Raw genomic sequence first — 138,609 nt, forward strand, 5'->3', positions numbered from 1 at the left:
ATTTGAGACATGTCTTGGTAAATCAGTGCTTCAGTGCCTTATTTGCAATGATGAGACAGATGATGTGAGATGATAAGAAGTCTTGCGTAACTAATTCACTGCAATATTTCAGAGCTGTTAGTGGGATGATAGTAAGAGAAAATAGAGAAGACATCTTGTGCCAAGATTTTTAAAAGCACTTCATAAAGAGAAAAGTTAAAGATTAATTGACGACTGGCTATGGTATGATAATGCAGTAAAGCATTGAGTTAGATAGACAACTGTGGTAAGCACTGGCTTAAAAGCAGCTCATGACAGGAGGCTAGGACGTGAGCACCATCAAGCATTTGATTTTAAGATTCTAATTATCTGTAATGTCTTGTATTTTTAAATGGCTAGGTTGGGATATTGAAATATTAGTTACAAAATTTGCAGGTTAAGACAACAGTCGGATTTAATAAAGGGAGCTGGTATGTGTGCAATACAACTCTGCTCTGAAAGGTGACTGTGAAAATTACATACTGGAATTTTTTTAAAATGGTTATATTTCATGGAAAAGCGAATGATAGTTTCATAACTATCTGCTCCACAAACTGAATGGGACATCCTTGAACATCAGTAGGAATATTTGCAGAGTTGAGTGCTTCTCAAAGTGAATCAGGGCATCAGTCTCTGACCTGAAGCCAATAAAGGAGAGATGGGTTTTAAAGTTGATGACTAATGTGAAACAATACATCAGGGAGAAGTGCCAAGTTGCAAACAGCACTGTCATGCAATACACTGCCAAGTATTTCTGAGTCCTATTCAGAAAAGTTTTGAGCTCATCGGCGTTGTGTGTCATTGCAATAAAACTGGGAGAAATAATGCTGTTGCTGGGGGTACAGAATGCAGAATCTCTGCCATATGGCCTGTGGTAGGTGCATTTTGCTGAGACTACAGCACAAACCAAATGCAGTAGTTCCACAAATGCTTGTTTAGGACTTGTGTTAAAACATGAGCTGTGGTATGCTTCAATTCTGCTTTTCCATTTAAGGAATCTTTAAGATGTAGTAAACATATGCTTCATAGAGGGGAGGCTGCTCAGGAATCCAGCTGTTCTGGGTAGTGTGGTTTTGTACATGGGTGGTGTTTGAGGCTGAGTGACAAGTGTTGAGAGACAGAGAAGAAACTCACAGGCCATCCAGAAACAGACACGAGAAGATATATTAATAGCATAGCCTCAGCAGTCAGGAAGAGAGTACCAGCCTTGTGTGTCCCTGTGTCTGTCCAGGCTAAATCCAGAGAACAGCTCATTCGGAGCAGGGCACTGACTGAAAGGCCTTCAGGGATGTCAGCAGCAACACTGACTTGGACTATCTTGAGTCCTGTGTTTGGCAAGGCCTGGCTAGCTCTCTAGCATGAGGGGTCTGACTCTCTTGAGCATCACAGTTACATTTTACAATCCTTAAAGAGCAGCCTCTGATGTTCCCACACTCTTGTTTTCCTCCCTTCTCCAAACTGGGCATGCAATTCAGGTCACAGTCAATCTTTCTATTATTGTTTCAATCCCCCAAGCCAGTAAAAATAGCTTGTAAAGGCTTTCATGTTATCTCTACCACCCATTTTTTAGTAATTCTGCAGGAACACTGCACCCTGCTCCCTTGTTGAGCCTGAGTCTTCCAAGTAAGTGTCTTTTGCATCTTTTTTTTTTTTTTTTTTTTTTTTTTTTTTTACAAAATCTTGCTGCAAACAGCTCAGCTATCTGGAAAATGGCCATTTACTCTTCACCTTTGCCCACTGCTCTGTTAAGAACCTCATTAAAGTGCTCCTCTGCCTTCCTGCAGTTGAATTCTTTAGAACTAAAAGCTTCAATTTTTCTTCTTTATCAGACTCACTCCCACTTCCTGTCTTCCCTTCACTGCCACTTTTGTAAAATGCTCACTTGCTGTTAGGACTCCTACTCTGCCCCATCATGACCAGAAAGCCACAAAAGAAATACCTTTTGCTTCATCCTGTCAGCTTTTTGTATCCACTTTCAGCAATATCTTATGGCTCTGCAAGAGGTTGAGCTGGATTTTGAATGCAAACAATCAGTCACACAGCACATTAATCCTCAGATGCTTCTGTGTCATCCTCCCCATGTTGGGTGTATCTTGTAGATACCAGGATCTTTCAAAACTCTCATACAGCACTCTATCAAACCCTCAAATTCTTAGCATTTCTGTGATGTCCCTTTCTAGATTTGTTTTTCTCAAAGCCTCTGGGGTATATCTATGGCTGTTCTGCATCTACTTCTTCATCACACGGGTATTTATGCTATCAGCATTCTTACGAGTCACAGTGAGAACTCCTCAGGAGCCTGGTGTTCTGGGTTTCTGATTTCCTTAGCAACTGTCTCCTGTTATGTGTCTGGTGCTCTCCCTGCACCAGCACCTATAGAACCTGATTTCTACCAAATTTGGCAAAAGCATAGAAATGGCAAAGATATTGTCATCCTGCAAGTTCTGTGTAAATGGGTGATTTAACAAAGGAGGGTGAGAAGCTGCACTTTTACCCTTCCAGAGAGAAAGGCAAGACTGCCTCCAAGCCTTACCTACTGGGTCTGGCAACTAGCACAGCCAGGATCCTTGTGGCACTCTGTTGAGAACCCACAGGAGGTAGGTGGGAAACAGAAAGGGAACTGGAAATACTGACATGAATCAGAAGGAAGTGGAAAACACTTTGGCATACTACAGAGGGCTGGAGGACAGAGGCATGGGAAGCATGGGTGGGAAAGGCAGGTACAGGTCTGAGTGCTGGACACAGAGCAGTTCTGGGGTGCTGCTATGGAAACGACACAGAGAATGAGTAGAAGAATGATGGTTAGTGCACAGGGCACAGATCTACTGGAAAAAGGTTCCTTAGTTCTGCAGCTCATGAACATGCTCCATCCTGGGTCACTGCTGACAAATGCATTGACATGATAAACAGTGACCTGATCTCTGGAGTTCTGCATCATATCTCTAGGTGTGGCACACTTAGCAGATCTCATCCCTTGCAACTATTCACAGCCCCAGGACTCTTTTAACACATATGATTGATTTCTTCCTCTATTTTGGCATTTAGTTCTCTTGTCCATTTCTTATGACCGCTTGAGAAAACCAGCATGTATCTGGGCAGTTCTTCATGGACTGTTCCTGTTTTTTCATCATTCACCTCTGTGGTGACTACTGACAAAGCAGATACCATGCTCCCTTTTTTATCCTGAAACAGCAAATTTATTCACTGAGGGCTTCGAAAGTGATGACTGCTAATAACCCAGGCTCATCATAATACATGCTCACACTGCATATCCAGCTGGCTTGCTTCTCCTACAAAACAGTGGCTTTGCTTATTTTTAAATGAGAGTGTTCCAGCTCTCTCAACTTTTGCATGGTGGTGATAATCCTCTGGTTGCAATGTTGTATTTTGGGGGATGGTTTTACTGCATTGATCAAAACATTTCCACATTCCAAGATCCACTTGAACATGTTATTAGGTGATTTCCCAATGTGTATTTGGGTTTCATACAAATCAGGGCTTTTATAGGAGAAATGTTCAGCATATGCCCAGCCTGCAGTCTAAAGAACCAGGCTTCTTCACCTGACCACTCTCATTCAGCGTGATGAGGAAAGGAGCCTGCAAACACAAACTATTGAAGGATTAGCTGTGTGTCCATGGGAATACTCAAGTCCTTCTGCAGGGTCATACACTAGCTAGAAAGGGCCATTAAAACACCATTAGAGCTCATACTTTGTGCTGCATGAGGCCCACAGCCCTGCCTCGGGGTAGTGAAAATGAAGCAAACCTTCACTGGAGCCTCAGGAGTTTTCTTTAGGGGAAAGGCAGCAGGCAGAAGGAGATGCAGGCAGAACAGGACAAGCTGTAAACTTGCAGTGCATCTGGGTCTAACCTGAGCTGCAGCCTGGTGGCTGCATGCCAACTGCATTAAAATCATAGAAGGATTTAGGCTGGAAAAGATCTTTCAGTTCATCAAGTCCAGCTGTAAACCTAACACTGCCAAGTCCACCACCAATGTCATGGCCCGTCCCACACAGACAGGACAGCTACTCACAGCTAGGAGGGAGATAGCCACTCTGACCAGGCTGTGTCTCACCAGCCAGGCACCTTAGATACATGAGCCTGCCTACTTGCCATCAGGGACAGAATCCTGGAATAGCTGTCCATCCAGGGCTCAGAGTGGCTCAGACCTTGGGTTGCTGCCCCAAATTCCTCCATCTGGTGTGTGCCTCCAGCCGGTGCTCTCCTCATGCTTTGCTAGGGGTCCAGTAGGACCCCACAACAGGAGCTGCACCTTGCTCAGTGGTGGCTGCTCCTGGAGGAGGCTTTTGCAGTAGTAACACACCAAATGGTTTTGGGGCAAGACAAATGGGACATGACTAGTGAGGACCTGGAAAGGTAAATCCATCAGTTAGCTTAGTGCAGTCTTTGTTCAGAGGAGAGACCTGTCAGCCCTGCTGAGCAGTGTCTCTGCAGGTTCCCCAGCTGTGAGGCCTGGCTGCAGGGCTGATAGCACCTCCCTTCTGCCCAAAGGCCATTTGCCCCAGAAAAAAAGGCAATTACATAAATCAGCAATGCTTCCCTGTGGCACAGCAGGCCGAAGGTATCCTGGGCTGTGTTGGGAAGAATGTTGCCAGGTGGGAGAGGGAGATGATCCCCTCTGCTCAGCCCTGGTGAGGCCCAGCTGGAGCATTGTGTCTAGCTCTGGGCTCCTCTGTACAAGGCAGACATGGACATAGTGGAGAGAGTCCAGGGAGGGAACACTATGATGATTAAGAGACTAGACCATCTCTCTTACAGGGAAAGGCTGAGAGCCTGTTCAACCTGGAAAAGAGAATGCTCAAGGGGATCTTACCAATGTGTAATAAAATAAACACCTGAAGTGAGAGTGTAAAGAGAATGGAGGCAGACTGTTTTCAGTGGTGCCTCTGACAGGATAAGTGGCAGTGGGCAGTGGGAAACCTGGGACTTTCCATCTGAACATCCAGAAACACCTGATCTCCGTGAGGGTGACTGAGAACTGGCACAAGTTGCCCAGGGAGACTGAGGAGTCTCCACCCCTGGAAATATTCTCTCACTCCTATAGATACTGCCCACTGCCCTGGGGCTCTAGGTAGCCGTGCTTGAGCAGGGGGAGTGGGATCAGATGACCTCCAGAGGCCCCTTCCAACCCCAACCACTCTGTGATTCTGTAACAGAAACAGTGAAGAGCATGTGTAACACCTGGACTTTTAAAAAAGGCAACTTCAACTTTCCACTATGACAATGACTGATTACATTTGGAAGCTGTCCCTGAGATTCTGCTTGAGCTGAAGCCTGCTGTGAGTACTTTGCATTTACTCTTAGAAACTACACCCAGGTGGATGGTTCAGAGAACAAATGTATTTAAATTAGGCATGTGCATTTGCATCTTAATCATGTTATCATGTTTAAGTAGTACCTCAGCATTACCTGAGGCAACCATAGACTACACACCTAAATGAAACCTGAAATAGTCAAAGCCCTTCTGCTTTACATACGTCAGTGCAGATTTTCACATCTGCAGGGCAAATCATGGATTGGCAAGCAGCATTTTAATGATTGAAAGAGACAGCCTTGTCCAGGACAGGCCCCAATTAACTTCAGTAACGATGAATGCTTTGAAATAATGTATCCTGTTCCTGGACCATCACAACATTAAATTTAAGCCTTGTCCTACTCCTACCATAATCAATAACAAAACCTCAGGATCAGATGGACGTCAGTGGATTTCAATGAAGTTATGACTGATTTTATCAGCCCTGGGGAGTTTAGTTATTGACAGAGTGAGTCTCTGCAATTTGCTATTGACTCCAATGAAGTCATGGTAATTTACTGTAGCTGACAATCTGCCACCCCCACCTCCTGCTTAATATCAAGAACAAAAGCAGTATCCATTTAGAATGGAGTGGAGTGGAGTGGAGTGGAGTGGAGTGGAGTGGAGTGGAGTGGAGTGGAGTGGAATAGAATAGAATAGAATAGAATAGAATAGAATAGAATAGAATAGAATAGAATAGAATAGAATAGAATAAGTTTCAGTCTGTTAGGAAGGGACATATAGTGATCATGCAGTCCAAGCCCTTTCCAGTGTTTGACCACCCTCTCAGTAAAGAAATGCTTCCTAATCTGCAGTCTAAACCTCCCTGATGTAGCTTTGAACCAGGTGTTATGTCATTGGATTGCAAAGAGAAGAGACTAGCATCTCCCTCTCCATTTCCCTTTCTCAGGAAGCTGTGGAAAGCAATGAGATCACCCCATAGCCTCCTTTCCTGCAAACTAGACAGGTCCAAAGTTCCTAGCCACTCCTCACAGCGCACTCCTTCCAGCCCTTTCACCAGCTTTGTTGCCCTCCTCTGGATGCATTCAAGGTCCTCACACTCTTCTTACATTGTGGGGACCACGATGGCACACAATAGTCAAGATCCTCTCAGAAAGAGAGATCACAACTTCATGCTCTTCTGCATTGCCTAGCCTGAGCCCTTCAGCCTGTGACAATGGCCACTTCAATTTTAGAAAAGTCCCCATTTCTCCATCAGAGCTAAGACTCAGAACAAGTGATAACCACAGCAGCTGCCTCCTCATACATCATACATCTGCTCTTATATCTCATGTCAGAGAAGCAGCTCTCAAACCTGAGGCTCCTTGGGGAATCCTTCCTTGCTGTTTCTCCCACAGTGTTTGCTGGTCAGAAGATCTCCTCACATGGGACTATAGACTTCTAGCACAATGTGGTAATCACTGCCGGGTCTTTTACCTCTGAAAACAGGGCTTTGATAAGACATTCGTGATGCCATAAAATGGATTTTTGACACTGTCACGCATTTTAGCAGATGCAGCCCCTACCCCCATGTTAGTAGGAATTGCACCCACACCTGCAACATGGTGTTTGGTCTAGTCTGGGAAGCTGAAATCCCAACTGAAGCAGCTCATCACAGATTGAATTTTCAGAACTTCAGGTTGCTCTAAAACATGGGGAACATTTCAACACTATACAGAGACAGCTAAAAAGAGAACACGATTAAAGAGCTGGGGCTGCAGATAACTTAATATTGCCAGGAGTGGTTGAGGGCTGGCAATTACAGAGCTGGCTGGAGACCTGTGTGGGACCAGCAGTTGTCCTCTCTTTCTTCCTTGAAGCTGGAGAGCCAGCCTTGCTGCTACTCCTTCTGAAGTCAGGTGAATGTCCTACTTGGGGCATTGTCAGTCACCATATAGCCCCCATCCCCAAATTAGCTGGTGCATGTCCAGCTCCTCAGGATCCTCTCTGGCTTTTTGTCTGCCCTTCTCCTTGATTCCTGCAGACACAGACTCCCACATGACCTCCACAGACTTCTGAATAGTCCAGGTGTGTGCTAGTGGAAGATGAGTAACTCATCACTTCTCAAAAAGAAGGGGATCAACATGGGGAATGACAGAGAGCCAGCCCTCAGCAGAGAGGTAGGACGTGAGTAAATCAAATATTTCTGGTGGGTGGTGGACTGGCGATGTCTGGGAGCAGGGGAGCCAGGCAGGAGTAGCATTCACCCTTGCAGTGCTGTGAAGTCCAGGTCTCTTCTGAAGTGCTGTCAATGTTGTTACAAATCTTTGTAATTGCTACCATGTGAGAGGAGACGGAGGTCTTTGGCACAGCTTCGTGCTGTGGCAGGGTAACTGCAGATCCACACAGAGTGCCTCTGGATGTGCAATGGTGCAGTCAAGATCAGCCTGAAGCTTGGCTGAAATCTTTATTCAGAGCAAATGAATAGGAGCAAAATGTCTTCTTTGCACATTGTCAGAAAAATCACTTTGTTTTTAGAAGAGGTTTTATCTAACAGAAAACTGAGAATTATCAGGAGCAGTCTTTCAGGATATTTGATGCTGATGCTAGTACAGTTATTTTTTCACTGTCCCAGGATACTGTGAATTGAAGCCATTTTGGTCCCACCTATGTCCTTCTGAACAGTGCTCAGCAATTTATAATAAAGAACCATCAGCTGGGAATGGCTTGCCAGGTCATCATTACTGAAGAAGTAAAAGCATTTTTCTGCACAGTGTCTCCTGCTGCTTTTAGGGCAGTGTACAACTGCATTTTTCCTGCATGCTATTTAGGTTCTGCCTGTATCTTAGAAAGAGATTGGAATGTTTTCTGATTTCAACTTCTCATTACCACAAAATTATTATCTATGAATTGTCCATTGTGGAGAGGGAACCAGGGAAGAGAGTACAATAGAACTTGCTCTTTATTTTGATTACACATTTTCTGAAAAATCAAAGAGCACTTTGTCAGAGAAGAATGAAGTATGTATTAAAGTAACATTACTTAAAATGCAAAAATATTTCATTCAAAGCAGATTACTTCTATTCCTTTTAGAGAGACTTAGTTGTGCTTATCTCCATGGGAACACTACTATTAAAGTCAGTGACAGATTTTTAAAGGTTCAAGAGAGAAGACAGAAGATGTTTCATTTTTCATCTCCTATCATTCCTCTCAAGACATTAAAAAATTAATAAAATGCAGTATTAATTTAAAATGTGGTATGAATAACACTGCTACTCTCAGCAACCCAGGAGAACTAATCCTACAGATTAGCTAAGAAAAAGGAACACGTTTCCTGTATATTATTGCACGTATCACCTAAAACTCCCCTTATTCTCTACAACGAACAGTACAACTGTCAGCTTGGCTGAACCACGGTGCCAGAGCATCTAGCAAAAACCCAAAAAGCCCACAAAACAAAATCAGATAGTCTAGCATCAACCCAGGCGCAAAAAATCGCCTCCAGCAACCACGCTTTTCACACTTTGTACAAAGACTGATCTGACCAAGTCTGGCAGATGTGAAGTTGCAGTAACAAACACTGTTAAATGACAAAATGGCAGCTGTGCAGAGAGCAAGACATGGTGCTGTGACTTGCAAGACATCATAATTGTTGACAAGATTAGGGGGTTTTAACATTATCTCTGTACCACTGCTTCCACCTTCTTGGGAGATCCATGGAGAAGTATGAGCCTAAGGAGGGTTTTATGTTTTGTTTTGTCATTCTTTCAACACTGCCATGTGCCTAAACAGATTGGATCATTGAGGCAGTGTTTTCCTTAGGATACTGCGGACTTGAAATCAGAACTGAAATTAAAATGAGCTGTTGTCTTGCCTAAACGTGGTGATGACATTCTGTTCCAGATGTCCATGACAATGACCTCATCTAAACCCATAGTTCTCAACACTTCAGTCTTTTTCAGATAAATACTGGGAGGGGGGAAAAAAACAAGAAAGAAAAGAACAAGTGATCTCATAATGATTTTGATGAAAGCAGCTGCCCACTTCAGTTAATGCTGCACTCAAAAGTGTGAATGGAATGGGAAGCCTTTTAATTTGATGGGATCCATTTCAGGCTCCTCAAATTAAATTGCCCGTAAGGAGGAAACGTGTAGATCAGTAAGACCAATGCTTCCTGAAACACCAGCAGACAGGCAAGATCCCTTCTTTCAGGTGAACTTATATGAGCATAAATTATTGAGTAAGACAACTATATGAGCATGAAAAAATAGGTAAAATAATGTGTTAGGGAACCTGCTGCAGCTAGACTGGGGGAAGTGAGGGGTTAGCATTGTTCCCTTGCTTATCAAGGCACTCTGCTCCCTAAGTCCTGCAAAGCAGACCAGTCAGAAGTGACAGTATCCCTAAAAGTCTCTACTAATACACCTAATAAATTTTTGCTTCTTTGTTTTTTGTTCTCTTTTAGGAAGCATGCAGCAAGTACAAAATCTTTTCACATCCTAGTTTGCTTCACCTTCAGTCAAAATGTTGGGTTATACCATCACTAAAATCTAGATGCTTACAAGAGCAAAACAGAAGCACTGCCAACAAATGCACCCAATGACACAATACACTTAACAGGAGGTAACTTGCCAAACAGTTTTGTTGCTCTCCTTTTTTTTTTTTTTTTTTTTTCTAATTTATGTTATGGGAAAACATTTTAGTGAGAATTGGAAATGACCAGACTCTCAGCCTTTCCCAGCACCTTCCTGTGAACAACTGTCCGTTCTTTCCTCCCACTTCACTCGTCATCATGTGGAAAGGGAAGAGCATTAGTGAAACTCCCTTGCTCAGATATTGCATTACTGGAGAGCTGAAGCAGACAGAGCTCCCTGCAAGCTGAAGCACAGTTCTAGCATTCACCAACAGAAGAGCAGAGACTTTGTCTTCTTTGAGCGATTTCCTATGTACTTGCCATCATGGCTAGCAAACCAGTGGTTTGTTAAAAACAGACTTTGCTGTTGTTTTTAATATTGACTGCATTAGCTCAATGTTCAGGATTACATGGTGCAATGTCATCAAAGACAGCCCCCACTGATACATTATTTCTGGCTCCCAATAGAGATGACAGCTGTATATTTACACTACATTTGGCAAGACGGGTTTTTTTAGAATATTGCCAAATACAAACAGAGCTGGAAATGTGACAGTTTCCTAAAAAATAATTCCAGGAAGGAAAGTCCATGATAACAACAAGATACAAAGCAGTCGTGTGACTTTTAGGCATGTTTAACTCTTTTTTATATTCTACCTTTGGAACTCATTACTATGAACTTTCTGTGATTTCAATTAAATTATATTTTGCATTCTGGATCCTTAGAAAACTCCTGCCTTGCTGCAATTTAGTCATTGTCTCTCTCAGTTAAAAATTTTATCTAATTTCTTTAATGAATAGAATATATTTAGGTCTTCTAGCTAGGTTTTCTAGCTATTTAGATTCCCCTTTGTTTATTACTCTAAAAACAATTTAGGCAAAACCCAAATAAAATATTGCAACTTGATGCTTTTTTTCTCTTTTTCTAGAATTATCTGTCTGAATGTAACAAAGGAGATAGCTGCAACTTCTTCACTTTTTATTTTTAGCATAGTGTTTCCCTTGTTAATGAGCTATGCTTGCAATTTCTGCCCATACTCTATATTTCTTCATTTCCTTAATTCCAAAATGATCTGTGGGTGGATTTTCCTGAAGTCATAAAGCAGTGACACAGCTATTTCCTGTTGCCACCAAAATTCTGTAACAGAATTTCTCCCTCTACAAGTTACTAGGAGTACAAAAAAAAAAAAAAAAAAAACCAAAAAACAAAACAAAACAAAAAAAAACAACCACACAAAACAAAACCCACCAAACTCCAGACCTAAGTTGAGTTAATTGATTGGATTCATAAAAACTTTTTAGTAGCTACATGGACTTTGTGCCTTCAGTTCTGCAGATCTACAATGATTCCAGATAAGTGAGAAAACTGAGAACCTCTTCACTTGCCAAAAAAACCCCAAAAAAATTAAACAAACAAACAAAATGCTTAAAAAATTTAAAATCAGATCTGTTCCAGAAAAAGGGGCTGTATTTTTCCACTTAAATATGCCACAGGAAAAAGGAACTGGTAAGATGGATCATTTAGTTCATTTTAGCCAGATCACATTTATTTTTAGCCTATGGAACTGGCACAGATGAGTAACAGAAGCAGAATACCTTCAGCTACCTTTCCAAGTTTACATACAATTCCTAGTAGGAATACCAAATGCCACTTTTTAGCTCAGTAGAGTTTTCTGTAGCTGAAACCCTTGCTGTGAAGACCCAGAATTATTTACAATGCACACAACTTCGCAGGGGTTTTTTAAAACAAAATTTCAACAAATTCTGGAATACCTACAGTATCACTCAGAAATAATCCTGCACGTGCTGGTCTGATGTACTAAAGCTTCCATAGGTGCTAAAGCCGGATTCAATATCATCTGCCACCCGTCCGTCGTTCTCCCAGCACTGGACCCGGTTCTTCCCTGCTACTGGTGCCAGTCAGGAATAGCTCCTGAAACCCCTGAATTCTGCTAATGCAAAACAGACTGAGGAGACTGGAAACAACAGGGCGATTGGTAGGTAGAGATGGCTATTTCTTCACCGGCTGCAGTCTCCTTTATCTCTTCCGTGATGAAGGAGGTGATGACAATCACCACCTGCGGGAACAGATAAGAAGGGCAAAGACAGATATTGTAACAGGATCTTTAAAACTCTGTTCTCGCTGGCCATTACGCTGATCAGCTGCGTGAAAATTACTCTACAAAGTGATGAGAAGCTGCAAATGTCAGGCTCTCCTTTTAAATAAAGCAACAGCACCAGAAGAACAACTGTGATTGTTAAAATACCAAGGCTCCTCTAAATGAATGTATCTGTGATATGACACAATGTGAGGTCAAAAGAAGCAACTGTAACCAAGGAGGAACACCTCGAGAGAACAATGAAACCTAGATCTGCTGCAAAATATTTTCTTTCAAGTGGATGTTTGCAGAAGAAAGTACAAAGGGATAGAAGTTATTCAGGAAAAACAAAACTATTTTAGTCTACTGTGGGTTTTCTTTGTTTTAAAATTATAGGTTCTCTGTGTGATTCATAGGGTCTTCTATCAACTTGCATTTTTTAGAATTAACAGGTCCCTACACGTCTGTATCTTTTTGAGCCAGGTACTAGGTCCAAATGCACATGATGGTATTATTATGAACTGAATAGCTTTCAAATGTAACAGGTATCTGCTGTCAAAGAGATATCAAACATGCCTGAGGGCCAAGGGATCCTAGAAACATGTATTTCTGTAATCAGCTGCTGGCCCTCTGTGTCACACGGTCTGCTCCACAATAAATATCCCCACCGCTCCGCCTGGGTGTGCTCCTGACCCCTGGGAAAGGGCAGCTCCCCGTGTGCAGCACTGCTTGGGTTTGGCCTCGCCATTGGCCCTGGAGGTGACAGATGGGAACGTTCAGGTCTTTGCAGTGACTGACATGTCACGTCTGACCATGAACAAAGCCCAGTCTGGCTCCTGCTGCCGCGGGCAGGCTGTTCCCAGCCCAGACAGAACCAGCGCTCCGCTGCCTCCTTTCCGGTGCGATGGTTTTGAACGCACAGCACTTCAACTACCTGCCGGGGGAGACAGGCAAGGAAACAGCATCCTTGCCAGTTCAGCTTTGCATCAGGACCTGACCGGCTGCATTCCTGCAGAAGTAAACTCCCATCCCAAGCTACTCAGCATCTTGCCTTGAGGTGCTGCAGCTTCCAGAGAGAACAGTTCTCAGAATAAGCTGTGATGGGAAAAAAAGCAGTGCTGAGGAAAGGTTTGAGTGCCTTACACCCAGCTCCCTTCCCCTTCAAGGGATCAAGGACAGCAGCTGTGAACATGCAGGACTCTTTTTGCCCAGGCTAGCTCCTGCTAGTCCTGTCACCAGGGAGGTTCTAAAAGGCATAAAAAGCCACAGCTTCCAGACACCATGTCCTGCTGCAAAGCCATGCCTACCCTGCCAGCCCCATTGAGGCAAATCACAGAGCAGGGAATCATGACCAAGGCTGGGAAAGAGAAGGTCCCACTCCAGGTGTTGTCAGAGATTCTCCCAATGGCCACAGCATCTGGTCACCACATCCTTCATGGGAACCCATGGCCTGGCATGGCCAGGTGTGGGGCTGGTGGCTCAGGCAGGAGCTGCGTGGCTCAGGCAGGCTGCCCGGTCCCCAGGGCTCCTGCCTGACCAGTGGGGAGGGGACTTTGCCCTGGAGCCCTGTCAGGATGGCACAGGCCAGGGCACACACACTGGACACACATGTTGTCCATGAAATGGGAATCATCTGGTGTGCAACAAGCCAAGAGTTGCACACTCAAGAGAGACATTGATTATTTATTTCAGGGTTGTGCAAGTCTGGGTGCTCAGTGGTATTGCACAAATCAAGCACAAGCCACCAGAGTGTCTGCACCATTATTCATAAACAGAAATTCAGAGTTAGCAACTGCCCAAGCTCAGCCCCTCTACTAGGATCGGTTAGTTATTTCCATACAAGTTACATAACCCCAGCTAACTTCTACATGTGCTCAGAGAAAGGGTCTTCATCTAGGCAGGAATCTTTCTGCCCTGTATGTGTGATCTTTAGTGTTATACTTAAGATAGTTCAGCAGTAGGATACTTGGACCTTGAGTATTTTGCCCAAGTTAGCAATGGAGCCCCTGGAGCAGGGCCAGTGGAAGACAGGAAGGATGACTGAGGGACTGGGGCATCTCTCTTATGAGGAAAGGCTGAGGGAGCAGGTCCTGTTCAGCCTCAAGAAAACACAAGTGAAAGGGGACCCCATCAATGTCTAAAGTATCTGAGAGTGGCAAGAGGAGGAAGCCAGGCTCTTCTTGGTGGTGCCGAGTGATAGAACAAGAGGCAATGGGCAGAAGCTGATGCAGAGGAAGTTCCACCTGAATTTGAGGAAGAACTTCACTGTGCAGTGACCGTGCACTGGAACAGGTTGCCTGGAGAGGGTGTGGAGTCTCCCTCACTGGAGACATCCAAGAGCCATCTGGATGCCATCCCGTGCCATGTGCTCTGGGGCGACCCTGCTCAAGCAGGGAAGTTGGACAAGACGCCCCTTTGTGGTTCCGGACCCATTCCAAGAGCCTGGGATCCTGTGCACGGAGACAGACACCAACATCGCCATGTGCTACGTGCTTGAAGCTCCTCAGTGCCAGCAGGAGTGAGTGAGGGATGCTGCCTGTCCCACTGACTAGGGCTCCTTTGTCGTGCTTGAAAGCACACATGGATCTTACCCCAAAGAACCTCCTGACTGGGGATAACACATACACACACACAGAGGCACAGACAGACAGACACACACAGAGACACGAAAGTGCCGACGCGGACGCGCAGCCCACACCGCCCCTCGCCCTCCGCGGCGAATCTGCCGCTACGGGGCGCCGCCCGGCCCAACCTTCCTGCGCGGCTTCGCGCGGCCCTGCCCACGTCGGAGCGCGCGGGCGCCGCGCGGTGGGCGTGGCCGGGGGCGCTGCGAGGGACGCGCCGGGCCCGGGGAGGAGGAGCGGGATCGGCAGCGGGATCGGCCCTTCCCCGCCGCCGGGGCGAGGCCGCAGCGGAGCGGGGCGGGGGGTGGCCGGGTCCGGCCCATGGACCGTCCGTGCCCGACGCGGAGCCCGTGGAAGGAGCCGCTCGGCCGCGGGAGGCGGCGCGGGGCGGCTGAGCGCGGCTGAGCCCCGGGGCCTTCGCTTCGCCCCGTCCCGTCCGTGCCCCGCGCCCGCCGCCCGAGCGGCACCATGTCGGCCAAGGTGCGGCTGAAGCGGCTGGAGCAGCTGGTGCTGGACGGGCCGCAGCGGAACGACAGCGTGCTGAGCGTGGAGACCCTGCTCGACCTCCTGGTCGGCGTCTACGCCGAGTGCAGCCGCGACTCGCCGCTCCGCCGCGACCGATACGTGTCCGACTTCCTCGAGTGGGGTGAGCCCGGGCGGCGGCCGCGGGGCCGGGTGGCGGGGCTGCGCGCGGTGCCCGGTGAGAGGCGGCGGGCCGGCCGGGGGCGGCTCGGCCCCGCGCCGCGCTCCCACCGCCGCTCCCGGCAGCGGCCGGAGACGCCGCCCCTGGATGCGGCGCCTCCCTGGGGAACACCCCCGCCGCTAGCCGGGCCTTGACCCTCCAGGTCTCCTCCCTCGGTCCCCGGCGAACCGCTTGGCAGCCGGCAGCAGGAGCAGCAGCGGAGTGTCCTTGGCCTGAAACCCTGCTCGGCTTAGCCCGAAACGTCAGGCTAATCCAGTGCTCCTCGGAGGGTTTCCTACCTGGGGGAGGGGAGGAGGGCAGAGCACCAGGCTCAGGCTTTGAAATGTTGCTCTGGTGCCGGCTCCTTGCCTTAGAGAGGGCGTGTGTGTGTGTGTGTGTGTGTGTGGCTCCAAGACACAACAGTTCCCGTTCATCATGCTGTCTTTTTTAATTTGGGCATGCCCCCCAAGGACAGAGTATTTCTAGGCAGCCTTTCTAAGAGCTTTGTTTAATGGTTCCCTACTGTTCAGCAGGCTGATAACGAGAGACCTCCAGTAGTCCGGAGCATGCTGACTACAGATGATGTGGATACTTTTGATGGCACTTAGGATAAAAGTTTTCCATCCAATGTTGGTTAGTTAAGGCTATTGACTAGAGGTATGTGGAGAGCAGAGATCCTTCCCTACTGCATGTCTAAATGAATTTATGTTAAAACGGCCGTCGTGGCTGACTGGTTCATTCAGCTGAGTAAGTTATGAATAATAATGTATGACGAAGGTGACTTCTCCATGGAATAAGAATTGGAGGGGAGGGAAGAGTGATCATTGCTCACGAGAACGTTGCCCCGTTTATCAGCTGTTCCATGCATGTACAGTTAATTAGGCTTTGAAAGAGCACTCTTTAAAAAAATCAAAAAACAACAAAAAAACCCCAACCAACAAAACAAAGGATTTCCTAAGGGAGAGGGAGGGGCAGATTTACTTCAGCAAATGCAAATGTGTGTCTTTAGCACTCGAGATGGGAGCACTAACATGAAGGGACAGCTGGTTCTCCTTAATTTCTGTGGGGACCACCACTCTTTGTCATACACTAACAAACTAAGAGGATTCACTTCCTGGACTCTTCTATTGACGTCAGTAATGCGATTGCCAACTGAATAATTAACCACTTTATCACATCTGCCCCGCAAGGCTGCAGCCTGGGGAACATTGATTATTTGTTTTGTCATGGGAGCTTTGTATGTCTTCTGCAAAGAGCATTCAGAGTTTTTTGTTTTCAAGCTGATGGCTTGAAGGAGTGAACACCAGCAAATTGTTAAGAGTGATAGATCAGACTGCAGCATACTTTGCAAACTGAAGTTGGGAGGATTTGGGGCAGGCCAGAGAATGATATGCTTTTTCTATAGCGCTGCTGGTGGTTGTGTCTTACTGACTGATCCCAGTGTTGTCATTTTTTGTGTGATGGAGAGGCCGATTATCCAATTGTTTATGAAATCGCTTCTTTTAATTCTTTTTATTGTGTTCACTGAATGTGAAAAGGTTACTGACTTGATGAAAAGTATAGCTCACAATAAAAACAGTGTGTAGGTTTTACTGCAGTGTGGGATTACTCTGGTATAACAAAGTGCCTATTCAATAAATAATTGAAATGTATGTGAGCTACCATCTGGTGCTGCAGAGTAGGGATAAAAGTTTATAATCCAGGCTCTTGATGGTAAGGGGGTGGACCTAAGTCTGGACTGTATATTTGTGTTCCATCAACAAGGGGTACCCTTAAAACCAATTACAGTTGATACTGTGTGTTCCCTTCCTTTCCTTCAAGCTGTTAAAAACAACTAAGTGCGAGCAACGAGACACCTTTTATCTGTGTCCTAATGCCCTCACAGTGTGTTTCCACTGACAAGGAACTTGTTTCTGCCTCCAGCTAATAAGGAAAATATCATGCCAAACATGCTAATCTTCCTTATGTCATGATGTGTCTTAATTACAGACTGATTTGCTGTTAGAAGATATTCTGGATTAATGTACACAAGTTTTTCTGAGCTGTTATGTGTCTGTAGAAGCATCAGAGTGTAGTTAAATATTTGGGATATACTTTGAAGATCAGTGTTTCTTTATCAACTGGAGACAGAAGGAATTTCCTTTTGACAAAATGGACACTTACCACTGCCAATGGAAATAAGCTGCATAGGTATTAATTTTGAATTAAGATGAGCTGTATAACAAACATTTTTTTAAAATTGTGATTTTAAAACTGGGTGTGAGGTATCACACGTGTAAAATTCCCTTGAAATGATTCAGTGTGGCTAATGGACTTGCTTGCCTTCTTAACTGGCTAGAGAAAATAGAGTTCAGGTGTGGTAGTTGAGGCAGGGTTTTTTTCTGGCTGTGGGGTGAAGAGGAGGTTGATTCTGAGTTGTGTGGTGTAGTTGCTGGATATGGACATCTCTGCTTTCTGACAGACCATGGTGCTGCTCATACTCTGTAGCCTGTGGATGCTGGAGAAATGAGGAGTCCAGGAAATTAAGTTCCATGTTCATCTTGTGAGACTTAGCTACCTCCTCTCTATTCAACATCTGTGGAAGCCTTGCGCCTTACCTGTGGAGGCTGATAAACTCCAAATGGTGCATCCCATTGCTTCTGTCCTATTAATTCCTCTGCTGCTTCCTGGTAGTCCTGCCATAGGCTTAAATCTTCTTCCTATTTGCTAACTATAGAAGAGCGCAGGGTGTGGTCCTTTGCCTTGAGGCAGCTTGTGGCTTCCATTGCTTTACAAATCTTGTAAGAATCTGCCATTTTAACCTTGTCAATTATAGCTTTCCCATGGTGAATGGAGCTTTCAAACAGACTGTTCTTTCCCTATACTGAATGTATGATACACATATCTTTATGCCAAGTGTTATTGGAGAAGAGCTAGCTGAACTGCAAGTGAGGAGTCCAAAGTCCTTTTCTTCTAGTTATTTTTATTTATAACCTCTGTTGAATAAGCTCGCACCCAGTTGGTTGTCACTGTTATATTGTTTATATAATAGATATTGAAATAATGCTCAATATTTTTAGTGGGAATTGAATCCAAGTCTGTTACTTAACAGACCCATGTCTACATGTTCAGAAAGAATTTCCCAAATCTGTGCTTAGTGTCTTTTAAACTGTTGCTGCATCTGCTGCTCCTAGAGTGAGAAATAGTGAAGAGTCCTGTTTATTCTAGTTGGCTTTGCTCATTCCTCTCTGAAAGTGAGACTACCTGAAGCTATCAGCAGGCACCGAGGAGGCTGCATGGACTTTGGACTTACCTGATGGACCATGGGTGCTGCAGTGTGGTATTGTCCATGCACTGCAGAGAGATGTCCCAAGAGACTTTTCCTGCAGAAAATGCTGTCCCTTGTTTACCCTGACAAAGAGAGAAGTACAAGAGTGCTGGATCAGCACAGTCACAGCTCAGGTGTCTGCACCACCTGTCCTTTAGCTTTCAGGTACAGCATGTTCCTCCCCATGGAGCCTCTTGTTCTCTCATACTGAGGCATCCAAGTCTTGCATAACCCTGTGCTAGAGTGGCTGCTCACAGGGCACCTTGCTGGCTGGCATCACATCTGTGCTGGTTTGACATCACCTTGTTTTTCAGGAGTTATCTTAGCAGGCTGTGGCTGGTGCTCGCTGCCCCTTCTTTCCAGTCACCAGGGACTGGCGCAACCGGCTGCTCCATTTTTGGACAGCTACTCGTCACAGTTTGCAGCCAGTAGAGTCAAACATGTTCAGAGGAGAGTCTCAGGAATGGGCCTTATTTGTCTTCAAACTGATCCTGGTGCTGCACAGCCTCTCTTGCTTCAGCCTTTGTTTCCTCTGACCCTGTTTCATACTGCTGGCCTGCCACAGAGGGCAAGGTGGCACATGTCCCCATACACTTCAGTTAGTGTTGTCTCTCTCCCAGACTCAATACTGGCTGGTTCTCTCTGTGGTAACACCTCAAAACCCATGTCAGAGTAATTGAGGCTGATCTATGTTTGTTGTTTTTGTTTGACACAGGCTCACAAAATAATTCTGTGGACTGTTTCTCCTCATTTGTTATGAACTGTCTGTTTGAATGCTGACTTACCTTATGTGCTCTCAGTTTGTGCAAGGTCTGCTACCCAGTTAGAGTGGCATTCTGCTTTTGGGTGGTGGTGGTGGAGTTTTTTGTCTGTGTTTTTCTTTTTTCCTGAGAGGAACTCTAAGGATGCTGAAGCTGTGGGGAGCATGAAGAAGATGCAGATGATTAGCACAAGTAGGCCAGCTTGGCACCTGCTGCTGAGCTCTTGAAGACAGTCTGGCATAATAAACAGTGGATGCTGTTGTAGTAACATCAATATATTCCCAGTCTGGACTAGAGGAGAGAAAAAATGTACACAAAGAGTGCTCAAAACAACCTCTAGCCTAGCCCTGAATTGCCGCTTTTGGGTATATATTTGTTACACTCGAGTCTGGACCATAGATGGAAAAAATCATGCACAAAACATTGGCCAGGAAGGGCTGCTGTGCTGGTGCAGTGATTCACAACTTTAGGTCACTGTCAGGACTGGTGCTTCAAGTTTGGATCTTGCCATTTGGAGGGGCTCTGTGAGCTTTGCACGTTGATTCTGAGGCCTAGTCTTTCCTCCTTTCAGTTCTGCTTAAAGAGACACCTTAACCTTTCAGATAAAAAAATACCTAATTAGGGAGGGGATAACCTTGCAGGGTGGCCTTTCTGTCAGAACAGTGTAGAGCCTGTTCTCTCAGCCTGAGAGCAGTTGTTTTCAGAAAGTACATGTGAGCCTGAGGAAAGGGTGTTTCCAGCCTGCTCTAGAGCATCTTCTAAACTAGCTGCAGGGTTGACCTAATCCTGTGCCACATGTACTGCTGTACTAAAAAAAGTACTAGGAAAGGGCAGGGGCACAACGTGTGCCAAGTGTACTGCTAGCCTAGGAGGCAGAGCTATCCTCAAGTATTTTTGAGATGACCTCGGAGCTGATGGACTTTGGACTTTTAGGGTTGCTTATGAGGATCTGTCTGTCTTTTGGGGTTACACCAGGAAAAACTGTCGCTTGATAACATGTCATATCTCTTGTCTTGAGGGCTTAAATTCCTCTCTTACTTCCCTTTGGCACTCCTCTCCTTCCCCTGCTTGCAGAAATACACATAAAAATCCAGGAAGGGGCCTCAGGCTCTGCCAGCTCGTATAATGTCCTTCTCTGTGCAGGCAGAAGCTGTGCAGTGAGTGATAAGCCTGTTGGGCACATGTGTGAAGTGACAGTGGTTGGATAATGAAGACGGCTGATGAACAAGAAAACTGAATTTCAGATTTTGGCTGAGTTTCCTCTACATCATCCTCTATCCTCCAAAGCCTGTTATGATCCCTTGTACCAGAGCTAGTGGCAGGAGGGCGTGCACTAGGGCCCACTGGGGGACGGTACAGCTACAAGTGCCTTGCAGATGTTCTGGAAAAGGTGAGTGGTGGTGGTGACCATGGGGGTTTTTGTGCAATGTGGATGCAGCTAGAACTCTTCCCTCCTCCTGAAAGCTTTTCTATGGTCATAGATGGGACACCATAGCTTGGATCACCTTCTATAACGAGGTCATGATGGTCATCTGGCAGAATAGTGAGACCCTGGCTGCTGAATCCCAGTTTCCTGCATTCTCTGCTTTGATGAAAGTGGTTTCTTTTCAAAGATGTATGTTAGGACTAATTCATCTTGAAGTAGCCCAAACTGCCATGTTAGCTTTGACAGCATTGTAGTCAGGGCTAGTGACATGAGGGCGTGTGGTTAAAATCCTGCTGCTGTATGATGCTGGAGTCTTTACAGGACATCTGTTTTAATCTGTTATTTTTAGAGTGAGGCAGAATCTTTTAATGACGTTTTCTGTAAAACTTCATGCTGTGAAGCATTGGGACTGAAGGTTACAGTCGTGTTTTAGTAGTGGCAAAGTAACAGGGTCTGGATGATGAGAGGCCCATTGGCATGTGCTGTTAAAGTGACAGATGGCCTGGGTGAAGATTGTCTTTTGTCCCATAGAAGGAAGTTGGTATTGCTTTATTCCTGTGGATGAAGGTGCTAATAAATAGCACCAGTCTTTAGTTAGAGCTTGAGGAATTATGTGGTATATTGAAGACTGTGATCTATATTTTGCATTTAAATTTTGTTTATCTATGAAAACTCAGAAGGGGGTAAATAAGCCACTGATAAGTTTGTCTATGTACAGGAAAATATGTGTGCAGCTAGTAGTTTCTCACTGATGGTATATGATAAGGTGTAAGATTGTAATGCAGAAGTGGGATTTCATAAGCATCCATAAATCTAACTTTTTCTGTCTTGTTTCACTTGCAAATCTAAATTATTTTCATATTGATTTTTTCACAGATAATATTAAGATACAATATTTGGCAAAAAAAAATTACTCATTTTACATCCTTAAAACTTGCACCGTCAGAATTAGGCATTGTCAGTGGAAATGGCTTGAAAGTCAGTTTAGTCAACAGATCTAGTACAATGAACTTTTTTATCAAATTAAGTTGAACTAATCTATTTTTGCAAACAATTAATGTGTGAGAATGAGTCAGTTTCTTCCACACCGACTAGAACAAATGATTTTAACTTGTGTGAATTGGAATTGAAAAGACTTTTTTCATTAGTTTTTTTAGCAAGTTACTTCTCCTTTATGGTTGTATATTAATGTTTTAGGAATGTTGATCTGTAGTTGAGATTAGTTGGGAATGTTAAACTACAGATTCTTTAAATTTATAAAAAATTACTTTTTTTCCCTTGCATGTAATTTGAGGCAATTCATGCAAGCTGGTTTAAGAGGGGTATTACAAAAAGGAAGAATTATAATACTTAACAGTTGCAAATTTATCTGTGCCATTAACAGAATGCAGTGCCTAGGATTATGAAAAATTTTATGGGCTTGTCTTTTTCATTACCAAAGTCTAAAAAAATTCACAGGACAATGGACCACAAATAAACTGTTTAGAAAACTAGAAAGGACTTGTTAAAGCTTTTTAATGTATTTTTGCTTTTGGTAATACTTTAAATAGAGTTGACATTTGTTTCCTAAGTCTCATAAGGTACACTTGAGAGTCCCAGTGTATTCTTGATGTTACCAAAGGGCTTATATCATGCTCACTGTTACATCCCACTGAAGTGCTAGGGGGTTTTGCATTTTATTTTATTTATTTTTAATTTTTTTAAAGGGATTTAATTTAAAATATTCTCCAGGTCTGAGAATTTTTATGTACATTTGCTCTGTGGTTCAATGCGATCTGTTCATTTTTTAGCTGTCTCATAACACTAAAAGCTTCCAGCCTATTTTTCTCATCAGCAAATGCAGATTGCCAGAATGCAGGCTTTCATTTATAAAGATCTTGTTCACTGTAATGACTGTAGCTTTCTTCAGTAGGAAACTACACACTGTTGTCTTAAGCCCTGATTTTGCATAGACCTCAGTAATCATGTCTGGAGATATACTTAGAGTGCATTCAGATTAAGTGTGTGCATCCATCATTTCCAGCTGAGGCCTTAGGCATCCTGAAGTGCCTGAGATCTTAATTTCTATCATTCATGTCATCAGGGTCTTAACACTGAAATGTGTTATTACTTAACCATGGCCTAAAGCTTCAAATGTGATTAGTACCTCTGGATACCCAACCTAAGACATCTATAAAGGAGTCTGAGCTTTAGAAAGTGGTGGGGATATCTTTATCAAGTATTAAATCATTGAAACTGTGTGGAATTTATTAATCAGATGTGCATTAGTGAAGTCTGAGATATAGTTCTTAATTTGTTTAAGTGTAGTGCCATTGAGGGGTGAATTTGTATAGGTGCCTTTCCCCAAAATGCCAAGAAAAGATCAGAAGCAGCACCAATTCCAAATATATCCCAAATTCTTTTCCTAATTTATAATTGTTCTCCAACATAAAAATAAACATGGATAATTGCTTTGTGAAGTCCTGCTTGGAATGTGTTTATGCCAGTTTAGTGAGATGTGCATGCTCAGGGTTTTGGAAAAGTCAATACAAAATTCTGTCTGGACTTTTAATTCAGCTTAAACCTGAGTTATGTTGTTTTAATTGTCATCAATAGATTTATGAAAGGTAAAATGTAACAAGTAAAATGATACCTGTTTTAAACTCATTTGAGTTGGTATATGGAAGTTAGTCTTAAAGAAGTGTTACAGCTATTCTGGCAAGATTGTACTTTTTATTTGGGACTTTGTAGTTCATGGGATGTGGATTCATTCTTTTTACAGGAGATACAACTTTACCCAAAGTACAGCAACCACTATAGAAGTGTGGGGGGTTGTATATTATGATTTTCCCTGCCAGTAATGGTCCCTTAGCCTAAGAACTAAGCTGTATGCCTTCGAAATCTCTGTCCTCATCTGAGGAAGGACAAGGTTTCTAGTAAATGCATGATAATACTCATGGGACATCTGGAATCTTTTTCCCACTCTTCAGGAATTCCTCTGTTTCTGGTTTCCCCACTACTTACAGAGATTTGACTTGTACCTTGGGAGGGGATGGGGATTGTCTCCATTGCCTTGCACACCTTAGTATTGCTGATGTTATTATAACATGGCTTCTATGATCTTCATTTTGCACATCCTCAAAAGTTGGCTTCTTCATGGAGCTTTTCTCTGTGCTGTGAGCCTTAGTGCTGCCCATGTGACTTGGATTATCCATACAGAAAGCTGGAGTGTTCAGAGTGCCTTTTATTTTACTGTAATTAAGGCAGAGTAGAAACAGCAGGAGGGTGACTTCAGGCATGAAGATCCTATTATAGAATTTTGGAAAGTGTTCCCAAAGGTTTGCTTTTTAATATGTGTGTTTAGTCTTTAGATTTAGCTCTTTTTCTGATAGGATTAGTTAGGTTGTCATGTGTTGTTGTTCCCTCCACCCCCATTTCTGTGTATCATGACTTCATGGCTGTGGTTTGTCTCTTATGAGCCCTGAGAGATGGACAACCCAGTGTGCAAGCTCTGCAGGCTTAGTTCCACAGGCTTCTAGTTTTTGCACTCTGGATCCAAAGGAGAATAAGCACATTTTTCCTATTAGGTGTTTTTCCTATAGTTAGGTGTACTTGAGTAAGATGTTGGTATTGACATTTTTAAATTAAGGATTTAGGTTTCTGTGTCTACTTTGTGATTGCTTAAAGTATGTCAACATTAAATAGGCATGAAATATCTGACCACATTTTCTTTCTTTTTAGTTTGTATGCTCTTTAAGCCAAGGAGGGAATCTCATTCTGTTCTCCCTATCAGTGGCTACTTTTAGGGTGGCATTGTTGCCCTGGAATGCTCTCAAGTTACACATCTTGAAGGAAATGACATTTTTGTGATTCAGAACCATGGGACTTCCTTGAGGAGGCTGTGAGAAAAAAAGTTTTACATGTACAAGAGGATAAAAGTGATCTAAACATCATAGTGGAGTAACTGATAGATGTTGAGTTGTAAGTGTAGAGTGAAGGCTGGAGCCTGTGGTATTTAATATTTCTGTCTTTATTGGGTTATTGTTGTTTTTCCTAAACTCACAGCACTTCATCTGTCAGAGTAGACTGAGAACTTGCAGGTCAGCTGTGTCACAGGGAAGAAGCACACACATTTTCCTTCCAGACCAGCTTTAACTAGTTGAAGTAAAACGCCTTAAGTCATGTGGCATCATATCACTGCATAGAGGAGTTGACTGTGTTAACTTACTTTGGTATGTAATTGAAGATTTCCATTACCAGTTAGTTCAGCCTTTGGTTTCCTGAGCAGTTGATATTTAAGTGGGGAATAATGTCAATATACACACAGCTGTTTTTAAACTGTGGTTCTTCTGGCCTGGTACTGCAGATAACATGGGACAACATAGTGCGGGGATGCCTAACGGGAGGCTGTATCAGACCCACAGACTTTATCTTACCCCTAGAAGTATTTACTGGTTATTAAGGCAACTGAACTCTGGTTATCAGGCCGTGTTTGCTACTGTGGGCCAGCAGGATTTACTGGATTGGATGTAGTGCTGTACCAACAGGGCTATGCTGGGCAGGCTTGACCTTGGCAGGCATGACCTAGTCAGGTTTACATCTGTGGCTAGAAATAATCAATCCTTGTGCATCCTGAAGTTGACTGATGTGAATTGTGAAGATAAAACCCCTGACATTTTCTGAAGGAGGGAAGTGGGAGATTTTTAATTAAGAAAATTAAAAGCTATTTGTGAAGAAGCTTTTATTGCCCTTAGGAAAGGGCTTTGCAGTAATTTTCATCTGTGTTAAAGGTATGCATGCATTTAAGTGGCTCAGACCAGGAGAAGTTGCCCTGGTTTATCCTGACAGAACCAAAGCTGTAGGTTGTCTAGGTATATACTTCCTGTTCTTGTGGGTAGTGTTAAACATCATAAAGATTGTGTTTAATGTGTCAGGCATGTTTTGAGGGTGGGAATAGCAGATACTGCATTCCATCCTCTACCTTTTCTATACAGCATTATACTTCCTTCACACTGTGAAACATGACAAAATTCAGCATGACAAATGCAATGTCTTGCTATGTACAGCTGTAAAAATTAGAGAATTATCATCTAGACAGCAGCCTTACAGAAAAGGATTTATGGATCCTGATAAACAATTAGTTGAAAAAGTCAGTGATGCGTCATTGTAGAAATGGAAGCTGCCTATGTGTAGGACTGCATCTGGAGTGTGTAGCCAGCAGGCTGAGGGAAGTGGTTGTTATTCTCTTTACACCACTCTTCCAAGGCCACTTCTCTTGTACTATGTCTAGTTCAGGGCTTCCCAGTACAGAAAAACCACTGGGAAACTGAAGTGAGTCTAGGAGTAAACCACTGATATGGCTTAGGGCCTGAAGTATGTGAGATGCAACAAAAGCCTGAGATGCCTGGAGAAAGGGAATCTCATCATTATCCTCCACTGCCACACGTGTTAGGGAGAACAGAGAGGCAGATGCTTCCTGGGTGCACTGCCAAGAAGGACTAATAGTGGACTCAGCTATAGCAAGGAGGATTCTGATTCTTCGTGAGAAAAAAAAATAAAAGTACTCCTCCTGACAATGGTCTTGCACTGGAAGAGTCACCCAGAAAGATGAAAGGCTCATTATCCTGGCAACAAACCTCAGCTGGGCAAGGCCTTTGTCACATGATTGACCTTTGATGTTATCTCAGCTTTGAGTAATTTGGGTGGATTGTGGTGTCCAGAAATCCCTTCCAATCTGCAGTTCAGTATATTTTTATCGAGTTAATAGATATATTTAACATCATGGCTGCTCTAATAGTAAATAGTTATTCTTTATATTTCTCAGAATGAAAAGCAGTATGTGAAATAGCATCTTCTTCTTGCTGTAGATAAGGTAGCTAACACACCTTGGTTTTTTGATAGTCTCAGGTGGTCACCTTGGTTGGCTGGCATTTTACCACAGTCTGAACATAAGCATTGACAAGCTTTTAACTAGGCTTGTTAAGTGAAGGGAAACTAAATTTTGTTCATGTTGTTCTTCCATGTATTTAAAGAAAGCACCAGTTTCCTTGTTCCTGGCAGGGAATTTGCCAGAACAGGTTTTAAGAACTTTGAACCTATATTTTATGTTTAGTGCTGTCTCTCAAGTGTGGTGGTTTCCTTCTGTCTAGTTAGCCTTGATAGCACTTGGATATTTTAAAGCATTCCTCTGTGGAGCTGTCAGAAGAGCCTGCCCTCCCTGCATGACTGTGAGCCTGAATCATCCTTTAGGAAAAGTACAGGTTTAGTTGTGGTACTAGCTATGCTCTCATATCAAAAAGGATCTCTTATCTAGTAGGGCTCCTAATATGCTTATATCTGACACTATAAGGAGTCTGGGTAAGCAGTTGCTAACAACAGGGTGAAACAAATGTTCCTCATAAGAGGAAAAAACTAGGGTTTTTTGTTTCCTCTGTAAACTGAGAACTCAAGGCTTACATGGAGTTGGACTTGCAACATGGTTTTAATGCTGATATTCTTGATTGATGATAGCAGACTCAGCTAACCAAAATGCACAACAAATTCAGTGTTTCAAAATCATATTGGTATATGGAAGTGCTATCAAAGATGAGGATAACCATGTACAAATGGGACAAAACGTAAGAAATTAATCCTTTTTGGTGCCATTTTGTACTTAGAAAGTATCCAAAGTGGCACTTGACTTTCCATACAAAGAATTTATATCTGTGTCTTTGAGTATTTTGCTTACAGCAAAACCCTTGCAAAATAATAACATTCTTCAAAATTCCTACATTCCTAAATGCCTGGAAGTCTGGTAGATACCCTTCTCAGGGAACATACATTGTCACCTGTGTCATGAAGGCATTCATTGAGAGCACTATATAATGTAATGGTCCACTGCCCTTCTGGGGCAAGGACTGTGTCTGTGAGCAGTTTAAAATGTGTGCTCATTTTTCAGAAGAAACTTTTCTCAAAGTGTTGTGTAGTTGCTTCAGATGCTTTGGTGCTTGCACACTGTGGAGGTACCCTGGGAGAAAAAGAAGACAGTGAAATAATGACAGTAACTTTTTATGTGGACTGAGTCTTGCTGCTTAAAACTACTGAGAAATACCATTCTCCTCCTGTTATGCCCAAATTTCCACTTTCATTTAATTGTTCAGACTCTTCACTTTGCATTTCTTACTTGTATTTAGAGAAGGCACTTTGCAGTGATATCTTTAAAACAGCAGTGCACACTTGTGCACACATGGCAGCAATGATCTTTTGTGGCTGTAATATGTCATTGTCCACATTGGTAATGATAGCTCTTTCTTCAAGTATATGCTTGATAACTGCAGAATAAATAATACAGACCTCACTGGAAAGTGTGCTCCAGTAATTCACCTTCAGAGCTCTGTGGGTGACAGCTGGTGAAAGATAATGGATTATCTTTCTGCAAGAGGAAAGCATGGGCAAGACCTACTTCTTACATCAATCTCCTTGCCTTCATCTCTTCCTCCCCCCCTCATGTCCCATATAACACTTAAGAGCCTGTCCTCTCCATTTTCTGAGGGACTTGGGTGGAGATTGCTTGTTATCACTTTTGTGTTTAAAAAAATAATAAAAAAAAATTAATTGGCAAGGAAATAAATTTAGCTGCGCATAACAATTCGTGGAAGAGGAAATCAACACTGTCTGCTTGCAATCTTTTAACACATATCCAGAAATAGATTGTTGGAGAGTCATAGTATTTGTTTTAAAATTTATAGTATTGAAATAAAAAGTAAGCAAGTCTGTGAATTTGAAAGGAGTGGAAAAAAACATTATTTAAAGTCCAAAATATTGGTCAATATACTACAAACATTGGTCAAGCCAGATCTCTTTACCTGGTGCTTCCAGAAGTTCCTGTACTTTAAAGTAAACTTTGAGATTTTTTACTAAAATGTCTGTTAAGAGAAATTTTGAAGGAGAGATTGAACTGATGGTATTCAAAGAAAAACTTCTCACATGAGATAACAAAGATTCTTACTAGACTTGGGGATTTTGAGTTGTTCAAGTATGTTCGCATAAGAAAGGTGAGACTCCAAAGTGACTTCTTCGTTCCTTAAAAATGCATTCCTTAGAGAGTGACTCTTGAGGAGAGTAATTCCTTAAATTTTGATTTCATGTAATACACTTGTAAGTGCTCCTGTTTTCTTTCCTTCTTTAAAATACAGCTGAATAGTCAGTCAGGAGTGAGTTTTTGCCAACAACTGCATAAACTACTCTGCCATTGTAAAATTTCTTTAAACAATTAGGTACATTTTTGTTCTGTGTACGAGTAATGACTGATGCAGTCTGAGCATAGTAACAGACAAAGTGACCCTTGCTGCTCATGCAGCAGTGGAGTAGTTTAACACGACTCTTCTTTCTTTTTTATCATGACTGATACTTGTTTTGAAAAATTTTTATGGACCTAGGGGGTTTTTTTTGTTTGTTTGTTTTTTTATGATGCTTCTGTGGACTTCTTTTAAAATTCAAATTTTATAGGAAGCAAGAGTTAAATGTCAGGAAATTATTATAAAAGTTAAATTTTGGGGCTGTTAAGGTATAAACAGTAGGACAGTTGCCAGAAGTATAGTCTTCAAGACTTTTTAACTCCTTTACAGACAATTTGGTGAACCAAAAAGCAAGTTTCATAAGCAGTCATCTTTCCCCCGGTGCTGTGGGGTATTTGTGTCCTGCAGACCATTGCCACAGACCTGTGTTGTTTGTGTACCTGCTCATGAGAACCAGAGTGAAGCTGTATGTTAAAGACCATTAACATACAAGAGGTCAAGAGGTTAAAAACAGTTTTGGTAAATGTCATGTCCTTGCTTGATTCACAGTGGCAGTCCAAAGATGGAATAATGTATTACTGAGCACAATTTGCATGAGGCTTAAAAAAAAAAAAAAAAAAAACCAAAAAAACCCTAAGTGACATATATAGTGAGTATCTTGTGTAAAGGAAAAAAAATATACAGCTCTTCCAGACTTTTACATTAGAGAATTCCAAAGAAGTTTGTGGAAGAAAAGGATTACATACCCTCAGCTCCACAATACTAGAACCAAAAATGAATCTAGGTTGTCTGAACTACAGCATCAATGATGAAGAGTTTGACAGTCTTTATAAGACTGTGGTTTGGGACTGGATGTGTTTTTAATGTGAGTCGATGCAAGTGGAAAATATTACTGAAGAGCTAAAACAGTCATGAAATGGGTAATGTACCCGGGGTTTACTTAGATGACACTGGAGACAAATTAGTAGAGGAAAATATTAAATTCTCTATGGAAAAAGAAAAAGGAATGGGGTATAACTAAAATGATGTGTAAGAAAGTATTAGGGCAACCATTTGGCTTTTATCTGTGTAAATATTGGCTCAATGTCTATAGCAGTTTGCAGTTGCATTGAAGTAGATTAAAACATTTTGTAGATTGACTGAAATTCCTTAGTTTTCTGCTTGTGGTGACCTCTTCTGCTTGTGGTCTTCTCAGAGGCTGAGTGCTATGTTGGAAGATGTCTGCAAAGAAGTTAATGGATATTTACTGGTTCCTGCTTTGGAAATAGGAACTTGTAAAAGCACATCTACACCAGCAGGGTTTTCCAGCTGTATTTTTACTTTGTTATTTTGAGAGTTTTAAAGTTCTTCTAAAAGTTTTCTATGCCTTCTAATGTTTACATATTTCTACTGAATTTTCTCACACTGGTCACGTAAATGATGATTGTTTTACATTCTTCTTTGTAGGTAGAGAGAATTGATAGACTGTTGGTTTGACCAGTGTGGTTGGAGAGGTAGCAATTTCACTCTCCAATCCACTGTCACTTTTAAGTTACTGTATATTGTAGAGTCAGAAAATAAAGTTCTCTCTTTTAGTTCTTTTTCTTCCCTCTTCCACGTAACAAAGGTCTGTAAGATACTTTGTGTCATAGTGTAACACTGCATCTGTACTGGCATGCAGGTGCTCACCCTGGTGTTGCATAGGAGCTTCCAAATGTTTGGTTGTTATTTCCAAGTATGAGTAAAGAGAAAGGTTGGAAGCCAACAGAATGGAGCCTGAGGTATAGATGAAGATTTGAGATTGCCAGCCTACTACAAGCTTGTTCTGAATGTCTTAGTACTTGATTTTCTGTTTGAAATCAACACACCTGTCTAGATGGACTGTAAATGAGGAAGAAAAAAAGGAATTCTCTGCTTAAATGCCTGGAAATAAATCTTAAAGCAAAATTATCATGGATGTGTTGTTTGTTAAACATAGATGGCACATGGATAATGTTACACTTTAAGTAAGGAGGAGTGTACAAAACTGAAAACTTATGTTTAAAATGACAAGCTTAAAAGTAAAATGCTTTAAGGTACTGCACCTGATACAGAAACTTTCTGGGATGATCCTCACTTGATATGCCTATCTTGAAAAGCTGAGGAACAAGATGTAGAGGTGAGACGTGGTATTTGCAATTGTGAGTACACTGATTGAACAGATTTTTGTTGCCCACTGGCTTTCAGAATATGTAAGAAAGAGGACGCAGCAGAACCCAGGGATCTTGGCCTGCTGCTGATCATGCTGGAGTGTGCAGTAATGGGAGGTATGATCTGGATTGGAATGGTAGTGTGGAGGAGCCTACAAGAGGTTTGGGAATGCCTAGAAGCATGTCCATTAAACAGCATGTCATGTGGGCTGGCAGTCTGTTGAGAGCTTTCTCAAAATCATGATCCAGAAGCTGGATTTAGGAATTTCTGAACGATATCATGGCGAAGATGTTAAGAAAAGATGGGCTATGAATACTAAAGAAAACCAAAACTCTTCTTTGATACACAAAATACTGAGATAAGGGGAAAGAGCTTATTCACTGTACTGTACATAAATTACCAAAAATTTGGATAGGAAAGCATGATAAAAATACAGAATGAGGGGGAGAGAAGAAGGAAGAACTTTATCCTGCCTGTACTAGAGAAAGCTGAATTTATAATGCTTGGAGACTTGGAAATGTCTCTAGGAAGAGACATCTTGGGGTTCTATTTTTAGTTTCCTGTTCCGTATGCTTTGCATACACATGTGATGTTAAAGCTCTTTAGTCATGTTCTAATTCAGTTAGATTTTAAAAAATTACTCTTAACCGTTCCAAGATTTGCCTCCCCTAACAATGACTTTTTGATTTGAAGGAGAGCTTAAAAATTTGAACCTGTATAAACTGTCATATGTCTAAAATTCTAGATTATCATTTATCCGAAATGTTTTGTTTCATGGGTATTCACTGTGTGTTAAAAAACCAAACCCTGTTTTAAATTGATTTTTTTTAAATTTAATAGCAGGTGTAATGGTCCTGGTCTGTTTGAAACTTCAGAATAATTAGTTGATGCTAGCAAGCTGATAACTGATAGCTGGTAAATGGGCAGTATTCTAAAACAGAATTCTGCAGGCTTCTTGGTTTATTTCATTGGTAATTAAAATTTTTGGCTTTTTTTTAGCTATAAGCACTTAAAAAAATCTCCACTGCTAATAATCCATAATCGTACAGTTTGACTCCATTTTTTGAAAGCTGTGTCTAAGATCAGGGGTAGGATTTTCTCAGTTTTTCAGTAGATTCTTCCCACCCCCCAACTCTTGGTAAAAATTTAGGCCTTTCTTATCCATTTAAAATTTTAACTGTATTATGTGTAAAGCCTGGGAATAGATATAGACAAATTTAAAAATATGCTGAAGCAGTGTCAGACATTAAGGAAGAGTTGCACAGTGAAATTAGAAGCATGTTGCCTTATCTGGGTGAAGTTTACATCACGCATTGGAAGGCTGAGAAATGTATTTCTCTTCCCTTTAGACTTTCTTTCCATCTTGAGTAAGTAATTTGTCAGGAAGCATCCTGATATGCCCTCTGGAGATGTGCTTACCTTCTGAGTACCACAAGCCCCAGTGATTTTTCTGTTACAGGCAGGTGGCCATGCTCCTGATGCTCTGCTTGCCCTGAGTTTTGTTGGTAATGATCTTTGGCACTTGAAGTCAGTGAAAGTAGTGCTGCTGTAAATGGTCTTCCTCTTGCTTGTTGCCAGCCAGTGGTATTGGAATGAGTAGTGCAAGACAGAATAGCTTTGGCTATAGATTCCTGGTCTAGAGGGGGAAGTGAACAAGAGTTATAAATCCTGAGAGTATTTGTAATAATAAAAAAAGCCACTTTGAGCCGTCCATTATAATGTGTAGCAAATCTTAGCATGGGACTTATTAGTATTCTCGGCAGATTTAAAGACAGTTCCCCTCTTCTCTGCTTCTGAGTAGCTTGAGCTACTCCAAAGATTCTTGTGCCTGGTTACAGTAATTGCTTGTCGCATGTCTTCATGGCCTTTTCCTACGGCAAAGATCTGACTTTCAGTGACCTTTTCATTAGATCTGCAGCTCCAGGCAAGTTTTGAAACAGGGTGAGTAATGTCTGAGAAAATGTCCTCCTGCCCACTGCCATTTAGAAGGAAGTGGAGTGAAGAGAATGATGCGCCACACCTTTTCTTAAAGTAGCTGTTGCTACCTGAACTCTTAAAATTGAAAAACAGCTCAGGGTATTTATATGTGTAGTGTTGCAGTCAGGTGCAGTTCTGTAGCGCTGTAAGCTCACCTAATTGCCCCATCCCCTTAGTCTTGTATTTCCTGGTTTATGGTGTTGATCTGGTTGGGAACTGAAGTGTCAGGCAAAAGGTAATTGTCATTTGGCCGTGCTTCCTTATCCAGCTTTCCGTGGCACTCGCTGTGTTAGCAGCAAGGCAGGCCACCTCTGCAGCAGCTGGACGCGGTGCGTGGGCAGCTCACCACAGCCTGTGCCGCTGCACACAGTGCCTTCCGAGGAGACGCTCCACTCCTTTACTCTCCTCGCTTGTGCTGGCATAGCAGCCTCTCCCGACCCTTGATGATTCAATTTCTTCAGCTACACAGTGATAGATGTGCTATGTGTCTTGGTAGCTTGGGATCCTGCTGGTTTAATGAGTAGAATCAGGTCAGTGAGGTGAGACCAGCTGGGTTTGTTGGAGCTGATGGGAGAGAGCAGATCTGAGGAACTGCTGCTCTGGTTGCAACGATCCACTAGAGATGTGCCATTGAACTACTTTACTCTAAATTCATAAGAAGAGAAAGGGATGCATCATAAGGTGGATTTCACTCCTGTTACTGTAAGTGCATTTGTGTAGGGTGCTTTGGCAAGAAAAACTTACTGGAAACCTCTAAGCTCTAAAAATAAAGGAGGTGGCATGTGGTAAATACAGCACCTGTGTAAAGTGTAAATTGTTTTATTACATAATGCACATACTGTGTTTATAGTAACTTAGAAAATTTTGTGTATATCTGGAGAAAAAAACCCATGCATTTACTGTAAGTGATTAGTAAAAGAGCTATACTGCTTTCTTGTTATGTTTTACTTCTAAGATGAAATAAAGCATGCAGTCAGAACTTTGCTCATACATTGATGATGTAAGTGGTGGCTTAATTAATGTAAGTGTATGTATGCTTATATCAGCACAGTGTGGTCATCAGATTGGAATTGTTTTATTTCTTAGGATGTGCAAGAGGTGCTGGGTCTGATGAAATTTAGTTTCATCCTATGTTATTGAAATTTGAGTGAGCTCAAATTTGAGATTCTCTTAATCTCTACTTTGAAACCATCTGAAAAATACCAAAATTTTTTTCTGAGCAGTCATAATTCTCAGGCTACTCTACAAAAAATTACTAACTGTGCTGTTAAGATTGTTCATCATGCAGTAAAATAAATGGATTTTAGCAATATTTGCAGTGTTGTTATGGAATAAAAGAAATGGAATAATTGAAATTTTACTGTTTGAAACTAGTGATTCATGTAAACCCCTTGAAACAATTTTTCCATTACTGATGTGCTTCAGTATGTGATTGCCATTTGCTGTGGCTTAAATGGCCTCTCCAACACCTGCAAAATCTGGCCCTGAACTAGGCATACAGAAAAATTGAGGCATGCATAAAGCTTAATTAAACAGATACTGCGTTCTGTGGTGTTTAGTACAAAGTTATAACATCTGTTTTGGAAGAGCCTGTCCTAATGTGGTGTAGGTTGATTAGTAACAGGCTATGGTATAGCTACTTCCATGGTTGCTGTCCTCCACACCACATTCACCTCAGTTTCTGAAAGCTATTTTGCCCTTCTGCAGCCTCATCCTGCTCCCTGCCTTGGGCTGGGGCTCCAGTGTCACAGCTGTATGGGAGTCACTTTGGGTGAATGGTGTGGTGGGAGGGGATGGAATGGGATAGACAAGTTAGCTTTTGCTTGGAAATGCTCATTGTTTGACATACCACATGAAGTCTGATGATCCAAACAATGGACTGGAGCGTGGTGAGAAGGAACAAGGAGGAACTCCTTCAGGAGTAGAATGAATTTCCTGGATTGAAGTCGTTGTGTAGATCCCTTTTCAGTTGTCTCAAATGTCTGGGATGTCAGACAGTCTCAAGGAAAATCTGTATATGGCTTGATGTACATATGTCTTCCAGGCCAGGTAGTATCTTCTTGAGGAAAATAAAAGGACTGAAGATGAAGCTTATGAAGGCATTGGATATCAACAGTTATAAAAAGCAGAAAAGTTCCTTTATTGTGGAATAGTAAGCTTTTCTTTGCAGATTTTTAGAAAGACTTAAAAGGAAGGAAAGTACCACCTTCAAAAATCTTGCAAAATTTGAGTAGAAGCAAGATCCAATTGTTTTGGTCTCTGCAGAAAGTGCCAACTTGCAGACTTTGTTGGACTTCTGCTCAGTATTTTAGACAGTGACAGTTCTAAGGCTGAAGAGGCTGATGGACCACCAGGGAATCCATGGTTGGTATGCAGTCTAATGAAAAGAGCTGGGAATCATAGGGAAAAGCTTAGGAATAGGTTAGAGAAGCATGGCAGCTTTTCCTCTCCCAAACAAATGTGGCAAGTTGGAAAGAGGTATGAAAAACTGGACTACCAAGTGCAGTCAGGAGCACATTTTCTCTAAGGGCTTTCTTCATTGTCCCATGAGAGTTAAGCCAGAATTTAATCTCAAATTGCTGGGTGTTTTCCGAAATGCCTTTATGAGTACTTATAAAGGTGCAGATCTTCTTGTCCAGTCTTTCTTCCTGCTTAAAAAAGTCAGTGTCCTGACAGCGATATCCTGAAATACTGCATTTTGTGAAGCTTCACCAGGTTTGTGTACACAGTAATTCACTTTTAGCTTTCCTGAAGTCAATTCTACTTAAGTCACATTCTTCTGTGTTAGTACTAACAGTTTCATCTTCCAAGATCACCTTCAATATTAATTAATAAATAAGACAAGCCCTGCCTGAATTAGTTCTAGAAACAAAGGAGCAATTCCCTAAATTTGGATCATTCAGTGACAGTAACATGAATCAAATGAGAAATTGGGCAGTGAGCTTCACCCTCTCTTTGATACCGATGCAAGCCTTCTCTCCTTGTACTTGCATCCCTTGTAGTACTAGCAGACACCATGGTCTGATTGGCACGTGGTTTTTATTTTACCGATTATTTTTCCTTTGGCAAAGAAAGGTCTTGCATATATATGAGCACAGCACATAGTCATTTGGTGTGTTTCTTTGGGTGTGTAAGCTAACCCTCACTTCCTCTCACCTGCTAGAACCCCGTTTCTGTTTAGCTCTCAAAGACGCACAGTGGCCTTGGCAGGAGTTACACTGGCAATGTGTTTTGTCACTTGGACTACTGGAAACCATCTGTGTGTTCCTCAGTACTTGTCTGTACAAACCTTGAGTATTATCTTGGATGTCCTTTCATTGTAAGCATGGACAGCAGTGAATGGGCTGGGCAGGCAGATAGCCAGCTATTAAGTGTTTGTGGTAACATTCATCAGCGAGCTGGCATATTGCCGCTGATTGAGTCCTTCTGTGTGGCACTTGCTTTTGGGGCTTGCCGCACAAAAAGAATAACAGTGAGCACAGATGATGTTTTGAGGTAAATGCCTTGCTCTTCTGCTGGCAAATTTAGCAACACTAATAGGATCAACATCAGAACTACTACTTGATATTTTTCTTGAAAGCATTTCCCAATGCCATTAGCCTTTAGCTTGATGATAAATTTTTCATGCAGATATCTCAGACTAGTGTACAAATGCCAAATGCCAGAATCAGTTAAAACTGATAAAGCCAGTTATGGAGCAAGATGCAGAAGCTACAAACACTTGGTTTATGCCTAAAATTAATGATGTTTTTATCCTTTTAAACCTTTGAGGGGCTTTGTATGTAATTATCGAATCCAAATGTTACCAAATTCATAGTTCTGTTAAGTGTCAGCACGGTATCTGATTGAAGGTGCTCAGATCCTCTTTTACATATGTCAGAAAACTTTCATAAAATGAAGCAAAATCCGTAACTGGCTGCAAATGGATACCTTTGTGCAACAGTTCTTCAGAAAGCTTGAAGGCTTTTTAAGCATTTGTATACCAAATAAAGACTAACAATTTGAATTTACCTTAATAATTGGTTACCACCTTCTGTCTTGAAAAATCAGCCTCAAGAAGACTCAGACTTTCTTGCTATTGTGTTCATGTATGTGTTTCTACTGGCATTTTAGTAAATGCCAGTGATGCTGTTGTAAGAGAGCAGTAGCAGCCACTGTAAAACTAGCTGGCCTTGTTCGGGGAATAAAGAGGATTCTGACAGCATGTGAAGCAGTGTTGTAGCAACAGGCTGTTCTCCAAGGTCTGCAGGCACTGTAAGAGGTAACCAGGTTGTGCTTCTCTGGTTTTAAAGCCAGTGCAGTTTCATTGTAGTGATAACCAAGAGTCTTGCACCACTGCATTGGTCCAGTGGATGTTGATGAGTGATGAAGAATTGGATCATTGGGCAAGAGGCAGACAGAGTAAGTGAAGTGCGTGTATGTGTGCTGTAAAAACAGGAGGGAGGGCATGACAAAAGTCAAAGGCACAGCAGCAAATGTGTCAGAGAACACAGAATGTGTCACTTTGACTTGTAAACAGCAGAACTTTGGCAAAGTTTGTCTTCCTGTAAATTTGTATTTATCAACTTTACTAGGCTCAGTGGAATAACCGCCTGCCCTTCCCACTGCATGAACTTCTCTTTTCTTCCTTTCTTCCCTCTTCTGTGCAGCATTGTCCCAGTGTCCCTGCATGACTGTGGACAGTGAGGTATGTCTGCTTTGCACCTGGGTGTCTGCTGGCTGCCAGCTAAGCAGGTGACTGCTTTATTCCTGCTGCTGCCTTTCCCTTAGTAGAGGTGATACCATGGGTGTCTCCTATTCACTGCCATTTTTTAAATAAAACTTGTAGCAACTTTGTATCTTTGGACAGCTTCAGAGAAATTTGGTAAAGGGGATGTGAAGGGACTTTATTCAGATCAAAAGGTACTGGGTGACAGGAATGGCTTCAGAATACCCAACTGTGTGATCACACATACCTTATTTCCGTAGGAAACCAGACTGGAAAAAAGCATTCACAGAGGTAGACAGTGAGAGGAAACAGGCCAGCATAGGAAAAGGGAAGCAAGAATCTATATTTGGAAAAATTAAAACTGGAGTCAGCATAGGATGGAAGAATAAAAAAAATTTGCATTTCTAAAATACAGGGGAAATTTCACAATCTGATACAAGAGGATTGTACTTCTTTAAAACTCAAGTGTGGGTTGTAAGAGGTATTTATCACCTTAGTAAGCAGGTTGGGGCTACCTGGGTGTGGGTATCTCCCAAGACATGTATACAAGCACTAACTTGTTAAACCTGCCAGCCTGCTGTTTTAGTAGCAATATCACAGGAGTGCTGTTTCTTTGAAAAGGGTGCATAAAGGGCACGCAAGTTACTCGATTTCTAGAATGTAAGTAGAGGAATGGCTGAGGAAAATGGTAAAATTTGCTGCTCTTTCATGTTCTTCCTCCAAAGAAAACATCTTAAATAAAATACTGGATCTGCCTGGTGGGAGTATGGCTCCGCAGACAGTTATCTGCGTCATTTTGTTTTTCCCTGACATTAATATTTTGCAATTCACATAGTTTCCTACCACAGTATTTTGTAGAGGGAATGAGGAGATAAAGGGAGCATGGCGGCAGATGAGCTTGTGTCTGACCAGACAGTTTGGACATACCTTCAGGGTAGATCCACCTGAATGTTGTTATCATGTTATATAATGACTTAAACCCCAAATCACTTACACCATCAACTGTGAAACTATCTGGTGTAGGCAGTTTGTTGTATGAAGAGGTTGTCCACAGACCTCATGGAGTCTCCATCCTTGGAAGTTTTTGAAACCTGACCAGGCAGAACCATGGGTAACCTGGTTTGAAATCAGTATTGACTGTGAGTTGAGCAGGAGATTGGATTAGAGACCAGCTAGTCCCTTTCAACCTGAATTGTGACTCTGTATTATTTTCTTGTCGTTGTCACATTTATTTAAAACTTGGAGCTGCCAATGATACAAAACATCAGGTGTTCTTGAACATTTGGCAGCTTCAGCTAAGCGATTTTTATTAATTTCTGGAAATTTGTACTGTCCAACAAAATTTAGAGTCCTCAAATAAGAATCCTAGGGTAACTCCACCACTGAAGCAGCAATTATCATAATCCAGTGGGTTGTCTTTTGCCCATTGCAGTGTAAGGGTGTTTTGTGATTCCAGATGGTAAATTATTGACATAAATTGAATAATCCAGAATATGAACAGAAAGTAGAAATTCAAAACATACCTTGAGACTTCTCATTTTTAACCACATTGCAGCTGGGAAAAGTTGATGTATTATTTTTTGAGGGTGATGTTGACAACACTGGCATCCTTCCCTGACCTGCTTTCAGAAATAAGAGGAAATTTGACATATGAAGCCAGCATGCACCCATTCCTGGGGTAGCAGTGCAGAGTGCCCAGTCTGCTGTGTCAGACCATCTTTGCTGGCATTTCCTGCAGCTTTCAGTCATTCTAACACTGCATCCTAATATTTTCTATTAGGTGGTATAATATAGACTGACTGCAGTGTAGATGCACCAGCTCTCAAACCTAAATCACAAACCTATTTACCTGTGAGTAAAACATTTAAATTATGTTGTCAAATTAAAATTTATGTTTTCTTTTTGCATAAACAAAATATCCTAATCCCATCTATCAGTGGAAGAGGAGAATATGATCAGAATAGAATTGGTGTGTGGAGAATTGTCTTTCACATGTACCCTGGTTTTCAATGAGGAAATAAATGCTGGCATTTCACTTCTCATTATGAATCAAAACATCAACTGTTACTGTTTTGTATTATTTTCTTGAGAGCATACATTACTTGGCTTCTGGAAATTGGTTGTTTGGGTTTGGTTTTTTTTCTTGCCTGGCATTATAGAAAATACCCTTCTTCCAAACAAGAACAAGTACAGTAATGCAAAATCAGCTTGAGGGAAAAGGCAATGGTGCAGACAAAGATACTGCTCAAAGAATGTCTATCCTAAATTCTTATTACATCCTCACAGTCATGAATAAACAAACTCTTGCAATTACTTACTTGCAGCTAATGTTACCCTGACAACAGTGTGTATATATAACAAAATTCAGTAATCACTGCCAACAAAACCCCCAGTACAGCTAATGCTTCTGTTTGCCAGGATGAAATATTTTCATTAAGGATTAAATCAACTCCAGATCATAAGTTCTGCCTTCAGTATTAGGATCAAAAAGTAATTATTCATTCCAGTATATGGAGATAAGTTTGGTTTGAGTTCTCTGTTTATCAAATAGTGGTATGCAAAGGGAAAAGCTGTATTTCTTTTTACCAGTTGGGTAGTGATAAATCACTTGGCATTTTTCTGGCAAGCACAGTGGACACAGTCTGTCTCTGATGCTTTTTGGTGCAAGTTCCTTCTCACTCAGTTTTGCCAGTTCTGTGCATGCTACTGATCAGCATATTTGCAGTTGAGGAACAGCAGCCTCCTGGGACAACTGCAGGAATGCAAATTGGAAATATTTTTTAATTTAACTTACTAAGGGATAGAAACTCTGGAATCCACTACTTAAATGCAGCAGTTCACATCCTGGTGTAAACAGGGTTCTACTTCAAAATGCCACTAAAGTATATATCAGTTTAAATAAATTACTGGTCTGTTGCCTCCTCTGAGCTCTGATCTGTTCTGTAACTGCTGTTGCAGTCTCTGTAATCATTAGATTCTTTTGACACTCTGTTTTATTTTTGAGTTATACTTACTTTTAAGGAATCTTAGAAAGAGTCTTTGCCTTGACAAAGACTCTGAATTTTTCCAGTTCAGGGGAAGTCCTGCCAAGTTTAAAATTTTTCTGTACGTTCAGATGTTCATGTTGGTGCTTTCTAAGACAGAGACCACTGAAGCTGCAGTATTTCTGAACACCAACACCTACTAAATACTAAAAGCAAACATTAGTTAACTGCACAAATGGCTTGTAAAGACAGTAACATCCTTCTAGGAGTGAATATTTCTTTTAATTTACATATGTTAAAGCAGTGATTTTATTAACAGTTGACCAGTTGAGTTGGAAAAAGCAGGACCAACCTAGGACTCTTGTAGATTTTATCAGAAGTGTTGGTCAAGAAAATGAGGGCTGCTTATTCTTCCTTCTTCAAGAATACAATTTCTAGAAAGATGGCAGTAATGCCCTTCCCTCTTTCTTCTGTTTACTGAAACTTAAGTATGTGCTCTTATTCAACTTTATGCATTTCTAAACTGAATTCCAGTTTTAATGGTGTGAAGTTTGATGTACTTCCAAGTGGGGAAATTTGTAGATGAAATAATAAAATGTTTTGTCACCAGTCAGCAGTAATGTAAGATATAAGGGGTTTTTTGGGGGTTTTTTTGAGTGTACAAGAGAGCTTGAACTTACTAGGTTTGTGTTTCCTGGCTTTGAAAGTTGCTTGTGGTCAATTTACAGCAGCAGAGCTTTTAATACTTAAAGCAATTATTTTATTGCCCAGAGAAGTTATGGGTGCTCCATCTCTGGAAGTGTTCAAGGCCAGGTTGGATGGGACTCTGAACAACCTGGTGTAGTGGAAGGTGTTCTTGCACATGGCAGAGAGCTTGGAACTAGATGATCTTAAAGGTCCCTTCCAACCCAAATCATTCTGTGGTTCTCTAATTTTGATATTCTATTTACTTTGTAGAATTATTGCTAAAATTTGCTATTTATTTTAAACAAAAGTGATTATTGGGCTAGTGTCCTCCAGAAATAAATACTAGATTTCATTTCCCCATGAACTTCAGTAACAGAAGCTGTTGTTCTGCAAAATTGGTTCAATGACCAGCCTTCTGTAGTAGCAAACCCTTAATAGAACTTGCATGTTTATTTCTTGTCTGCAGTTGTGTTTCCTCCATCTGTATTCATTTGATGGGAAGGAGGTGAGAGAACCTTGCAAAACAGTTGATGATACCACTGCTGACAGCTGTGTACTGTACTTGTACAGGTGTCTGACTGGAGTGGTGTGGATCTCTAACTGGTTTGAGGTGGTGGCGCTGGGGAGGTTCAGTGGAAATTATTTTGGGTTTGAGGTAATAGTCTCAGTGACCTTGTGGTGAGGAAAGAGTTATTGGTGTTTCTGCCCAGCTGAAATAGGGAGTCTAGCAGAAAATCTAGCAGTGTCTCATTCTTTAAATTTCATACTTTGGATAGACAAGAAACTCTCCAAAGGGCTATTACTTCTGAAGGAAGCCTTTGCAGTAACACCCTCCTAAATACAAAGCAGCAGCATGGCTGTTCTTCAGTACAGCCGTTCCTTCACTATTTTAGCAGTTCACGGTTTTTTGCTGAGAGGTTTTCAGGCATTCTTGCTTAGACTTCATAATGAAATTTTCAGTCTCCACCTCAGACTTCTCTATCTCTGGGAGGTTGTAAGGTTTGATTTCTTTGTGTTAGCATCTGAAATGCACCTTTAAGGTAGTGACCCCCTCTTGTAGGAATTCTGTTTGGCTTATAACTTACTAGCTTAATCATAATGTAAGGTGAGGTAAAACAGGAGTCTGGGCTGAATTACAAGTAGTAGTCCTGTGATGTTTTATTCAGTTGCAGATAGGAAAAAAACACATGTGTTGGAAAACTTTGGTCTTTTTAATCTAACAGTATTTGTGAGGAGGTGAACAGCAGCAATCTTTTTGTGCCTAGTTTGTGCTTAGAAGAGTAAACTGCTGCCGTGCTTGTGCAAACTCGTCCTTGTGCAGTTTGCTTGCACTTACACCATTGTTTTTTGTTATTGATCTGGTCTTCAGAGTAGTGACTGGTTAACAAACCTGAATGTTTGTTAACATTCTGTCTAAATAGTGATCCACATGCTGTGATGTGCTAGAAATAAATCAAGTATTCTGAATGGGATCTGGAGAGGAGAAAACTGATGGATCTACAGGTATAACGGAATTCATCCACCAAATATTTTGAGAAATGTGGGACCACCAGAACAAAGTAAGTGTAAGTTAGTTAATCACTGGGCATCTTTTTAGACTGCAGCCCTTCACTGCTTGGTCTAATTGAGATCTGGTGAATAGCAGAAAAGATAGTTCAAAGTAAAAACCTTAAATTAGCCACAGATCTTGTGGGAAATGGTTTTGCTGCTGTTGAGTAGAGACAGCAGTCTCTTGAGATTGGGTTGTTAAAGCCTTAGCTGGTACTAGCTGAAATAATAAAAAGTAAAGCTGCACTCCACTTAGAAGAGAATTAATCTAGTGCCTGCAGTGTAGGACAGATTGTCCATAGGGTTTAGCAGTAAGGAATGAGCTCTCCCTTTCACATGGTCCTTCACTGAGTCACAAAACCCTAAAGAAAGGTAGGGAAATCCTTCTGAAAGACCACTTTGCTCTATATTTTTACTAGGAGCAAGGCAGAACCATTTGTGTGACTGAACTTCTAAAAAAATTTTAATTGTTAATTAAATAGTATAATTAGCTTTTTTTCCTCTCTGTAGTTTGAATAGTTGAAAATATGCTATTGCTCTGGGTATGCAATGAACACTTTTGACTTCCAGTTTATGGGTTGGCTTGTGATGTTTCTCTTTGTAACTGACTTTTTTTTTCTTTTGTTAAACAGCAAAACCATTTACAAAATTGGTAAAGGAAATGCAACTCCATCGAGATGACTTCGAAATTATAAAAGTGATTGGAAGAGGTGCATTTGGAGAGGTGAGAGATTTTAACTTTAAGTTGCAGTAATAAAACTTTCATCATTTGTGCATCTGATTTCTTGTTACAGTTGACCTGAGGACAAAAGTTTCACACAGATGTGCTAAAATACTTCCAAATGTGTGATATAGCTAGGTACCTAATGCAAGGTCCCTTTGAAGCAGGTTATTCAGTGTCCAGGTGTGCCATTTATGTGACTGGCTTTCTGACTTCAGTGTAGCCAAACAAGTGTCTCTTGGATGTGTGTATGAGTGGGATGGTCCCACCTAGCAGCTGCACAGCTGAATTTGGGATCTCTTCTCCCACTTGCCATATGTACTGCTCACTGCCACTCTAATTTAACACAGAGCTGGGCTGCTTCTATGGTAGGAGCGTGGAGGCTGCTCCACCCATCTGCCTGTCTCTGTAGCAATCTGGTAATGCAGAAAGACGCATTTGGCTGCCTCAAAGGCTGTTCCCTGTCATCTTTGAAGATCAAAGGCTGCTGGATCTGTTTTTTGGACAGCAAGTTGAATCATGCTGGGATGATAGGAACGCCTTGTGTTTTGAGGAGTCGCCAGTCCCAGGACCCTGGACTGAAGCTTAACTTCTTAATATATTTGATGAAAGTCTCATCAGTCACACAAGCCTGGTAGGGCTTGCCACTGGCAAAAGCATTCACAGACAGCAGGCATAGGATACCCGAGGCTTCTGGAGGACCTCAAAGACAACCTTTTCAGCATTTAAGAACAGGTAACTAAAGTCATAGCTGTCAGCAAAAAAGGTTATTAACTAGAGAATTTCTAGAAGTAAAACCCCCTTCTGTTTCTTTCAGGAACCTTTTTTGTAGTAGTGCCACACTAAAGTGAAACGCAGAGACTGCCATTAGTGGCTCACTTCAGCCTGTGAGCACTCAGCTGCACCTTCTGCTGCCAGTGGCTACGGGGAAGCTTCTTGATCCCCATGTCCTGTTGTCTCCACAGAGAGCAGGACTCTGCCATGCCAGGCATTCCTTCCAAGCATGGTGTGCTCTGGACACCTCAAACTCTTTCATGTAGGGTTTGAATGTGGGACAGGAGTAGCAGAGGGCAACCAGAAACTCAGCTAGAGGAGCACCAGGACCCTACTTGACCTGGGTTCAGAAAACAATGAGGTTTCTATGTGCATATGCACTTGGTAGTGGGTGAAGTAATGACTTTATAGCCACATAATTTTAAGCTACTTCAGAAACTGCTTTTGAGAAAAGTGGACACCTAAGACAGAAATTAATGTCTCGAATATCTCTTCATGTGTACCATCATCTAATGATGCAGTAACATGTAGTTTACATGTAATCATCATGAACACAGCTGCTAAAGGAAGTGGAGCATTTTAATAAAATGATCAGATTAGCAATAACCACTTGCCCTGTAAGACAAGAGTTCACTTTCTAGTGGATGTTGAGCTTGATGAGTGCAATATTTGTTACAAAAAAGAAAGTGATATCTGAGAGTAATGGAAATACTGCATGAAAATCTCTTATTTCATTTGAGTGATTCACTTGAGGATTATTTGAACACAAATTTTAGAGAAGAAAAAGTTACTTTAAAAAGTTTGTTAGGAAAAAGCAATAATTGGAAAAATATTGGTTAGTCTAAGGGAGGACTGATAGCTACAAACTTAGTCCAGAAAAGAAGTCTAAGGAGGAAGGTTTTTAAGTAGATAAAAGGGCTAAAGAATCAAGACAGTAGTGGGTACCTGACTGCCTCTCTGTTAGGGTTTTGGTTCAAAGCAGTGACACAGTTTTGAAGACAATGCCCCTACCTACTGCATAAGGATTTTACTCTCCATGGGCTGGGTTTCTTCTGGAGGAAACTAAGCAGAACCTCCATTCCAGGTGTGCACCAAATGGCTTTTTGGATCCAAGGAGCACATAACAATCAATCACTGGCTTTGACTCTCCTAACAGCTTCAAAGCATGTTTGGTCCAGGAAATCAGGCTAGATACAGTCTGAAACAAAATTCCTGAGCTGCATACAGTATAGATGTGAAGGCTCAGCAGAGGATACTTTGATGTTGTTCTGCTCTTGCTGTGCCAAATGACTTGCTATAGTGGCTGTGACCACTGATAGCTAAAGAATTTTAGATTAGCATTTTGGCAGTTTGTCTTTTGGCAGGATTAGAAAAGGTTTCTGGATCTTTTCAGAACTAGACTTGTGATTGCTTTGGATATCAAGAATGGGAACCCTTTATAGTGACTTGCAGATGGAGTCAGTGTTGGGAATGCCTTCCCACAGTATAATATTCAAGGAAGGCTTGTTTTTTATAGTACTTGTTCTGTTCTTTTTGAAAAGATGCTCTTCTCTACATAAATAATTGACCAGCTGGAAATCTCAGCACAACAGTAGATGAAGTATTTATATGCATTTCAAGAGACTTCAGTTTATATTTGCTAGGATGACCTTTCTTAGCTTTGGATCAAAGTCTTAAGGTGTATGAAAGATACAAATGCTGAGTGGAAACTTGTGTTAATAGTGTTTGGAGTGCCAGAATCAACAATGTGTTTCATACTCTTTCATTTGGAAAAGCATGGAATGTTACAAAATCAATTCACTCATCCCATCCCCCCCCAGTGGAAATGAAATCTCACAGAAGTGAAATGAAAGTTATCTTAATTTCATCCTTCTGTTGGAACTGTGAGTGCTCACAGAGTCAGTGGTGTCAGTTACCTGTCGATATCACATCTTGTTCATCTCTTATCTAGAAAAGTTTTAGTTTACATTTGGCAGCAGCTTGAAACTTTTGATCAGTTTAAATAATACAGGAATCGTTGATTTTAAGTTCATTATACTTTAATCCCTCTTGCCACAGAATATTTTGTGCTTTTTGCTTATGAAAGAATCCTTTGACCCTTGTATATAGCACACTGCTATAACTGCCAGATTTTATAGGTATTATAAAATAGTAATTATGTAAAGGTTGACATTCCATTATAAGAAAATGAAATGTAGTTTTTTTGAAAGGAACTGGTGGCATCTTGTATAAAACAACACTTGAGAAAACTGAATGGAGGAGCTGTGAGTAATTTTTCCATAAAACTTTCATACATACATGGGAACTATGTTGGAAATTACTTGATGGGCTTTATGTGCTAAAAATACATTTTAAGAATGCCTATAAAATATTTGTTTAAATGTATAAAGAAATTAATCAGAATTAAACTAAACATATTCCTGTTAGAATGAAGTAGTTTAATTTAAATACTAAACAGCTAAACAAGGTAGACTTCAAAAAGGATGAAAATTACATTCCATTCTTCTCAGTTTAGCTTCTTTGGATTTTTTGGAGAATGCCAGGGGCTTTATTCTTCCCAAAGAACTTTTGCATAAATCAGTAGCTTTGAAGAAATATAGTTCAAACAAAATAAAAGCATTATATTAGTTATTAGTCAGGATCAGTGGTCAATTTTTGCCAGAAAATATGTAAGCCAAGGAAGGAAACGTGGTATTTGACCAAAGAGAGGATTGAGAGCACATGTGAACTCATCCCTGTGAACACAACTGCAAAATCAGTATCTAAGGCAGATTGATACAGTCACCAGACTACATCTGTATTGGCATGGCAGTACCTTTTTCTTTGTTTCTTTCTCCTCTGCAGAACTCAGCTTTGTTCTCTACACTTTTTCCAGCAATACAAGAACAAAACCCAATGCAAAACCACCTGAATGAAAGTTCTTGTAGCATGGCATGTCTGAGAAAACAAGAGAAAAATGTTTCTTAAATTCTCACTATTATGCTAAGAGAGAAACAGCCTATCTTAGAGCCTAGAGATTTCCTCTGTAGCCACCTGGACTTCTCTTTTCACATAAAGGAAGCCAGCCACTTCACAATCAGGGCGAACTGAATGCCTGAATATTCCTTACTGCAGCATGTATGGCCCTGACTCAGGAAGTCACTGGCTTGAGAACGTAATTTATTTTTTTCAGAAGTTTCATAGTTGGGAAGAAAAGTTTTAAATACTATTTGAGTGTGTGACAGTTAGAAATGCTTGCAATTTGAAGTGCTAGAAGGAGGATAAAGTATTCATGGTTCTTCCTCATCTCCTAGGCTATATTTGCCTGGATATATACCCAGCTGGGGGGAACATTTTCATAAGTGCCCCAGTGTTACTTTCAGTTTTTCATTTTCCATGTCATACGGGCAGGTAACTCATGTACAGAGGGACAACCTCCTCAAGGAACAAAACTAATAGTGAAAAGCCCCCTGAAATAAATTCAGAAGTAAAATGGTTTTCTGTTATCTTAATTCTGGTTTCTATGAATAAAATGACTGCAGAAGTCTGTATTTGTAGACAAGAAAGAGTATTTTGTGCAACATGAAGTATTTTGTGAACTACACAGAAAACACACAAACTACACAAGAGTGAAAATCACTTTTGCAAACTACACAGAAGTGAAAATACAGTCTTTAGGAGATTTAAGGAATATCGGCATAGAATGCAAAACTCTTTCAGATTTTCAACCTTTAGAAAACCACACCAAAAGAACAAAGTAACCAAAAAGCAGTCAAGCTGTGGTTTGAAGTTTGCCTGTGCCTGACTATTCCTTTCATCTAGAAACACCATGGACCGTTACTTGAAATGAAATGATGTCCTGAGAACCTGTGCTTGGTGGGATTGTGCTTACCTGGGAAGTTCAGGCCAGCCTGAGAAGTGCTTTCTGTGTGCTTGGTGTTTGGCTGCGCATGCCAAACAAACTGGGAGCAATTGTGCTTACAGCAGGCTGAGAGGGATAGGAAGAGGACACTCTATATGGGAACTGCAGCTCTAAACCCTTGCATGTGCTTCTTGGCAAGCTTCACCTGCCCTCAGTAATGTGCTTGTTTAAGGTCACCTGTCCTCATTTTGTGTAAAAGACCATTTAGGCACACTGCTGTATATCAACAAACTCCAGTCATAGAGCAGCTTTAGAAGGAAGAATGAGTCAAAATGTACCTTGTTTGAGAACTTGGATTGTATAAGGTGGCTGACACCTCCTGGAAATTTGGCAGCATGGGACTGAAACAATTGTCTTCCTTCCCTTGTTTGTTAGCAAGGATTTCTTGAATGAGCAATACTTACTGTGGTTCCAGCAGAAGGGTGGAACTGCTTGGTCTTGCTTAGCACAAAAATAACTAAAACTCTTAATGTGCCCCACCTAAGTATTGCTGTTCTGGATGGATTAGAAATACCTTCTCATGTAAATGCTGTTGTGTACAGGCTTGATCTGTGTAGTGTTCAGTAATAATACGTCACCTCAACTCGGGATGCTTAGTCACAGTCTCAGCTGGGATCAACAGACAGAAAAATGTGTTTCCAGAAGAAAATAATGGCTGAGAGAGAATAAGGCTGATCCCCTGTGTACCACAGGTTCTGATCACTGATGTGATTTCTAATGAGAGAGATACTGGCTGAGGTTGCAGTGAGAGTCAGAAGTGAGTATGTCAAACCTAAGATTCCCGCGGTCAGTCGTGCTTGGCAGTGAGAGGCAGAGCTCTTTGTGCCCTTTCCACCTTGTAATCACAGCTGTAGGGTACTGAGTTCAGTGTTTTGATGTACTTCTAGAAATTAACCTGGGGCACAGGGAGCTATGGACTGCAATTAAGGCTGTCTCACCTATTCAGAAGCTTTGGTGGTTGCCATTAGGTGCCCAGCAGGGACTGTACCTTCCTACACTGTAGATTAACAGAATTCCAAAGTATTGTACAGCACATGTGACACTTTTCTTTCAATTATTCAAAGAGTCAAAGCATTCAGAATACGATGCAAAAGAAGTATTTAATTAGCCCTGCTTTTCTTTAATATGCTCTTAATGAAAAAAGAAAATTAAATCAAAGCAAGCTATTTTCTGCTGTGGAAATGGATGAAGAAAGAAGCTGCTTTGTTTTGAAAATGCTTCAAAAGAGCTGGTTGCTATCTCAGTCCTCCCCTGCTCCGTGTGTGTTTGTGTGGCAGCCCCAAGTAACTATGGAGACAGGCAGGTTGCAAGGAGCTGGAGACACACACAGTTCATTGTGGTGCTGCTGTGGGAGCAGACATTTGTCTCTGCAAACCCCCCGGTCCTGAGGAACAGCTTAGGTGCTGTTTGGGGCCTTTATTCTTCTTCTGCAGAGTCTTTCTGGCTGGGACTTTTAAGGGATTTCTTATTTGCACAACATGAAGATATACACTGCATGCTCAAAAAAATCTGATTTTGCTTTGGAAATCTGCATCATGGCATATGAACTCTATCAAAAGACACTCTGGTTTTTAAATTTATATGTAAAATAGACATTAAAAAACTGATAGAGCAGCCCAGACCAGTTTTTCCTCAAAGATGCAGTATTAAAACTATCAACTAATGAGCTCTATATCAGACTTTTTCCTATCTGAAAGTGTCAGGAGGATAAAGTAGTTGCTGTAGTGTTTTTGCAGTAGCTGGTGTGCGGGGTATCAACAGCATGAGACAGAAATAGTAGAGTAAATGTGGCATAAACAAGCTTTAGCCAAAGGAAATGAATGTAATATTGAATTATAAATCTGGTAATAAGACATTATGGGTAAATTGTTTACATCTGAAATGACATTTTGTCTCTTCTCCCAGTTGAAAGGCATGACTAAAATCTCTCCTTAAATGTCTAAAGCCTTTCCAAGTTCCCATCAAAGGTTAATTCATGGTATTTTACATTGTTTTATCCATGTAATTTTATTGTCTGTTAGACTAAGGAGATCTTTTAACATCCACTTTTATTGATGCCCTTCCTTCCAATTTTATTTTTAGATAGAATCATAGAATGGTTTAGGTTTGAAGGGTCTTTAAAGATCATCTTGTTCCAGCCCCTCTGCCATGGGCCAGGGACACCTTTCACTAGACCAGGTTGGTCAGAACCCCATCCACCCTGGCCTTGAATAATAACAATAATGTACACTTTATTTTTTCTTTTTTTAGCAAGGAAGGCTTTTTCCATTCCCACACTAGCATGAGAGGCTCTTTAGTTTCTTGATCACCTCAGTCATCCTCTTTCACACCTGCTCCAGATGAAGTTTATTTTTCTGAGGTGTGGCTGTGTGTGGAGTTTCCAGTGAGTTTGTATTGCAAGGCAGTAATGTTTACCCATCCCCAGTGGTGCATATCTGCCTGTGAATTCCAGATTCAGTTTGCCTTTTTTCTTAACTACCTGCCATTATGAGCTGTTTGCACAAGTATTATCACCTATATGTCGGTGTTCCTCTTCTTTTCAGCTGAGAACATTTTGCAGTCAATTTCACCTGTAAGTCCAGTCCTTAAAGATAAGTTTTTACCTGAAAGTTTAAGATGCCATGAGCATGAATAGTGTCCTAGTGAGGTTTTTTTGTCATTGCTTTGAAATTAATGCCAGCGTGATTTTTAAGAAGTAATTGTTAACTGTCTTAATTGTTTTCTGGAAAGCCAGTCTTATATTTAAATGATTTCTGCACTTTATTGCACCATACTTACCATTTACATAAAATAAAATTTGTGACTAGATGCTGCTTACTAATGCTGATCATGTCACTCAGAGGGCAGAGTACAGTGCTAGGAAGTTCTGTCTTGTCTGTAGAGGATTGTTTGGCTCAGATTTGCGCCCTTTAGATTCCATTGGAACTCTGGGAAAGGTGGAACTTGGCCTGGGATGGCTTTGCACAGTTCAGCCCTAAATGTCAGTAATGAGTGGGTTTTGAAGATCAAAACATAGCAAAATATCCTCTAAAACAATTAAAGAAGCAACATACTAACTCTTGCTGAAGTCTAGAAAGCTACTTTAGCCATATTAGTTCTTTATTTTATTTCATTGCACTACAAGTGAAACAGAGCTTTGAGACACAAAATGTGGCAAGGAAATGGATGGCAGAAGCAATACATGTGGCTTGTTGTTACCTTAGATGGATCTCAGTTATGCTTTAGTCCCACTTGTCACACATTGTTTTTTTACATAAATATGTCGAAAGTTGGTTGAAGTGAAGGCACTAGGATTCATTAGGCTTTCTGAAATCCTTGAGGAAATACACTTGACCTTTATTGCAGTTTTCTTGTTGCCTCAGTCTTGAGCATGACAAGTCATGGTGATGCTAATCAAATCAGATGGCAATCAATCCATACACACTGGAAGGGGGGTTGCAGTGGTGGGGGAACCCTTGCACCTGCAGTTTTTTCTTGTCACATTTTTAAGACTTAATAAAACAGGATCACCTAAATATCTACCAGACTACTTTGTGATTGTTGAGCATTTGGCCCCCCTGATTTTGCATTCCAGCCTGGCATTATGAGATCCAAGTTGGGAATAAGTAATTTCCTTAGTTTGACACAAGTATTAAAGGTGGTAGTTCTGAGCCAAAGGTGTGTGGATTGGTTAGCCCATGTCCCACCCCTTTGACCAGGTAGAGAGGTGTAGGAAAGAAATCCAAGAACAGAGCAAGGCTGAATCCTCACAGTTTCCAGCGGCTGAGGGTTCAGGGGCTCCTCAGCCCACCCCTCTAACGCGGGGGTCAGTAGTCACTGAGGCCCACATTGCAGTGGTGTTACTCAGGTATTAAGCATGTCTGTATTTAAATACTTTCTGAACACTTAGGTGGCCACAGCAGCTTGTGGCTAAGTTCCAGAACTTTTTTGTGACAATAATACTTCCTTAATCTTCTTACTTTTTTTTTTCTTTTAATTTGATGCTGTTCTGTGTCTGTGTTATGAGAAATGGCCAATTATTGTTCTCTGTTCATGTTCTCCAAGACATTCATGGTTTCCTGTGTCTGTCATAGTTGTTACCTCTTCCAGGCCTGGAATATTTTAGGTAATTAAATCTTCTTCTTGAGAAGCTGTTTTGTCATACCTCTGCTTGTACATTTTTTCCTTTCATTATTCTTAGCGTACTTTTTTTTTTTTTTCTTAACTTCTAATACAGTGTAAATTTTATTAGGCTTGGAAATGGAGAGTGAACACAATATCAAATCCTAGTCTTGTTCAGCCAGTAGACTTTTAAACTCTGAAGACAGAAACGATGCTTTTGTTCTTAAAGCAGACATTTGTAGCAGTGTACAAATCTGTGTCCTTTGGAATACCCCTGAACACCAACTGAATGGTTTTTCCTTATGCTAGTAGATGTGGTGGATCGGTATGTAGGATAAAAACCATCATATTTAAAACCAGACATCTTGCATGCTTAGCACAACTGCAGTATAAGAGGCCTCTGTTTGATCTCACAAAGTGGTCAGTGTGGTTATTGTAACTGAATTTGAGGTATGCCAAAGAAGGAAGAATTAATATAAAAGTAAGAAAAAACAACTCCACTGCAGCGTCTCAGAAGGAGACAAAGCATTATATGACAAAAGTAAACTTAGAAATGCTGCCACCTGATGAAGAATGTAAAAGAAATGTAATTCAAGGAAACGCTGAGGTTTTTTATGGAAGAAAGGATCTTTTCCAATATTGTAACAGTGTTCTTCCTTATAATAGCACTGAGTTTATCAGGGCATTATTTTAATTGTGCCTTTCCTGTTTCAGTTCAAATATCAATGAAGTTTGGGTTATGCTTTTCTATTTGTTTTCTTTAAAAAAAATCCTAATTATTTGAATTGGTTGAGGAGGCAGGTCTAGTCAGACAAAAATTCTGTCAGTTCTGTGACATATCCTCAGCAGTCGTAAGATTTCTTTCCAGAGATAAAATTCATGGGGAATTACCTAATTTGCTGTGTGGTTCAATGATTTTTTTCTGCTGACATGAGAAGCTGTCCCACTGTCACCCTTATAACTAAAGCAGCAGTGTGTTTACTGGTGCCATAACTTGATAACCACTTAGTGTGAAATTATGAGTCAGCTTTCTTTTTATGAACTATACTTTTTCTTCCACAGAAGACAATTCCTTCCTCCAGAAAGTTGAAATTGGCCTTTTTAAAGCAGTCTTTTCAGTTGAAAATAAATAGCACTAATATAGTTAGTGACTGGGGAATTGCTAAATTAAGTCCTACAGATTTGGCATCCTTTCTTCTTTTCCTTTCTTCTTTTTCCAGGCCTGTTTCATTTGCCACTTTGTTCTAACATTTACACAGCTGCTCAGCTGTGCCTGCCCTCCATGATGCCAGGCTTCCATCGTTCCTCAGCAGTTGAGCACACTCCAAACTTGTGATATCCTGCAATGCCTTTGGACAGTGATGGCCTTAGATGAAGTGCAGTAGATGCCTATCTGGGTTCTGATTTGTGCACTGTATTTGTACTCAAATAGCTGAGCAGTTCTAGTGTTGTGGTGTTATGAAACTTCAGTGTTGCTACACCAGGGCTCACAGAGCTACGCTTGCAAATTGCATCTGCCGCAGAGCGTTGGTTCATTCCTCTGCAGTAGGTAACCTCTCCTCTGCAGCAGGTAACCTTGGTGCTGCTCTGTCCCTGTCCCTGCACTGGAGGTGTGGGCATTTCCTGAGTCACCATGTTCTCTCTGGAACAGCTTAAAAAGTGTGGTGGGTAATGTCAGCATCTTGCAGTTTCTCAAAGCTTTTAATGCGCTGTTTGACTTAGAGTGTGCCTTCAGCTGGATCAGGGTAATGACCCAATAAAGTACATGGAGAGAGGTTTTTACAATTACTTTTAACTGTGATGAAAAGAGGAGCAAGGCTGTTTACATTTAAGGCCATTACAGAAGGTCAGTTGAACAGTTTCATATGTGCCAAGGAACCTCGTGTGTTTGGTTTAAGACTTTCTTGTGTTGCTCATCCTTCCCCCACTGCATGAGCAGTGTCTGTGGGAGGTGTTTGTAGGCCAGGAGACACTGGGGTTGTAATGTAGCTCTGGATATTCTACTTCACTTAGAGAAGCTGCTCCTTAGTGCTTTGCCTTTCCCAGCTATGTCCAGGGCCAGATTGCCGTGTCCTTCCTGCAGTGCGTACCTTTTTTCAGAGCTATGTGCCTGTTACATGGCTGTGCAGGTGTGTACAAGGTGCTGTCACCCACTATGTGACCTGGTGAGTGGAGCTTCACTCTCTGAGGGGTGGAGGGCTGAGCTATGTACCTGACAGCTGAGATATCTGTGTAAATGTGAATATCTTGTTCTTGTGTTACTGGAGAAGCAGTAGCTTCCCTGCCCCTCACTTGGGACTTCTTTACTGGTAAGGTGCAGAGTGATACTACATTTCCCTCTTCCTTCCTCAAGACTTAAGACTTTTTATAATGTTGCTCTGCTTCATGGACTATTCCAACCTTTTTTTATAGTCAGCAGCTTCTTAAAACTGCTGTAGCTGAATCCTTTCTAGATAAGAGTTTTTAAACAACAGAAGAGGCGAGGTGATGTCATTCCTTTTCACACAGGTTATTCAAGGGCTGTGTTGGAAGCAGTGAAAGCTGGTTGGTTTTCTGCTTCTAAAATAGAGATGAGCTGAGAAGCAGTAGAAATAGCAGTAGAAATATTTAAGCAGTCCATGTATAGTCCTGTGAAAATGTTTCTATGTTAGTCATGATGCCTGTTTTTCTTTTGCCAGCTGGAAGAACTTTGTGGAAAGTATGGCATTACCACAAGAAGAATTAGTTTTTGGTCTTTGAGAATACATTGACTTTGGTCAATGACTATACATTTTCTTGGTCAAAATAAAGTCTTTGCATTCCTAAGCCTTGAAGTTTTTGTATTCTTGTTTTTTTCTTCCATTTACAGCTGTGTGCAGAGCTACTGTTCGTAATAGATCAGTGTAAGCAAGACTAATAGAGAGCATGCATAGTAAAATGCTGTAAGCAAAATGGTGAATAAATAAATGAATATTTTTTTTCTTTTAAAATATCTGCATACGGTACACAAAAGCATGCTAATTTGCAAATATCTTTCAAGTTTCTGAGACCTGAAATGTGAACACAAATTAGTCAAATGTAGTGTATTTCTATTGACAGCAGCCTTTCTTGTTTTCTCAGGCTGCCCTTTTAAATGTTGCCCCACTGGCTGCAGGCATGACTACAAGCCCCACTTGTTCTTGGGAAACAATGCAGCTTTACTGCACATCTTCATATGAAAAGCTTCATGCTCCTCCTGTATCATCCCCCATGTACTTCATCATGAGCTCTTGACCACACAGGGTGCATCAAGTGCGTAGTAGTAATGTTGGAGGAATACAGAAGGAGTAAAGACTCAGACTGCAGTTTATCAGTGTGTCAGTTGATCACTGATGACTCCTTAGTAACTTATTTTATGGATTTGTGAAAATAAAGTCTTTGAAAACTGTATTTCTCTGACCATGCTTTTGTGTGAGTATTGATCTCTTTAAATATTGTATTTTTCTGACTATGCTCCTGTTAAAGATATCTTAATTTTTCAGGTTGCAGTTGTTAAAATGAAGTGTACAGAGCGCATTTATGCAATGAAAATTCTAAATAAATGGGAAATGCTTAAAAGGGCAGAGGTAAGTAATACAGTTTTTTAACGCAGAGAATTTTTTAAATGACATTAGGAAGATTACACTGAAGCTCTTCCAGATTAAGAATTATTTCATGAGTATAGGAGCTGTGTTCTTTTCTCTTTTTTTTTTTCCTTAAGCTGTTTTAATGCAATCAAGTCTGACAGTCCCTTCCAGGCATCTGTTGTTCTCAGCATTACTGTGTATTCATTTACCAGACAGTCTGCCCTAGTTCTTACCCTGAATTTATTGGCCAGATTTTTGTTTACAGTAAAGGCAAGTTAAAGACTACATGAAAGCTGAGATTGGTGCTACTATGACATTCACAGCTGTATACAAAAATGTTATGAAAAAGTTCTTTCTTCTCTTCCATTCACAAAGCATCCATTAACGAGTGTTGCATCCTACAGTTTGAAACAGGATTTATATAGCTAGTAAAACTATAACTAAATATTTTTGAATCAGATTCAGACTGTAAAACAAAACGTGTTAAGAAGGTAAATCTGTTTAAGAAGGGGTGTTTTGGCAAAAGGAGGCATACACTGTCACAACAAATTCTGTAAATATAAAGGCAAATGGGTACTTCACACATTAGGAAAACAATACTAAGAATGCACAGTGGGAAGCTGCTTCCTAGGATAGGTTCTAGGATACATACTCCTCCATGGGAGAGGAAAACCTTATGGCACATACTTAATATTATGTAAGTTAGCAGATAAATGAGCATTAGATTTGAAGAGAAATGACATGTATTGCATCAGGACTTGCAGCAATTCTGTTAAGGGGCAAGCAATAGTGGCTTTGCTGAGGTCTGAGCTTGCTGACCCTTCCCTGTCCCATTCTTCTGTCCCCTTCCTGACACCTCCTCCCCCCAGCCTGCCCTTCCTAGTCCCTCCCTTCCTTTCAATGAGTCAGTGCCAGGCCTTTCCTGTGACAGAATCTCCTCCCTCTTGTTAAGCCCCTGTTCACCACTGCCTTTGCCTGATTTAGTCACAGTCTGTCCATCCATCCATCCATGCACTTCTTTAGAAGTCCACCGCTGCCACCCGGCTCTCCTTTGAGCTGTCAGGAGATTTCACACCCTGGGCTGTGCTGTATCAGCAGTTCTGCATTAAGCCTTTCCCTGTAAGAGGGAAATTTAGTGCCCTTTCTATGCAGATTTCAGCTGTGTTAATTCATTGGTCAGTATAGAATTATTTTAAACACAAATATTTGCAGAGGTCTCCCAAACTCTAATGGAAATACAGCTATGCTGCCTTGCTTCAGTCATTTTTAAAGTGATTTCATTAAGTGGTCTAAGTAGATGCAGCTTTTGCATGTAGAGAAGACAGCTGTTTACAAATTGTATTCTAATCATGCAACTAACTTGTCTTATCCTCTCAGGCAGGCATGAAGGATGTATAATGAGCAGTAGTTTTCCCAATACAATCTCAAGAAAAGTAACAGTGAAAAAAAATTTTCTCTCTGCTGATTTTCCCCATCTACAAAGGACAATAAAGGAACTGTCTTCTCTGCAGGACTGCTTTGTCTTTTCCTTATCAGTTTGCTTGCTTGATTTGGCTTTTCTGGATAAGCAGGACGTTACAGCCTGCATATCAAGTTCATGCAACATCTAGGTGTTAAAAATTTCCCAGATGTGGTAAAACCTGTTCATTTTTAAAATTAAGCCTGCAAGAATACAGTAGCCTCTTAAATGGAGAGTTCCACTGAAAAAGCAGACTTCAAATATATTAATAACCCACCTCACCTATTGTTATATAAAAATATTATTATTATTATTATGAATGGGTTAAGAAGCATGTTGTTACACTGGTTTATATTTGTTGTGCATGGCATAAAACGTAGCAAGAAGTTAGCAAAATACTGCTTATTCATATACTAGCTGCAAGAAAAAAAAACCATATGGTTGCAAGCCACTAAAATTAAGGAAAGGTTAGTGAATATCACCTGACATCCATAAATGGGTTGGAAGCAAAAATAGGCATGCCATTTATGTTGATAAAGGACCATTTGTATTCCTTGTTCTCACAGCAAAATACATAGTCATTAGTGTATTACTGTTGACAATTCCAAATAAATCCTGACTGGCTGATTAGGTAGCCTGTCATGCTTTTTCAAGCCACGTCTCAAGGCCTTTTAAGCTAGTGTAAGCAGAGAAGGAGAATTTTATGCTCTGAATTCATGATGCAGCGTTCAGCAGCATTACTGGGTTTTCAGTGTTCATAACATTCCCTCGCTATTTGAGGTTGCACAGTGAACTGGATCAAGGGACTGATGTCTTCAAAAATAAACAAACTAGTTTTCGGTGTTGGCAGCCTGCTCACATCGTGGTGCCAGGAGAGCTGAGAAGTGCAATGCTCTGGTGCTGTGGGAAGGGGATAGGATTACTTGGAGCTGCTGTAGCTGCCAGCCTTTTTTGCAGACTGCTACTTTGGCCTTGCATTCATAAACCGTTAAACCGCTCAGTTGGCATTTAATTACAATTTACTTCTCTTTGCACCAGTGATTACTAATTTACAATGTGACCACAGCACGGTCTTCTTCAGTAAAATTGTAGATTGAATTTTGCTTCCTTTGAGGGGAAAATAGTTGGAGATACACTTGTAAGGTGCAGTCAGTATATGGTAAGGCTTGGACTTCCCAGGCACATTTCCATAGTACATTTTCTAAGACATCTGAAGAAGTGACAGTGACCAAAAAAAATTGAGTTCTTTTCTAGAACCCAAACACTTCAATCTGTAGCTGTCAAATATCCTGATAATGCCTCTCTGGATTAAGAGTAGTAGAAGAGTCCCAGGGTCTGTTTCATGATAGTTCTGATCCAATAAAAACATTAATATATTTTTATTGGGGAGAACTCGCTTGAAGTTTATGAAAGTTGGTTTTATGTAAAGATGCTGAGAAAACCTGTTACACAGAGCTTGCTTCTATGAAGTGTTGCAGTGTGCTGTTTGAAGTAGAGGAAAGATTATTGAAAATGAAAATGTATTATTCTGGACAAAGATAAGACAGTAATAGTAAAATCTACTTATTTCCCATAGTGTGTTAGCAGTGTCTGGAACTGGGACTGTAATGTAATAAAAGTATACATGAAACTGTTTTCATAAAGGTCTTTGTTAGAAGAATCAGATTTACTTTCCTAGAGTCATTATCTTTCTGTTGCAGATGGTAGTGACAAGTTATTACTTTCTGACTTTTAAAAATGGTTTGTAAAACAAAGATTTAGCTTTGACTTGAATTGGCTTGTGGGCTTTTTGGTGTTGGGGGGTGTTGTGTGTTGGTGTGGAGTTTTTTGGGATTTAGTGGAGGGGAGGTTGGTGGGCTTTTTCATTTGGTTTGGGTTTTTTTGGTTTGGTTTGGTTTTGTTTTTTAAAGTCGCAGTCAGGATTAGAGTGACTGAATGCCTAACTAAAACCTGCAGAGATTCCCTGGCATGTCACTTGTGTAGACTGAATTCCAATGAATAGAGACCTCTGTTCAGTAATTTGAAATAATCCCATAAAACATCCATATATATTCATCCTGTGAAAACTGCTTGTTGATGTTGACAATGGCTTTTCTCCCCCTCTCTTCCTTTAGACAGCTTGCTTCCGAGAGGAGAGAAATGTCTTGGTGAATGGAGATTGTCAGTGGATTACTACATTGCACTATGCCTTTCAAGATGAGAACTATTTGGTAGGTTTGATTCATCAGTAAATAAAAGCTCTGGCTTGTGAAAGAACTTTTATTTTTGGTATATTTTAAAAATATTAGTGCATTAAATCAGTCCACCTCATGCCTAACAGCAGTGTTTCAACATTCTTGTTTTCTCCTTGAAGCAAAATTTCAAAGGGACTGACTGTAACTCCAGGAGAGTGAGAAAGTTGTATAGGACCGTAGTATATAGAGATTTAGTTAAGCATCTTAAATTAACTAATCTCCCCTTGCATAAAAAATACCATGTTCAAATTTAGCATTTTGGATAAGGTTGCAGTTAAGTAATCTGAGATGTGTTAACTCTGTGAAAGTAAGAAATATTTCATTTTAAACTTTCATAATGTCTTTTAAAGCAAGATTTTGTTTTAAACTGGCAAAAGTAATTGAAAAGTTTGGTATTTTAAAATCCTTAGGGGAAAAAATAGCCTATTTCTTAAAAGTATTTCTATAAAATATGTTTTTAAATCAGCAGATTGGTCTCTCAGTAATTTGAGGGACTTTAGCAAACACTTATAAAGAAAATCTGTACTCCTATGACATTTCTTTATGATTGTTTACTAGAACTGTGACATACAACCCTGTTTACTTCAGTCACAGAATACAGCATGGCGCTGGTTAGGAGCAAAGTCAATAAAGCCCCAGTATTCTGCAATTTACTAAACAGCTTCCCTGCAGCTACTTCAGGCTTTGCAAACCTGCTGTTTCTGTAACATCTGACATAGCTGTAATGTGAAAGTTTTCACCTTCTTAACACTTCAGCAGCATGGTAGCAGGTCATGAGTATAAATTTTAAAAAATATATTTATAAAAGGCTGCCAAAGAATTCAGGAACTAAGCAAGAGTTAGTAAATACTTGAACATTTCCACAGATGCTGAGACAAAACACATTACTTTGTCATGTTTGGAGTATTTTAGAATAACAAGCACATAGTAGGAAAATAAGCAGTCGCATTTTAGGCCCTCATTTACAGGCTATTTCCATTGAATTTTGTGATAAGTCCAGATTTTCAATCTCTCACAGTTTAGTTGTCTCTAGCACTACCTCATGATTTCAAATCAGCTTGTAGTTTCAAATTCCCCCAGAACCAACCTTCAGACGTGCATAAAAAGCATCCTGTTTTGTATTTCCAAGTAGCTTGTAAGAATGGAGCTACCTAAGGAAAAATTGTTAGCTGTGTGAGATAACAAGCAATAGCAAAGACAGCACAGAGGGGGAATCTTTTCCCAAAGTTCCCAAAGGTGTTTAGATATTGAAGTTTCACTTGACAGCAGAATGTAGACATCTAATTTAAGATCCAGTATCTAAGAAGACAACAGTTCTGCCTGGCAGCCAAAGTCAGCAGATTCCCAGCTTGCCTGAGGTCTGCTTCTGCATGTGCTGAGGTGCTGCCTTCCAATTTGGTGTGTTACTCAGAAACCATCTCCTGTAAATGTCTGGTGCTCACAGATGGAGTGGATCCGCATCTCAGTCACCGCTGTAAGTGATGCATGAAGAAAAGGTGAAACACATGAAGAAATCAATTCATCCAAAAAGCTGGACAGAAGGTTCTCTTCCATACCATCTAGTACTTGTCCAGGGGCTAAGAAATCTATGTTCAATTCTCTCTGGAGCTTGAAGAATTTTATAGCTACATTTTTCCTCATCCTGGAGAGTGCTGCCTTGTTACAGAGCCTGGGCAGATTTCGTTTACTTTTTAGCTGTGCTGTTCATCCATGGTCCTTGCAGTATGGAATACAAAGCTGAGAACTAAACAAGAACGGACAACAGAGCTTGGTTTTCCAACCTGATCCTCTGCAAGAGAAATCTCTAGGTTCCAGTATTTTCTCCCAGTGATGTTTATGCATTATATCTAGTGATTCTTAAATGCAAAACCACATAAGCTAACCCTGAGCAGAGGGAGAGCCTTGTGTCTTCTCCCACCTAGTGCTCTGCCTCCTCTGGCTGTATGATAAAGGGTTCAGAGCAAGACAAAGAAAAAGTAAGATACTAATGTAGAAAAGTAGTAGCTGCCTTTGGAGAGTCTAGAAGTACTTAGGGTTTTATTCTCTCCCATTGATATTAACAGAGCATTTGATAATGCAGGACTTATATTTAAGCAAGAAATACAAAATTCTATTAAATATGTATGTTCTGGAATTCATTTTCTGGTTCTGCTCTTGTAATTTTAAAACCTTTCAAGTAAATGCACCATACGTTTCTGTTTTCTAAACAGACAATTCTTAAATTACGTTACATGGAAATGCTGCATAAGTTTTTTTTGGTTCTTAAAAAGCTTTCATAAGCGGCAGCCTATGTCAGGATAGGTTAAATCAGCCTTTGGTGATTTAGCTGAAGTAGATATGATGTAAGTGAAACGTAGTCCATGAATATTGAAAACTTGTGTGGAACTTGAACTTCTCCATCTCTTCCAGATTCAGATCTCTTAATTTTCTTTCCCAGTCTCATTCATGAAAAAGAGCATATGTGTATTTCCCTGCTGTCAGCCTCTCAATGGTACTCATAAGAGTATTTTGATACCTTTTTTCCCTTCGGTTCCTAACTACTCTCAGCATTCTACATAGTCACTTCCCTGGAAGAAATGCATTAATGTGAGATTTCAGCATCAGAAAAGCTCTTATTTTAACCCCACAGGAAGGGAGAAGAAGCACCTCCTGGCAAGCAGATAATTTTGAATTGAAAGACTGATAAAATTCTGCTTCCTCAAAGATGAGATCTCACCATCTTTCTGTGATCCATGTGCCTTCCTTCATGCGTCACCTGAGTTCTTGTTGAGTTATAAATGCTTTGGGAGCTGACAGAAGTGCATTACCTTGTCTCTGACAAGGAGGATATTTCACTTCCCACAGAAGGTTCTAGAAAGTCTCTTTATCTTGAATTTGAGAGAAAATACTTCAAGTTAATATCCCTTTTAGAAGATTGATGGTTTCTGTCTGTAGCATTTTGTTTTCAAACATAAATGTTGCGTGTGTAGAAGTTCAGTACATGTTTAAAGTTCCTTGGAGCAATACCCACAGATTGATTTTAACATAAATGATACAATTTGCTTATCAGATTAAGTGGTAATTTGAATAAAATAGAGAAAAATATCAAAACTTGTGGCTTTTGGAGTCGCTCTTTTAATCCAAAAGATAGTGAGGAAATGGCTAGTATTGTACTTCATGTTCTTCGCATTTCTATCTTCTTTAATTTGTTTCCCTCATGGAAGATGAATCTGTGGCAGGGACAGTGGATTCTAAGTTGCTTTACTTTGAGAAGAAAAATAACATGATGGCTTTGTAAACTTAATTCCAGAATAAGCAAACTTAAAACCACATATCAAATCATCTTGGGAAACCTGGAACAAAATGGCTCAAGACTGGTAGTACTAGATGAAGTCATTATACTTGAAGTGGTGGTCTGGATTTAGGTGGATATTGCTAAGAAATACCTCTAACATAATCCTTGTTTTGTGGTATGAGAAACAAATAGCATGCCTGAGTCCTTTTCTTTCATATTAGCCTATCAGTATTGGTCCTTTCCATGGATAGGATGATGCCTGATTGGCCTAGGAGGCTGTTTACTTTTTCATTGAAATATATTCAGAAGAACACCAATGTTTGACTTTTAAATTTCCCACTTTAGTGCCTCTGGCTTGTCATGGGCATCCATGTATGGCATAGTAATGTATAGTGTCATCAGACTCCTGCCAGCTGTTACGCATCCATGATGTGGAATGTGCCTAGATGAGTATTTGAAAATGTTGATGTGATAAGTGCCGCTTCAGGAACAACGAGTAATATTGAAATGGTACCATAATTAAAAGTAATAATGAAATGTGTATTTTAGACTAAGCTGCATCAAATATTGATTTTAACTATAGTTTTCTTTTTCTTTCACCATCCTCTGGTAATTTTCAGTTTAAGAGTCAATAACATACATCAGTTTTGGTGATATTAGATATTTTTGTGCTACTAGTTAAGACAGAAATAAACTCATCCTGATTTATTTCTTTGTTGTTGTCACAGTTTGTCTGGGGTTTTTTTATTGTAGGAATGATCGTTATCGTATCGTTATGCTGAAGTGCCGTTCTTACTGTGATTATTAAAGGAATATGATACTTTTTTATACTAAGTAAATAAAAGTAAAACAGAAGACCACCAATTTTGACTGCTTTCCACAGGCACAGAAAAAAGTAGTGAAAGGGTTTTTTTCAGAGGTTAACTGATGAACTTTAATTTTTTTTTCTTGCTAGCTGTCTCTCAGTACTTGATTGCTTTATTTCTCTATTTTCAGTATCTAGTGATGGACTACTATGTTGGTGGTGACTTGCTGACACTTCTCAGTAAGTTTGAAGACAAGCTTCCTGAAGATATGGCTAGATTCTACATTGGTGAAATGGTGCTTGCTATACATTCCATACATGAGCTGCATTATGTGCACAGGTAAAATACCTTCTTGTTTGGCAAAAAATACAAGTACAGTTATTTGACGTTAACCCCAAATTTACTTTTATGTATACAAATGCACACAGTAGCCAAAAGCAAACTACTGTAGATACATGCCTACTTTATGCTGTATAATAACTGTATAAGCTGCTTTATTTTAAATATCAAGTTTTAATGGATTGGTATCAGAAGCAGTGACATTTATCTGACTAACCTTTTAAGGTCTGTTCTATTTTTAATCTGGGCTTTTGACTTATTCTCAATTCACTTAATAAATATTTATCTGCCTTTGTCCAAGCAACCTAGAAGTTTGAAGCAGTTTGAAATGGTTTGAACTTTCTACAGATGTTTAGATGTTCTGCAGAATTTATGCTCAGTAAGCCCATGATAACATCAGTGCATCTACTTACCTGAGATCATCCTCAAACAGGTTTTCTGATCAGTGGGCATGTGCTGGTCTAATTGTTTATGCACACAAGATCTGTATTCTGAATCAGTGGCTACCATCAAGGTTGTGGTTGGTAGTAGCTGTTCAGTTAAAGGACAAAAAGCATAGGGGATTCTCAGCTATAATGCTTTTAACTCTTCTGTTTGCATTTTGATTGCTGTTTTAAAAATTGAAAAGATGCTTAAACTCTCTCAAACTCCTGTGAGTAAATGTGGACAATATTTGGGGATTTAAAAATGTTACAGCCTCAGAGAAGTTCACCAGAGGCACCATTACATCAATTTCCAAGGAAGGTGGCCTGACTTACTGGGCAGCTACATCTTTTCACAGGGCTGAATGCAGGGCTGTTGTGGCAATAGGAGTGTATGGCTCTGTGGCCAAAACACGTGCTTTGAACAGGATGTGTGCCAATGCCCAAGAAATTACTGCTTGGCAACTGGAATGGATTAGGGGAAGCACGATTGCTCTGGAGAGGGTTTCAAGGACCCTTTAAGGGCTTATAGGACCTCTTAGCTGCAGATAGGAGACAGTGGAGCTCAGAGAGGAGGCATTAAGCCTTTCTGAACAGCAGTACTGGTCCCCGAGGCAAGTGAGAGCTGCATGCCAAGCAGAGATTGGCTCATGTGGCAAGTGCCACTGTGAGCAGTGTTCTTTAAAAAACAAACAAATTAGTGTATAGTTGTATATTAGTTTTTATAGTCCCCTGCAACTACTGAGCTTGACTTGTGGTTGTGGAACGTTGACAAGATCTGGAACTGAAGTGTATAGAATAAATTTAACAATGCACAATTACTGATTATTTTTTGGGGAAGCTTAGTGACATAATCCAGTATTCTCAACACATATTTTTGTCTATTATCACAAGTAAATACACATTTAAATTTATGTTGACTGGCATAGATTAGCATTTATTATTTTGTATTAATACTGCTAATGAGCAGCAGTATTAATGATATTTCAGTAATTAATTTCAGAGCATTAGCCTTTGGTTAAAAAAGGTTAATTCAACTTTGTGCTGGAAAAATGTATTAAGTTGGCAGGCTTTTTACACATATGAGGACCCTTTGTTAAATCTGTCATGGTTTTTCTCACAAATGTCAAGTGTGAAACTGGAATTCAGCACCTTAAAAATCAGCTATTGTCAGCTTCCAAATCTATGTAGCAAGGTGTATTAGAGCACCTTATTTTTGTTTACTCCTAGTAATTCTAGTCTCTTTTCTCAAAGATTAAACTGAAGGTGTTGTACAGTTTTTAAGTTTTTCAACACATGTAGTAACATTTGGAACTTCACATTTGAAAAGAAATGCAGATTTTATGGTTCAACAAAACTGGTGGGTTTAAGGTTGCTCAGGAGTAGAGAGTCATAAATAGTACCAAAAAGAGTTTACATCATTGGGTAAGAGTCTATGTTATTTTGATGCAAGATTAATCTCTACAAGCAGAGTAGAGATTATGTTTAAATCCTTTCACTTCTGTCTATTATAACAGGGACATAAAGCCTGATAATGTTCTTTTGGATATGAATGGCCACATACGACTGGCAGACTTTGGGTCCTGTCTGAAAATGAGTGAAGATGGCACAGTATGTATGAAGCTATATTTATTTGAGTTGCTGATAGTGGGATCTTCTAAGTGAGTTGATGGTTTTAAAGAGATTAGACATCATCAGTGTGCATCAGGGATGTGATAAACTGTGAACTTTCTGACACGCTAAAAATTGAGGGTGCAACATAACTCAACATACTTAAATGCATTTTTGAAATCTTCATCTCCTTATTTTACAGGCTGCTAACTTTTTAGTTATCCTTTGCTATATTTTTCTGGTTTTCACTTTTTCTTCCAATGACCATTTGAGTCCAAGTGGGTAGGGTGAGTCACCATCCTTGTAGGTATCAAAAAGATGTGTAGATGTGGTACTTGGGCACACAATTTAGGTGGACTTGTCAGTGCTCAGTTAACAGCTGGACATAATGATCTTAAAGGTCTTTTCCAACCTAAATGATTGTCTTGATTCTACAATTAATAAGCAGTTGGTTTTATATGCCTTTGACAAATGGAGCAGCAACATGATGGTAATTGGCCATCTTGTGCAGCAGATTGGATTTACCTCTAATAGCTGAATTGCTTGTAACAGGTTTTGTTTGTTTTGCCTCATTTAGGGCACTTCCAGGGGTGCCAGTCCTGCCAAAGTATGGCATGCAGCATCATTCACTGGTTTTGGCACAAACTTGTATCTTGTTGATGTTCTTTAGTTATAAAATGCCTGTCAAAGCTTTACCATAAAAAATGTAAAATGAAAGAGCCATTAGAATTGAGAACATATTCCTAGAGGTTAGTCTGCCCTGATGGTCATGGCTTCCCTACTACTTGTGCACAGAGTAATTTCTCCACCTTATTCCTGTGGTAGATCCAGTTGCACATAAGGCAATAAACATTTAACTGATTTCTGACATAATAAAACTTACCCAGGAAATTTGTTCTACAATCCTCAAATGAAACTGTAAAATTCAGGGGTAGGACCTGATCTCCCTACTTACTCATTTTTCATTTTAACATCTGGGCAGCAAATTGCAATTTTAAAATATAAACAGACACAAAGGCAAAATATATTTTGTCTTTCCCAGTATCTGTGATTATTTTGGGTTTCTTCTGTGTTTAGAATAAAACATATCAACTGATTTTACTTAACAATAGAATGGAACTTAATCTTTGCAGTCTTTGTTACTCTCTTAATATTTCCTTTGTTATGTTGCTGTGAATGTATGAATCTCTTCCTTCTCCAGAACCATGTCGGGGAGTCTCTGTCAGAAATACTAGTGTTTGAGTAAAACAGTTGCTGAGAGAAACTGGAAACTTACAAGAATTATATTTGCCTTATTTTTAAGGTACAGTCATCAGTAGCAGTGGGTACTCCTGACTACATCTCTCCTGAGATATTGCAAGCAATGGAAGATGGAATGGGGAAATACGGGCCTGAGTGTGACTGGTGGTCGCTGGGTGTCTGCATGTATGAAATGCTGTATGGTGAAACACCCTTCTACGCAGAGTCACTAGTGGAAACCTATGGGAAGATTATGAATCACGAAGTAAGAGCTGTATTAAATCTCTTGTGTTCTGACTTTATGTGTACAGAGAAACTTATCACTTAAAGATATTGAAGTGAGGGTAGTTGTTTGCTTTTTCGCAGTATTTTAGATTGATGATGTGTAGGTTTCTTGGTTCAGGTTTTAGGAATGCTTGCTTCTCTGAACTGCAGAAATGTAATTCTTTGACAAATTGAAATTTTTCTCTAAATGTTGATTTTCTTGTTGGAAAATCTAAGCAATCATCACAAAATCAAAATTAAAATCTCCAATTTCTTCAGTCTACAGTAATTTCAGTTGTTAGTGGTAATTACAGTTTTTAGATCTTACGTTTGTTTATGATAATAGAAATATTTTCTAAATGCAGATTGCATTTTGGTAAGAAAAACAGGTATTTAACCTATATATTAGAAAAATACATTCTTAAATATGACAACATAAAGAATTGACTAACATAATGGGGTTTTAAGAGTTGAAATTAATTTAATCTCAAGGAGTACATCTCCAGGAGATCAGTGGACATCTGACTAAGAATACAAGTCTGTCTTTATTGTATGATCTTTAATATATTGTAGTGTGCAAAAATCCTGGTATGTCTTTTAAAAAAGTTTGTTTTTCCTAACAGAGTTATTGTAATTATAGATCAAAAAGACCTGTTTTAAAGAAATTGAAAAATGATTTCTTGTACTTGAAATCCAATTTAAGACAAAAAGTCTGTCTCTGAATGTATTGAATTGTGCTCTGTCATTACTCACTGTAACTAGAACAATGTTTGACTATTCATTTCCAGTTTTATTGGTGTAGTTTAATGGCTTTTTTGAAACTACAGTTGTAAGTTTTGGAATTAATTCCTTCTCTAAAAATTTCTCTGTTTGTTTTGTTTTCTAGGAACGATTTCAGTTTCCATCCCATGTTACAGATGTATCTGAAGAAGCTAAAGATCTTATTCAGCGACTTATCTGCAGCAGGGAGCGTAGACTGGGACAAAATGGAATAGAGGATTTTAAGTCTCATGCATTTTTTGAAGGACTTAATTGGGATAACATCCGAAACCTAGAAGCACCTTACATTCCAGAAGTTAGCAGTCCTTCTGACACCTCGAACTTTGATGTAGATGATGATGTACTGAGAAATCCAGTGAGTCTTTGTTTTTAGATATTACTAATGGAAGTATGCATCCTTGCTGCACTGTAAGGTAGTAGTGAGAACTTACTTCAAAATAAATAAAGAGATGAAAAATAAGTCACTCCAAATGTGAAAAATTCAAGTTTTTCATCTCTTGGCATTTTGTGTTATCAGAAATCAGGAGCTGCTTTTTTAAGTGGTAGCACTTGCCAGACTGCATTACTGTTACATGGTCAAAGTTAAAACGTACTTAGGTAGGGGAAAAGGCCTCTTAGTTGCCCTTTCAGTTTACCTTAGTGGGGAGCTAGTATTTGGATTCATGCTTTTTCAAAGGTGAAAAAAACCCCTGTCTTTACAAATACACATATATTCTCTGTGTAGCTTGCAAGCACAGCTGTCCAAGTGAGAGGACTCGTCCTGCTACTTCTCCACTGACTTAAGAAGCAGGAGGCTGGTTCTTGGAGTAGGGACCATTGGTGTTACACTCCTCCATTTCTGTTTCTTGTAGTTTACAAATGGTTCGGGAGGAGTAGAGAACTTTTGTGGTAATTTTTTCACCGGCTTGTAGTCCAAGAAATTAAGAGCTTTTGGCATGTTTTTTGATTACATGTCTGACAGTAACTACAAGAGTAAGACTAACAGCATGCATTTTGGTGCCAGGTCACTTTTAATTAGGAACTTGAAATTTTGGGTTTCCTTTTACTGGCTGCATTGTGCTTTGAACTTGTTGAAATGCTGCCCTTTCAAGTGCCAGTTCAAGAGGCTCTGAAATTCAAGTCATTCTATTAGGCCACCTAATCTGAAATAAAGCTTGTCCAGGGGCAGTGGAGCATAACTGCCAATTGTCAATTGGTGTATTAAGAAAAATCTTTCCATTAGCTGTCTCTCTTTTAGCTATTGAGGCTCAAGGAAATGCTTTTCACTCTGTATGGGTTCTCTCTTGGGTTTTCATGCACATTGTTTTCATGCAGGAAGTGGTGCCACCAAGTTCTCATACAGGCTTTTCTGGACTGCATTTGCCATTCGTTGGGTTTACATACACAACTGACAGGTAAGCAAAGGATATGTTTTATAAAGGATACTTGTTTCCCAAATGCAGCTAGTTCCTGGGAATTCTCATTTTTATAAACATAGAGAAAGGTTGATGTCCATAGGTATACATGCAGCCAAACTTTTATTCCATGTTTGTTTTTTTTCCGAATGTCTGAACATATTTTGATCCTGTTTGCCAAGATTAGGTGCTTTTATATTTAATATTTTATGTATTTGAAATGAAAGAAAGTTAAGGGACTAGATGTGTCAATTTCAGTTCCTGCATTGAGAGGCTGAGAGCAAGTCTTACCCACACTGGACATCTGCCAGGAACTGTTCAGGATTATCTCATTGTTTCACTGTCCTGCTGGTAGACCAAGTTAACATAGAGGGTTCTGAGCATGGACAAAGTGGCTCTCTTTGCATGTCTTTGAAATGGCCTCCATCTGACTTCAGAGATCTCTCAAACATATGCTTGTCTCTGATCTTAGGGTATTCTGACCTGTTTGTTATTCCATTATTTCTTCTTGCTGAGGTTTGTTACCCCATGAACACAAAACATGTATGTCATCCTTTTCACATCCTTTAATGTTTCACATGAGATCATGTGAAACATTAACTTAAATCCATCTTTGCCATGCTTTAAGCTAAACTTTTGGGGTTGTCCCTCAGCTATCTCAGTGCAGGTACACTTACCTGCTTCCATTTCTGCCAGGTACCTGTAACCTTTGGCATGGGATAGTTAACATTTTCAGTCATTTAGGCAGTTTGTGAAGTCAAGGTATATCTGCATCATTGAAGTCCTGCATGCAGGTATGTTAATTCTACAGCAGCATACACAGTAGCTAGGGAATAATAACTTTCCCCCTGAGAATTGTCTCTACAGTAACAATTATTGCACTAATTGTACTTGTAAATTTAAGGTGCATATTTGCTGGAATCCCAGCATCTCCCAGCTATAGACTGCTGTGAGTATTTATTAAAGTGTCCTAACTTATGTATTTCTTTTCAGCTCTTTATCTGACAGAGGCACTTTAAAGAGTGTGCTGCAGTCTGACACTGTAACCAAAGATACGGATGTACAGCAAGACTTAAAGAACACGTCACAAATAGAAGGCTATGAAAAGAAAATACGGAAATTAGAGCAAGAAAAGCAGGATTTGAACAGAAAACTGCAAGGTTAGTGGTTTATATTTGTTTGGATTCTTAGCTCTCCTCAATGGAATATATTCTATTGAAAATATTTTACTTTTTTTTTGGATTTTAAGAATCTACACAGTCAGTGCAGAACCTCCAAGGTCCAGTGTGTGTTACAGCAAATACGAGCCGTGATAAGGAGATTAAAAAACTAAATGAAGAAATTGAACGGTTGAAGAACAAATTAACAGGTAAGCCTCTGGCATGGTAATTATAGTAATGCAATTTATTTTGCAATAAGTAGAATTAATGTTCTTGAGCTATTTAAGAAACAAAGGGTGTTTTAAAGCCTTGTTCAATATTAAGAGGCATTTCAGCTTTTTCCAGATGGGTGCTTAACTACTTCTTCCACTTGCTTGGCTTGATAGCACATACTAGCATGGGAAGTCCAGAGTGTGATGAATTGTGTGGATGGATTTAGTTAAATATTTTGTGTGATATTTGTTTCCCTAAAAATCTCAGGAGATCTTTTTCTCTTACTCCCCCATTTGGGGAGGAGTATTATGTTAGAGAGGTTTTACTTGGAAGCAGGTGTAAGAGACAGGAGATAGAAGTCTGATTGCTCTCTAGTAACATAAAGGAATAGATGGGGGATGTGTAATAGTAGTTCACATTTGAATATTTCTGAGCTTCTGCTCCCTTTGTGTTTCTGTGTTTGGTGATGCATTAATTAGGAAGCACTGAGCATTGCAGAAAAACAAATACTGGCATCTGTCCTGAGGGAAGACTGACTCACCCATATCACTGAAAATCTGTTGCTTGACAATGCTATTAGCTTATCCATGCAAACCTCCTGTTAGCACCTAATTTTTAAGTGGGAATCAGTGATAAACAAAGTGGTAGTTTTGAATCCTAATGACTTGGCTGAAAGTTTTATAGAGGCCTGTATAGTGTGAGTTCAGATTCGAAGTTGCTGATGCTGATTTTTTTAGAGTGTCTTTTCCCGATTTCGTTTGACAATATACTCTTTTTGTAGGTGTATGCACTGCAAAGATCAGCTCTGTTCTCCTACACAGATTATCTTCCCCCAAAAAGCTATTTTTCTGTATTCTTAAATTCGGTTTGAGTCACAATAGTTAGATTAATGTTCCGCTTTTGCAAAGGGTTCAGGTTTATCTAGTTCTTCTACCAGTGATGTCCTGTTAAATATAAATTCTAATAGTATGTTCTTATTTAAAAAGAAGTGCATTTGGTCCATGTAGGGTGGGAGAAAGTTTGTTCTGAAGTGAGGAAAGGAATAATACTTCAAGCATTATAACTGCTTGTGATACTGAATACTTGGATCTGTTTTCCTGTTCTGCAACAGGTATCAGTGGAACTTGAGTGAGACAGTTATTCCCTGTGAAATTTCTTATTTATTTGTTTAATGGAAGTGGTAATTAAAACCAAATAGAGAATGGCAGTTCATTTTCTTAGAATTGGTAAGACTGAGCAGGAGTATACAAGGGTGGCTATGTTGGCTTTTTTCACTTAAAACCAATAATTTCAAATCAAATTTGTTTATTTGTCTTTGAAAGTAAAGTGAGAACAAGCTGCCAGGAGTATGGTCAATCAGGTCTCCAGGTTACCTTGTGCAGGATGGTATTTCTTTCCCAAACTATTCATTAGTTCTTATCTAGAAAATAAATAGTCCTTGCCTGTCTTGCTGGATGCCCTAATGACTGTTGCCTTTTTGTTGCATAAGGAAGACTATTTAGGAAACACATTACTAGAACTGGAATTGGAACATTGCAAGTTTATTTTATGATTATCTAGGGCTAGAAATTGCATTCCTCAAAAACAAAACAAAGCCTTGTGCTAAGGCTTTTTCACTTAGAGATCACAATATTTAGGGCTGAGAAAAATAACATTATGTTGAGCCATCAATGTCAGAAAGTTACTTTAAACAGTCTAAAATGATGGGAATAGGAAAGAAGTTGATTTTCCAAGCAAAGTGATGCCAATTTGCATGAATAATGTGACTTGTTTTATTGGTGTTAATTTGGGATCAGTTGCTTTTAATATGTATTAATCTACAGATATAAGCAAACTGGAAGCGCAGCTTGCGGACGCAGTGGCTTTTCGGCAAGAACATGAAGACTCCGTGCACAAGCTGAAAGGACTAGAAAAGCAGTGCAGAGTACTGAGGCAAGAAAAGGAGGACCTTCATAAGGTACTGATCCAAAGATAGATAGTTTTTTAAATGGTCATGTAGAGTACTTCTAGAGCAGTTATGTTGTCATTGCAATTTTACTGTTTTAAATGCTTCTTTTTAACACTATGCAGAGATCTTAGGGAACCTGTTGAACAGTACAGTAGCTTTCCAAGGTATCGCACTTCTATTTTTTGGAAGTTGATGGGCTTCTTATTTCAACTGTGTTCTGCTAGATGAAACAAACACCTAAAATGGTTTTAATTAAGCTGTTTCATTATCCTTAACTGTTTCAGTAGTAGAAGCCTGAGGGCAATCGAGAGACTTCAGAGCCTTGAGATGACTTGTTAAGGGATCAGGAACACAAGTATTATTCTCCTCTATTCTTCCAGTTTCAGGGAATGATGAGGGAGGAAATAGACCCAGCAGACACCTGGCTGGTATCCTTGGCAGAATTACGGAGATTTTGACTATGGGTCAGTTTACATGACACCAGGGCCTGCTGTTGACATTTGGAGTACACCTGTCTATTTAGGGGGAAAGGATCTTTGCACAGAAGTTAGCAGGGCTCATTGAAAGAGCCCATTTACTCTTTTTTATACCAAAAGGTTAATTCTTGCATAAGGCTAATGATGACTTTTATGTAATCATTGAGTTTATTTGCTGCTGTGTAAATTATCCCTTTGTTTGCTTCTTAAAATGTAGCAGTATTTCAGTTTTAAGTCAGCAACATATTTTGTAGTAAAGTAAATAGGGATTTGCATAAACTACCTACCACTTTCAATAATAGTAAAAAAAGCTACCTGTATTGGAATAACTAGTTTTGCAAAAGTCTACCAGCCATATTGTTCCTGAGCATTCATATGGATCCAAAAGCAGTACCTGGGTCAGAATTTCTGGGCTGTTTCTACACTAGACATTAACAGTCTCTCTTTTGTCTGTTAACCACTGGTAGGGATTATTTGCCAGAGTGTATGAGTAGCAGAATGTATGAGTATGCTGCTTCTGGTCTGAGCACATGCTTTTTGGGAATTTAATCTTCCTGCAGTGCTCCTAATAATGGAGCTCCTACTTTTAGAATTCCCTTGTAGAATATATATTTATTTTGTTGTCTTATTCTGATCTTTTTCTTATTTTTTCCTCCCACTCTCAAATGATTTTATGTCAAACATTCCATTTGTATTTTAATCCTGTTAATTCTTGTGAACTACTTTCCATAAAGGAAATAGTTTTTATACTTTCAATAAAAGTATTAAGGGTTTCATAATTTGTTTTAAGGAATCTTCCTCAGTTTTCTGAAAAATCTCACATTTGCTGCAGCCCCTCAGTGCTGGTACAATGTATTTTATGTTGCTCCTGAATGTGCTGTCTTCTGAAGCATTCCTTTAAACAAGGTTACAAATGTGCAGGTACATGGTGGTAATCTAAAGTTAAGTTACTTGAAAGTGAGGTGGCCTTGTGTAGTCACATTTATAAGAAAGACTTCTGGGATACCAAAAGTAGCTTTGAGCTGCCACACTAGAAGTAGAGTAATGGCTGTCTTTGTATGTCACTGCAGCTGCTTAGCTAAACAACTGCGTAAATTATGAATTAGAAATCTTTAGTAGTTATGTGAGGTGGTCAAAACAAGTTTATTATGTAGGTCCAGTTTCTTTCTTCTTGGAAAGAATATATGGAGTTCAAATTACTCTTTTTTATTATATATATATATATTTTTTTTTTTAACCAGCAACTTGTAGAAGCCTCAGAGAGATTAAAGATGCAGTCCAAAGAGCTGAGGGATGCCCACCAACAAAGGAAGCTGGCTGTGCAGGAGTTCTCTGAGCTCAGTGAGAGGATGGGGGACCTGCGCTCCCAGAAGCAGAAGCTGTCCCGGCAACTTCGCGACAAAGAGGAGGAGCTGGAAGTGAGCATGCAGAGAATCGATGCGCTGCGGCAGGACGTCCGGAAATCAGAGAAGATGAGAAAGGAGGTAGCTTGATAAAATAGCTAGCACTCATGTGTTTCAGCTGCTGCTCACCCTGTACCTCATATGTGATTGTATGGAAAAATTGGGAGTGTCTTCTGGAGATTTTTGTGGGGTTTTATTTGCTCTCAGACTGATTTGAATCTTGAGGAAAGTATTCTTGCTATATTCCCAGTTTATTAGTTCTGATGTTTTGATTCTTGTAGAGTCTTGACTCACAGTCAGCTTGAAACCTATAAAGCTCAGTGAATGTCTTCATGTGCTCTGAGGTTGGAGTATTCTGACTTCACTGTTTTTTTTAACTGAATGCTTCTCTTGAGCCGAAATGAGGAATAGTGATGCAAAACTAAATATGGGGTTTTCCTTCTTCTTTAGTTAAGTCATTGTAAGAGTATCTGTAATATCTTTAAGCAAGTTAATTTCCAATTAATATTCTAGGCAATTTATAGTTTTCATGAGACGAAGTGGATAACCAGAAGAGAGCATAAGAAAAAATTACTGTGGTTAATCTAGAGTGTTTTAATCACTGAAAAATCACAATATTTTCTGTATTCTCTGGGTGAAGTGTAGAAGAGAAATTCAAGAGCTATATAAGCATTGCTAGAAAACTTCTGGCAAATTGAAGAGTAGTCTATGAAAATGTAGTAGATGATGAAGTTTCTAAGGCTTTTCTCCATGAACAAGATGTCATAGTTAACTAGGAATTGATGAATTGCTGTGGCATCTCATCTCTAGAGCAGAGTGCAGCAGGCATTCAAGTGCTGTTGCTAATGCAGTTAAACACTTTCATGCAGAGCATTAAAAATGTCCTGTCTTTGTTCTTAAAAATTCCTCTATGCTCCCTTTCATAACAGTTTTATCAATCTTCTATTCAGAGCACAGTCTAGAAGTTCATTATCTTGTCCCACAGTTCTAAGTACAGTCCTTTTAAAAACAACTTTGCTAGTTTAATTTGAACACAGAAAAACAAATCTTACTTTTCCTGTCAGGGTTTGAAACTGTGCTGCTATTGCTTGAATTCCAGCAGTTGCCTTAGTTGCCACTAAATCTAAATTGTCTTTCTGATAAGCTTTCTGAAGTCAATAAATGGATGACCAAGCTTATTTTGTTCCATAATTGCAAAGTAAAAATATTCAGTGTTCATATTTAAAGTGTTTTGCAGTAATTTGTTTTAAAATTTGATATTTTTAAGCTGCCTTACTTAGATACTAAAGCATGGAGCTAACTTGTAAATGTGGGAGACTTTTCTTTTTCTCAGCTGCAGTGTCTTCCTAGTGCCATTTCCTTCTCTTTTCTGTAATAGAAGCTGTGCAGTTATCCCTGAATGGGCTTGATGTAGTTCACATCAGTACAAAGAGTCATAAAATAATAGTTCTCTGCATGTGACAGATGGATGCTTGAATCACTGAATGCAAAACAATTATCGTGACATTCTGAGATGGTTGTTATAGTGGTGCAACTTAAAACAGAAATAAGTAAAACTTGCTGCTAGGCCATATGGGGGAAAGGAAATTAATGATCCAGATAGTGTTATCTTGTGTTGAAATGACCTAAAATAACTTGTTACAGCTTGAAGCCCAACTTGAAGAAGTCGTAGCAGAAGCATCAAAAGAACGCAAGCTCCGTGAGCACAGCGAGGTTTTCTCCAAACAACTGGAAAATGAACTGGAAGCTCTAAAGGTTACATGGTTTTTGACAAGTATTTACTCATGGCCTAGAAGCTGCAATATTTTGGCTTACTCAACTCTTGATACCAATGGGAAACGTAAAAACTGCAGCATTACTAGAAATCTGACCTAACCCATCCAGATCTATTTTCCTTTTTTGCTTGAAAGCCTTTAATTGCTGGATACTAATGTTTTGAAAATGCTCAGTTTATATCATTTCTAAGCAGCTAGTAAACCAATGGGATCCAAATTTATTATCTCTGCAAGCCATTTCAGCCCCTTATTTGGGTCATGTAAGCAGAGCAGTCATTTCTAATGCTTGAGGACAGGCACCTTTTAAATCACTCGGTGCCCAAATAAAAATTTTTCCAAAGTGCCACCAGTTGGACAATTCTGACTTTTAAGAATATACTCTAATTATTAAGATCATAGCTTCTCTGATGGCTTCTCCTCTTGCTTGCAGTTGAAGCAGGGAGGCCGGGCAGCTGGTGCCACACTGGAACATCAGCAGGAGCTTTCCAAAGTTAAGTCTGAGCTGGAAAAGAAAATCTTATTTTATGAAGAGGAGCTGGTCCGACGAGAAGCATCACATGTTTTGGAAGTAAAAAATGTGAAAAAGGAAGTACATGATTCAGAGAGCCATCAGCTTGCACTCCAGAAAGAGATCATGATATTAAAGGACAAATTAGAGAAAACAAAGCGAGAGAGGTAAGCTTTTGGGCATGCTTCCCTCACTATGGATTTCTTTTTGTTGTGTGTATGTATTGCATTGCATGGGTGCCTGCGCAGGCTGGTATTTCACCCTAACTCTGTTTATTCCTTTTTGAAAATCCCAGTCTACAGGTTCAGCAAGGTGACAGTGTTTTTATTTCTTGCCCTTCTCTTTAGGCACAGTGAAATGGAGGAAGCAGTAGGAACAATGAAGGAGAAATATGAGCGTGAAAGATCTATGCTCTTGGAAGATAACAAAAAACTAACTACAGAAAATGAGAGGGTAATTATTTCAGGAAACATATTCTTACTTCATTAGTCTCTGATGCTGAAGTAGTCTACTCACTCATCAGAACAGGATCTGTGAATACTCAGGCACTATCTGAATTTTAAGAACATAATTTTTGCCATATAAATATTAGAGATTTGGCTACATAGTAACTTTAGCATCTTGCTACTCTGCTCTTTGGGGGAATGATTCCCACAATTAAGAGGACACCACCCTTTCTGATTCTTCATGAAGGCCGCAAAGAGAGGGAATCACTGACACACACTCCCTGCCTTCCTGGTGGTTTACAGTTAAACCTTATTCCTCTCTGACCTCCACACTTTCTTTTTTGTTTTCCTTTGTTTTAGATTATTTTCTGTGAACTGATACTTTCATAAAAAGGAAGCCCATCCAGATAGCCCAGGGTGGTGTTGTTTGTTCAGATTCTAAAGGTGTGTAGGCATACACATACATAAAAAGTCTGAAACTGCCCTAAATCACAAGTGAAATTAATCTCTTGTTTCAGCTCTGCTCCTTCGTGGACAAGCTAACAGCACAGAACAGACAGCTGGAAGACGAGCTCCAAGATCTAGCAGCAAAGAAGGAGTCTGTTGCTCACTGGGAAGCTCAGATTGCAGAAATCATTCAGTGGTATGTGCTGGTTAGAGATCCAGATATGGTCACTTTCAACTTCTGAAATACTGCTTGGCTCTTTTTTTTTTTTTTTTTTAACATATAGCTAGGCCATGTTTGTGTCTGAGACCAGCAAAAGCATGGTACTTCTGAGTGCTGATTTTGTTAAAATTGCCAGATGTCCCTGAAACAAGTACAAAGCAGAGTCTGGGTGTCACCTTTCTTCAGTCTCTAAAATGATTGTTAAATCATCCAATTTGGAATATTTTGATAAATTAATTCAGGAAGTTGGTCCTGATTTAAAAGGTCAACATTAACATATGGAACCCCTAGCATATAGAATATACAGAGCTAGCTGTACTAGACAAGCACTTAGTACTTCCATTCTTCTCTGCTATATAATTCACTGTTTTAGCAAGCTGTGTGCAAGAATTTCAGTGTGCAAAACCAAAAGGACTGGAAGATAGCCCTTACAAAAACTGAGCAAGTAATATGCAGATAATTTTTGTATAACAGCGAATCTCTGCAGAACTCTTGCTAATGGAAAAAAGGAGGTTTCAGTTTCCCTAGCAACTGCCACAATCAAGAAAATCAGACAAAAAGAAAAAATTAAGGCAGGCAATCTAAGATGTATTCAGTTTTCTGTTGCTGGGAGAGTTTTCCCTGCTCTGTTCATTCCTGTTATGTCCCTAAACCCAGTGCAGACCCTCTGATAATTTGGGTGTGCAGTATTTGGTGCTGTGAGCCATGAAACTGCTAAGTTATGGGTTTTTGTAATTGCACAACAGGGTAAGTGATGAGAAGGATGCTCGTGGCTATCTCCAAGCATTAGCTTCCAAGATGACAGAAGAACTAGAATCATTGAGAAGTTCCAGTCTGGGGTCACGAACACTGGTAAGGAAATAGGAAACATTCAGGATGTTCTGGGCATGTCTGAAAAGCTACATTTTTGTACGTAGAAATAATTAATCCTCTGCTCTGCTTTAGAGTTTTTAGCTACTGCTTGCAAATCCAACTAGGTAATCTGATCAGAATTTGATCATTACAGGGGGCAGTTGTTTCATACTAATATCCGCCATCAGATATTAAAAACTACAAAGGAGAAAAGAAACAATAACTTAAACTATGAAAAAAATATACATTACCATATTATGCACAATTGAATAATTGCTGTTACAGTGAGACAACAAAGTAAGTTTTCTCCTATGAAAAAATACTATCTGGCTTATACCAATAGAAACTAGGGACACACAGAGCATGTGGCTTTATTTACATGCAGAACAATGAGACCTTTGTGCCATAATTTTCCCATACAATAGTAACATGAATTCCCCAAAATTTAATAAAAGAGCTCTCATAAAGGAGAATGGTTTCAAGAGAAAAACACCTGCATAAGGAAAGGAAGAGCCATTTGCAGCTTGGCATGGGAGCCCAGATCCCTACTAATGCCAATCACCAGTCTGCCATTCAGAACCCATCTGCTGCTGGTTTATGCACATGTGAAACCCCTTCCAAACCTATGAATATGAGAGAATAAGAGAAAGTTTTATTTCTGTGAGCTGACATTTGTCTGCATCATAAGGAGACTATATTACAATATTGAGAAGTTTAATGGGAAGAAAGATTGGATCAAATGCAGTTTGCATTTTTATCTTAGCTACTGCCAGAATAAAGAACACTGTTCTTTATATTATAACTAGTTTCTACAGAACCTGCTCTAAGGCATTTACTTCTCAACATAAAAAGTGCTTGTCAATTTTCATGACTATTATTTGCAAGTTCATCTATGACTAGAGAGGTATTCATTAGGGAATATCAGAAAAGTAGTCCACACTGAAAAATGTCTGGAAAAGCTCAGAATGTTCACTTTTGGGGTAGTAGGGAGGAACTGCATGGTGTATGCTGAAGTGTAGCATATGTTGTATGTATGTAGCATATGTTAGATGCATAGTAGCATATATAGTATATGCTACTTAGCAAGCATAAGACTTGCTTACGCAAATGTTCCAGGTATCTTGGGTATCTCCAGACCCAGATTCTTTCTTCCTTTTTTTCTTGTCATGGTTTTGCTACTCTTGGTATGTTTTATGTTAGTATGTTTTACATTAAATGTTGTCATTTCACTCATCTTTGGAAGTCCATTATATCACTGTGCAAGGTTTACACTCAGTTGTAGATTGGACAGTGAAAACTAGTCATTTCCAGTGGGTTCTGTCTGACTTCTGTGCCCAGTGACCCAGCATTTTGGTTTCCAGCATATTGTGTTAATGGTGTAACCAATATTATAATTGCTTATTACTTCATTTTTGTGTAATGAAGACTGACTATTGACTAATTTTCATGCAGCAGGTATGCTATCCATAGCTGATTAAAAGAGCATTCTCTGAACCAGTGTGCAAGCTAATTTATGTTTTTGGGCAAGAACAGAAATATCCTTAGACAGTTGATAGTAATACTCAGTAACTTACTGCAACAGGATCCACTGTGGAAAGTGCGACGCAGTCAGAAGTTGGATATGTCAGCAAGGCTGGAATTACAGTCGGCCCTTGATGCAGAAATTCGTGCCAAACAACTAGTTCAAGAAGAGCTACGGAAAGTTAAAGATGCAAACATATCTTTTGAAAGGTAATGAGGGTTTTGGTTCTGTTTGGGAATTAATGTGCTGATCTAAACTGCTGATTAGAATAGCAGCAACTTCCTTAAAATGGCTCCTTGTGCCTGGGATATTGGACTCTGTCAGAAGGATTCCATTCTGCAGACAACGCATTTCTTACATAGTCAAATGAGAACTGTAAGAATTTCTTCAGGTAAACACTTCACTGCTATAGTAAGTTACAAATCTTGGGCATCTGAGAAAAAGAAAAGGTGTAAGAGCAAATTCACTACCATTTCTTCAACTAACTGGAGAGTTAGACATGTTTTTGGGAATTAAGAGTCAAAGTACTATTAGAATAATTTTGTTTGGCAGTTGCCTGCAGTGGTAGCAGAATTCTTAAGTACATTTTAAAATATCTAGTCAAGTAATAAGGTGTCTGTTCAGGGGAAAAGTAAAATTAATCATCCTTTTAAAAAATCACTTGAAAAACCCCAATGCCCCTCAAAAAACTCCAACATAGCCCCCCAGAAATCCTAAACAAACAAACAAAAAGGCTTTTTCTGAGAGTCTTGAAATTTAGGACCAGAAATTACCAGCCTTATGTACTGGCATTCCTGCCTTTGAGACATTTCAGATTACATTTCGATCATATTTTTTTACTTTAGTAAATTAAAGGAATCAGAAGCAAAAAATAGAGAATTGTTGGAAGAAATGGAAGGTTTGAAGAAAAAAATGGAAGAAAAATACAGAACAGATTCAGGTAATTAAATTTACCGTGTTCTAACAGAGTTCTAACACAACCCATGATGTTGCCTTTTAACTGAGCCTGTTCTGCTTTTGGTTTTAGGTCTCAAACTTCCTGACTTTCAAGATTCCATTTTTGACTATTTCAACACCTCTCCTCTTGCACGTGATTTGACTTTCAGAGTGAGTTATTACATAAAATAACTACAAAAATGAGATACATGTTTTTATAATGTAAAAGTAACTCTTAGGCACTGTATGGCAGATTGGTATCTTGCATATTAGCCAAATCAGCGTGGCACAGAATTGGATGCCCATTAGTTGTCAGTTTGCTTGGCATTTTGTAGAGAAATTGGCACCTCTGGGAAATATTCTGAGAAGTTCACTTTAATTATTTCCCATTCTAGCTCCTTTGGTTAGATTTATCTCAAACATTTGCTAAATGAAATATATTCAGAGTTTTTTGGAAATGCTGGCACACCCTGTTACAAATAAGGAATTAAATGCTTTGCAGTTGGAAGATGCTGATTATTACAAGAAAAAGTGTTCACACAGTTCAAGGAGTGCTTAAACAGATTTCTAAAATTGTTGGCTCCAGATCTTAATGGAGTGGTTAGAGGAGAAGGACCTGGGAAGAAAATCAGAGGACTCACAGATGTTGGTATAATAAGTTAATCATGACACACCCTGTGATCCTTAGAAAACTAATCATTCAAATCACAGTTCCAAGTAGGTGTTTCACTTTAAATGATTTGTGCATTCCCCGAGGAAGCAGCTGTTAAATGCAACATTGAATCACATTTCCTTACTTCATGAACTCTTGATCCTTGAAGATTTTTCTGGGCTTTTTTGAAATTTTGTTTCGCAAAGCATAGACAGTTTAGGATAAAACCAAGGGCTTGAACTGTAACAATCTGTTTATGAAGTGGAGTTTAAGGGACTCAGGTTAAAACCTCATCAGTCTGATTAGATTTTCTATCTGAGATGTCTACTCTCTTTTTTATTTTTCTTTTTTTTTTAATTGTCACAGTTGCTAAAAACAGAAAAGTCCATGGACATGCTGTGATATTTTCATACAGTTTGTGTATTTGCTGTTCCCAGTCACAAAATGGCTATGCTGCCTTTCTGTTGAAGCGGGAAGATGTGCTCTGTGGGTGACAAGGAGGGAAGAGAGAAGCACAATATATGCTACTTTCTCAATACTAGCTTTTATCTACTAACCTTGCTAGTTTAAAACATTGCTTTAAAAGTACCAGATGTAAAACAGTAACATGTAAAATATCTAGTCCATAACTAAATAAGGTTCCATTCTATGGCTCCTGAAATAAATACATATTCTCTATGGAAATGCAGGGGGCGTTTTCTGATTAATTACATTAAAATTGCTGATATTGTGCTTAGTAACTTACATTGACCTTTTTTTTCCCACAATTACTTATAAAGATACTTTGTATCCTCTGCTTTGGGAACATTTTAGTTTGAATGAGTTTCATTTGGCCATATAAAATTTTATTTAGCTAGTCAACTAATATTCTATCTGAAGTTTTCCTGTGGGTGATAAGCGATCATTTTTATCCCTCATATCTGTTACAACAAAGGATTCTGTTTCTTCTTCGTCTACATCTTCTCTGCTAGCCTTTTGGGAAGAAGTAAGTTTTTGCTGGTAGTTTTGTGTCCTTATTTTGTTGTGACCTGTCTTAGTAAGAATGGCCCTCTAAAACTAGATACTTTTCTTCCTTAATTTCTCCGTAACTTAATCCACTAAACCTCTTCAAGGCTTACTGTCTTATAGTTTGACTATCTATATAACTAAAGCTGAATCACACAGTATTTTGAAATTGTTCATATTACATAATGGTGCAATTTGATCTTAAATGGCCCAGCCCTTCCAATCAGTTTTGAACAAAACAAAAATAACAAGTATCTGAACAAATTCAGTGAGCTAACTGGAGAAGTCTTCCTGTCTAAACTGGCTGGGAAGTGAGTGATTCATTACTTGTTGCCTTTAGTGCTAATTACATCATTGATGTGAAGTCTAATCTCATGTTTGTTAATCACAGTTTTCATGATGTCCTCAGAGTGCAGTAATACAGAATCCTACTTCCACACCCAGCTGCTTTAGCTCTGCAATTGTAGCATACTTCCCCCTTGTGCTGGCAATTAGTAGCTGCTAATTTAAGTGTGAAATTAATAGATGGCTTGTAATGGATGCTAGCTTTAAATGTTAGTGAAATATAAGACACTGTGATTAATTAGACATGATTCTTTTAATGACAGAGGCCAATAGTTCTTAAACAACTTTTTTAAAGATTGAGTATTACTACTTTAAGATTTTTTCTTGTGGCAGACTTGCTGGCTTCTGTATGCTAGAAAAATCCTAGTGTAGTAAGCTACCATGAGAAATCAGCTATTTTAGGGATGATTGCCAAGCTACTCAAACATCATTCCATACCTGCAAGCAAGAGATTAGACAGCCTTGCTGGGAGAATACAACTGTTAGAGCATTTATGCTGTCTGCTATGAGATTTTGCATTTCAGTACTTCTAGCTTTTCCATCAGGTGTCAGGGTTTGTTTTGAGGAAAGATCTTTTCTCAGAGTGAATGTTTAATGTATGTGTACTTCATATAGAAATCAGCATCGGGTCTTGTTTCCATTTTGTTGACACGAGGACACTTCATCAGATATTTGGTATCTAATCTAACATGTTTGCTGTCCCTTTTGCAGACCAGCTCTATTAGTGAGCAGGAAATGCAGGGTCCCAAGTCAGAGGTTTCACCATCTACTTCAGTTGTAACTGCAGAGCAACAACAAGAAGTAAGAGACCGGTTATTTTTCCCTTAAGAGTAATTCACCAGAAAGTGTCTCTGTCTTGTTCATGATAAATACATACTGCAGCATTCATTATGAAGAAGCAGGATTGAATGCTGCATATTTGCAATGTCTCAGTGTTAATTGCACCCGCTTTGACAGTTGCAAAGGAAACCTTTTCGCTGGCTTTGTGTATGTTGATGTACCTCATTTTCATGTTTTCTGTATTGCTGCTTGTTTGTTAGTGTGCAGGCTTTCCTGTGAGCGCTTTAAAACACAATCTGTTTCTGTTAAATCAGAATGGCAATGTTCATGATGATTAAATTTTTGATAATTTTCAAAAAAGGAAAAAAAAAATCAGATCAATAAGCTCTGCTGCCCCAATCTTGAAACAAATTCTTGAAGCCTTATTTTGCTCAATTACAGTTTCTTGTGATTCAGGAACCAATTCGGCTTCAGAGGATGCCTGCTGCTCCTTCCCCCACCATTCAGTCCATTTCTCTAGCTGTACCAAAGGTAGGGGGACTGTGCTAACCTTATTCTAAAGAACAAAGGAAAAAAATATCATTTATAAATTAGCCCTCTGTGTTTTCTTGTCCTGTTCGGGTTTGTCACGTGTGTGTTTTCGTTAGGTCTGTGTTTTTAATCAAATGTTTCCACATGCATATCAGTGGGTTTGGTTTTGTTGGAGGGGATGACAAAACATGGTTGTAGTTTTGGGTTTGAGTGTCTTTCGGAGTTGGAAATAAAACTGTTACTGTTGTCTTGCAGCACCTGCTACAAGATTGCACTTACATAAAAGAAGCCCAGGCTTCATAATGTACACGCTGATGTACTGGAGGGTGGTGGAGGAAGGTGCTTGCATTACTTTAGTCCAGAAAATGAAGTTATTTTTTATCCTGAATGTATCTTTCAGCCTAAAGCTCACCAGCTCAGTATCAAGTCGTTCACAAGCCCCACTCAGTGTAGTCATTGCACCTCTCTTATGGTGGGATTAGTTCGACAAGGTTATGCCTGTGACGGTGAGTTGGTGAAACCTTTTTTAAATTTTCAGCAAGCCCCTCAAAAAAGCATCCCAATGTATTTTAAGACAACCATTTCTTTGGGGAGGGAATGAGAGGGATGGGTGCCACTGGATGATTTTCCTTTACATTGCATCACAGCATATTTCTGAAGTCTCTTTAGAAGAATGATGATGCATAATGAAATATGGTTTCCTTGCATATTGTTAATTAATTCTGCTACCATTAGTGCTGTTACAGTGCAAGGGAGGGGGTAGGGAAGACAGGACTGGTTTCTTTTGTTGTACTAGAGAAAAGTGCAGGAATAATCTGGTGACATTAATCTGATTATGTCTATTTTATGCTATTCTGGTCATAAACCCCATATGTTGGGGGGACATGTTTGCTCTGTTATTTGGCCTGTAGCCTGTCTTGCTGTCCATTAGTTGTATTTAAAATGCTTTCTCTGATGCATGTATCACTACTGAATTCATGTTCAAGTATATGGAGGTATTTTCATTTGAAAATACTTACTGTATATTGATTAGACACATGAGCTTAGGTAAATAGGCCACAAATCCATGTAGCATACATACTACAGTATAAATAGCTTTATTTCTGTGCCCAGCTTAGTTCTTGCTAGTGGCAGCCTCTCCACTGACACCCTCAGTATCACATGTAGATTGCCTCATCTGCCCTTCAGGGCTTTTTTTCCTGGCAGATCTTCTGGTGGCAGTTCTTCTCCAGGAGGACCTATCACTCTGCCAGCACTTGCCCTGGGGCTGCCTTTTGTCTCCTGTTGCTGACAGTTCTGAACTCTTGTTTTGCATGTCTTCTTGCAAGCTTGAAACTGTCTTTTTCCTTTAGTGTAGCTATTGGCTTCACTCTTCTTTTGTCTTGTGTATTTTGATTAAGCTCTGCATCGTTAGTTTTCCATTTTGCCTAATCTACAGCAGTTCTTGAGTGCTACAGAAAAAACTAAAATCACATTGATATAAAAATAGAGATGACTCCAATAGAACAAAACTTTGCCAAATGTTCCCCTCTCAATCACTTGCATTTCCCAATTCCTCCTCTTTCTAATCCTGGAGACTATGGATACAGCTACACTGACAGAAGACTGGAACTGATTCTATTCTGTGGATTTTCCCTGTTCTGTAGCTGATGTACCTTGATATCCACAGTCTCAGATAATCGTGATGCCTCCTCAAAGAGATGAATTTATTAGCTGATCTTGGAGAGCACCTACACCTACAGTGTGTATGACTATTGGTAACCCCTGCCCTCCTGGGAGCAGACAGTAGCTCAGAGAGCAAGCCAGGCAACCTGATGTGGGCTGCCCCCTCTGCTGTCTCTTCCCTCAGGCATCATGAGGAGGAGGTTTGTTGCCCTGTCTGTGGCTGTAGCAGAAGCAGGCTGTTTCCAGGTTTTTTGGAATCCTTTGAAACTTTATGATTACAGAACAAGATGTACCTAGGATATCTGCCAGATTCCCACTTCTGAGAATATGGTTAGGAGGAAACACAGGACAGATCAGAGTGTTGTGGCCCTCTCTTCCTGCCTTCCCAAGCCTGCTGGTAGAAACAGGGCAGCTGGGACAAACAAAGCAAAATCTCTGTGGAAGGATCTCACCCCTAAGCTGTGGGTCACATGTCTCGATATAACATATTAACTCATTCTGCAGTTCTTGCAGTCTGTCTCATGTGAAATAGCATGTATTATGAGGTTTTTCTGTGTACTGCTTCTGTGTGAAATGCTCTGTAGACAAGACCTAGAGACCTCTGTCCCTTGCTGGTGCAGCACAAAGTGGTGGAAATGGTAAGAAAGCATGCAATGATAGTTTGCTCCTTTTTTGAACATACTGGAACTCTGGGCAATAGGTATATATGGCTCTTCCATCATGCAGTATTTCAGTCCTTGTCCCTGGTTTCTACTTTATTTATGCTTTATTTATGTCTATATCTTGTGTTTAATAGTTTAACCTTTTCTGATTTTTGATCAGTTTAGTTTTACTTTGTCTTTGCAGTGTTCTTGCATATGTGGATCGAATTAAACATCTATTAGCACTGCCCTGTAATTTTTATTCCTTCTTTATTGGTACTGTTTCTCTTCTGTGACTGGGTTAGTTAGCGCTTAACAGCAGCAAGGCTGCCCAACTCATTTCCCTTCAAATGTGGACTCAGTTCCTGCCCTTTATGAATGTAATAGGCTAAAAAGAGGGGGGAAAAAAGCACTTTGGGGAGTCTCTTATAATATCTAAATGTGTTCACTCCTTCAGCATAGTGAGCTATTGCAATGTTTGACTGGCAGTTTCAGTGTGATTAATTAATTTGCTGAGTGTAGACTATGTTAATCACCTGTTATGATTGGTTCATACACATATTTCACTGTGAATTTTCTCTTTTGTACTCAGTGTGTTCATTTGCATGCCATGTTTCCTGCAAGGATAGTGCACCTCAGGTCTGCCCTATACCCCCTGAACAAGCCAAAAGGCCTCTTGGAGTAGATGTGCAAAGAGGAATAGGAACAGCCTACAAAGGTTATGTCAAGGTAACAGTCTTTTCTTCTTGGACAAGAGAAGAATACTTAACTTCACTTACAGCTCTACAGCTTGGAACCTCTAAGTGTGTTCAAACACATCTCCTAAATAGTGCTGAAGCCTTAAGGCTTTGTGTGCCTTCTATGTAACTTATTTAACCTTTGTTGCTTTGGATGTGGGAGAAACACTTGGTTTTACTATAAGAGCTGAAGGTCAGTAGATTAGTAGCTACAATGTTCATAAGCAGCAGAGGGAAAAAAAGAATGGTTTAAGAAAGAATTTCTGTCATTTTTGATGTAAGCATAATACAAAAGTTAAACTGACCTACAATTTTGGCATTGGTGGAATATCCAAACCTAATATCTTTATACAAGTCTTAATATATTTTTTAAGCTGTAACGAGGAATGGTTGAACTTAAAAGAGGAAAAATGATTGCTTGATTACTTGATATTGTTCATCCTGTTTTGAAGGACAAGTAGAATGTGCTTTAATTCCATTGATCTAAATATAAGCTTTCCTAAATGTCCTGCTTTCTATGTCTTCTACATGTGCTTACACATCATAAGCAATCAATTTTTTACCTGCAGGTCCCAAAGCCTACAGGAGTTAAGAAAGGGTGGCAGAGGGCTTATGCAGTTGTCTGTGACTGTAAACTGTTCTTATATGATGTGCCTGAAGGAAAATCCACCCAGCCTGGAGTTGTGGCAAGTCAAGTCCTAGATCTCAGGTTTGTATTGTTACAGCAGAGTAGAAATCCTCTTTACTTTTTTCTTAACAGGAGTGTTTATTCCTAGTACACAAGAAATTATAAGATTTTGAGAGCTCTGGCCTAAGAAGATTTGTTTATTCTGTACATAAACTGCAACTGAGTTTAGGCTGATGAAGTTGGCTCAACAAGAAATCACTTAAGTGACTTTACAGTCACTCACACTGCAATCACCAGTATTCACAGCATTAGCATGGCTTCTTCCTACAATTCCATATGCACCTGTAAAAAGCTCATATATATTGGTAGATTGCTTTTCCCATGCACTCTGACCTCAACATCGAGTCACAGATCATCCCACTCCCAATAAGCTCAGGAATGTTAGAAAAATTGAAGTAGTCTGCAGAAAAGCACCAACTAATTTCCACTGCAATTGGCTCTGACCCTGCCTTTTAACAGGAGTTTTTACTTCAAGGGGAACCATCTGAACCAGTGAACACTGTCTACCAAATATCAGAGACTTATGTTGCTCAGAGTAACCAAGGAAGTTTTTTTATTTCAATTTATGGAAATACCAAGAAAGCGTAATACCTTTTAATGTTACAGCACCTTTGTACCTGTGTTGAATATAAAGTTTGCATTCGCAAGCACCTTGATTTTTATTTTCTGCAGACATTGGTGGGGTTACACCAGTACTGCTGTGCTGTTCTCACACTCACTGGGAGCTGTCAGTGTCAGCTCTCTGACATGCTGGCAGCAGGAGCAGGAATGTGGAAGTATTGCAAATAGCAGCATTTACATCAGTACATTGCTTGAAGCAACTCAGCCAGATACCATACACCAACTGTCCCATGCTTTATCTGCTTATTGTGGCTGCCCCTTTGAGGCTGTCATCTGAGGGCTCTCAGATGTTTTTAATAGATGTTAACCACGACAGCTATGAATTCTAGCATGGGCAAGTTTCACACATTAGTGTCATCTTTGCACTAAAATTGGCAATTATGGTTATCAACTTGGTCAAATTCAGTTTAAAAAGGCTAGTGTAGACAAGCCCTCTGGGGTGGAGCACTCTAAAATGCAAAAGTTGTTCTGACGTCTGTTTATTTTACTGTAATAGAGAATAAAATCTAGCTGTTTTGAAAACCCTTCTTTGAAACCCACAAGCTATAATTATGTTGCCAAGAGCTTTTTATGTGATTTTTCTTTTTTTCCAAAGGCCCCTCTCTTGCTACACATTGAGGTATGAATTATTCATTTGTAATGTGTCTGCTGGGCTGGAAGAGCAATATTCTTGCTTTTAATTGTAGAATAGGTGTGGTTGGACACCAAAACTACACAAAGCCACCCTGCTTAACTTCAGGTGGACTGAGATACACGTACCAGATGCTGTAGAGACATAACTGAGGCTTGTGAGTTGTTTGGGTCAAGGATGGTTAGAGCATAACAAAGCAGTTGTGACCTCTGTGCGGTGTTAGGAGAGTGCAGCCTATTGAAACAGTGGTGATACCAATTAGATTTTGCTGAATAATCTGTGTGCTTGTATGTGATATTCTTGTTCTCTTTTCTCACTAGAGATGAAGATTTTTGTGTGAGCTCTGTCCTAGCGTCAGACGTAATACACGCAACTCGGAAAGACATCCCTTGTATATTCAGGGTATGGCTACCCACTGACTTACAGAAAATACCAGTTAAATACCAGTGTTTTGTTTTGATAATGGCAAATGCTGTCCTTATCTAATGCCGATTAAGTTATGTATAAGTGTAAGAATTTACCTGGGCTGCTGACATATGTAGAAGAGCAATATTGTGCTCCTCTTATAACTAAAATGTAAAGAACTAAGTTCTCTTTCTTTAGCTGCTTCATTATATATAAAGTTTGTCACTTTTTTTATTTTCCTGATTATAATTCCGTATATTTTCTCTCTTTTTCCATTGGTATTATCAGATTCTGTTTTTTCTCGCTTTAGGAACCAATGCTCTAACAAAATATTCTGAAACTGATCTAGTTTCCTGAATTTCATATTTAAGTATAGAAGAAGAAAAATAAAATAAGAGAAAATAATTAACTGAGCTATATCGCCTTTAGTGTATGTTCTATCTGAATGCTGTATTTAGTTTTTAACAATAGGAATTAAATTCCTATGTTTTGTGTGAATCATGTTAAATCTGGAATTCTAAAATTTAGAAAAGAATACATTAGTAACCAGTATCTATAGTCCCTTACATTTGAATACAGAAACTCATTGTTTTCAGCTTCTCTGATCTTCACGCATTTAGAATCAAGTCAGGAAAACATGGAAAGCAAAGAGCTGTCAGTCAGTTGCAGTCCCTATCATTTGATCCCTCAGTACTTTACTTGGGAATTGTCTTTGCTACTTGTCTGCCTCTGTGTCTCTGCTTTTCTTCTTTCTTGTAAAAATATTTTCTGCAGTGAATTTTCATACTTTGGTTTACTTACTTGGTTTTACCTTTACCTTAAGTTTCCTCTTGTTTGTATTTTGGCTTTTGGGTTGTTTAGTTCCTATCTGCCTGCTCTCTTCTTAAATTAGCAAACATGGAATACTGTAGGAAAGGACTTCTGAGGAGAGAACATATGCTGTGCAGAATGATGGTTCATTCATTTAAGAACAAGGCATCCATACAGTTCAGCCTGCCTGACTTGCTGCTCTAATTTCTGCCTGCAGTTTTTAACTGAAAGGGTATCTAAATAATAAAAATAAATTTTGTCAAATAACCCTGTCTAAAATTACTTGTGTGGATATACATGACCAAATATCTCCATGGTTTGATCAGATTATCCCCTACTAAAGAGATGTGATGAATTAACTGGAATGACGAATGAACTTGATGTGTGACTATATCCACTTAGGTAGGGGACCAGAGAAGCTGCTGAATTTACACCTCTTTTCTCGGTTCTTTGTCCTCCTTTAAAAGCAGGAATTTCTAAAACTGGAAACCACTAAACCTGATTGGGAGAGTCTCATCTCAATTTCATTTGCAGTTCTAGATCTGCATCTTGCTGACACAATCACATAGAGTAGTTTGTACAGGACAGTTTAAACTGTTAATTCATATCCTCTGTGTAAAAATGTGGTCCTTCTTTAGTATGTGTCATTGCACATAACACATGGTGATATAGGTGGCCTACGAAAGACAGATTTTCATTTCTTCTGGATATTCTACCAGCAGAAAACAATACCAGAATGCTGCCAAACACTAAAATGTTCCCACCTCTGACCCCCCCCCCATGAATTCAAGAAGAGAAGAATTTGTCTCAGATTCAAACACTTCTCCTTGGTAACCAGTTTTTAAAGCTGGATGTTAGGTCAAGCTGACATTCAGACACTGCAGTCTTAAGTTCTGCCATCAATACACGTCTAATAATAGTGTAAGAGTTGGCTGTTGTGGAGTGCTCCCACAGCTTAGCAGTCCAAGTTAAGAAGCCTTAAGTTTCGTAGCAAATAAGGGCTTTTTGTATGATGAATAATGCAATGTATATTATGACCAACTGCTCACTTTTTTTTTCTTGCATTTTTCTATATGTAAGTTGCCAGCTTCAATAGATTGAGGAGTAATACATACTTCAAAGGGAAAACCATTGCTGGAATCTGGTTTTGTTTTGTTTTCTAAACATTATCCATTGTGCCTCCATCTGTCTTCAAAATATTAATGCTTAGTTACAATTTAGACAAGAGCAAACCTTTATGCACGGTAGTAAGAGCTATGAGTAGTTGCAACGACTCAGTTCTTTCCCTACCTCTCTTCACCTCCACCTTCATCTTACTTCTGAACTTCTGTCTTTGACATCCTATTGTCCCAAGTTTACTTTCAGATATATTTTATCTTCAAGATGAGTGTTACTGTTTCATTCACTCTTCCAGGAAGTGTGTGTGTGTGCTGCACTACCACAACATCCATCCTTACAATGATTTTCTTATAATGGCATGTAGGCTACAGTCTGATATTCCATGTTACAGCCTTCAGATTTGCACTTTTACACCTTTTGTTGCTTTTTTTTTTCTGTTTAACTGTTGTTACTTGAGTCTGAAGTGAGGGCTGATCCTGGCTGTTGGCCTGTTTGTCTGTGGCTGAAAGTATAGTTCTCATGATACCATAAACCCTTTAGTGTCTTCATGCAGTACAAAAACCCAAAATATTAAGAATTACTGTATACATTCTTCAGGCAACAGAAGTTCCTGGATAGTTTTTCTTAGAACACAGTCTGCTTGAGATCTATGGGATGATTTAACTGAAAATTAAGTGAAGCCGTAGTGATTTTCTTTTAACACAGGGGCGTGGGAGAATGCAGTACTTCAGTCTCAAATATTGCTTTCCTCCAGAGCTTTGAATGCAGATATGATGTGCTCTTCCCCTGGACAAATACTTGGAAAATTAGATAACAAAATCAAAATCTAGAACTGATGATAGCAAAGCCTTTGGGTTTAAATCTGGCTCACAAAGCATGTGTGTCACTCTCAGTAAGTTATGGTTGGTTGGGAGGGAGGGATCAGGACAAACAATGGTTCAGAGCAGGAAGGAGCCTTTTACTGCCATGCATTGATTATTGTAGCATTCTCTGCCCATATTTTAGGATTCAGAATATTTAAGCAAGGCTGAGTACTTCTAAACAAAGCCACTGTGGCTTGTGCAGTAGTTGTTTTTTGGTAGATTTTTTGAAGCACTGTGGCTGTATTAGCTGTATCGTGTATGCCCCTTGGGTACATCATTACATTGTCATGAGAAAGTGTAGTTTATTTTCACAGTTCTGTGAGATAAAAACAGCATTTATTACTCTTAACTAATTTCACTGTCTCTGTCTGTTTAAAGGTGACAGCTTCTCTCTTAGGTTTGCCTTCAAAGTCTTGTTCTCTACTGATCCTGACGGAAAATGAGAATGAAAAGAGAAAGTGGGTTGGAATTCTAGAAGGGTTGCAGTCTATCCTGCTCAAAAACAGGCTGAGGAACCAGGTTGTGCATATTCCACAAGAAGCCTATGACAGTACTCTGCCTCTTATTAAAGCAAGTTTAGCTGCTGCTATTGTAGGTATGTTTGTTTTAACTTTTATCAGTGTATGAAGATTGGAACTTTAGATGGGCTTTTATAATGAGAGCACTGACATCTTGAAATAAATTCCTCAGCTGAATTCCTTCATAGGAATTTAATAATGGGCAAAAAATGCTAATCTTGCATTGATATTCAGGTTTCTTCATCCACTTGGAGAAAATAATACTGTTGAGTTGTTCAGCAGGTTATTGTAGCAATATGGTACTTAGCATGCTTTTGACAGACTGTGTGAACTCAAGCAAAATTGATTTGCTGGTGAAAATCTGTTGGTGCAGAAATTTTTTCAGCTGTCCAAAACAAACAGCCTGTTTTAAAGATAAGACCAAGCATAGCTGAATTAATGGCCTTTTTTTCCCTCTTGGTTTAGATCGAGATAGAATAGCAATTGGTTCAGAAGAAGGACTGTATGTGATAGAGGTGACCCGTGATGGTAAGTTAGGCCATAATGCATGCAGTAATTACATACAAAATAATGAGCTCCATAACTTTTAGTGCTGCTGTAATATAGGTTGCACAACAGCCTTTCATGTATAGTAAGTATTAAGCACTCAGTTAAGTGATGAGAAGGAAAAGTAAAAGTGAGATATAAGCACTAATTTGGTCATTATCATTACATTCAGGTGACTGGCTGAAATTAAAGGGATGAGTTACTGGGCATATTCTGACACATTCTCACCTTAGCTGTGTTCCCACAGCAGGTATCAAAATGCCTCAGCACACAGAGCATGCACAGCACACACAAAGTTTGTAGACTTCCCTTTAAAGCCTTCATGTCTTGTCTGTTTCTTCCAGAAATTTGACAACCACTCACATTCTCTTGAAGACCAATGGTGTCCAAAGCAAATGCATCTTGGGGTGCTAGTCTTGTCAGTGATCTTCTCAATTCCTTTTTCTGTGTAATTTAACTTGTGCTTATTTGAAAGTTGGATTTTACTCATGCTAAAGCTTGCATTTCAGTGTAAAATAAAGCAGCGAATACAGGTTTTTAAAAACTTACTTGACTTCCAAAATTAAATTATATCAGGGATATGGTTTTGGGTCAAAAGAAAATTCTTGTTTAGAATAAGACATTGCCCAATTCCAGTAGAAACTGCTTTATACATGGAGACAGCAGATATTTGGAATTCTTCTTAGGAGTAATGAATGCCATTCCTTTGAGTAAACTTCCAGTGGTCACCATTCTTTAAGTAGTTAGATATAAACATAACTTGAGATACAAATAATTCCAGGAATTCCAGTACAGATTCTTGCATAAAAGAAAGGTGTAAATTTAATTTGAAAAGTCATTTCCTAAAGGAACTGCATCACCATGTTATATGTAAATGTGAAAATTAATTATCAGTTTTGGTGTTAAGTTAAGAGATGTTTAGCAGGAGTTTTCTATGGCCAGTTCTGTGTGTTAATAGCATTTTTATAAATCGTAATCTGTTTTTCATTTTATGGCACTTGTAATTTTTAGTGTTAATTAACTGCCAACTGTTTATAGCAAAGGTCTTTGGTTAGAATATTGCTTAATTCTTGACAAATAAGCTGGAGTTGGAGCTAGGAAGGAAACCATTTCTCTGTGGCAGAGCCAGTTATTTCACAGAGCATTTCTTCAGACATTTCGTCTGTTTAGTCAGGTGAGGGTACACCACAACAGCACTTTGTGATTTAAACAGCTAAAGTCTTATTGCCAAGTTGAAAGAATTTGATAACTTTGACTACATTACTCAACTGTTACTGAAAAAATGCAATGAATTTCCAATGAAGAGTTCTCTTTTTTTTTAAACTACAATTCACAAATATTTTTAATGCATTCAGCTAGCAGAAAAATGAAACTTGCAATTTAATTTTATTGATATATGCTTATTAAGTTTCCTAGTTCAGAACTGCTCTTCTTTTGTACCCCATTAAATACTCACTGCATTCTTGAAAGTTGGCACACATTGTACCCAACCCCCCTAGCTGCCTCTAACCCTGCTTTAAAAGAATGCATCAAACAGCAAAACTCCCCATGGGTAGCCTGACTAGTCCTTGTTCTGAAAGGGTTTTCCTGGTGCCTGTCCTGAGCCTCTCCTCCTGCAGCCTAAGCCCATTCCTACTTATCCTTTCCCCATCACAAAGAGCATTTTTTTGCCTTTCCATATACGTGTTTTACACCCCCTTACTGTACTGCTTTTGTACCTGGCTGAGAGATCTGCCAACAGTACAGCATTTTGTCTCCTCACTTTTCAGGATTAAATACGTTATATTTCTTGTCTTTGTATTCTGCCAATTTGGTCTTCCTCCAAAATTTACTGAAGATGCTGATGTTTTCCTGGAGGTGAGACCCACTTCTGAAGATGCAGCATCTTTCACTGTACAGATGGTACCGATACAATTATATAAAGAAATTTCTTCGTTTATCCTACATGTTAAGCAGCATTTTCCCACAAAGCGTTTTTGAGATTTTTTTAATGAATAGAGAGGATTACAGGAATGCCTTGTTTCATTGTTTGCTCTGAGAATTAATAACAGAGAATCAAACATGTGTAATAAGTGCTCTTCCTCACCTGGTACATGTCTATGTTTAGATTAATTTTCAGGCATCACTATATAGCACTGCAGGGTTTCCCGGCCTGGTGATTTTCTTGTTTAACTTACGGCAGTTCTTGTTTCTTTTGCAGTGATAGTCCGAGCTGCTGACTGCAAGAAGGTGTACCAGATAGAGCTTGCTCCCAAAGAAAAAATCATCATCCTCATCTGTGGTCGGAACCATCATGTCCACCTTTACCCCTGGGCCTCTCTGGATGGGTCAGAAGGGAACTTTGACATTAAGCTTGCAGAAACTAAAGGCTGCCAATTGATTACAACTGGAACGCTAAAGAAGAGTTCTTCTACTTGTTTGTTTGTGGCTGTCAAACGACAGGTTTTTTGCTATGAAATTCACAGAACTAAACCTTTCCACAAAAAATTCAGTGAAATTCAGGCTCCAGGAATTGTACAGTGGATGACAGTGTTCAAGGACAAGCTCTGTGTTGGCTACCAGTCTGGGTTCTCTCTGTTGACCATCCAGGGAGATGGACAATCTATAAACCTGGTAAATCCTAATGACCCCTCGCTTATCTTCCTCTCACAGCAGTCTTTTGATGCCCTTTGTGCTGTGGAGCTCAGTAATGAGGAATACCTGCTTTGCTTCAGCCATATGGGAGTTTACGTCGATTCGCAAGGTCGAAGGTCACGCATGCAGGAACTAATGTGGCCTGCAACTCCTGTTGCCTGTAGTATGTATATGTTTTTCTGTTGCCATATCCCTGTTGCTGCTTTACTTGTCAAAAAATACTCAGCATTGTATTCAGTTTTGCTTCAGTTTGTCTTTGAATATCGAGTTTAAGTTTTGATGAGTTAACAGACACATGGTTCCTCCTGGTGGTAGTTTTGGACTTGGATATTCTGGATGCTGCAAGAAGTGCTCTGTCTTACTACAGAACACAGAAGGATAAATAGTGGGATGCAAAATAATTTTTTACAGAGAGTAGTCCTGGATGCAGAACAGTGCAAGACTACCTGTCCATGAAATTCTATAGAGATTTTTGTTCACCTAGAGAGCATAACTGTCCAGTTGACTGTAGGGTGTCTTCTGTGTATTGTACTCAAAGTACAATAGAAAGCTGAAGAAGAAATGTAACTGCAAGTCTAAAGGTTCATAGAGATAAAATTTTTCTCATTTTGGTTTTAATTTTAGGGGGACAATATGCAAAAATGGTATACGTAGAGGGTAATATTTGAACCACTCTGCTTGTTTCAAGAGCATTGGTTATCAGCTTGGTAGAACAGAGGCACATGCAGAGCATTTTTCAATATTCAGTAGTCAAAGGCAGTTGATGATAAATCTGGTATTTCTGTTTGAAGCTCAAATAGCAATTAAATTTTTTTGAATGATTGAAAGAAATAAATAGCTTTTTGTTTAAGAAGTACAGCAAGGAGTTGGTTTGATCAGGCCAGGCCCTAATAGGAATGTGTTTAATTGTATTTGATTTGAACTGAAATTGTTTGCTTACTTTACTCTGACCTAGTTCTGTACAGAAGTCTGAAGCAAAGTCCCAAGGAAACAATGTAGTGGCAAATTTACTTTAAAACACTATTAGCTAAAACTAATGTTTCCTTTTCCTTAATCACCTTTACAGTTTTTTGCATTTCAGCAAACTAGACTTGCTTGTTAATGGTTTTGTCTGTTATTATTAGAAGTGTTCTTACTGTAAACTATTTTATAACATTCTTGTATGTGCAGTCCTGAGTGGTGCTGGTCTCAGGCTGTTTTTGTAGAAAGAGCAACATTTTCTGCTGCCAAAGGAAACTGAATTATTTCCCTTTTCATTAGACTTGTCCTTCCTCCTTAGTCCTAGTGTCTGTCACTAGTGATGATGGGTTTAACTGTCCCATCAGGAGGTTGTAAAGTTACAGAATGGTTTGGTTGGAAGGGATCTTAAAGATCACCTAGTTCCAATTTCCCTGCCATGGGCAGGGACACCTTCTACTAAACCAATTTCCTCGAAGCTCCATCCAACCTGACTTTGAGTACTAGCCTGGATGGAGCAGCTTCTTCCACATCTTCCGCGAGCAACTTGTACCAGTACCTCACCACCCTCACAATAAAGAATTTCTTCCTAATATCTAGTCTGAGCCCACTCTCAGTTTAAAGTAATTTCTCCTTGTCGTATCACTCCATGCCCTTGTAAAAAGTCCCACTCCAGCTCCCTTGTAGCCTCTTCAGGTACTGGGAGGTGCTGTAAGGTCTCCCTAGAGTCTTCTCCAGGCTAAGAACAGCCCCAACCTTCTCAGCCAGTCTTCGTAGGAGAGACCAGCAAAGGGGAAGTGATTCTGCTGTGGTAAACACCACGTTGTAGAGAGGTTTTGGGCTAAAACAGAGAATGTGTGTGTGGGGCATTCAGTGCCCTTGCCCCAGGAAAGGGCAGGGTGAGCACTAGCCCAGGTCTGTTACCCTACGTCAAGGTTGCCCCTACACCAGCCCGGTGCTGGTGTCCTGTGCTGAGCCAGCGTGGGTGTCCTCGGGCCGCTTGGCTCCCATGCAGCCTGGTGCATGGAGCCAGCTGGTCTGGAGGCTGGAGCATGGGCAAGCCCAGTGCAGGCACTGACATGGCTCTCTGGGAACCACTTGAGACCTGGTCAAGCTCATCAGCTCTGACTGGCAAGTGCCAGCCTTGGCTACAGACGGTGTTTTTGCCTGGTGCTCGGTTCTCCCTCTTGATTTGAACATCCAAGCCAACTAAGACCGCATGTGATAGATGCTTGACCATAAATCACTTCTGTGTTACATTTTTATGATAGCTGTCCAAGGCATTTTTTTAATGAATTTAAAAAATAGCATCACAACTGTACTTCAGTTCTTCTAAGAAGATTCTGTGATGTGTTTAGTGTCCTATTGGGTTATTTTCATTTTGTTTATTGAAGCATCTTCTCCCTGTTAAGTCCCTTAAGTTTCTAGTAACTGCTTTTTACATGAGGAGACAGTCTTTACATGAGCAGAAGCATGTTCATACAAAGCTCTAGAGATCTCTGCTTTTCGTTTGACCTAAAATAAACTTGTCTGCTGATGCCTTTTATGCTTTAAAAAAAAAAAAAGTTGAAAAGAGAAAATGAGTTACGGGCTTTAAGCATTGTGACATTTTTCTGTCGACTTATGAAAGTAACCCATACATGAATATCTAAAGCTAGAAAATTGTAAGCAAAAGAGGAAGGAAATTGAGAGCAGATCTGCATCATGAGTTCATGACCCAGCTCACAGATGGTGGCTTTCTCATCTCCTCTGCACTCAGCAGATGTGTAGTTAGTTTGCTTCTTCTGAAGTAAAGTAATCCATAGCAAAGCTAGCTGCTCAGTTCCTACCACCTAGCAAATTTGTATGCATCTGAAAACTTCAGATGCCATTTTGCAATTTCATGAAATGGCAATGTGAAGTTTTAAAAAATACTGGAAGAGTCAAATTTAAATATTTGCATAATGCTGGTAGTTGTCATTAGCAAATCTATTCTCACAAAAAAAATCTGTTTGAAACTGGGGCTTTGAAAGCGTGTTTTAAAATGCATCTTGCACATAGTGGAAAACTTGTACCTGTTGAAATCTGCTCAAATTTTTGTCAGTTCTGCACTACAGAAATGACATTAGGGTTTTCTGTTTGTTTTCCATCAATTCAGGTTGCAATTCTTCATACGTAACAGTGTATAGCGAGTATGGTGTTGATGTGTTTGATGTTAACACTATGGAATGGGTCCAGACTATTGGCCTGCGAAGGGTAAGTAATTTTCTTTGAATACTGAACTTAATTGGGTTACTTTCAAATGAGGTGTTTCTTCAGAGTGTATGCTAGACTTGAGGTAATTCTCTGTCTCCTTCCTCAAAACAGATCAGACCATTAAATATGGATGGCACACTGAACCTCCTTAACTGTGAGCCGCCAAGGTTAATATATTTCAAGAACAAGTTTTCAGGTGAGTCCTGAACAAGGGTAGAAATGTGGAACTCATTCTAACTGGTTAATTTTCACCATGTTACCTTTGCACTAGATTAAATTTCTGTTGAGTGTGTCTGGGTCAGCCTGTACCTCTGTGTGTGAAATTAGTCTGTGCTGTTACAGCAGGAGCTGGCCTCAGTGTACCAGAAACCTCTGACAATAGCAAGAAGCAAATGCTTCGAACCAGGAGCAAAAGAAGATTCGTATTTAAGGTTCCCGAGGAAGAGCGGTTACAGCAAAGGCGGTAAGAATTTATGTGTAAAAAATAACTGAATATACATGATGACATGCAGAGACTGGGAATGCTAATAGTAAAAATCACTCTTGTTTTTTAGGGAAATGCTTAGAGACCCTGAGCTTAGGTCAAAGATGATTTCTAACCCAACAAATTTCAACCACGTGGCTCACATGGGACCGGGAGATGGAATGCAGGTCCTCATGGACCTCCCACTGGTAAAATACATTTATAAGGGAGGGATACATATGTGCATTTTTCTTGCTCACAAAAGCTGTGAAGATGAGCTGGATGGGCTCAAGTATTATCCCTGTACCGAAATCTTCTTTAAATCCTTTTGAGAAAGGTGAACCTTCCTGCTGTGCAATGCCTCTAAATCCTGTGCAAGGAAATACTGTTAGCTGACTTATGAATGAGACACTGAAAGATGGATATCACTGCCAGGAGCTTGTTAGTAGTTTTGTATATAATCAGTCTCTCCTCCTTCCTTTTTCTTGTTTGTCTTAAAACAACAGAATGAATTTCCTTTCCCCTCATCCTCTCAACATTCTGCTCTTGGTATCACCCCCAACAGGCTTTGAGCACGTCTATCACATGAGCCCTATCTCTGCTGAAATCTCTCTCCAGAGTGACCATTCCTCACTGAAAGGCTCCCTTCTGCTTTCTTCCTCTTCCTGTCCCTCCTCTGCTTCCCTAGAAAGGGTAGGAGTAGCTACAAACTGTTAGGAACTGGAATATGGTATGCTTGTGGCACTTCACCAATTCTAGAGCAATAACAAGGGGAAAAAAACTAATGCTGTGGAGGTAACTAAAATGCATGCGACTTGCAGTGCTTTATAGCATTAATTTTATTTTGTATTTAACTAATACAGCATTTTATGAGCTATTTTATGTTAAATCTACAAGAGGAAGACGTGAAGGTACATGTTTATGTTCTGTACGTACCCTTCGTGCTAGAGCTGTTAGTCAGGCTTTCTCTTGTCTTTCTCAGATAGCCCAATGTGGGTCAGGCATTTGTCATTTCAGCAGGAGGAGGAAGGAAAGCAGAGCTGTTAGTACAGTCCCTGCCCCTTCATAGAGGGTTTACTGGCTGACAGGCTCCAGTGGCTGCTATGGGGCTTAGTTCTTTCTCTGTCTTTCTCAGGGTTTGTGTCTGTTACTGAAAATATGTGGATGTGGTCAAGTAAGTTCAGTTTTTCTACCAACACTGGGTTGTAATAGCTTCAAAAGCACAGTAAAGTTTTCATGAGTAACAACAACTTGTTGGATTGCTTTTGTTGCTGGCTAACTAGGTGTTTCATTTACACTGTAGAGTGTCCTACCTCCTGCCCAGGATGAAAAATCCTGTCCATCTTCAGCTAACCTGTCACGGCAGCAGCAGCAGCAGAGAAACAAAACCTACATCTCATGGCCCTCATCAAGTAAGGCTGGGAACAAGCTGCTCACTTCTGAGCTGTAATCTGGGATGTCAACAGGAGCTGTAAACTGCCTTTTGTCCTTTACTCTCTCCAGGTGGCAGTGATGTGGGAGCAGCCATGCCTTCCCGGAGTATGTCTGACCCTGACCAGGAGTTTGACAAAGAGGTAAAACAGCTTCTGTACCTGGAGACCAACGATATCCTGTTGACGTAGATTGTTCTCTTTTCCCAATAAATTACATTCCCAAGGAAATACTTCAAAGAGATGTTTATGGAGATGTTTTCTTTCCATAAGTGTTTTTCCCAACCTGTAATACATGTTTGCAAGTTAGATATGCTAGCACAAAAGCAAAGCTGTGAAAAGATCTTCTTATGGTGATATTTTAAGAAGTGTAATGTCTTCGATTAAGCTTTATAGGCAATGGAAATTTGACTAATTGATGAAATGTCCTCAAAGTTCCTAAAAATGTTCTCTGGGATATTAGCATAGAATAGTAAAGTAATATGACTAGTTAGGTAATTTTCTGTGCTGCTTTAAGGAAGACTCTGTCATATACATGAGAAAGAATCAAATTTATAACACATAAAACTGCTTTTAGCAAGAATAAGAGTATGTGCCAGTAGTCACCAAACTTAAAATGTCCTGGCTTTACAAAACTGATGTTCGTGAATCTAAATAGAGAAGATACATGATTTTTGTATCTGTGATTTATCATATGTTTTCTTAAAGCTTTGCTAAAGTACTGTCTGTGCAAGGAAAGTGTTAGGAATTATTCCTGGGAAGGAATAATTGAAGATTGAAGGATGTTACCTTTCAATCTATTTGCTAAGTATATATTTCCCTTTCTTGAAAATAACTTGCTGCAGTGGTAACAGGTTTGTTTTTTTTTTTTTTCTGTGCAGTATTTCATTAGCTGTGAATCTGTGCAGTGCTCAGAATTGTAACACACCAAAATAGTGGGAAACTTGCCAGCCATCCTGTTGAAGTGAGACCAGCCTGTGAAGGCAAATAGCCAACGACTAATCTCATACTGGGGAAATAACTGTGGGTAGTTTTTATTAGATATTGATGTAGGATGTACCCACTAAGTATATTCTGTTTCCAGATCTCCAGACAGATTCTTGGCAGCCTTCACTCATTTGTCAGGCACATCACAGGCTTGTTGCTGTTTTTTAAACAGTTCATAATGCTTATTTCCTTCCTCCTCACCAAACTGAAGATGATTTGACCATAGTTTTTATTTGTTTACATGGGCAGATAAAGTTACTCCTGGGCTATAAAAATTGCAGGCTGGTAAATTCTGAACAACAGTGAACAAATAGATGCATTCCACCAGGAAAGCTTTGCAATGGCTAAAGGAGAGGAGCCAGAGATGTAGCAATTTCCACATACTTTACCATAATTCCAGTTGTATCAGAAGGTCACCTTTGGGACTGCACTAGAGCCTGTTGATGGTAATGGAAGTAATTGCTTGAATGTTTAACTGTGGAATTAATCTAATGCACACTGCTTCGTAGATGTAGCTCACCCTCATTTTTGAGTGCCTTTGAAAGCTTTTGAGTGTAAAGAATTCACTTCAAGTAAACATAATTCTTTACTGTTTCTCAATAACAGCCTGATTCAGACTCCACCAAACACTCTACTCCATCTAACAGCTCAAATCCAAGTGGTCCCCCAAGTCCCAACTCTCCTCATAGGAATCAGCTTACACTAGATGGACTGGACCAGTCGACCTGTGATGCGTAACACCACCGCTCTCGCCATTCCGGCTCCTGTCATCCACTACTCCATGGTGTTCAACAGCAGGGCAAAGCCGTCTCAGATGCTAGTGCCAAGACTGACACAGACTCTCTAGGGTTGTACAAGAATAATTATATATCCAGATTGTAGATACAAACTGTGGAAATGAAGAAAATTCTTTACTAATAGCGGTTGAGCTTTTTATGCAGAATTGTTCACTGCTCGGTTACGGTTGATTCCTTTCTGCACAGCTGTGACACGGTTTTATTGCATAGGAGCATTTAAGGCCACCAGTAAATAGTCTTATTCTTATGGTGAAAGAGAAATAGAGAGAGTTACTGATAATGTTGCTACAATATCAGGAATATTATTTTTCTATAGAATGATGTAATGTCTGATTAGCAGGAAATCCTTTTAGACAGAATTTGGACTTCTAAATAGGAAATGTGAGCAGGGCTAGTTACATCCTCAGATGAATACACTTTTCCCTTTTTCCTGTAACTGTTTTTTTCCTAAATCTTAAGGAGAATGGTAGGAAGCTGTAGGTAGTTTCCAACATCAGTAGAATCACCAGGAAGTCAAAGAAAAGCTGGTTATAGTTTTGTGGCCTTTTAATTCATTTAGCCATTACATATACAGCTGCATAACTGTCTTTCTATCTTTCTACCAACTTTTTAGTCTTGTACATAGGACTACTGACAGTTATCTCTTTACCATTCCCTGCTTTTAGTCCTCATCAGTCATTAGTCAGGACTTTTAAAATACTGCTGTGAAAAAAATCGTACTCCTCGTTCCTGCCTTTCTCCTCCTGAGAAGTTGTTTCTCCTGGGTTTTTGGTGTAAGGACACACTACGCTGTTTAGCTAGCAAGCCTTCTTGTGGACGCATTGCCCTCGGAGTCTGCTTGACCCAGGGACTGTATCGCACTAAAACATCAGTCTGTTCATTGGTTACCAAAGTGGAACGTGAAGGATGTGTAACTGGGGGTGCTGCTTTTCTCATTAATTGTATCCTCACCTGCATGAAGACCCCATGATTATTAATCAAGTATTGATCATGTAGAAAAATGCACAACACACTCCTGTATATTTTGCGATGGCCCACGTGCGGTGATGTTTTGCGTGTATATTTAATCTCATGCTTCCATGTATTATACATTTAGTACTCAAAGATTTGTGACCATGTTTCATTAAAAGCTTGTAATTAATTCAGTGGCTGGCATATCCAGTTTGTCATTGTCACACTAGTGTGCCTTCTGTGCCAATTTTATGACAGTTGGATGTCACTTATTTAAAATTCAGTTTAAATGGGCTAATGATCTACCAATGGCTAATGTTCTTTTCTGAAACACTGTATAGGACGTGCACTTATCTTTAGTTTAAACTGAGTGTTCTAGTCAACATTTAATCCTGTTACGTTAAGTGTTCGACAGTACTTGCTCTTTTTCTCAGATTCTTGATAAAGGGGCTCAGTTAGAGCTGGACACTACTGCTTTGGGGGTTTTCTGGTTTTTACTTTTTTAATGTAAGTCTAAGTCTTTGTAATTATTGAATTGTGAGAACATTTTTGAACAATTTACATGTCAATAAAGCAGAAGAGGGAGGTTTTAAAGTTTATAGTCGTCTGTCTTGACATCTGAAAACAATCTACTGTTGACACTTGCTTCAGTCTCATGGTAAATTCACTTTGTTCACATGGACATTTGACATGAACTGAAGGTATTTTGGAGCTCCATATCCAAGCACTACAAGAAAGGTGCATATTGCTGAAGGTGAATGAGTGTTCAGGAGCCATGGAAGTCCTTTTGGTGGAATACAGCGCTGAAATTTTGTGCCCTCGGTTTGTTTTAGTGTTGTCATGTCGTTGATTTACTGGCCCTATTAATTCCTTTTTAAATGATTTATATGATTTGTTACTTACAGCTGAAGCATGGTAAGGAGGCTGCAGGGTCTATTCATGCATCTTAAGTATCATAAAACAATAAATATATTTCACTTGTCAAAGCAGTACTCCCAAGGAAAGGCTTAGGAACATTTCAAGGATTGGTGTGTGAATGGTGCAGCCCCTCACACAGGGATTTTTTTTTTTACAGCTCTCCTCATGCTCTGGTATTTGAGCACCATAGAGCCCACTGTAGCTAGACAGTGCCAGCATCTCCTCTAGGGTGTCCTAGGTAAGCATCCCTCATCCCTTGTGGAGTGCCAGGTGTTCCTGAATTGCTTCTTGGTTTGTCTCGCCCTTCACAGGAAAGGCTGAGCTGGGTGTTTTGGACCCTGCTGATCCTTGCCTGACCAAACCTACATGGGCAAACTGGGATGAGTTGGCTTGGGAAAGTGCACCCACACTCTGCCCTGGGGATGGGGTGATAGCTGACAGGAGATTTGAGGGCTGTGTGCTGGAAGCCTTCTCACAAAGGCTAATCAGCCTTTGACTTTTAAAAAACATTTCTCCTGCTCTTGAGCTGATTTTTCTCTGCACAGTGAGGGCTTGGGATGACAACAAAGTCTTTAATTATGGGGGCATTAAATCATAGCACTCAGCAGTGCCAGGGCTTGGTTATAATTTAAGCAGGAGAACGTTTCTAGAAAAATTAATTAAATGCTCATATGAATATATTATTCTTTTTTTTTTTTCCTGCTTAAGTCTGGCCAAGCAGAATTCCTTCCCAAGTCCTCCACCACAGCTCCTTGCAGATCATCTTTTCCCTTACAGATTTTGATTCTAGTTACCTAAAGAGTCCTCTTGAGCCCTCAGGAAAATTTTCATAAATGCAGAAATTCAGGTGAAATGATTCTCTGACAATGCACTTTCTTATCCCTGGAGGCTACCAGTCTATGACTGAAAGTGAGGAATTGAGCTTTGCAAGGAATGAGATTAATTTGGTGTCTTCCTGTTTCTCTCCTCATTCCATTTTCACAGAGGTATGACATCAGGTCCTGAAGCTGGAGTGGTGGGTGTACCACTCACTGGAACAGTTGGTCACTTCTAGCACAGATCTTTTCCCCAAAAAGCTGAATGCTTTGGAATACATCATGGGATCACTTGCCACCCAAGAATTAAACTCATCTGCCACCATCTCTGTCTACAGAACAGGTGTGCTGAGGATAAACGGCTTCCTAAATAGGTGCAATCTGCTGGAGAGGGGTTGCATAAAAGCTGGCTTTAATTTGCAGGGTAAGTGCTTAACACAGTTAAGCCACAGGGAGGGAACTTCAGTGTGGAAATGCTGGAGGTGCTGCAGGCACCCTTGTTCTGCAAAGCGCCAGATTGGCATCCCTGAGAGAAAGCAGATGTGTGAAAACCTTGAGAGCTGGCACTGAGAAGCAGGAAAGTGAGGGAAGAGATGACTGTGGGAACTGAACTGCACCTTGAGGTGCAGTTAAGCAAAGTGCTAGTGAATGGAAGGTGTATCATGACCAAAACCCTTGTCTTGCTGAGTTTAGCTTATTTTGAAACAAAAATGGCATTCTTGCATGCCAGGCTACTGGAGCATCTCGTGTTCCAGTTTGCACAGTCTGCTCTGGATGAAGCGGCTCTGGCAGGCAGAAGGGAGGAGGACAATCCAAAAATCTGTTCAGCTGCGCAACCCTTGCCTTCCACTGCTGTGGCAGCAGCTCTGGCCAGCCTCCTGCCTGCTTGCACCCCTGTAAATGTGGCTCCCCCCTCTCAGCTTCCCCTTAACATTCCTCCCTGGCAGTCTCGGGGTTCCTGAGAGCTGCCACCCTCGCCCAGTGCAGGGCAGCCCCTTCCTGCGGGCAGAGAGCTGCTCTCGTGTCCTGGGCTCGGTGCTGGCAGGGCAGCGTGGGGCTGGAGGGGCTCTGCTTGAGGAGAGGGGGTTCCATGGACACAGGACCACGTCAGGAGGGAAGGCACAGTGCCAGCACGATCTCAGTGCTTGCAAGATGTCCTAAACATGTGTTTGGGGACAGGGGGTGATGACGAGACCAGGCATCAACTGCAGGCTGGTGTGGGATGCCCAGGAAAGCCAAACGTTGGCAAGAGCAGGTCCCAGCGGTGCCTGATGCTCAGGCCAGCGTTGCGGGCAGGGTTAGCTGAGGACAGGAGCAGAAGACAGCAGGACGTGCTCAGCCAGCGGGAGTTGCAGTGCTGTGTTCCAGCCAGAGGAGGAACATGGACTAAGGAATCAGCCCCTTCCCTGTCCTTGCAGCAAATATTTTCCCTGCTCCCCAATAAGCTGCAGCACTTTTTTGTCATCTGACTGCACAGGTTCATGCATGTTTATTGATGCTTTCTCATAGATAAAACCCTCAGATTTTTTTCAGCCTCGCCTCCTTTGCTGTTTCTTACGCAGTCCCTGCTCTGCAGTCCCGTAAGGACGAGCAGTGCGCGGCCCTGCACGCTGACGGACACGGCCAGAGCAGCCACCCCGCAGTGCCTTGGCCAGCTCCCGCACTCCGGTGAGACCAGTCCCTGCCAAATGCCCTCCTGCCACCGCTACCTCCTGCTGAAAGAGAGAAAAAAATAAACTCATTGAGCCAAATCTGTCTCCAGGCTCAGGGATATTTTGAAGACTGCCACAGTCTGGGTGCACAACTTCTCTGAGTGGCTGTATCATGCAAAGGGAAGGCACTGTGCTGAGTTGGTGTCCATTAATAGTGGGCAGGTTGCTTTTTCTTTTGACACCCTAGGAAGCAATGACGTCTGAGATCTTGCCATTAACACTAATGCATTTTGAATTAGTCTGTCACAGTGGGGGACCCCTGACACTCAGGACCAGAAGCAAAACAAAGCCATCAGGTGCCCAGACCTGTGTGCACAGCCTCAGTGACATAAACCACCCATCTAATGTGCTGCTTACCAAGGATGTCTGTGAATTAAATTCCTTGTTTAGGCAGGATCCCAGGAGACACTTATGTACCAAACGCCTTTGCTCTGCCCTGCCTGCACCATGGGCTGTGTGTGTTGGTGTGCAGCAGTCATGGATACAATCACGGATACAATCACGGATACAGCTGTTTTTCCAGCAGCTCTTGGTCCCCGGCATCGCAAACTGACTCTGGTGCTTCATTTTGTTTCTGCAGAGCTCCCCCATCCCTGCGGCGCGTTCTGTACGAGTGAGCGGACGTGGCTCCTGAAGGAAAAGTACAGACTGTGCTCTGCTCGTGCACTGACAAAAATTGATCTCTGCATTAATTAAAGCCTCTATTGTAAGTGACCTCGAGCTGCTAATGCATTTTAAAAATGAAGCTTTGCCAACAGCAAATTCATACACGTAGGGGTGACCAGGTGGAGATTCCTGCCACGGGGTGGTCTGCCTCCCTCTGTGTCAGTGATGTGTCCCAGGATGGTGTCCGACTCCACAAGCACATGCCTGCCCATGGCTCACCCTCAAATCCCTGTGTGACTAGGCAGGACACAAAGCTGATGTCCTCAGCTGCTTGCAGGGGAAGAACACCATCCTGACACCCTCCTGTGCAACGGTCCTGCTGCCAGTGGGCTGTCTCTTCTCTCCCTCAGCCCACAGCCACGGGACGCTCTTGCCTTTCCCCTTCTGCACACGTTGTGAGGATGCAGCCATCGAGACCCCTCCCAATCCTCACATCACAATTCACACTCACAATGAGCAAGGCCCAAAAATAGCCAGGGAGGGAAGAAATTCACCGTGAGGTGGGGACTCCCCGAGGGTCGCCCTTGATCCCTTTCCTTGTGTGGGCAGTGCTGGTGTGATGGGCTCCCTGGTACAATGTGCATCACTGCACTGGCCCCCGAAAGAAAACTCCTCTGTGTGTGTATTTGAAGGCTTGTGGGCTGGAGGAGACACAGTCACCTGCAATGAACTGATGTGAAAGGGGAAAAGAACACAAAAAGGCCCTCGCAGGCAGAAAGTAGGGCTGTAGCAGGTGGAGGATGTGGCTGCTCTCAAAGGCACCATGGTAACACCACGGCTGCTGAGCTGCACCGAGCCCTGGCCATGCAGGGCTGTCCAGCCCTGCGGGGTCAGCAGGAGGGTTTGGGCTGGGGATCTACCTTGGGCTCATGCCACAGGAGTGGTGACTGTGTGTTGTGAGTTTTTGGGTACTCTCCCTGGGTCACTGCTCCCCACAGTGATGAACTGCTTTTAGGGCCATGGGATGGTGGGGATTGGGTATTCCCCATGTCTGCTGCTGCAGGCTGATGGCTTCCTCTGCTTTTTGACCAGTGACCATTTTACCCAGCAACAATTGCCTGACAGAGGCAGCAGAGACTCCTGCCCAGGCAAGCTGCTTTTCATCCCAGTACTGGTGGAAGAGCCCCCTCAGGAGAGTGTGCATGGTGAAATCCCAAGGGTGTGTGTGCCCTGAGCACAATACTCCTCCTGGCTCTGCCCCACTTGCAAATTCACCGCAGCACCCAGGAGCTCAGAGGGGCCTTGTTCCCTGCTTGCCTTGTGCTTTTGTCCTGCCTGTTTCCAGAGGGCACAGCTGGTCCCACCACCACATGCTGCCTGTTACCTTTCGTCAGGGCTCTGATGCACCTAATGATGAATTCCCAGCCCTTTGAGAAGGGATTTTGTCTTCCAAAGACTAGAACAAAATATTATAAACTTAAAATAGCTGCTTCCTTATGGAATACGCCAACAAGCCCTACTGAATACTCAGAAGAGTGTAAATTTGCATCCATTTGCATACATATCCATAATTTCCACCTCACCCATCAGCCCTGCTCCATAAAGATGCACTGCCTGACATTGTGGGCAGATGATGGTGTTTGACACAGGCCAGCACTAACGAGGCCCCTCAGTGCCACTGCCCCAACCCTCATCAGAGAAGGGCTGCTGTGACTGTCCCCAGCCCTCAATTCCTGCATGCATCCCTCCCTGGGGACCCTGGCATCAAGCTTCCTTCCCCTTCTACCATGAGAAGACTTTCTCACCTCGAGAATAAACAGAATAAATCCCCAAAGGTCCAACAGGGTTTCTTATCTATCAGTCCAGGCCCAGAGGAAGGAGCAAGCTCCAGAAGCTTCCCTGGGGAGAGAATTGTTTAATCAGGACTGCACTGCACCAGCGCCCAGTGGACAGGAGTGAGAGGAGGACTGGGGACCCTGAGCAGAGATCCCAAGCACTGAGCATGCTGCTGGAAAGCAAAACAACCTTCCAGCTAATGGGTCCAGGCCCTGAAGGCTCTGGGTCATATTCTAAAATGTGTTTGAGCACTGAATTTCTGTCATGTATCCAAGGATGCTGCCTTCAACCTGCTGTGTGCCCTGGGGCAAATCCAGCACAGTGCTGGCTAAAGCATGGGGTGCTGAGCTAGATCCCAACTTCTCTGGATACCATCTGAGACCCAAATCTCAATGTTGAATTATCTAAAAAGAACCGACACCTGCAAAATACAGTTTAAAACCCAGAAGTAACACCAGGGAGGCCATGTCCATGTGACTCAGTCCCAACAGTGAAGGTTTGCTATGGTTTCCTTCACTGCACAGACACTTTTATTCAGGTGGGATCTCCTTCTGGCTTAAATCCCACCAGGAGTGATGTGAAGGACTGTGAGGGGCTGTGAGGGCTGGAGAGGGGGTGATGTCCCCAAGGGAGTGGTGCCTGGCCCCAGCATGAGTCCACACCATCAGGTCTCTGTCTCACTTGCATCGTACAGAGGGTTGAGGTAGAAGACCTGGAGATCTTTGGGTGTCTCCTCTCCAAGGTCAGCATCTGGAGGCTCCTGCAACAGCAAGGGAGGAAAAACAGCTGATGGGGAAGAGAAGCAAATCCCTTGGCAAAACCCACCCAGGGCTGAGTCCCTGCAGCAGCCGAGAGGCTGGTGACCTGAGGGAGAACGGCAATGTCCCACAAACCCCTCCTGGCCTGGGGAAAGCAGGGCCCCTCTCAGGGTAACCCCAAGAGGCTTCCAAGAGTGTCATGGCACCCAGCAGCTCCTGCCCATGCCCTGAGCACCCCGGTGTCCCTGGCAGTGGTGACTCACCACGCTGAACACGGGGTTGTCAAAGCCTTTGTCACTGGCTGGTGCAGGCGACGCCGGGTCCTCCATCCTCTGCCAGGGCTGGTGCCGGCGCAGGGCAGGAAACCTGGGGGAGAGCTGGGCATTACCATCCACATCCCTCCCATCCCTGCAGCTCCCCCAGCTGAAACCCAGCATCCTTAGGAGGTGGATGGGAAAATATGCAGGGGCAAAATGTCAGGCTGTAATTGAAATGGGATATTTGTACCCTTTCCCAGGGACAAGCAGCTGTATCCAGCAGAAATCATTAAGCCTGGAGATCTGGGACCTGCATTCTGGAGGGAGGAGTTTGCAGAGGCAGACAACTCTAGCACAGGCTTCACTTTGGAGCAATCATTCCTTCCCTGTGGCCTAAATGAATTGCAACAGAGCTGACACTTGTTCCCAGTGTAATCTCAACAAGTATTAATTACTTTTATCATTACTTTTATAATTACTTTTATCACATTATCATTTTTCCATCTTAATCACCATCACTACTTGTATTATTTTCTTCATTACTTTTATCATAAGGGTCTCAGCCACTGAGGACTCCCCTGCACTGGGCACCTGCTGCAGGTGGGCTCAGCAGCAGGTCCATGCACATCACCTCAGGAGCTCTGAGGGAAGCTCTGCCAGGCCCCTTTCAGTGGAAATAAGGGACACCTGGAGCATGAGTGGGACAGGCCCTGGGCTCGGGTTCAGTTCTGTCTCCTGTAGCTACACAAAATTCCCTCCTGCTGCTGACAAAACTGCTTTCAAAGGCCTGTCCAGCATCCAAAGAAGCATCAGTGAAAGATAAATCATCAAGTAGCAGTTATGGGTCTGGGAGTTTTATTTAGAAATTAAATGAAGGCATGGGTTTACTGCTAGGAAATATCATGTCAGCATGTGTCCAGCAGCAGGGCGAGTGTTCCTGGCCAGGGCCAGTGCTGCACGGCCACAAAATCCCAGTGGAGGAGGTGGGAGGGAACCAACAACCTGACTTGTGAGCCTGTGTCACAGCAGCCCCAGCACCGGGGAGCTCAGCACCCCCTGGCAGACACAGGTGCACTTTGCACATACAAATTTAAGCAATTCCTGGCCCCTGGTTATCAAGTGTGTAAAGTCAACCCCACTTGCCCACAGGAGGGTAAGTGAGACAGCTCACAGTGTCTCAGCAAGCAGCCAGTAAACCCTGCAAAACCCTCCACGAGAAGGTGGGTGCCTGTGGGAGCAGCAGAGGTGGGTGCCCCAAGCACCTGCCATGGGCACTGCTGGGATGCCCTAATCAGTGCCAGGCCCCATATCCAAGCTGTGAGGGAAAATGGTGATGGAGAAGGGGTATTTCTGACTAGTTCCCAGCTGTGGTGCAGTCAGGTGCACCCTCCAGCCCTCCCCTGGGACCTGCACTCCATACTCTATGCTGTGTGAACAAGCAATGCATTAGAAGCTGCACTTGCTCTTGCATGTTCTCTCTCCCTTTAATGGTTATGAAACTGTGGGACAAGTATTTTGCATTATTTTGATGCATTTCTATTGAGATGCTGGCAGGTTCAGTCCTTCCCTCCCCAGCAGGGCTGCAAACTAATGGTGCCAAGGAACAGGAGATGTCACCAGGCACCATGACTAGGCTGTGCAGAGCCCCAGCCAAGCTGCAGCAGCCCTGCTCCCACCCAAGCACAATGCACCCTGCCAAAAGGCAGCTCCTCCTGGCCATGGAGGAGAATGAATCAACAGTCCAAGAGTACAGAAGTGCCTTTCAGCCACCTCACCTCCAGAAAACCATGAGGAGCAAGGACAAGTTTTAAACTGACACAGGGCAAGTTTAGATTAGATATTGGGAACAAACTCTTTACTGTGAGGGCAGTGAGGCTCTGGCACAGGTTGCCTAGAGAAGCTGTGGATGCTCCATCCCTGGAAGTGTTCAAGACCAGGCTGGTTGGGGCTCTGAGAAACCTGGTCTAGTAGAAGGTGTCACTGGCTATGGCAGGGGGTTGGAACTAGATGATCTCTGGGGTCCTTCCAACCCAAACCATGTTGTGGTTCTATGAACAGTAATGTTGGGGGTAGCATGCTGTCAGGCCATGCCCCTCTCCATGGGAGCTCTGGGCAGCACCGTGTGCCCCTGTGTGCCAGACTGGAGGGACAGTCTGGGCTGGCAGCTGCTCCCAAGCAGAGGCAGCCTGAATATCTGCTGCTGGCAGAAGCCCCATCCCTACCTCAGCCTTCCCTTTCTGTAGAGAAAGAGGATCCCTCCAAAGAACAGGAGACTGAAGAGTAGCCCCATGACTGTCCCCGCTGTGATCCTGCTCACTGGGTGGCTCCCCACTTGCCCGCTGGCAGTGCTGCCAGTGGCCACTTCCATTTTGCCATTTGAAATGCCGAGAGCTTCACCTGGGAAGAAACAGGAATGAGGATTGTACAGGGAAACCCATCCCCACACCCATGGCAGAGGGAGCCTTCAGCTGGGTCTGGTCCTGCTTGCCTGGTTGATCGCCCTTCCCTGGGAACAGGGATGGGATTCACAGGTGGATGCACTCAATGGGGACAAGCCCCTATGGGTCTGCCTCCCACACAATGACCACCAGGTCCCCTGACTGAGACCTGTGAGCATCAGCATCTGCCAGCTTCCATTGCCTGCCTCCACAAGCAGCATCTGGCTGCAGAGCAGCTCTGTGGACAGGGGGGCCCTGGCAGGAACCAAGCTGGTCATGGCCAGACATGGCACGGAAGCACACCAGTATCCCAGGCTGCAGGAGGAGAATTGCCAGCAGGGCAAGCGAGGTGACCCTTCCCCTCTGCTCTGCCCTGCCCTGGTGAGCCACAGCTGGAGCACTGAGCCAGGCTCTTCTCAGCAGCACCCTGTGACAGGGCAAGAGGCAATGGGCAGATACTGAATATGGTAAATTCTACTCAAATACCTGTATTTATCTAAGTATCCATATATAAAAAACTGGTTTACTGTGAGGATGGTCAGTTGTGGAGACAGGCTGCGGAGAGAGGCTGTTGAATCGCCATCCTTAGAGACATTCAAACCCCACTGGACATGTGGGCTGCTGGCAGGGAATACAAAGCTCTGGCCAGCAGTGGCTCTGGGTGCCCCTGCAGGGACCTGCTGAGGAGGACAGGGGCGTTACCGTGCTGTGCTATGTTCTGCATGATGTCTGCTGCCAGCTGCTCCGCAGCGGTGCCTGCCTGCGCTCCTGCTCTGTCATCAATCAGCACGATTTGGATGAGAGGAGCGGTGCTTCGGGACATGATGCCCAGGAAGGTCTGTGCTTTGTGTACCTTGGATATGGCCATCTGCACGCCAGCGTATTTGGGCTTCCCAAAACACAAGGAGACACGTAAAGCCAGTGAGAGGGTAGGCACAAATTAGTCACATCTCCTGACAGCCATGATGGGTGCAGCTGCAAGGCCCACCTGAACCTTCATGTGAGCCCCACCACAGAGCTGCCATCCCTGTCACAGCAGTGCTGTTGCATTTCCCAAAGGAGAGGCTTGTACATCCCCTCTCTCCCAAGCTGTGACCAGCACCCAGCACACAAAGAGCCCCCATGGAGGAGAGCACGCTGAGAAAGCAATTTCATATATCACACCCATTAAAAGCTGTATTAAGACGTGTGGCTGTAAGGAGGGCAGGCAGACAGCTTTCAGCTCAGGATCAATAAAGCAATACCCTGGTATCGAACCTCCCAGTGCAACGCAGAGCACACCTCCTCCCCCAGCAGCCCCTGGCAAAGAGGAGGGAAGTCATGTAGTGTCTGACAAGCAGCAGCATGAAGTGATGCTTTGTAGAGCATCTGAGAGCTGGCCAGCGCCAGTCACCCACCCGGTGCTTGCCTACTGGGGAACGGAAAAGCAGCTCAGCGTTGGCCAGAGGCCAGGGAATGCCCTGCTGCAGGTTTGCGCCATCCCAGCTGGGTGCACCGAGCTCCCATGGGACCTAGACCTGCTCTCCTCTGTTTTCTAGAGCAGGGTTGCCAGCAAGCCCCCCTGCATCCCTCCCCATTGCAAGCCAGCAGCTCTTCCTGCCCTGAGCTGAGCGGATAGCGGGGCTGTGGTGGGGAGCAAGGGATCCAGCTCCCACAGCAAGTGGGCACATCCAAGAGGTCACACGGGGAGCGTGGGCCCTGCAGGGTGGTAATGAGTGAGCTGCACCCCTGGCATTGCTGGGACTGCATGCCCACCCCAGACAGTCCCACAGCCGTAAGTCACTGGCAGATGTGGCCAGTGGCTTGTGGTTTCATTAGCCCCTCCCAATCTGACAGGCTTAGTACCTGGCTCAGCAGCTCTTGGACCAATCTGTCCTGGTACTTCTGAAGGTCAAAATCAGGAGTAAAATCCAGGTTAATGGTGGCCCCTGCAGCCAGAAAACAGACAGACATCAAACTCACCACGTGTGGGCAGAGAGCAGCCACAGCAGCACAGCTCTGACTGCCACAATAGGCACTGAGGACCCTCTGGTACCCTGTGCAACTGGTCTGGCTGGGCTCAGAGACAAACCTCCCCTGCTGGTCTTTTTGTCAGCTGGCTTTGAGAAAAGGCTTTTGACTTGCCATCACATTCTGGAGAGAAGCTTTCCCCGGTAAGTTTTCTCCCACTTATCCCTCTGGGAAGCTCTTCTGTCCCTGGTTTTGGGGCCATGAGGCTGTGGTGCAGCAGCACTACCCTGGCTTTGGTGGGAAGGCTGAGAGGAGGGAACGCCTGTGCTCCCCGCACCACTGCACTGCAGTCATGGAGACAAATATTTTCTTGAGAAAAAATACCTGAGAAAATTCCTGAGAAAAAATTTCAGCATTTGCTGAAATTTTCAGCATTTGCTGAAATTTTAAATTTTCCTGAAGACTGTAAGAGACTAGGCTTTTAGGAGCACATTGGAGAAACATATGGTGCCATTTTAATGAATTTGGTATGACATACCAAGTACTGGATACCAAGTATCCAGGTACAGTTGTGCATGAAAAATTGCCCCTAGCAACATTTCATGCAGATTAATGGAGGAGCACCCACTGCAGAGAGAACACTCAATCTGCATGCTTTTATTTTAAATGAAATTAAACAAGCTGGCTGTTGGGAAGCTGACATTACAGTGGAAAAGGTTGCATTTCCTCTGCGTATTTTCGGCTGCATAAACTCAGCAGAGCCCTATTAGCTTGACGAGCTGTGACATCCTGACAGGATAAACCAGAAGCAGGGACAAAAGGCTGCGACTCAGAACAGGCTCCCAAAAGCCAGGATCTCTTCAGAGAGATGTACTGGGAAGGTGGCACGATGGGATCTGTACACAGGACCCACAGATGGGACCCTTGGCAGCAGTGATACAGCAAAACTTCAGCTCACAACCAGCAGCAAGCACCCCCTGCTCCCAGCTTTCCCCCATGGAGCCAGGGGAAGCAGGTTGGGGCAGCTGGCATGGCAGGGAGAAGGAATAGGGCCGTGTCCCCCACTCACCACACACCCCACAGCAGTGGCCAAGGGGCTGCAAAGGGCTCTGGCACGCTGGCTCTGGGCACCGCCTCCCTGATGCCCTGAGCAGGGCTGCGCAGATGCGGGGGCCATCCTAAAGGAGAGCAGGGCAGCGTCAGTCCCTCGCCCCACACACTGCACCGGAGCCCCCAAAATTGGAAAGGGAAGACTCACCAGGGCGTTCCCGCAGGCACAGCCAGACTTATCAGGACAGCCAGTGCCTGTCACCTGGAGAGTGCCATTGCCATGAAACTGCAGCGGGGCAGAGGGGCCCCCCAGGTACCCAGCCCAGGATGATGGGGTGTTCAGCTCCTGTGCAGGGAAGAGCAGCAAAGCAGGTGAGTATCCCAGGACAGGTCCCAGTGCTGGCCCCAGGCACCCAGCCATGCTGCTGGGACACCTGCTGTCACATCTGATGGCCATCACTGGGAAGCCCCACTGCTCCACAGTGATGCAGCAGGAAAACCCATTCTATCTTTTCCCCTGGACCAACAGAAAAATTCTCCAAAACCAAAAACAATGACATGACTGGGCCTTTTCTTCTTTTGCTTTCCATCTTTCTGCTGGCTCAGAGAATTCAAGTAACCAGTTTTCCACTACTGGGAGGAAGGGGGCTGGGTCTGAGCTGTTTTCCTTCTATCTGGGAAGAATTTCTATGTGCTTGGCATTAGCAAAGGCTGAGCTGGACCGACCAGCCTCATCCTGCCAAGTCACCGGTGATTCCTTCACCCACTCTCTTCCACAGGAAGTGTCTCCATGCTCTGGCACAACAGGCAGATTTCTCAGGCCCTGGGGTGAAAATAGTCATCACAAAGCACAGAGTAGGCTGGCTACAAAGGGATAGAGAAGCTCATAAGGTCAGTTCTTAGGAAATATGCTATGATCATAAAAAGCACCTTTTCCTTCCATCTCATTGCTCAGCAGCAGCCCCTGCCCTGAGGGACAGCCAGCAGTGGTCCCTGGGGGGATGGTGTGCTGTGGGGTAGTCTGAAGAATCAGCAGGGCCAGCATCACTCTGAGCACCCAAGAGCATCCACCTCTGCATCCCGGGGGCTATGTGAGCCTGGGGTGAGTTCCACTGGGGCGCTGCCTTGTTCAGACTTGCCTGCACCCGACTGGGCACTGACTGAGTCTATTACTCAAAAAGCAGCTACATAATGCCTGGCCCCGAAATGGCAGATCCCAGCCAGCGCAGCAGCAGAAATAATAAATAACTTATGAAACGCCTGCCGCATCTCCCACTCCTGGAAGGAGCCCGTGTTTACTGCTGCAGCTCCTGTGATCTTCTGCTCCTCTGACCAGGAGGGACAGGGCTCGTGGGGAGCCCGATTCCCAGGCTGTGGCACAGCAGGCTGCCAGCACTTCTATAATTATCCCTCCAATCAATTAAAGAGCAGTGCTGAAGCAAAGCTGGGAGATGATCACTGGGCCACAGGCCATGTTAAGGTCGGGTGCAGGAGGGAGGCGTTCCAAGAGGGTCCCTGAGCAGCACGGCTGCAGACATGTGCCGGGGAAGGGAGCGACCCCTGGGAGCCAGAGAAGCTGCCCTTTGCTGATGGTTTGACCCGTGCATACTGGCCCTTTTTTAAACATTCATAGTGAGACAGCCTGCACTCCCACACTGCAGGGAGGGAGCCGATAACAAACTGGTTGATGCAAGAAGCCTTTGAGGCCATCCACAGCAGCAGCAGCAGCAGCAGCTCATGAAGCCGCAGCCCTGCGGGTGTGCCCCATCTCCCTGTGCAGTGCCGCTCCCCCACTTGGGGCTGTGGTGAGAAGGTGCCGAGCCAGTTTCTCCTCCTCCCCACCTTACCTGACCCATGACAGAGATGCTGCGGACGTGAATCACGGGCTGCGATGAGTCGGTGTTTACCCGGAAGGAGGTTTCAGGCTGGAAGATAACATCATCGTAGCGGCACGGGACGCGCTCCTCATCCACAGAGAAGATGGGCCCGCTTGGCCTGAGCTCTCCGCTGGGAAGAACATCCTGCCACAGCGTGGGGTCGAACCACGTGCGGTGCTCAGCGTCAGCGAACCTCACTGTTCCACCTGGAAAAGGGATAGAAAAGGCTGAGCGTGACCCAAACCCAAATCCAAAGCCCCAGCAGATGCATCTGGGTTGGTAAAACCAGGCGCTGCCTGGCCTGAAGCGAAGGATCTCACCCTGTGGGCAAGGAGCCCAGGGCTGGCCCTGGCATCACCCTCATGGGCACCCACTGCAGGCATTTCCCAGAGCTTGGCAAAGCTTCCCAGAACTCAGAGCTGGGGCCTCAGCTCAAATCTCACATCTGCCTGCAGGCTTCCAGGCCCAGATCCCACAGGATATTTTTTCCCCCATTTTTTAAAGCTTATCCTTCTGGTCAAGGAGGAAAACATCTGCCTGGATGCTGAGTAACAGCTAAACCTGAAAAAAGTGGATATGATAATTCATGTCCCAGTTTCCCAGAAGCCTGGCAGGTCTGCAGAAATGTGACCAGCCCTATTCCCTGCAGCAGGTAACCCCAAAGCCAGTGCCCCATTTAACTATCAACTGTTTAACCATTAACCATTTCCCGGCTGGTTAGTCTTATGCAGTGCCCTGATTCCTTCTCTCCCTTCCCAGCAGCTGAACCTTTACCAATTCAGCCAGCATGCAGGTACTTAGGGACTGAATTATTTGTATTCATTTTAAAATCATGCTTTAGAGAAGTCCATTTGTGAAAGTTGTGCCAGAAACGCCAGCTGATTTCAGGGGAGCAGTGTGTGGTAAGCAGGAAAAGCCCACTGCCAAGCACAGATGCCAGAACATCCCTTCTCGGGGGCAAATAGCCCCAAAACAAAAAAATTATAGGGATGAAAGATTTCAGAGTGGCTCCAGACAGTCTTAAGATACAATCCTTCCTCTGGGGAGACTGATTTAGACTTTTTCTCTCTTTTTTCTCTTTTTTTTTTTTTCTCCATTCAGAGTGTAAGCACATGTGCTCTGTTTGAATGCTTCCTTCTCTGCAGAGGAACTAAAGAGTTACTTGCCACTGAAAGCATGGGGTAGTTCTTAAGCACCCCAAATACACCTCCCTAGAAAACAGCTTTCAGATAAAAGCAGGCACCAATGACACTAATCTGCTGTCTCAGCCATGGGCTGGAGGAGGGGAGGATGCTTGTGTGGGGCCAAAGGCCAGCTTGTTGTGATGGCCATGGTTTGGTTCACCAGTGTGTAACTCCTAACTGGTTTTCTTTAGAAACACCATGGCAGAGAAAATAAGGGCTTTGATGTGGCTACATGCTTAATAGGCAGGGGAAAATACAAACAATATTTGCCTCTCTGCTACAACTTCAAAGCTTCCCTACTATAATTACCTTTTAAGAAGACAGGTGATCTAGGAGGAAAAAACGATCTGATGTGAGGGAGGTCATCAAAGAAAAGGTAAGTATTGAAGAGAGTGATTCACTTTGCTCTGAGGCAGGACCTTTGTAGAGGTATTTGGGATGGATTTACATGATTCATCACAGGCTGATGGGGTGCCTGGTTTGGGCACTAAATACCTGAGTCACAGCCTGGATCCCAGCTGCCATCGAAAGCTGTGAAGGCTGCACCAGCTGCCAGCAGGAGTTCTCCGTTCAGGGGCAGGTACTAGATGAAGGATGCAGAGTGTTACTGTCCTGCTGCCAGCCACCCAGGCTGGTTACCAAATAACACTGCTAATTGTTAGGCTGCCTATTACACTCAGTCTCCGAGGCACTTTACAGTGATCAGGAGCTACCCTTACCGTGCCCCATATACATGGGAAAGTACATGGGGAGAGGTAGTGTGATGCTGTCTTCCACAACACAGAAATGCATTCAGAGAAGCAAGAAAAGGAAAAAGCAAAATAGCTCTTTGACAGTTTCTTCCTCCTCTTGTACACACTCGCAGCAGCTCAGGAATGGATTTATACATGGTTGGTACACCAAAAAAACCCCAACCTTAATCTGCAAGTGCCAGATGCCCCCTCACTTAATGGGTTCCTACCTCCAGGGGCTGTGCTTGCCCCACAAAATATAAATCAGGGGCCCAGGCTGTGCTTGGTACAGTGTCAGGTGGTGAATTTGCACTGAGCACAAGCTAAGGGAAACACACAGTGGCATTTGGATCAGCTTGCCATAGCCAGACTCTCTTCTTGTTGGGAAGGACATCACCAGCTGGTAGTCAGGGTCACGGTACTGACCTGGCTTCAGCCTGCAGGGCTCATCCATTGACAAACCTCAACAGGCACAGCTCTGCCATGGGAACCTTTCCAGCAAGAAACTGTGGCCACGTGGGTCGCCAGCCAGCACTGCTAACTCTGGGACAAGCCCTGACAAATGATCGACTCAGGCAACTCATCCACAGCAAACAGGTTATTCAGCCCAGCCCATCTTATTTTACATTTAGAAATTGCAGAGGGAAAGTCATGGTTTTTTCCAATATTTTGGAGTTAGTGATGCTCAAGGCACCCTTCTCTAACTTGGTCTGCCCAGTGTTTTAGCATCACTCCCAGCAGCTGAAAGCCCTCCAGGACTGAGTTATGCCAACGTACAGGGTCCTGTACTCAGGCAGAAAAAGTTAAATGGGATTTAAAGGTTTCATCTACTTAACTGGTCTTTAAATATATATGTAGGTTAGAGAAAGCAAGACTTATGACTGACTGCTGCATGGTGGCCATGATAGCTCTCTGTCCCTGGCCAGTCTTGCTTGAGGATGCTCAGTCCCACTCAGAGGCCACCATGGGGAAGGGAGAGGGGAAGTGAGCAAGGCAAAAAGCTCATCACCCCCAAACTGTAGGTAGGTACCTGTTAAGAAGTTTAGTGCCTTGTTGGTGCAGCACTTTAAAGGCCTTAGCCTTGCTGCCCTCTTGGTTCAGGAACCATGAGAAGCCAGGACAGAGAGAAGAGGGTGGCTGTCACCAAGAAGAGTCCCACAGTGCTCCTCTGCACCATCTGCTTTGGACCCAACAGTGCCATACACTGAGCTGGACAAGAGGGGATGACACTGGGACTAACTGAGGTTGGGGCAACGTGCCCCAAGGGTGTGGAGTCTCCCCCCAGCCAGGAAGAAGCCTTTGCCTATGGACACTGCTCCATCAGACCACAGGCTGTGTCCCGCCATCAGGTTCTCTGAATTTCTATTGCTTTTGAGTAGAAGAAATTTGTCCAATACTGAAGCACTGAAAAAGGCTGAAAGGTCTACCAGGATACAAAAGGCATCATGTCCTTTAGCTGCAGATGAAAAAGCCATCAAAACATGTCTGTTTTGAGGCTCAGGACCTGGCCTGCATTCAGCCGGGTGAGGGCAATGCTACCAGCTTCAACTACAAAATGCTGTACTTCACTTCAAGTGCCCTGGCTTGTTTTCCTGTGAGCTCAGGCAGGAGCGGGCAATGGGACATTTTGGAGCAGTCAGCTGCTGCCCATGCTCAGGCCAGTGCCAGCAGCACTGCCAGTCCAGTCCCTTCTTCCAGACTGGCTGGGCCACTGGAGCCCCTGGGCTCTGCCTCTTGCCTGGTTTGCAGGCTGGCCCCTGCGGCTGGCTGTGCACAGGGGGGCCAGGCAGGAAGGGTGGCCAGCTGGCTGCTGGGGCCATCTGAGCTGCTCAGCATGGGGCTTTGGATGGGATGCAGCAGATCCTTTCACCAGCACAGGGTACCAGCTCTTCACAGCAGTCAGCTCTGGGCACTCAGACCCAAAGCTGCAGGGATCTTTGGGGAGAAGAAGGAAAATCATCCACCAGCTGCTGGTGAGGGGGATGGTTACACAGCAGGACCATGATTGCTTTCCCAGGCTGCTGAAATTGATGTTTGTGAGTGTTGTGGCTGGGTCAAGACCACTGGGCCGGGAAGTCCCTGCTCTCATCCCTGCCTGCCTGACAGCTCTCTTCCCTGTAGTTGCCACTTTGACTATGGCCATGGGTCAGAGCTTCCCAAACACCCTGCGATGACCATGCAGAACATAAGCAGCTTTTGTGTTCAACAGGATTGTTTATTCAGACCTTCACAAACTAACTAGGGCAGAAGGAAAACATGTTGAGGGTTCATGTGGTGGGGCTGAGCTCGGTATGGTAAGAGAGGAGATGAGCTATAGGAGGATAACTTGCTCTGTTAGGGATGCACGCACACACAGATGCACAATACCTGTTCCATGACCAACCAAGGTGGTGCTTCCTGCATGTGCTCGGGAGGGTAAGCAGGTCTGGATGGGCCAGCAGGACACAGCAGCAGTTCTGCTCAAGAGGAGAGCTGGGAGAAATGCCTCATGCCAAATCTGCCCCATGCCTGCAGAGCCAGTGCTCTGCAGACATTGCCCTCTGAGCTCTCTGGACAAGATGCAGCTTCTCCAGCCACCACAGGAGATCCCCCTCCACTGCTGAGGCCAAAATCCCGGGCTAGGGGGCCTTCCAGAGGAAGCTGCTCATGTGGGTGCCAGTGTGGCAGGGAAATTAGAGTGAGCACACAACATGTCCCTTCATACCCTGGGATTACCCAAACACTGCAAGCACCAGCCCTGGAATTAAGATGCAACACAACATGATGCAAGAATCACCTCATCTCCACAAACATGAAATTCAGGAAGAGCTCTGTAGTTCTGCTTTGCCACAGGAATTTCTGGGGCTGGGCCCTGCAGCTATGGCTCCCTGCCCACTGAGGCAGCCGTGCTGCACATCCACCATCAGCTCTGCCTGAGATTCTCACCACTGGGCAGCATTTCAGGAGTGTCTCCATCATCCAGTGCATCTTTGTAAATAATTTGCCCTTTCTTTTTTTCCTAACTTAAGTATCTCAGTTCACTGCAGAGGACAAATAGACTCTGGTTGGGCAGTGGTTTTCTACCTTTTGGAGTTTAGTATGGAAATTGCATACAGGTTGGGCCACTTTCCAAGTACATTTTGAACTGAGCAATGACAGGTACCAGTGGACCAAAGCCAAAAAGCTGGCTGTTTCATCTGCTTTCCCTTCCTCCTGCCAACCTGTACTCCAGGGCCATTAATACAGCAAATGCTTAGAGTCCCATTAGTCATTTTCCATCCCTGATAAAGGTAAATCACTTATCTCCTCGGTTATCATTATCAAGTGTAATGACAACTGAAACACAGGCACCATTTTTCTTACCAAAGTCGGGAAAAAAAAAAAAAAAAAGGAAAGACCCCATGTGGCTCTTAGACCAGCCCCAGCACTGCACTACCAGAAGGAATCTGCTCCCTCCACGCATAAGTGAAAAAGAAAATAACCTCCAAAATGTGAAATAAAAAAATAGCAAAGTCCTGAGAGATGGCTTTCCAATCAGGTGACCTCTGATTGGAACCACCCTCTGGCACATCCTTGAGTCACAAGCATCGGGCTGAGATGACTGACAGGAGCACTGTGACTGGCATGTCACCATCATCAGACCAGAAAAAACGCAGCACTTGTGCTTTAACCTGGGTGAAGAACACTTGTGACTGCAGCCAGGTCTTCCCCCAGCCTTGCTTTTATTTGCAGCATCAACGCATTTGAATTCTTTGCTTGGATGAGATGGTGCCACCATCCCCATCACTCAACACTAAGACTGCTTGGGCACACTGAGCTCCACAGTGCTGCACCAGCAGGCAGGTCAGCAGCCATCAGCCCCTGGGTACATCCCCTTGCCTGGCACCCAGCCCAGGAGCAGCTCTGGCCCTGGTGCTGGTAGCCCTCCATTGAAAATCATCACTGGGATATGATGCACGTGGGCTATGGCTCCAACACAGACTGTTGTAACCCACCACAAGCGATAACACACAAGGGAAATGATTTCCATTTCATCTTTCCCAGTACAGCCCTGCTGGGGCAGTGGCAGCCTGCAGACAGCAGCAGGCAGCCGGGGCAGCAGGTGGGTGGGCCCTGTCCATTCTGCCCACAGGTGGGAACAGCAGGGATTTTCCCAGTGTCTGCTGGGGCTGGGGGTCTCAGCACAGCTGGTGGTGGTGCCTGGGTGATATCCAGCTGTTGGCTGACACCCCAGAAAGGCACAGGGCCAGGATCACACACAGGTGAATCCCTCTGACAACTCTGGAGCATTGCCATGGGCTCGCTTGCAGCAGCACTTCTTGGGTTCATCACTGAGGCTTCATTTATTCACCTTCTGGTCCAGGTGAAGCTTTCACCTGCACCCTCAGGACAGCGTCCTTCCCTTCAGCCACACATGCCACCCCACATCTCCAGTTTGCTGCCAGAGCCAGCCAGTTCCTGCCACGGCCCTCGATCCCACAGCAGCTAGTCCAGGTCCCCAGCAAGGCAGGATGACCTCCTGCCACCCCAAGACCTCTGTGTGAGCCAAGGAGGGTCACCTGCTGCTGGAGCAGCACCTTGCTGCTCCCCGCCTAGACACGTGGTCCCATGAGGAAAGGGGCTTTACCTTCCCAAGGAAACCAGGCCAGAACTGCAGCCTGTATCCCCATGAAGCCCATGCTTGTGCAGGCTGCTGCAGCATGCCTGGGACACAGAAGCTGGTGCTGCTGTCCCTGGGCCCCACCAGCGGTGTGGGGAATGACCACAGCCCTGCTCTGATCCCAGCAGCAGCTCACCTCTCCGCTTCTGACCCAGAGCAGGCAGGAGCACAGGCACAGGAGCGGTGTGCCAGGGGATATCATCATTTCAGCGTCATCCCCTGCAAGCTAAGGAGGGGCTTGGCTGCTCTCCCTCCCCTCCTGGCCAGCAGCAGCAGCACAGCCGCGCTGTCATTAACGCCAGAGCCGGCTCCCCTGCTGTGCCTGCTCACCACGTTTTAGGTTGTGTTTCAGCACAGGGGCCCCCCACAGCACCTGCCCAACCTGGCCTTGCCACCACATCCCCTGGCACAGTGGTGGCCTGACACATCAGGTTCCCAACACATCACGGTCCTCCCCATCCCTACAGAGAAGCCACAGCTCCTGGCCATGCCACACAGGTGCTGCCCCGGACAGCCCCTGCCAAACCTGCCCACAGGGCCCAGTGAAAGCCATGGGAGGATAAAAAACAAACAAGAGACCCAAAAAGCCCATTAACTTGATTGCAGATGCCCAGTACAGACTTCTAGCTGAACAGGTCCTGACAGTGTACAGAAATCAGGTGTCATAGGGACAAGGGAAGCTCCTTGGATAGCTGAAGACATTGAGCTCTGGATGCAGAAGATACAGAGAAGCTTAAAGCCATTTGCCAAATCTATTTCAGATTAGTTAAGCTCCTTTCCCTGAACTTTCCTCTACAGACAAGGTCAGAGAAAGCCAGGAAAAGGCTTGAGGTGTGGGCAGAGGGGCTGTGCCCAGCAGTGAAGGGATGGCAGACGGTCCATGGAGCAGCTTCCCAGCCAGACAGGCTCCAGCATCTGCTACAGCCCAGGATGCTGGCAAGCTGCTCTGCTCATCACAGACTTTAGTAACTCCTCCTGCTGGAAACCAGCCTGAAATGAGCAAACAGACTTGGGAAGATGAGTGTAAATGGCTGTTTTACCAAACTCCTTTCCTGCACGCACCTTCATTGTAAATGCTAACACAGAAAAGACTGCAGGATTCCATCTTGGAATTATGTACTGGCACACACTCCCCTGAATTTTTTTTATTTTCATCTTAGGGGAAGGAAAAATAATCCCTTTTCTGGTTGTCTCATTACCCTGCTGTCTGAGAATAGGTGGGGGAGGGAGCACCGGTGCCTGGGACTAGCGCGAACTGTGGCAATTCATTAGAGCCGGTGCCCCTGGAGAGCAATTGGCATTTCAAGATCAATCTCTGCCAGGAACCGAGCGGGAGCATCCTGCAGCAAAGCCGAGTACATTCTGCTCTCGCAATTAGGCAGCTAAAAATATAAGGCTGGGGGAGGTGTCCCTGGTCAGACCCCAGTTCCACTGCAAACCCTTGCCCAGCCTTGTAGCCCCTCGTGGAGCAGGCAGGGAGGGGGTACGAACAGATGCCACCCCACAGCAGAGCTCGGGGATGTGGCAGAGCTGGAAAGGTGATGTCAGAGCTGCTGAGTAACCCCAGCCAGTGTCCTGACCCTGGGGTCAAGCAAGGCTGCTCTGCCCATGTGAATAAACCCGACTCCTGCCACCCTGAAAATAGAAGCAGCAGCATCCATTCATGGCCCACATGCCAGTGCTGGCCGGCTCAGGCACAAACTGCACCAGGGCTGGTGTTACTGGGGCAAACACCAGGCTCACTGCTGTAGCCATGCCCTGGCCTGGCTCCCTTTGGAAGCACAGACATAGCCAGAGGGTCCACTCCCTCTCAGGAGTCTTTCTTCCCCATCAGGGGACAAACAAAGCCAAAGTCTGCCCTGCCCTGGAGCACCCATGCCAGGCATCATCACCTCCATTTCCATCTTTTCTGCACATTTAGTCTCAGGCACCTCCAAAAGCTGGCTAAATACTGATCTGCATCTTTAGGCAGCTAAACACCATAGAAAATCCAACCTAATCACAATGGTTGTGCATCAAAGCCACTTACGCTTTAAGCTGGATTTGGATTTAATGTGTGACTGAATTAGGGATCCATTTGAAACTCCAAATAACTGCTGAGCTGGGTGCTCAGTGAGTGAGCTCTGAGCAGAGAGGCAGGCTCTGTGCCCCAACAGCCTCCTCCCAAGAAGGCATCTCCCTGCACATGGCTGGTGCCCACATGGGATGGATGGGGAGGGGAGCTGGAGAGCTCACCATACAGAAGTGAGCTTTCACATAAATGTCTAGGAGAGGAGCGATGGTGACACATGAGGACCACCTGACACTCCACTCAGCTGGAGAGTTGGGATGGGAGATCTAACGCTGTCCCTTCACCACCAGCACCAAGCATCCTCCCCTACACTTGCCACAGCAGGCGCTTTTCCTCATGAAAATCACTGAGAGCCTAATCCCTCCTCAACTGTGAATTTCCTTCCATGGTACCACAGCGAACAACATTCTGGCTTTTTTTTTTTTTTTTTGGCCAAAGGCTGTATAGCATCTCCATGGTGACTCTAAAGCTTAATGTATTCTTGCTGATTTAAGTGATTAATGCTCCAGCGCGCGTGGCTGGCAGGCGAGCAGGTGCAGTCCAGTCTCCCTGCAAAAATCCTCATGACCAATTCATTTCCTAACCAGCTGGTTGCCAAATTTCATGCCATTTCCATGAGTGGCAGCCTAGCTCAGGTGGTGGGTTTTATTCCTTTTTCATCCCTAACCTTGACAGTCCCTGTATCACCTGGTGACAGTAGAACATGGCAGTGAACAGGAGGGAAGTGCCTGAGCTGGAATTAAAAAGAAATATTAACCACCTCACTAAGAGTCATGCTGGGACAGTTCACAGGGAATGGCTGGGGCAGTGATGCTCAGAAGGAATGCGTGAGCTGCAGTACAGATTATAGGGCAGGGTTGGCTGCTCACCTGCAGTGCAGTTCAGTGCAGAAGGGGAATGGTGCCCCCACAGCCCATATTCATTCCTTCATATCCCTCATAGATCCCCCTAGCAGTCCTCCCCATCCGCACAGCAGTGGGACCACAAAATTCACCGTAACCCTGGAGCCTGTGCAGCTGCCTGCCAGCAGCAGGAGCCCAGAGAAACTCCAAGGCAGCAGAGGGTCCCCAGGGGCTTCTGCCAGCACTCTGGATCCTTTGACAGGGATGAGACAGGGGTCACTGAGGCACCCTGACCCATCCCTCAGGCGCAGTAGGAGCCATCGACCCGAGCAGGGGGCAGGGCCATGGATGTTGGTTTGTGCAGTGCAAAGGTTCTGTGGATCTCCCTCTCCTCAGGCTGCTCAGCTCTGCTCTCCAGCTTGGCTGCAGGAGGCTCAGCCGTAATGACTGACGCTGCTCTGCAATTATGCATTTTGCAAGCCTCTGATGAAAGTACTTTAGAAATATTATACATTCATCTGTAAGTAAAATAAAATCTACTGGAGTGGTATTTTGCTCTTTTCTTCTCTGGGTAAATTCCACATCATTTATTACATTAGATTTGTACGTATTTCCCCAGTACATTCTTTCCTTCCAAAATTCATATTTAAAATGCCATATAAATAAAGTATCTTTTCCAAATATTTGTAGAGGGATTAAACGTGGCACATGGCGTTATTAAAGCATCAAAACTATTAGTGGCATAGACAGCCTGAACAAATTACACCACATAAATTTCAAGGGCTTCTTCAAATTTAATGGCCAATAAAAGAGCAAAGCTGACCTAAAAGTGAGAGAGGAACCTCATCCACAAGCTCATCAGGTCTAGAGAAGGAGGTTTTCCAAACAGGACCCATCCCATCTCTTCCTGTCCCAGCACTGAGAGAGGGCTCACTGGTGACCCATCCCCCACTGGCAGGTTGGGACAGGGGGTTTGCTTTTCCCATTAATTCCTCCCTGTTAAATTTTACCCTCCAAGCCACAGAGATTGAGAGCCCATGTTTCCATGGCTGCCTGTCAGCCTGCTCTGGGGCAGAGTTCCTCATGTGGGGCAAAACCAGGTTGCTCAGAAACCCCCTCCGAGCTGAGCCCCTCCCAATCTTATATCACTCAACACACACATTTCAGCAGGGTGTCGTGCCCATCCTGCCACAGCTAGACTGATAATACCACAGAAAAATATAAAACTCAATGACACTTGAAAGAAAATTTCTCAAGCAACATTTTGGGATTTCCCAGAACAGTTTGTTTTCATTTCAAGATATTTTGATGTCAGCTTCACTTAGCCTCTGCCTAGGGCTAGTGCCTGCTCTGTCAGCAACGCTGTGGGTTGGCGCTCCTCAGCCAACTACTGCTAAGCTCTCCATCACATGAAGGGGGTTTTATCCCTCCTTTGAGGAGAAAAAAAATCAATTTATTTCAAATTAAATTGGATTTTGCTGAACTCTCTCTCATCTCCCCTGAATAAAAAAAAAATGAAACAAACAAACAAAAAACCAAAACAAAACCAACCAACCAAAACAACCAGAAATGGGCTTTTTGGTTCCATGATACAAAGAAAGCCAGGCTGTTGCAGGACTCCTGTTCCTTGCCCTAGCTGAGGCATCCTTGGTCTGCCTGGACCATGGAGGAAAGTGCCAAAGTCCATGGAATGAATTTAAACCAACAGAGGCCAGTAGGACATTAGATATTAGGAAGAAATTCTTTACTGTGAGGGTGATGAGACACTGGCACAAGTTGCCCAGAGAAGCTGTGGATGCCCCATCCCTGGAAGTGTTCAGGGCCAGGTTGGACAGGACGTTGAGCGACCTGGTCTGGTGGAAGGTGTCCCTGTCCAAGGCAGGGGGTTGGGACTGATGACCTTTAAGGTCCCTTCCAAGCCAGACCATTTCATGATTCTGTGGAGAGGGGGACAGGGGAATGTGCCACCAGGCAGAGCTCCAGGGCTGGCCCTGCCCTCGCCCACCCTCGTACAACTCTGCCCACCATGCCTTACCATGTCTGTCAGCGCGTGGGGAGACCTGACGAACACTGAGACAACCTGCAAGAAAAGCAAGAATAAAGTGTGCTTTGCCCTGTCAGGTAAAGGGGCTTCTCCAATGCCTGACAGTGTTTTGTGAAAACAAAAATAAAATAAATTTAAAATGTCTATACCTTGTCCTTCTCAAAGTGAACCACATCCCTGGCACAGGGGACTCTGCCTTTATCCCAGTTGGAGGCGGTTTCAAAATTGGTGTTGGGGATCCACTGCTTATACACGGCAGCGGTGGCAGCTGGGAGGGAACAGAAAAACCAGTTTAACCCAGTCCAAGAGAGGCACTGGGAGCCTGCTCTGGGATGTGCTTTAGGATGGCTCAGCATTCATAGGTCAGATTTAGGGATTTTTTACCCAAGAGCAGCTCCTGCATTGTCCCAGTTGAGCAGTCACAGCCCTTCTCTACACGGGGGATTTTTTTTTTGGCTGGGTGATGGTTTTAGCCACCCAGACAGGAAGAGAAGCAAGGGACAAACAGCAGGCAGACAGAAGGCAGGGAAGTGTCCTGCAGGCAAAGGGTAAGAAAAACATACACCAGGTAGTTAAGCAATCCTTGCAGGGGGTTTAGCTGTCACTCAGACTAATTAAAAAAGGAAAGATTCCTCAGCCTTCGGTTTCCAGAAGGTACAGAGTGGGCATGCAGAGCTGTGATACCACTAAGGGCAAGAGAAGAAAGGGCATTTACCATAGGACATGTAGGACAAGTACAGGCTGGTTTCATGTGTTTGGATCTAGAGAGGGAGGATTCAATGGTGTGCTTCAGCCTGAGACATAAACATGTTGGGAAACGGGGTTCTTCCCCTTGGGGTTTCCTGGGACAGTAGCAGTCCTGTCCTTGGACTCGGGGATGAGCCTGCTGGCCAGGGACAGGACATGGCAGAGGGGGTTTGCACTCTGACCTCTCTGTTTGCACAAGCACAGCAGAGCAGCCTCCCAACCTGACATTGCCCAGGCTTGGCCGGGGGGTGCATATTCAGCTGAAGATGAATCAATCTCCAGAAGCCTGAATTAAATGGCTTCAGGCAAGTGAGTATGAGACAGAGAAGAGAAAATTAAAAAAAAAAAAACCCAACCCTACTTTTGTCCTTTTAATGGATTGTCTTTTCTGTAGGAGAAATTACAAACTGTAGAAAGGCCGTGGTGGCAGGGACTGGGCACTGGAGAGGGAACGGTGCCCAGCGTTCGGAAGGACTGCAGCTGACGGAGGAAGGCGCGCTGCACAAAGCCTGGGCGCGGCTCCTGCCGACGATGGGGTGCGATGCGGCTGCAGGGGCTCTGTCAGCACACAGGGATCACCCTGAGGTGTAATTTGCGCTGTTTCACTCTGCCAGGGGCTCTGCTGAGACTGCTGGCCGTAGTAGCCATCTCCGGATGAACAGGAAACGATGTGTTTTTAACCAGAATGGAAGTCCTGGAGCGCAGGTACACCCGCGGAGGGGCTCCCCGCCTCATGCCGGGCTGCGGGTGCCTGAGGGAACCCTGAGGCAGAGCGAACACAGCGGTGCCGTGTCCCCTTTGAAACCCTCCGAGAGGGAAAAAAACACTACCGGTGGTGAGAACTGGAGCCAAGCAGCTGCTCGCAGTGCTGTGGGCATAAACAGCTTCCTGGCTCAGAAAAAGAGCAGGAAAATTGCTTAAGAAGGAAAAAAAGCCCCCAGACAGCAATGGCAAGTTGTTCCGCCCTTGCTGCGGTTCCCTCGTGTCCCTGCCGCCCCGGGAAGCTGGGGAATGGAGGGGTCGGAGCTCCAGCCGAAAGGCTCGTATCGCTTTGTGCCCCATCGCACGAAGCCGCACGTCCCGCAGGCCGAGCGGGCTCACAGCCGGGCCCACCCTGGACACGGCTCCGCACCCGGCCCGCCTGCAGCAGCGGCTCCGCCGGCCGGAGGCTAATCCCTTTGCCCCACGCATTCCTGCACCCTGCCCAGCCCTGGAAGTATCACTGTGCTGCTGTTTAATCGGCCCCGTCTCCCGGGAAGCGCAGTCCTTGAACATCAAAGCTCCATGCATATTCAACAGGGAGCGTGTCCTGCAGCGCAGCGCTGCTGACTTCAAATGAGAGGCTCAGCCCGCTCCGCACGGCTATGCCAGCCTCGGTCCCTGCCTGCCTTCCCCGTGTCCGGCTGGAAATGCCTTCTCCCGTTTGCCTGTCAGGTACGCTGTGAGTGACAGAGCCCGCAACTCCGCTCCGAACCAGGGCTGCCGGGGCACACGCGAAACGCGGAGGTCGCCCGGCGGTCACCCCTGCTCGCCACGGCGGCCGGGCCCTGGGCGTACTCACCAAGGAGCTGCAGGATGCCCAGGAGGAAGAGCAGGCTCTTCATTTCGCAGCCGGCTGCCGTCCCTCGGCTCCGCGATCCCTGCCCGCTGGACCTTGCACCTTCCCGGGCACGTGATGGGCTCGGCCCGGGGAGGCTGGAGGGAGCAGGGAGTTCACCACAATGGGAGGCAGGTTTAAACCTCAGCACGAGCCCCAGCTTTGCTCTGTTCCAGAAGCTGGTTCATGCCCAGCTCCTTTCCCAATCTCCCTGTTTCCTTGGCATTAGATTCCTTTGGGAATCTAAGAGAGCAACCGAGGAGGTAGCTGGGGAGGCAAGAGTGGGGATCTCACCAGGCCTGGCCCCCACGATCCCCCCACCCATCCCGGTCCAGCTGAAGGGTGTTGGGATGAACACGCTGCATGCACATCCCACGCCACTCTCTCCTGCTGAACAGCGGCTACCTCGTAATTACTAATAATAGCCTCCATGTATTTTCAATTAGCTCTCTTGGAAGGGAGCAGCTCCCATCCACGACTGGTAATTGTACTTTGGCCACCAGCTGATTTGATCATTACCCGGCACAGCTCCACGATGCTCCTGTGGCGGCTGCTGGCAGCAGCACCGGTGCATGGGGATGCAGCAGGAGGGAGGGCTGCACCATCCCTGTCGTCTGCCACAGCATGGAGCAGTGCTGCATGCCGGTCCAGGCCCAGGTCTTTACTAAAGGGTGTGTTAGGAGCAGAAAAGGGTGGGGGGAGAGCACGGATGGTGGCAGAGGCTGATGCCAAGGAGAGAGCAGTGGGGCTCAGCTGCCCTTCAGCTGACCCTGGTACCAGCAGGGCAAGGGCAGAAGATTGGTGAATGCAGGGGTTTACTAGAGGCCAGGAAGAGACTGGAGAAGTTCTTGGAAGGGTCATTCAGTGGAAGGGACACAGACCACAAGAAGTTTTCACCTGACATCAGCAAGGATTTAGGAGTGCAGGAGTGGGAAGCAAACCCTCCCCATCCCACCATTCATACTCCCCCTGCTTCCTAGCTTCCATCTTGGCAGACAGACTGAGGTGCCAGGAGAGAAAGCTCCTTAGAGCTGCAGCTCTAAGCTTGGGCATCAGCCAAAACAGTCAGCACTTTCTACCCAGGGAGCTCAATCCTGAGAGATGTCCTCGAGGTGAAAGGCTCCTGCACTCTAATTACCACTCACAAATCTTTCTTAGGGGACTTGTGGGGTGAATGCTGGCTGCAGTGAGATGTCCTGTATTTTAATAGAGGGGGGAAAAATTATAAATCATGGATACTTCGCAATAAGAGCTTGGAGAAAGGACTGCAGTGTGCAGAGGGCAGGTGTACGTTTGCCTGTGGGCACAGCATCCTGCAGCACAGCCAGGATGGGAGAAACTGCTCATGGGACCGTGTGCAGAGGGCAGTGCCACAGCCCCTGAAACCCAGTGTGCTGGGATGTGCTCCACACCCTTAGTTTTACTTTCTGTACTCTGCAGCTGCTGCTTCTCAGTCAGTGCTGCTTGTGCCACCAAAGCTGATACTTGATTTTAAATGAGCTGGAACTCATCTGGCAAGCAGGCAGAGGTCAAATCTGCCTGTGAAACCCTGCTCAAGGATGGACAGTCCCTGCTCCAGCATTAGAGTAGGACAGGGCAGGGTAGAGGAATGACAGAAATTCTAGCAAAAGCTATTACTAGGGCCAGGTGCTCACTGCAGCATCGCTGAATAACCTGGTCAGAGTAACCCAGCCCTCGCTGCAGGTCTCTCCCCCTGGCTGGAGCACACTCCTCTCCATCCCAGCTTTTGTTGTTGCTACTGTCCCAAGATGCTGCTGTGCCTCAGAATGAGACCGGCACAATGGAAGGCTGCACAGGAGCAAGGTTTGGGTCAGGTAGTTACAGGGAGAGTGAAACAAAGTTGAAAGGAAGGAGAAATCAGTCCCCGGAAATTAAAGCAGTTGCCCCAATACAGAGATCAGCACATTTTACTCCTTGTTGCCTGCCCATCCTTCTGTTCCCCCGTGCTGGTTGCCCACAATGCCCCTGTGGGGGGACAAGAACATCACCACTACAGAGGGGAAACAGCACTCAGTGGATGCTTGACCTTCCCAGTATTGAGTTATAAACAGGATTCAAAGCCAAAAGCACTGTTTCCCTTAGCCAGCCAGGAAAGCCACCTCCTAAAGCCCTTCAGGGACATCCAGGACCTTTCAGAATCTCCCTGTTGTACAACTGCATCTCTCCTCACTGCTTAAAAGTTGTATCCTGCAACACAAGGGACTTTCCCCATCATGAGCACTTAGACTCAGCACTTTGCATTTGGAGAGGGAGCTCAGGGTTGAGCACAAAGCAGTGATGGTGTGGGCACCAGGCCCCAAGGTGGATGACTGGCGCCCAGTACACACTTCTTGCAGCCTTCCAAACAGCCAAGCAGCAATGGCACTGTCCCCAGAAAGTCATTAAGTGCATGGAAAAATTACTCTGTGGTAACCATATTATATGCCATGGCCTCAGACAGAGAAAGGGGAAAAGGCAGAGGTGTGCCAAAAACTGGCTCCCAAACTGCCAGTGCTGAAGCCACCCCCTGTGGGATCTGGGCTGTACCCAGGCACACAATGTTCGCCAGTCTCCTTGGCACAGTGCAGCGTTGCTGAAGGTTTGAACATGAAGCTAAGCTTAAATAAATGAGGAGAAATGGCCTGGCAGGTGACAGCCCCTCTAGCTGTTTTCTATCTCATAGCTGCCCTTAAAGCAGGCAGCCCCTAGCATCAACCAAAGAAAATCCTCATGCGAGATTCCATTTAATTTAAGAAAAAGATAGTCTTGGGTGCAACAGCACCATCTATACTGCGAGAACCAGTCTCTGATGGCAAAGGAGCCGCGTGTGCTGCTGGGAGAGGCATGGCCTCATTTCAGGGCTGGTCAGGAGCTGAAGCTGAATATACGCAGCCAATCTGTGGAGTTAAATCCCTCTTTGGAGCTCCATACCAATTCAGCAAGAGGAACTCACCCAGCGCTTACAGGCCTCCAGCAACCACACAGTCACCTTACCCCCACGGCAGCAAGGCTAGAGAAATCACTGGAGAGGATCACATTTGATCTCAGAGCTACCTGGAAGCCACACCCCAACACACTTCTTATCTTGTAGGATGAAGAAGGGAACAAGAGCTTCCTGTTGGGGGTGTCTGCAAGGAGCAGCTACAGAGCAAGATCTGTGCGCATGTAGGGGTGTGAGCAACCAGGTTTGCTTCTCAGCCCTGAGCCCAGGCCAAGCTGCACACTGGAACCAGACCACTCCATCCAACCCTGTGCATGGCTGGGATTTCTTTTTATCCTGGGAAAACTGAGCATCTTTCACCAGCCATCACTACCTACCCCAGGGACACCTGCTAAAGGGGCCACAGCTGGGGACAGGCTCACACCTTACCTGTGTTCCAGCGGGCTGATGGCACAGGGTATGCTGAGGCAGATGCCACTTCTACCTGCCAGGTAGAAATACATGGTAGAAATCCAAGTAGTCTCTGCAAAGCTTCTGCGTTGGCACAGAGCAGTCATTGAGTGTCCACAGCAGTGTCTGCAGACAGCTCCCACCTCCACTCACGCAGCCGTGCTGCCAAAACACAGCTGCAACCAAACCAGCTGTGCCCAAACATTGCTTAACCCAAGGTGCAGCCTGCGGGGTGGAAGTCAGTTGAGACCTGAGGTCTCTTCTGTGTTTGCCAGCCCAGCCAGTGGGAATTCAGTTCCTGGCTTGGGCCATTCCCCATTCTTGTGAGCCTACACAAGAGCATGCACTGAGGTCCAGTGTTCACTGCCAAAAACCCACTTGAAGGAGCGAGAGATCTGAGTGGGCTCAGCTTCCCCAGGTGCCACATTTGTCAAGGGGGATAGGGAAGATACTTGGGTTTTCACCTGCTTTGGCCAAACAACAAGCCAGACACATTACTTGACAGAAACAGCCTCCAGGGCTCAATCCAGGCGTGCAGGAAGGAACCACACAACTGACTCACGAAATAACTGGCTTTGGGGAAGGTTGGGGGAAATCACCTATTTCACCACTTGTTTTGATCACTGGATATTTCCCTGTTCCTTAGACAATTCCAGGACTTGGTCACATCAAAGCAAACAGGGAGCAGGATACACAGGACTGAACATTTTGAAAACCTCTGACTTCTTACCAGACAGCAAGCAAGCCCAAGGTTTGAAACTCTGGAAAACTTTCCAAAAGCTTAAAAAAAAAAAACCCTGCAATTCTTCCAAAGGATGGCCCTAGCAGCAGGTCCAGGCTCTGGCAGTGTTCCTGTCAGCCAGCACCCTCTGTAGCCCAGGAGCTCCTCACCCTGCTCTCCCTGGCTGCTTGGTGCTCCCAGAGCTGGCACTCTGCTCCTGTCACCTTAAGTACCAGATGGCCCACTGGGGGAAAGCACCCCACGAAGCTGACAGTCACCTTCTGGGACCTGGCATGAAGGAGCAACCTTTTATAAAGCCTCACTGAAGCCAGGAAGGGCACCACGTGTCATTTCAATTACGATTCCTTGCTGGGGGAGGAGGAGCAGGGAGGTGAGGGGAGAATTAGTGTTTGCCTTCACGATTAAAGCAATTTGTTTCCTCTCTGCTTATCCAGCTGCTCCGTAATGATGGAAGTGTCACATGTGAGCAGCACCAAGCTCCCCAATTTGGGAGGAGGAGACTCCTCTGCAGAGGACTCTGCTGGAAGATAACTCACTTCATTACGACAAGGAAGCTCACCACCCCTTCATGCTCCACAGCAGAGATATGAAGAGCTTCAGGCATTGCAGCCTCAAGTGCCAACGCTGGGAGTGCGAGTGGAAAGGCTGATGAGCAGGACAGAGAGGCTGGAGCGTCCGGAGTCACACACAGTGACTGCTCTCAGCAGCAAAAGGAACATCCACCTCAGCCCATCCTGCACGAGGTGAGGACGGCACTTCTTAGCCACCCTCCCCTTTTCACTATGCCCACCTGCCTGCATTTGCCATTTCTCTGGCATTCCCATTTTATCAAGAGAAGGCACTCGGCTGCCCAGCACTTTCAGAGTGCCTGTTCCAAACACCGGTATGGGCTGGCCAGGTCGTTCTCACATTCCAGGCCAGCAATGCGGCGGCTTTTGCCAAGACACTGCGGTCTTGTGTCTGAGCACAGGCAGGACAATTCCTGCATTGCCAAACCCAGTACTGCCCCTGCAGTGATGGGAAGGAAGGGAAACTGCAATTTCAGTAAGAGAGGGGTGGGAGGGACGATAGGGAAGAAACAACAGTGTGGTGCTCAGTAAAAGTTGCATGCTTCATACAAAACCCCAGGGGATCAGGGTTTTCATCCCTAGGCTGAATCTGAAATGTGGTGGAAATATTATTGCTCCATACATTCCAGAACTGCCTGGTGTTTTTACAGACTGCATCACGTTCTATGACTTCGAGCACACACCTGGCATGTGGTTCTGAGCTGAGAAGAGTCACTAATGACACAAGAGAAGAAAAAATAAGAAATCTACATCTTTAGACATTTAAGCTATGCTTCAACTCTCCTTTCCCACACCTCTTTGGGAAAGCAGTGTACCACAAATGCATGAAAAGCCATTCCATTTATTTCTACTCTGTTTGCACAAGGGCTCTCAACTCTGATGT

General features: G+C 42.8%; 2 protein-coding genes across 15 annotated transcripts; one reads left to right on the plus strand and one right to left on the minus strand.

Annotated features, from left to right (window-relative positions):
• The first annotated feature begins 14,824 nt into the window (after positions 1-14,824).
• CDC42BPB (CDC42 binding protein kinase beta) lies at positions 14,825-105,549 on the plus strand. Of its 13 annotated transcripts, none has more exons than XM_068192347.1 (39): positions 14,825-15,274; positions 43,765-43,856; positions 56,130-56,213; positions 59,787-59,882; positions 64,177-64,325; positions 66,265-66,358; positions 67,662-67,862; positions 68,748-68,996; positions 69,956-70,035; positions 71,029-71,195; positions 71,285-71,404; positions 73,232-73,365; positions 75,074-75,316; positions 76,880-76,990; positions 77,441-77,685; positions 77,866-77,971; positions 78,483-78,607; positions 79,378-79,483; positions 81,066-81,214; positions 81,851-81,945; positions 82,033-82,112; positions 83,528-83,578; positions 84,655-84,744; positions 85,165-85,254; positions 85,655-85,760; positions 88,153-88,289; positions 88,867-89,006; positions 90,558-90,639; positions 93,813-94,029; positions 94,418-94,480; positions 96,699-97,295; positions 100,227-100,324; positions 100,436-100,520; positions 100,670-100,787; positions 100,879-100,996; positions 101,923-101,961; positions 102,091-102,199; positions 102,291-102,361; positions 103,811-105,549. In XM_068192347.1, exons 1-39 carry the CDS (start codon positions 15,097-15,099, stop codon positions 103,940-103,942), a joined length of 5,247 nt encoding a protein of 1,748 aa, XP_068048448.1. In that variant the 5' UTR covers positions 14,825-15,096; the 3' UTR covers positions 103,943-105,549. The 13 variants fall into 13 exon arrangements, with proteins under 13 accessions (XP_068048448.1, XP_068048447.1, XP_068048449.1 ...); XM_068192346.1 differs by having other exon boundaries at positions 14,826-15,274; positions 100,667-100,787; XM_068192348.1 differs by having other exon boundaries at positions 14,826-15,274; positions 85,180-85,254; positions 100,667-100,787.
• Positions 105,550-111,307: 5,758 nt separating this feature from the next.
• AMN (amnion associated transmembrane protein) lies at positions 111,308-133,517 on the minus strand. 2 transcript variants are annotated; one of them, XM_068192361.1, is made up of 12 exons: positions 133,441-133,517; positions 130,830-130,948; positions 130,672-130,716; positions 120,849-120,936; positions 119,140-119,375; positions 117,501-117,638; positions 117,312-117,420; positions 116,138-116,220; positions 114,995-115,181; positions 114,077-114,251; positions 111,861-111,963; positions 111,308-111,599 (listed from the first exon to the last, which is right to left on the minus strand). In XM_068192361.1, the coding sequence occupies exons 1-12, from the start codon at positions 133,454-133,456 to the stop codon at positions 111,504-111,506; spliced, it is 1,395 nt and encodes a 464-aa protein (XP_068048462.1). In that variant the 5' UTR covers positions 133,457-133,517; the 3' UTR covers positions 111,308-111,503. The 2 variants fall into 2 exon arrangements, with proteins under 2 accessions (XP_068048462.1, XP_068048461.1); XM_068192360.1 differs by lacking the exon at positions 133,441-133,517 and adding an exon at positions 132,989-133,150.
• Between the last annotated feature and the right edge of the window lie 5,092 nt (positions 133,518-138,609).

This window comes from Anomalospiza imberbis, chromosome 6, assembly GCF_031753505.1.
Source record: "Anomalospiza imberbis isolate Cuckoo-Finch-1a 21T00152 chromosome 6, ASM3175350v1, whole genome shotgun sequence".
NCBI classification, from domain to species: Eukaryota; Metazoa; Chordata; class Aves; order Passeriformes; family Viduidae; genus Anomalospiza; species Anomalospiza imberbis.

Bases quoted from the DNA above. Each gene is read 5' to 3' on its own strand.
- AMN (XM_068192360.1), bottom strand. From the start codon at position 133,031: ATGAAGAGCCTGCTCTTCCTCCTGGGCATCCTGCAGCTCCTTG. The intron at 130,717-130,829 runs GTATAGACATTT...CTTTTCTTGCAG, and splicing joins TTCACTTTGAGAAGGACAAG to GTTGTCTCAGTGTTCGTCAG. The intron at 111,600-111,860 runs GTGAGTCACCAC...TTGCTGTTGCAG, and splicing joins ACAACCCCGTGTTCAGCGTG to GAGCCTCCAGATGCTGACCT.
- CDC42BPB (XM_068192346.1), top strand. From the start codon at position 15,097: ATGTCGGCCAAGGTGCGGCTGAAGCGGCTGGAGCAGCTGGTGCTGGAC. The intron at 73,366-75,073 runs GTACTGATCCAA...TTTTTTAACCAG, and splicing joins AAAAGGAGGACCTTCATAAG to CAACTTGTAGAAGCCTCAGA. The intron at 101,962-102,090 runs GTAAGTTCAGTT...TTTACACTGTAG, and splicing joins AAATATGTGGATGTGGTCAA to AGTGTCCTACCTCCTGCCCA.